At 40.2% G+C, this 119,595-nt stretch overlaps 2 protein-coding genes, 1 non-coding gene and 1 pseudogene across 4 annotated transcripts; 3 read left to right on the top strand and 1 right to left on the bottom strand.

Annotated features, from left to right (window-relative positions):
- The first annotated feature begins 1,044 nt into the window (after positions 1 to 1,044).
- On the top strand, positions 1,045 to 118,769 carry EIF2B3 (eukaryotic translation initiation factor 2B subunit gamma). 2 transcript variants are annotated; one of them, XM_004001908.6, is made up of 12 exons: positions 1,045 to 1,108; positions 3,920 to 4,076; positions 13,125 to 13,273; positions 41,558 to 41,717; positions 53,208 to 53,319; positions 73,700 to 73,789; positions 92,922 to 93,049; positions 94,185 to 94,375; positions 96,179 to 96,256; positions 96,788 to 96,936; positions 110,729 to 110,832; positions 118,614 to 118,769. In XM_004001908.6, the coding sequence occupies exons 2-12, from the start codon at positions 3,929 to 3,931 to the stop codon at positions 118,655 to 118,657; spliced, it is 1,353 nt and encodes a 450-aa protein (XP_004001957.1). In that variant the 5' UTR covers positions 1,045 to 1,108; positions 3,920 to 3,928; the 3' UTR covers positions 118,658 to 118,769. The 2 variants fall into 2 exon arrangements, with proteins under 2 accessions (XP_004001957.1, XP_011979513.1); XM_012124123.5 differs by having other exon boundaries at positions 1,045 to 1,417.
- Positions 42,050 to 42,607, bottom strand: LOC114112971 (glycine cleavage system H protein, mitochondrial-like; annotated as a pseudogene).
- On the top strand, positions 82,944 to 83,016 carry TRNAY-AUA (transfer RNA tyrosine (anticodon AUA)). The gene has a single exon. It is a non-coding gene; the product is annotated as a tRNA-Tyr (tRNA).
- LOC101115653 (14-3-3 protein theta-like) lies at positions 99,147 to 107,513 on the top strand. The gene has a single exon (XM_042240150.2). The coding sequence runs from the start codon at positions 99,263 to 99,265 to the stop codon at positions 99,989 to 99,991; it is 729 nt and encodes a 242-aa protein (XP_042096084.1). The 5' UTR covers positions 99,147 to 99,262; the 3' UTR covers positions 99,992 to 107,513.
- Positions 118,770 to 119,595: the final 826 nt, after the last annotated feature.

The raw sequence follows: 119,595 nt of genomic DNA, 5'->3' as shown, positions 1-119,595 counted from the left end.
AGTCTAGACTCAGATGTTTGGGTTTTCTCATCCGGAGGTTGCAGCTTCTTAACTGGTCTCTGGAAGCAGAGATTCTATTATCAAAACAGCAACCACAGTGATCCTCTAAAAGCGTGTTATTTCGCTGCTCCTCTGCACAAGTCAAGGTCCTCACAATGCCTACAAGACCCACAGGATCTGAATTCTCCACCTTCTCCCCCATTGCCTCTCCGGCTTACTCTGCCGTCATCCACCCTCCCCCAGTTCACTTTTCTTCAGCTCTATTGGCTTCTTTGTTGTTCTCCGAAGTTGCCTTCTCTCTCCAAGGCCTTTGCACTTGCTGGCTAGTCTTCTTGGAAGGCTCTTACCCAAGATATTCATTTGACTCACTCTCTCCAAGCCACTGTTCAGTATCACCATCACAGTGCTGCTAAGTCGCTTCAGTTGTGTCTGATTCTGGGCAACTTTATGCACTGTAGACCGCCAGGCTCCTCTGTCCATGGGGTTTTCCAGACAAGGATACTGGAGTGGTTTGCTATGCCTCCTCCAGGGGATTTTCCCCACCATTACAGTGAGATCTTCCTGAATCCCACACTCCCGACCAACTTTTGATGGCTAAAGGTGGATGTTTTCCATACCATAATAATCTGGTTCAGAAAGCCAACGTTGAGTGCCACATTAGACCTCACTGGACATAGAAAACCGTGGCAATCCTTGGTGATTTCTCCACTGGTCAGCCCTAGACCGCAGCTCCCAATGAGCTGTCCTTCCGCAGAGTGGTAGTAGGGACCAGGTCCTAGGAGAATTCTCCTAGAAGGAGAATTGCCTGAAGGAAGAGACTGTGACCAGTTACCCTGCAACCTGAGGGACGCTCAGTGGGCGTTGGTAATTTGTGAATGAATGAAAAGGCTCGGGCGGCCCCGCCTCCGCTACTCCTCCCCTCCTCCCCGCGGCATCCTTCTCGGCCGTCATCTATTATTCGGTGCTCATTTTCTTCTCTGAGGGCCTGCCCAGCGCGTCCCATCGATCTGCCCGGCCATCGTGCGCCTGCGTCTTTTGGCTGTCAGTCGGCGGCGGCGTGGGGAGCGCGGGGAGCGCTGGGAACCGTGGCGGCGCGCGGGGACCTGAGGTAAAGCTGAGGCTTCTGCGCTGCCAGGCCGCGCACGAGCTGGCTGGCGGGGGGGAGCCGCGCGGTGGAGGCCGCCGAACCTCACTTCACCGGAGGGAGGCGGGCTCCACAAGCCTGGTAGAGGAGGGCCCGAGGGGGTTGCAGGGGTGCAGAGCCCGAGTCGCCAGCTCCAGTGCCTCCCGGACCTGGCCGCGGAGCCAAGTGGCCGAACTAAAAGGAAGCTCGGGGAGCATCCGAGCCAGCCACCTTGTGCAAAAGTTGAGGAAATTGAGTTTCAGGGAGAGGAGGATCTGCTGGAAGTCACAGCGAGTGAGCACCGAACGCCCTGCGCACAGTTCTTGATCCTTTCCACTTAAAAGTCCTTCGTTCTTTTATTCTGTTTCTGATTATTTTAGGTGCAAGATACAAATACAAAGAGCAATACAATAAAGTCTGGCTGAGAGATCAGTTGTGATTCGGGGTTTTTGTCCATTTACAAAGGGAGAAGGCAGTGAGGGCTGTATCGGAGACAGGTTGAAGATGCCATGAACCACCTCTCTAAAGCCTGAGTGGCTAGAGAGTTTTTGCCTTGAGTCCCATCGCTCAGAGTCGTGGCAGTGGCATTGAGATATTTGTCAGGCTGCCTGCGATCAGTTATGTTCATGATTATCACCCAGAGCCTCACTGAGAGCAGGAACCTCAGATCCTAGTGACCTGGGTTCTCATGTCCCTTCTGCACATGTTTGAGCTTGATGCTTACTCTGGGTTGTTGTGAGGTTCACAGATGCTCATTCCACGAGTACTGACTGAGTGCCTGGCATCTGACAGGAATTATGTCAGGTACTAGGGATACAACGATGACAGTCAAGGAACTCACAGGAAATAGACATTTAAACAGGCAGATGGACTTCGCTGGCAGTACAGTGGTTGAGACTCCACACTTCCAATGCAGGGCGGTGGGTTCCATCCCCGGGGGTGGGTTGGGGGAGAGGGGAGTAAGATCGCACATGCCACACTTGTGGCAGCCAAGAAATAATAAAAATTAAAATAAATGGGCAGTGAATCCTGAAAGGTAGAGATAATCTGTATATAGTAGAATGGAAGCCTTTAAGGAGAAAAGAGTTACTTCTCTAAGAGGGTGGGAAGGGATAAGAATGTCTTTATACACAAGGTGATTCTTCAACTGAGTCTTTAAAGTTTAATTGGTGATTACATACTGGACACAGGAGAAAGGCAACTAAGAATAGTGATACAGGGGCCAGAATTATGCAACGGCATGGTTCAGCTGGCACAGAAAGTTTCCATGACCTGTCTATTACCAAAAACTTATATAATGCTTGTCATTGTTTTGTGTGCTTTACTTGGGTTAACTTATTTAACATTTATAACAACTCTGTGAAGTAGAAATTATCCCCCCCGCCTTAGAAAACTAAGAAAATGGAGGCTTGGGAAAGGTATGTAGCTTGCCTTGGATCATACAGCTAATTCATGGTAGAGCTAGAATTAAAATCCAGGCAGTCTGGTTAAAAGGCCTGTGAACTTAACCACCAGGCTCTTTTCTAGACACTGAGGATGCTGAGTTTTAAATGTCAGGCCCCTGGTTACCTCACCTGTAAGTGACAGAACCAGAACTCAAACTCAGGTCTTTTAACTCTTAAGGATCCAGTGTTAATACTTTTCATAGTAACATCAGATGTTATGAGATTTATATAATGGCAGATTGAAGTTAAATACCAATCTGAGGCAGTGCCTGCTGGAATTGAAAGTACCATATCTTTACTTTGTGGATGTTGTGTAAGAGCCTTTACTTTGTGCTGGGGTGTATGGGGTGTGTGTGTGTTGCAGTTTAGATACTAATGTGAGGAGCCCAGGACTGATCAAAATAATGATAAAGGAGCAACATTATTCACCAGTTTGGTGTTAAATACATTTTTGTTTCCGGAGCATTGAATTTCACTTTGTTTTTAAAAGGTTACATCATTTGTTGTAAGTCAAATAGTACTTTTATTTTAAATCAATAAGGATTTGTGAGCTTTTAATGTGCCTCTCTTCTGTTGTAGCAGCTGTAAAGAGATTTTTTTTGAATGTCAAATAATTTCATTTATCACCTTGAGTCTGAAAAAAAAAATTAACTTGGTTTGTTTCTGTAATTGGGCTCTGCAAACCTAGGTTAAGATACAAGCCTACATTTGAGTTTATAATGTTATATTTCAAGTTGGGGGTAATGAAAAAATGGGAGCAGGTGGCTGAATTAACAGAAGCATCTTAAGTCATTTCATACTTTTCAGAGATCTAATGTGCTTGTCTCTGTGCAGTTAATTCTAGTCAGAAGTTTAAAATTTTTTTCAGGGAATACAAACTCACATATCAGAAACCAACTTGATAAACTCTTACTCCTTTAAGAGTCAGCTCAAGCATTACTTTCCTATAAAACCTTCCCTGCCTTTTCTAGGAAGACTTAGGTGTTACTGTCACTGTATATGGCTACTGCACCTTAGATATATCCCTGTCATGGCATTAATGATGTTGTATTGTAATTTACTGCATTTGTCTTCACTTGATTGTCAACAACTCAAGAGCAAGAGCCAGATTTTTGTTTTATTCATTTCCCGCCTCTAGCCCAGGCTGGAAATCAGAGTATGTATCAGTAAGAGAATAGGATAAATGTGATGTTTATACTGTGGCTAAGTAGTCTTTCTTATTCTGGTTATTGGAGTTGGAAATGACATGTTTGTCATAAGTGAATATCAATAACCTAAATAAAAGTAAGATTAATACTGTGTGTGCATTGATTTTATTACATTTTTCTCTTGGTTTTCTCTGTGATTACAGTTTTTAAAAATGGAATTTCAAGCAGTTGTAATGGCAGTTGGAGGGGGATCGCGAATGACAGACCTGACTTCCAGTATTCCCAAACCTCTGCTTCCAGTCGGCAACAAACCTTTAATTTGGTACCCACTGAACCTGCTTGAGCGTGTTGGATTTGAAGGTGAGTTATGGCAATGAGATATACTCACAAAACTTTTAGGGTTCTTCATCCCAGTAATTTGTCAGCTTTATGAGGGTGAGAGAAATGAATGAAAGAAGACTAGGACTCAATGTTGGCTGGAGACGGGCCTCTTTAAATTAGAAACTTTGGAGTACTCTATTGCTGTGCGAAAAAGGTTGAGAAGAGAGTGCTAAGTGTTTCTTTTTTAGAGCTGGTCTCCACAGTGATCCAAGATAACCCTGGAAGGATATCAGAACATAATATGAGAACGACCATATGCCTCATAGTATTTACTGAGAACCTGCATTTGCCAGGTAGTATATTCAACACTGGAGTACGGAATTGAAAAGGTTAACTCAGGCCCTGATTTCTAGAACCTTAGAGTCTAGTGGAGAGATAAACACATGTAAACAGATTATCATTGTGAAATGTGGTAAATGTTATAACAGAGGCACATTATAAGTGCTTGTTATTAATATAAGGAAGATACTGTTTGAGAGATTCAGAGAAGACTTTATAGAGTAGCTGACCCTTGAATTGACTCTTGAAAAATAGATGAACATTCTGACCAGTGTGGAAGAAGTATTCCATACAGAAGTAGTAAATTTTGCAGAGATAGAGTCATGATCAGCACATATTCTCGCAACTGCTTTTTTCTTTTTTTTTATAACTACTTTTCATTTTATGTGGCTGTAATACCATGTGTATTCCCTGGTGGCTCAGTGGTAAAGAATCTGCTTGGCAATGCAGGAGATGCAGGTTTGATCCCTTGGTTGGGAAGATCCCCTGGAGTAAGAAATGGTAACCTACTCCAGCATTCTTGCCTGGGAAATCCCATGGACAGAGGAGCCTGGTGGGCTCTAGTCCATGGGGTTGACAAAGAGTCAGACATGACTTAGTGACTAAACAACAACAGCAATATTGAGCGTAAGAGGGAATAAATGTAATGTAAGAGAGAAATAAACAGGCATTATACTATTAAGGGCCTTGTATTCCATGTTGAGGAATTTAGATTTTTTTTTTTTTTTTTCTTGAAAGCAGTGGGAAATCAGTGAAGAGTCTTTTTTTTTTGGCTGTACCACAAGGCGTGTAGGATCCTAGTTCCCTAACCAGGGATCAAACCCATGCCTTCTGCAGTGGAAGCACAAGGAAGTTCTGAAAGGCTTACTAAACTGAAGTTTAATATGGTTAAATTCATGTTTTTGCTACTCTAAGTCCTTTGTATCTTTATATAAATTTCAGAATCAGCTTATCAATTTCTACAAAAATAGTTGCTAGAATTTTGATTAAGACTGAATTGAATCAGTAGATCAGTAGGAAGAGAATTCACATCTTAACAGTATTGAGTCTTCTGATTGAGGAGCATGGTATATCTCTCCTTTTATTTAGACCTTTGTAATTTCTCTCAACTAAAACTAAACTACTTTATAGTTTTCAGTGTATAGGACTTACACATATTTTCTTATATTTATTTGTTCAGTTCAGTTCAGTCGCTCAGTTGTGTCTGACTCTTTGCAACCCCATGAACCGCAGCACGCCAGGCCTCCCTATCCATCACCAACACCCGGAGTTCACCCAAACCCATGTCCATTGAGTTGGTAATGCCATCCAACCAGCTCATCCTCTGTCGTCCCCCTCTTCTCCTGCCCTCAATCTTTCCTAGCATCAGGGTCTTTTCCAGTGAGTCAGCTCTTCACATCAGGTGGCCAAAGTGTTGGAGTTTCAGCTTCAACATCAGTCCTTCCAATGAACACCCAGGACTGATCTCCTTTACGATGGACTGGTTGGATCTCCTCACAGTCCAAGGGACTCTCAAGAGTCTTCTCCAACACCACACTTCAAAAGCATCAATTCTTTGGCCCTCAGCTTTCTTTATAGTCCAACTCTCACATCCATATATGACCACTGGAAAACCATAGCCTTGACTAGACAGACCTTTGTTGGCAAGGTAGTATCTCTGCTTTTTAATATGCTGTCTAGGTTGGTCATAACTTTCCTTCCCAGGAGCAAGCGTGTTTTAATTTCATGGCTGCAGTCACATCTGCAGTGATTTTGGAGCCCAGAAAAATAAAGTCTGACACTGTTTCCACTGTTTCCCCAACTATCTGCCATGAAGTGATGGGACCGGATGCCATGATCTTCGTTTTCTGAATGTTGAGCTTTGAGCCAACTTTTTTCACTCTCCACTTTCACTTTCATCAAGAGGCTGTTTAGTTCCTCTTCACTTTCTGCCATAACGGTGGTGTCATCTGCATATCTGAGGTTATTGATATATCTCCCAGCAATCTTGATTACAGCTTGTGCTTCTTCCAGCCCAGCGTTTCTCATGATGTACTTTGCATGATTCACATATTGCTGAAGCCTGGCTTGGAGAATTTTGAGCATTACTTTACTAGCATGTGAGATGAGTGCAGTAGTTTGAGCATTCTTTGGCATTGCCTTTCTTTGAGATTGGAATGAAAACTGACCTTTTCCAGTCCTGTGGCCACTGCTGAATTTTCCAAATTTGCTGGCATATCGAGTGCAGCACTTTAATAGCGTCATCTTTCGGGATTTGAAATAGCTCAACTGGTATTCCATTACCTCCACTAGCTTTGTTCGTAGTGATGCTTTCTAAGGTCCACTTGACTTGACATTCCAGGATGTCCAGCTCTAGGTGAGTGATCACACCATCGTGATTATCTGGGTCGTGAAGATCTTTTTTGTACAGTTCTTCTGTGTATTCTTGCAACCTCTTCTTACTATCTTCTGCTTCTGTTAGGTCCATACCATTTCTGTCCTTTATTGTGCCCATCTTTGCATGAAATGTTCCCTTGGTATCTCTAATTTTCTTGAAGAGATCTCTAGTCTTTCCCATTCTATTCTTTTCCTCTATTTCTTTGCATTGATCACTGAGGAAGGCTTTCTTATCTCTCCTTGCTATTCTTTGGAACTCTACATTCAAATGGGTTTATCTTTCCTTTTCTCCTTTGCTTTTCACTTCTCTTCTTTTCACAGCTGTTTGTAAGGCCTCCTCAGACAGCCATTTTGCTTTTTGCATTTCTTTTTCTTGGGGATGGTCTTGATTCCTGTCTCCTGTACAATGTCATGAACCTCCATCCATAGTTCATCAGGCACTCTGTCTATCAGACCTAGTCCCTTAAATCTATTTCTCACTTCCACTGTATAGTCATAAGGAATTTGATTTAGGTCATACCTGAATGATCTAGTGGTTTTCTCCACTTTCTTCAATTTTAGTCTGAATTTGACAATAAGGCGTTCATGATCCGAGCCACAGTCAGCTCCCAGTCTTGTTTTTGCTGACTGTATAGAGCATCTCCATCTTTGGCTACAAAGAATATAATCAATCTGATTTCAGTGTCAACCATCTGGTGATGTCCATGTGTAGAGTCTTCTCTTGTGTTATTGGAAGAGGGTATTATCATAAATGGTAATTATTCCAATTTCCAGAAAATTTGTTGCCAGTACATAAAAACATAGCTTTTTTATGTTGCCCTGTATCCTACAAGTTTGCTAAATACACTTATTATTAATTCTGGCAGCCTTTTGTGGATTCATTATGATTTTTTACAATTTTACCTAATTGACATTTATAGAACATGCCACCTAGTAAAGCAGAATGCACAATTCTTTTCAAATGCTCAGAACTTTTACGACGATAGACTATACTTTTTGAAATAAATCAGGTCTCAATAAATCTTTGAAGATTAATATAAAATATATTCTCTAACCACAGTAGAGTTACAGTAGAAATCAGTAACATAGATGTATCAAGAGAATCCCTAAGTATTTGGAAATCAAACCACATATCTGTACATAACCCAAAGAAGAAACCACACAGGAAATTTAAAAAACAATTTTATTAGAGTATAGTTGATTTACAGTATCGTATTAGTTTCAGGTGTACAACAAAGTGAATCAGTTATACATACACATATATCCACTCTTTCTTTAGACTCTTTTCCCATATAGGCCATTGCAGAGTATTGAGTAGAGTTCCCTGTGCTATACAGTAGGTTCTTATTCAGTTCAGTTCAGTTCAGTCACTCAGTCGTGTCCGACTCTTTGCGACCCATGAATCACAGCACGCCAGGCCTCCCTGTCCATCACCAACTCCCGGAGTTCACTCAGACTCACGTCCATCAAGTCCATGATGCCATCCAGCCATCTCATCCTCGGTTGTCCCCTTCTCCTCCTGCCCCCAATCCCTCCCAGCATCAGAGTCTTTTCCAATGAGTCAGCTCTTTGTGTGAGGTGGCCAAAGTACTGGAGCTTCAGCTTTAGCATCATTCCTTCTTATTAGTTACCTATTTTATATAGTAGTGTTTCTATGTCAATCCAAAACTTCCAATTTATCCCTTCTCCCCCTTGTCCCCTGGTAGCCATAAGTTTGTTTTCTACATCTGTGGCTCTGCTTCTATACAGACTTCATTTTTACCCTTTTTTTTTAGATTCCACATATAAGCAATATCATATGATGTTATCTTTCTGTGTCTGACTTACATGACTCAGTATGACAGTCTTTAGGTCCATCCATGTTGCTACAGATGGCATTATTTTATTCTTTTTTATGGGTGAGTAAAATTCTACCAAGTATATATATATGACATCTTCTTTATCTGTTCCTTTGTTGATGGACATTTAGGTTGCTTCCATGTCCTGGCTATTGTAAACAGTGCTGCAGTGAACATCGGGCTGCATTTTTTTTTTTTTGTATGTATCTTTTTGAATTGTGGTTTATATGCTTAGGAGTGGGATTGCTGGGTCATATGGTAGTTTCCAGTTTTTTAAGGAACCTCCATACTGTTCTCCATGGTGGCTGTACTAATTTACATTCCCACCAACAGCGTAGGAGGGTTCCCTTTCCTCCATACCCTCTCTAGCATTTATTGTTCTTAGAATTTTTGGGGTGATGGCCATTCTGACCAGTGTAAGGTGATAGCTCATTGTAGTTTTCATTTACATTTCTCTAATAATTAGTGATGTTGATCATCTTTTCTTGTGCTTTTTGTCCATCTGACCACAAGGGGAATTAGAAAATGTTTTTAACTTACTGAAAAGGAGAATTCGATATTTTCAAATTTGAGGGGTGTAGCTAAAGCAATGTTTACAGAAAATTTTATAACATTAAGTTCTCTGTTAGAAAAGAAATGTCTCAGATTATCATCTAATTTTCTACTTTGACAAACTGGAAAAAGAGAAGCAAATGAAACTCAAGTAGAAAGGAGATAAAAATGATAACAGCAGTAAGTGAAATAGCAGCCAAAAGCATTAGAGAAAATCAGTAAAACCAAGAGATGATTCTTTAAAAAAATATATCAATAGAATTGTTAAATCTTTAGTTAGACTGATCAAAAACAGGGGAGAAGACACAAATTACTAATAACAGGAATGAAAGACGAAACATCACCACAAATCCTACAGACATTAAAAGTTAATAAGCAAGAGAGTTCCTTGGTGGTCTAGTGGTTATGATTCTGCACTTTCATTGCCGTGGCCCAGGTTCAGTCCCTGGTGGGGAACTGAGATCCTATAGCCATGCAGCGCAGCCAAAACAAGCAAACAAACAAAAAAGATAATAAGCAAATGTGAACAACTTTATGATAATAAATTTGAAATACAGATTTTTTTTAAAAACTGCTTTGGGAGCTGTATGAAGAATTAGTATGAGGGGGTCAAGACTATAAGCAAGGAGATGAGTTAAGAGATTGGTACAAAAGTCCATGCTAACAGCAAAGAGGGCCTGAACTAAGGCATTAGTGCTAAGGATGGCGAAGAAGGCCCATTTGGGAATGTTGTTGATTCATGGGGAGGGGTAGTGGAAAGAAAGGGATGAGTTCCCTCTACTTTCTGCTTAGGTAAGTAACTAAGTGGATAGTGATATCAGTAATAGGAGAGGAAATGTAAGACAATGAACAGGTCTGAGCGAAGACAGTGAGTTTGGCTTTGGCCACAATGAGTTTGAGGTGTCCTTTAGTTAGATATAGCAGATTAGAATACCAGATGGAGGTGGTGCCAGATGCTGGGCCCTAGGCTTATGATCCAGTGTTTATTCCAGTCATACTTTCTTGAGACAGACCCATGAACAGTTCTTTGCAGTGGTCTATATGATATTGACATTGAGATGTGTTTTAGAAAAGATTTTCTTTTTAGAACTCAATATCACAGGTGAATGACACATCTTAATACACTTTCAAATATACTGCTTTCCTTTAATAAGTTGTTATGGCTTTGTCATCGCTTTTTTTTTCCTCTTGCTATATATCTTTAGTTATATTTGGGGATAGTTTTTTGTGGCATATTAAATGCCTATTATATAGAAAATTCCTTCTGAATGAGGCTAACTCAGAATTTGGAGAATGACTCCTAAACATGATGTTCTGTAGTTGATCTATAAACTCTGTTCATTCTGTTCATATAGTTCATTATTTTAGGAAGTTCATAGCCCTGCTTAGCATTAGTCTCTCCATAATGAATAGCAAGGAGAGATAAGAAAGCCTTACTAAGTGATCAATGCAAATAAATAGAGGAAAACAATAGAATGGGAAGGACTAGAGATCTCTTCAAGAAAGTGAAGAGATACCAAGGGAACATTTCATGCAAAGATGGGCACAATTAAGGACAGAAATTGTATGGACCTAACAGAAGCGGAAGATATTAAGAAGAGGTAGCAAAAAATACACAGAACTATACAAAAAAGATCTTAATGACCCAGATAACCATAATGGTGTAATCACTTACCTACAGACAGACATCCTAGAGTGTGAACTCAAAGCTTAGGAAGCATCACTACGAACAAAGCTAGTAGAGGTGATGGAATTCCAGTTGAGCTATTTCACATCCTAAAAGATGATGCTGTTAAAGTGCTGCTCAATATGCCATAAAATTTGGAAAACTCAGCAGTGGCCACAGGCCTGGAAAAGGTCAGTTTTCATTACAATCCCAAAGAAGGGCAATGCCAAAGAATGCTCAAACTACTGCACAATTGCACTCATTTCACATGCTAGCAAAGTAATGCTCAAAATTCTCCAAGATGGGCTTCAACAGTACATGAACCGTGAACTTCCAGATGTCCAAGCTGGTTTTAGAAAAGGCAGAGGAACCGGAGATCAAATTGCCAACCTCTGTTGGATCATTGAAAAAGCAAGAGAGTTCCAGAAAACATCTACTTCTGCTTCATTGACTATGCTAAAGCCTTTGACAGTATGGATCACAGCAAACTGTGGAAAATTCTGAAAGAGATGGGAATACCAGACCAGCTGACCTGCCTCTTGAGAAACCTATATGCAGGTCAGGAAGCAACAGTTAGAACTGGACATGGAACAATGGACTGATTCAGAATTGGGAAAGGAGTATGTCAAGGCTGTATATTGTCATCCTGCTTATTTAACTTTTATGCAGAGTACATCATGTGAAATGCAGGGCTGGATGAAGCACAAGCTGGAATCAAGATTGCCGGGAGAAATATCAATAACCTCAGTTATGCAGATGACACCACCCTTATGGCAGAAAGTGAAGAGGAACTAAAGAGCCTCTTGATGAAAGTGAAAGAAGAGAGTGAAAAAGCTTGCTTAAAACTCAACATTCAAAAACAAAGATCATGGCATCTGGTCACTTTGTGGCAAGTAGATGGGAAAACAGTGGAAACAGTGACAGACTTTATTTTCTTGGGCTCCAAAATCACTGTAGATGGTGACTGCAACCATGAAATTCAAAGATTCTTGCTCCTTGGAAGAAAAGCTGTGACAAACCTAGACAGCATATTAAAAAGCAGAGACATTACTTTGCTGATAAAGGTCCTTCTGGTCAAAGATATGGTTTTCCCAGTAGTCATGTATGGATGTGAGAGTTGGACTGTGAAGAAGGCTGACTGGGAAAGAATTGATGCTTTTGAAGTGTGGTGTTGGAGAAGACTCTTGAGAGTCCCTTGGACTGTGAGGAGATCCAACCAGACCATCCTGAAGATCAGCCCTGGGATTTCTTTGGAAGGAACGATGCTAAAGCTGAAACTCCAGTACTTTGGCCACCTCATGCGAAGAGTTGACTCATTAGAAAAGACTGATGCTGGGAGGGATTGGGGGCGGGAGGAGAAGGGGACGACAGAGGATGAGATGGCTAGATGGCATCATGGACTCGATGGATGTGAGTTTGAGTGAACTCTGGGAGTTGGTGATGGACAGGGAGGCCTGGCGTGCTGCGATTCATGGGGTCGCAAAGAGCCGGACACAACTGAGCAGCTGAACTGAACTGAACTGATGAAACACATATCGAAATTGTTATACTTTAGAGATGCTAAAATCTAATTGTCAGGTATCTGCAACACATGTTATATTGCAGTGGATTACATTACCCTGCCAAAGATCCATGACAGAACCCCAAGTTTTTGATGGCTATATGGATAAGGTGAAGGCATCTATTTTATGGAAATTGTCTGTTACTGAATTCATTATGATCATCAGTGAAACACTAATAGCCATCTGATGGGAAGTGGTGATAGCTCTTTCTTTGTAGTGAAGGAAGTTTTAAAATGTGATCCCAGGATGTCCCTGGTGGTCCAGTAGTTAAGACTCCATGCCTCCAATACAGGGGGCACAGGTTCAATCCCTGGTCAGGGGAACTAAGATCCCACATGCAGCATGGCATGACCAAAAATTAAAACTAGAATAAGATAAAATATAATCTCATTGGTATATGGTTTAATAAGTGCTCTTTTGAATCCTTTATGTCAGGAAGAAGTGGTGTATAATATATTAACATGTTTCATCTTAGATCTCTTGCTTACTGGTTTTATGTACCCTGAGCAAAGTCACTTCATATCTTTTAGTCCAAGTTCCCTCATTTGTAAAATGGAGGAATTTTTACAAATTTTTAATAATTTGCTGTAAGAATTAATTGAGAAGATGCATGTAAAGTGTGTTGCAATATCTCAATAATATTAGCTGTCATTACTAAATCTAGAAACAGACCAAATCTAATTGAAGTAGTGTAGCCATTGTCTAAATGAATGAAAGTTTTTGCACTTTTCCTTCCTTTTTTTTCATGCTATAGAAGTCATTGTCATTACGACCAAGGAAGTCCAAAAGACTTTGTGTGCAGACTTCAACAAGATGAAAATGAAGCTAGATATTGTGTGTATTCCTGATGAAGCTGACATGGGAACTGCGGATTCTCTGCGCCGCATATATCAGAAACTTAAGGTAAAAAACTGTTTATTGTTTTTATTGTTTATTTGTTGAAAATATATATCATCTTATGTTTTCCCAATGCATTGCAGTTTACAGTGTATTTTTAAAAATATTTTCTAATACCCCGTATTTTGTTGCCCATGTTTCAGCTGCTGTTTAGTTTGATTACTAGTAAAGATTTAGATACTCACTAGTTTCCAGTATTTTTCAGTCATAATATATCTTTATAAAAAAGATACATTTCTAATGTACTAAAGATTCCATTTATATAAAGTTCATGAATAAGCAAAACTTATGTATAGTAGGGGCTTTCCTGGTGGCTCAGCTGATGAAGAATCTGCCTACAGTTTGGGAGACCTGGGTTCAATCCTTGGGTTGGGCAGATCCCCTGGAGAAGGGAAAGGCTGCCCACTCCAATATTCTGGCCTGGAGATTCCACAGACTGTATAGTCCGTGGGGCGTCAAAGAGTTGGACATGACTGAGCGACTTTCACTTTCATTTTCATGTGTAGTAATAGAAATGAGACCACCAGTTGACTCTGCAGATGAGAGATTGAGTGGAAAGAAATAGGAAGAAACTTTCAAAAATTTTGGCTCCTTTACATGATAGTATTTGAAAGTTTAGTCTCCTTTGATTAAGCAGCTAACATGAGCGGGCTTCCCTGGTGGCTCAGTGGTAAAGAATCCTCCTTCCAATGCGGGAAACACAGATTTGATCTCTAATCTGGGAAGATCCCACATGCCTCAGGGTAACTAAGCCCAGACACCACATCTGTTGAGCCTGTGCTGAGAGTCTGGGAGCCGTAACTACCAAGTCCACGTGTTGCAGCTGCTGAAGCCCCCACACACTAGAGCCCATGCTCCATAGCAAGAGAAGTCACCACAATGAGAAGCCTGAGTACCTCAACTAGAGAGTAGCCCCCGCTTGCTGCACCTAGAGAAAAGACCGTGTAGCAATGAAGACCCAGCAGAGCCAAAAATAAATAAATAATAAATTATTTTTAAAATTATATGGCAAGTAAATAAAAATTTAAAAAAATTATATAGCGAGCCTGTGGATATGAGAATGCAGTCCCCATGGTTTGTGGCACATAAACTGAGAAAGTTCCACTGCTGACTATTCTAAAATTGATGTCCTTTGGAAAAAATTACATTCTAATAATGTTGCCATCTTATTTGAGTTGGGGAGCAAAATTTCTCCTACTATTTCTGGTGATTGCAAACAGATATATTAATATTTTCTGCATATCTATGCACCAAACAGCAAAAAATTAATGCAGATATTTACATGGCCTTTCCCTTCCTTTCTGTGCATGCTCAGTTGAGTCTAACTCTTTGCAACCCTATGGATTGTAGCCAGTTTTTTATTCTTGTCCAGGCAAGAATGCAGGAGAGGGTTGCCATTTCCTACTCCAAGGCATCTTCCCAACCCAGGAACTAAACCCTCATCTCTTGAGTCTCCTGCATTGGCAGGCAGATTGTTTTACCACTGAGCCACCAGGGTAGCTGTATACACAGTGCCCATTTACTGTGTATAAATGTATTTTATGTTTATACACAGTAAAATACACAGATATTAAGTATATAGTTTGATGAGTTTTGACAATTATATACACTCAGATTGTGCTGTGGCTCAGTCACTCAACGTGTACAATTCTTTGTGACCCTATGGGGCTGAAGTCCGCCAGGCTTCTCTGTCTATGGGGATTCTCCAGGCAAGAATACTGGAGTGGGTTGCCATGCGCTCCTCCAGGAGATCTTCCCAACCCAGGGATCAAACCCAGATCTCCCACATTGCAGGTGGATTCTTTACCATCTGAGCCACTAGGTTATCATTTTCCAAATCTAGAATATTTCCATCACCTCTCACAGTTCCTTTGTGCTTCATTTTAGTTAATCCCCCACCTTTAAAGTCAACTGCTATTCTGATTTCTGTCACCATATGTTATTTTGCTTGTTCATGAACTACATATAAATGAAATCATATAATTTTATTTTATTTTCTTTTGTTCAACATAGTGTTTTTCAAATTCATATTATTACTGGTATAACTAGTTTGTTCTTATTTATTGCTGAGTAGCATTCCATTGAATAAGAATACCACTGTTTACCCATTTTTCTGTTGATGGTCATTTGCATTGTTTCAAAATTTTAGATATTATGAATAAAGCTGTTATGAACATTGTTCTGCAGATCTTTTTGTAAAAATATTATAGTTTGAAAAAAATTACATTATAGTTTTTAGGATTTACTGTATTGAGAAATGCCAGATAGTTTTCTAAGTGGTTGTACATTTTATACTTCTGTCAGCAATGTATAAGAATTGCATTTGCTTCACATCTTCATCAACACTTGGTACTGTCAGTCTTTTTAATTTTAACCATTCTAGTGGGTATTACGTAACACTATCTCATTGTAGTTTTAATTTGCATGTCCCTGATAATAATGATGCTGATCACATTTTCATGTGATTTTTGACCATTTGTATATTTTCATGAAATGTCTGTTCAAGACATTTGCCTTTTTTTTTTCAGTTGTTTGCCTTTTTACTATAGATTATAGAAATTCTTTGTATATTATAGATACAAGCCTTTTGTCAGATATGTGTTGTGAATATTTTCTGCCAGTCTCTGGCTTGCCTTTTTATATTCTTAATGGTGACTTTGATGGCCAAAAGTCTTAAATGTTGATGAAATCCAAATTACCGATTTTTTCTTTTATGGTTAGTACTTTTTTTTTTTTTTGGCCATACCACGAGGCATGCTGGATCTTAGTTCCCCAACCAGGAATTGAACCTGTGCCCCCTGCAGTGGAAGCATGGAGTCTTAGCCACTGAGCTGCCAGTAAAGTCCCCTGTGGTTGGTGTTTGTTGTATCCTAAGAAATCTTTGCTTACCCTAAGCTTGAAAAGATATTCTTCTGTGTTTACATCTAAAAATGTTATAGGAATAAAGGTTTACTTTTTTCTGTATGAATATTCAGTTGTTCTGGCATCATTTGTTAAAAAGACCTTCCTTTCCCCATTGAGTTGCTCTGGTGCCTTAGTTGAAAATCAGCTGACTGATTATGTGTGTGCTATTTCTGTTCTCTCTTCTTTGTTCCATTGGTCTGTTTGTCTTGTCTCTGCTTCCGTACTACATTTAATAAAGTCTTGATTATCTTAACTTTATAAAGTTGGTCTTGAAATCAGGTACTATAAATCTGCCAACTTTGTTCCTTTTCCTTAAGATTGCCTTGATTATTCTAAGTCCTTTGCATTTCCACATAAATTTTAGAATTAGTTTGCCAGTTTTTAGCCAGGAAAACGCTTTCTGGGATTTTGATTGAATCTTTTGGTCATTTTGGGGGAGAATTGACATCTTAATATTGAATCTTCCAATCCTTGGACATCTACTTATTTAGATTGCCTATAATTTCTCTCAGTAGTGTTTTTTAAAATAATTTTCAGTATAGAGGTTTTGAGCATCTTTCAGCAATTTTATTCCTATTTCATCAGTTTGATAATATTGTAACTAGTACTTTTCATTCTGTTTTCTAATTGTTTATTACTTGTATATAGCCACATAGCTGGTTTTTATGTATTAGCTTTGTACCCCATGACTTTCTTAAATTGTAGATTCTTTAAGATTGTCTATATACAGCATGTTGCTTGCAAATAAAAACAGTATTATATCTTCCTTTTTAATCTTAATGCTTTCATTTCTTTTTATTGTCTTATTTCCCTGGTCAGGGCTTCCAGAAGTTCAGTGTATATAGACATTTCCTTTTACTTTTTGGCCTTCTTTTGTCTTTCTGTGCTTTCATACAAGTAGATTTTGGTGCTTCTGATAGAAGGGAGATCTCTAATACTATCATGTTGGCTGTGTGGCTTTCTTGAGTACAGTTTCTTATTTAAGGAAGAAATAGAGGATTTCACTAGGATAATGAGAAAAGAACTGTGTTCTTTTACAGGGTTAGATGCCAGGTTTACCAAGAAGCTTAGAGTGTTTAGTGGTCTTCCCAGGAGCTGTTTTAGTTACTGTCTAAAAGTTTAGTATGGAGTTATAAACTAGAGTCTCTATTCCCTAATCTATAAATCTTAGAAATGTTATTTTTGCCCTAGCCTGGAACTGGAGATCCTGGGAGATCCATGCAAATGAGTTCCTATAACCCTTAGAGGCTTGAGAAATAATAGGGGCAACTATTAATAAATAGGAGAGGGCATGAGGTAAAGAGTAAAGTAACTACCAAAAGGACATTTTATTCCCAAGCTACTACCTCTTCTTATAGTTTTGATCACTTCTTATTTTAGGGCTCCTTATCCCTGAGATCAGAATCCTCATTAATTCATTTTGCTGCTGCTGCTAAGTCACTTCAGTTGTGTCCGACTCTGTGTGACCCCATAGATGGCAGCCCACCAGGCTCCCCTGTCCCTGGGATTCTCCAGGAAAGAACTCTTGAGTGGGTTGCCATTTCCTTCTCTAACGCATGAAAGTGAAAAGTGAAAGGGAAGTCACTCAGTCGTGTTTGACTCTTCACAACCCCATGGGCTGCAGCCTACCAGGCTTCTCCGTCCATGGGATTTTCCAGGCGACAGTACAGGAGATGGGTGCCATTGCCTTCTCCATTAACTCATTCTTCATGGTCTCATTTCTTTTCCTTCCTTACTCCTGTTTCCACATCATTTACACAGCATCCTTTACCTATAATCCTACCTCTGAGCTTTCTTAAGTTGTGACTTTGACTAACAGGTGTCTGTTTTCTTTGCTATCTCTGCTTGGTTTCTCTTGTACCAGTGACTCCTGAAACCCTGGCTTCGTCACATCAGCTTGCATTCCGACCTCAAGTAGAAGGCAACAGAACTGACCTGTGGAAGAACATAAGTAGCCTCCTGAATAACCATTAAGAACAAAGTCAAACGAGCCAAAATTCAGAACTGTCTGTTTGGGATCAACATGAACTTGTAGGAAGCGCAATAGAAATACATATAAAGAGTTGAGACAGCCTGAGGAGGCAGTTGTTTGCTAAGGGATGACAAGTAGCTCCTTAAGGGAGAAAGTAACACCTCCAGCTGTGCTGTGGTTTAAAAACAGTGCTTCTTTGAGCCAATTTATATCTCTTCCCTTTTGCCCACAAGAAAGAAGTGAGAAAGTGAAGTCGCTCAGTCATTTCTGACTCTTTGCAACCAACCCCATGGACTGTAGCCTAACAAGCTTCTCCGTCCATGGAATTTTCCAGACAAGAGTGCTGGAGTGGGTTGTCATTTCCTTCTCCAGGGGATCTTCCCGACCCAGGGATTGAACCGGGGTCTCCCGCATTGCAGGCAGATGCTTTACCATCTGAGCCACCAGGGAAGCCTAAAAGGCGACTTCCTAAACATTGATTCTTTTTTAATAAGATTTTGGTAAAAAAGAATATTACCTTTGACTTTTGAGTTTATTAGCTTTTGGTTCTTTTATTTTTACCCACTTCCTACACACTGAGTTTCTCAAATATTGCTGAGGTTATCCCATGTGGTTTCTGGTTTTCTCAGAGAAAGACCACAGAAGTATATTAGCTTTATTTGGCTTCTTTGTTTAAAACGTATTTTACCATTTTAATTTACCATCTTCGTCATTTGCATTGCATTTGCTAAATGTATATGCTTATCAATTATTGGAGGTGGACATCATATCTGCTATGTTGTATTCTTTCAACATATTTCATTTGGTTTTATCCTTGTGGCATTCTTTTCTACTTCATTTTGCCTTATCTCATCATACAATTTCACTGATTTACTGGCTTATCACTTTTTATTTCAGCTGCCCAAACCTCTTTCTTTGACTTATCAAAAGATAATTATTGGCTCATTCATTCTCCCAGGCCCTGGGTGAGTGAGCTCCATTTTTATAACTGGTGCTGATAATATAAAAGTACTTAGATTTTATATTTTCTTCATAGTAGTATTTCATATTTATCAGACTGACGAAGGATTCAGTCTTATCTGTGTCTGAGCAAACTTTGTCCTACTATTTCTGGTGACTGCAGACAGATGTATTAATATTTTCAACCTACCGGTATACTAAAGAACAAAAAATTCAGATATGTATATGGCCTTTCCCTTCCTTTGTGGGCGTGCTCAGTTGTGTCTGACTTTTTGCACTCCTATGGACCGTAGCCCTCCAGATTCCTCTGTCCATGGAATTCTTCAGGCAAGAATACTGGAGTGGGTTGCCATGCCCTCTTCCAGGGGATCTTCCTGAGCTGGGGATTGAACCCACATCTCTTATGTCTCCTGCATTGGCAGGCAGGTTCTTACCACTAGCGCCACCTGGGACGGTACACTATGATTAACTGTAGTCACCAAGTTGTACATTGCATCTCCGTGACTTACTTATTTTATAACTGGAAGTTTGTACCTTTTGGCTCCCTTTGCCTATTTCGCTTACCTCCCACCACTGACCTCTGGCAACTACTAGTCTGTTCTTTGTAACTGTAAACTTGGCTTTGTTGTTGTTTATTTGTTTTTAGATTCCATGTGTCGATGAGATTGTATGGTGTTTGTCTTTCTCTGTTTGACTTATTTCAGTTAGCATATGCTTTTAAGTTCCATCCATGTTGTTTCAAATGCCAAGATTTCACTATTTTCAATGGCTGAATAATATTCCTTTGTATGCATATACCACATTTTATTTATCCATTCATTTGTCCGTGGACACAGGTTGTTTACATATCTTGGCAGTTGTATATATGCTGCAGTGAACATTGGCTAACTTCCTTCTCTTTTTCAGTATTTTCTTGTAAACTGGAGTTTGTATCTAAATTTTAATTAGATTCAGTGTCAACTTTTTTTGACAATAATACTTCATGTGTTTACTTCATATTGCTTTATACTCAGAAATGAAATCAGATATTTATTTTAAAAGCCTTGATTTTGATTATGATGTCAGTCTTAATAAAGTGGTTAAAAAAACAGCCCAGATGGTTTCTTTTTGTGGAACATGTTTATGGACTACAGTCTGGGCTCTAGGAGAAATAGAAGCTTTTAAATTTTATTGAAATTGATTTTTCAGTTTTTCTTTTATGGTTTGTGATTTCTGGTTTTTGCTTTAGAAATTAATCCCTATTTTAACATCTTAAAAGAGATTTTCTTAAAATTTCATATAAAAGTTTAATCTTGCTTCTTACATTTCAGGCGCTAATTCACTTAGAATTTCTCCATTTATTTTAGTCATTTAAAATATATCCCAGTAAAGTTTTATGATTTTCTTCATAAAAATCTAATTTTTTTTAGGTTTGTTCCTAGATTGTGTTTTCATGCTCTCTTTTTGTTAGTATATATATTGTATATGCAAATAATATATATATATATATATAATTTAAAGAGTCAAATAGTTACAAGACTTAGAGTAAATAACAAGGGTCTCCTGCATTGTCCTTCCTTGTTTATTATTCTTACCCTTCAGAAGCAACTGCTTTCAGCTCTTCTTTTTTTCCTTCTGATAATGCCCTCAATATATATATTTTTTTGCCCTCAATATTTCTAAGTACCATATTTATACTGCTGTTTTCTTTAGGTTTTAGATATTATCTATTGTAATTCCACTATGGAAAGTAAGGATTTGACTCATTTAGCACCTTGTCTGCCCTTCTCCATGTACATAAGCTCCCTCTTTCCTAATTTCCCAATATAGTAGCATCAAAATTTTTATTAAATCAATTATGAGGGATTTATTTACAGCTGAGTTATATAGTGTACTAGTGTTATGTCTCCCTTTTTTTTTTTTTTTTAACATTTATTTATTTGGCTGCTTTGGGTCTTAGTTGCAGCATACAAGACCTTTAGTTGTACCATGTGGGATCTAGTTCCCTGACCAGGGATCAAACCCAGGTTCCCTGCATTGGGATCACCAACTCTTAGCCACTAAACCACCAGGGAAGTCCCTATATTTCCCTTTTTAATAAATCAACTTTATTGAGTTATAATTTGTATATAATAAAATATACCCATTTTAAAAGTACAGTTTGATTTTTTTTTTTAAATCAGGTTTATGGAAGTATAAATTACATACATAAAATTACCTTTTTTGGTATACTAAGGTTTTTTTTTTTTTAATTTTATTGGAAAATAGTTGATCTACAATGTTGTATTAGCTTCACGCATACAAATAAGTGACCCAGTTACACACATACATATATCCATTCCGCTTCAGACTCCCCCCTGCCCCATAGAGGTTATCATAGAATATTGAGTAGAGTTCCCTGTGCTACACCATAGGTCCATGTTGGTTATCTATCTTATATATAGTAGTGTGTGTATTGTATACTGAGTTTTGATATAGATATGGAAGATATAGATATATATTGAAATACATATCAAGATAAAGAAGAAAAGTTCTATCAACTCTTCCAAAAGTTCTGTCAACTGTTCCAAGTTCCTTTTTTAAATACAGTGACTTGTTTTTCTTAGAGCTATTAATTGCCTCCCTTTTAAAGTTGTTTAGTTTTTTGTTTCTATCACTAATTCATCCTCAGATCCTTTAAAAGGAATGAAAAGATGTCAATTTGTTTAAACAATTTAGGTATTCAGTCCATCATTTTTTTTTCTTTTGAGACTGTCCTCCTGGAAGCCATCTATTCTCTCTTGAAATTTCTACTCATTGCTCTAGCCTGCTGCAGATCTGTCATTCTGGGACTTCTTTTCACTATCATTCTGTGAATTCCCTTTTCTCTCCTGTGTTGGATACCCTGGTTCCTAGATCTCACATTTTATTCTTTCTTGGTTTACTCTCCCATTTCAAAGGAACCCAGTCATTATTGGCTTTTTAAAGAGAACATGGAAGGTAAATATTTTGAGAAGTGCATGTTTAAAAATGTTTATTCCATCCTTACTCTTGAATGATAACTTATCTTTACATAGAATTCTAGGTTAGAAATAATATTCTCTCAGAATTTTTTGTCCCAGGAGCAAACAGACAAACGTCCTTGATGGACTCCCTGTGCTACAGGTGGATTTTTTTTCTCCAAATTTACCCTTTCACTGAGGTCCCATTTATGCAGAATCTCAGTTCAGACTCCCAGCTTTCATGCTTTCATACCAGCTTCAAACTACATCTTTTGGCCCACTGTAACTGGTGGCTCAGTGGTAAGAACCTGCCTGCCAATGCAGGAGACGTGGGTTTGATCCCTGGATGAGGAACATATCCTGGTGAAGGAAATGGCAGCCCACTCCAGTATTCTTGCCTAGGAAATCCCATGGACAGAGGAGCCTGGCAGGCAACAGTCCATGGAGTCTCAAAAGAGCTGGACACACCTTAGCAACTCAGCAATAACAACAAAATTTTCAACGTAGTTTTCATTTCCTTCTTCAATTCTGGCACTTGGTATTTTCCTATTCTTTCTCATAAATTTGAATACAGTTGGAGTAATTTTTTGTTAGTACCTTATCCATAATTTTTAGGTATTTGTAACTGTTTTTGGGTTCCTAGTCCATGAGATTTCCAACACTAGAAGCCTCCGTGCTATACACTTAATATGCATTATTTAATTTAATCCTCCAACTACACTCTGAGGTATGTTGTCTTTATCTCTATTTTTTCTTTTCTTTTTTTTTTTTGCAAAGATATCCCATATTTATGAATTAGAAAAATTAATATTGTTAAAGTGTCCACACTAACCAAAGCAGCCTACAGATTCAATGCCATCACTGTCAAAGATCCAGTAACATTGTTTACAGAAATTTAGACCCCTTATAGCTAAGTGTACTTTTCCTGAATCATATTTTTTGTTTTTACATTTTTTTCAAGATCTTGTAATAGCCTGTAATGGAAAAGAATCTTAAGAATATATATATATATATATATATATATGTATATATATGAACTGAATTTATATATAAATACATCTTAAGAATATTTTATATATATACGTGTATATATAAGCTGAATCTTTGTTCCCATTTTACAGGTGAGGAAAGTAGGGCTCACAGAGGTTGAATAACTTTCCTACACTTCAGGTGGAAAGAAAGACTGTACATTAGGTGCCAAAGTCTACTGCTAAGTTGCTTCAGTCATGTCCGACTCTGTGCGACCCCATAGACGATAGATAGCAGCCCACCAGGCTTCCCCATCCCTGGGATCCTCCAGGCAAGAATACTGGAGTGGGTTGCCATTTCCCTCTCCAATGCATGAAAGTGAAAAGTGAAAGTGAAGTCGCTTAGTCGTGTTCGACTCCTAGCGACCCCATGAACTGCAGCCTACCAGGCTTCTCTGTCCATGGGATTTGCCAGGCAAGAGTACTGGAGTGGGTTGCCATTGCCTTCCCCTAAGTGCATTGACTAATTGAGGGATTAATAGAATCATGTCTGCTGGGTACAGTCAGATGGCACTTATCTCCTTGGAAACTGAACTTTTATTTGAGAGTGCAGTACTAGAGTGGGTTAAGAACATGGTGGGATTCCCAGGTGGCTCAGTGGTAAAGAATCCACCTGCCAGTGCAGGGGATGCAGGAGACACAAGTTTGATCTCTGGGTCTGGAAGACCCCCTGGAGGAGGAAAGGGCAACTCACTCCAGTATTCTTTCCAGGGAAATCCCATGGGCAGAGAAGCCTGACAGGCTACAGTCCCTGGGTTCCCAAACAATCAGACACGACTGGGCAACTGAGCACAGAGTTACAGTACTGTACAGCCTCCAGAGGAAACTGCTTAGCTCTGCTTATTGACGCTTTCTAATTGATTCTTGTAGGAAGAATAGGAATTTGTGATGGTGTGGAGATGAGGAAATGTAGATGTTACTAGTATGAAGGAGGAATTACTACAAAGCTGAGATATGAGGGGGTGTTTTTACCTCCAAGTTGTGTAATCTGAAGGCCTCACCCAGTGTTGAGCATATATACCTTTAAAACTTATACTCAAGTCTATGTTTTTTTGAGATGTACTAAAAAATAAAACTTATCAATTAAATAACTTAATTGGTACTCTTTTTTTTCTTTCTGGGTTGCTGTTGTTCAGTCACTAAGTCATGTCTGACTCTGTGACCCGTGGACTACAGCACCAGACTTCCCTGTCCTTCACTATATCTCAGAATTTTCTCATACTCATGTCCATAGAGCCAGTCATACTATACAATCATCTCATCCTCTGTCACCCCCTTCTCCTCCTGCCTTCAGTTTTTCCCAGCATCAGGGTCTTTCCCATGTGATGCTCTGCATCAGATGGCCAAAGTATTGAAACTTCAGCTTCAGTATCAGTCTTTCCAATGAATATTCAGGGTTGATTTCCTTTAGGATTGACTGATTTGATCTTGTAGTTCAAGGGATTGCACCACAATTCAAAAGCATCAATTTTTTGGTGTTCGGCACTTCTTGATGGTCCAACTGTCACATCCATACATGACTACTGGAAAAACCATAGCTTTGACTATACAGACCTTTGTTGGCAAGGTGATGTCTCTGCTTTTTAAATATGCTGTCTAGATTTGTCGTAGCTTTCCTTCCAAAGAGCAAGCATCTTTTAATTTCATGGCTGCAGTTACTGTCCGTATTAATTTTGGAGCCCAAAAAGATAAAATATGTCACTGTTTCCAGTTTCCCCCCTTCTGTTTGCCATGAAGCGATGGGACTGAATGTCATGATCCTAGTTTTTTTAATGTTGAGTTTTAAGCCAGCCGTTTCACTATTTCCGGATGGCAGCCTGAATTATATCCATTTAAGGTTAATTTGATCTTTTATTTTTAAGTTGAACAATTTGGAAGAAAACAGAAAAGTAGATGAAAGATGAAAGTGAGAAGCAACAGCGACCTGCTTTGTATTAACAGCTGATTATTCACACAAGATCTCTCTCTGCAGCCAGTTGAGCACTTTTAGGGATAATTAAATTGGCTAAAGCTTTATAAATGAGTACATTTGAGAAATTAATTAATTTACTTCTGTTCTTAGAGACTACTCTAAAGTAGGGAGTTAATTTATTGGCTAAATATCAGGATGTAAGTTTCATTTTCTGTGGTGTTACCTAGAACATTTTCTCTGAAGATTGCAAAGGAAATCTTTCATATTTATTGTGTGTGTCTGGCCTGTGTTTCTGATCCCTACAGCCACCTTGATAGGTAAATGGTATTACTCTGTTCTGCAGTTGAGAAACCTTATACTCAGAGAGCTTAAATAACCTGCTCCAAATCCCATCCCTGGTTAGGTGCTGAGCCAGAGCTAGAACCCAGTCCTGGATTTTGAGATGCATTTGTGCATTTCAGATGCCCATGCTTTTTTTACTTTATCATGTAGTCCAAAAGTCTACTTTAGACTTTTGGCTTTAGAACAAGTTCAGTGGTCTGGTATTTTTCAGAATTATATTTTCCTCTTCTTTATGTGTGGTTGATAGTTATTTTTATATATAGAACTCTTTTAAAGTATGCGATTTAGTGTAGAACTCTTAAATATTTTTATGTAAAACATTAAAAATTAGCAAATCTCCTACCGAGACTCAGAGAACTATGTTGTCTTCCAAGAGTGCTGCTTTTGTTCCTTGATATCTTTCTAAAGTGGAGGGAGACCCAGTATTGTAGGGAAATTTTCTGTCCTGTTTAGAGCCATATGAGCAAAAAGTCTGGCTCTTCTTGCGCAGGAGGAGCACTGTCTCTTGTGCAGGAAGTAAGGATTCAGTCTGTGATCACCACATAAAGCAAAGCTGGCTAAGTCCTTGGACATTGAGCCTGACTTACATTAGATGCTCGTCTGATTGTCTGAAGTAATTAGGCTTTGGTGCCATTTTTGTGCTTTAGAAACAATGCCACCATTCCTTAGGTACATGTTTTGAGAACAGGTTAGTGAAGTATATTTGAGAGGCCTCAGCAGACTAAATCCACAGTGATGTTCTGTAACCTGTGGTTAAAGCACTTATATTGCAGATCTCATGGCTTCCTTTAATTTAGAGATTGTGGAGCTGATAATTTTCCATTTAATCTAGACAAGAATCTTTCTGTGGCCTCAGGCAAGCCTCATTTACCCTCTGCCTCAGTTTCACAACCAAGAAAATAGGGATAATAATACCAACACAGTAGTTAGAGGTTAAGCTATTTAAATCCTTTGATGTCAGAAAAGAACTATTGTTATATGTCTTATGAAACACCTAGCATGCTACAACAAAGAACAAACTATGCTGATGAAATCCCCATTGGAGAGACAGCTTATTAGAAAGATTGAACGTATGTGCTATTTTTAGATGTTCAAAAAGCTAAGTGCAAGTTGTTTTCAGTTGAGTGTTTGATGTCTGTAATAAATTATAAATCTCTGTCATTCTTTCCTGGAACCTTTCATTTTGCCCAGGGATTTGTTTTTGGCAGATTTTTATCTTGAAAAGAATGAGTACAGGGTAACATCTGAGAACTTGGCCCCAACTTGCCTGAAGACTTTAAAATGGCAACTTTCCTTCTTATGACTGCTTTGGTGGGCTGAGGTTGCCTGGGAGGGCCTCAGTATATCCCCGAATATGCCTTTGCTGAACCTACTGGTCGCATAGTGAAAAGCCCAGGAGTTATAACAGAAACAAGTTAAAAAGTTAATTGAGAGAATTTTTGAACATTTTTTCCCATTTCCCACCCCTGCTCTGGGAAATCTCGATGGAGCTTTCTTTTGACTGTAGTAATTTAGTATATGTATTCACAAGCTTGAAATGTTTTCATCTTATCCTTGTTGGAACTCTGGTCTATAGGATAGGATTTTGCAGCCCTGTACCACATTCAGTAGCCAGAAAAAACTTTCAAGTTCTGTGTGAGCTTGATTCCTTTGAGTCTCTTTCCTTCTACTGGAAAACTTTCATGGAATGAGGGCTGTAGGGTAGGAGGGAACTGTGATAATAAGGATTGTGATAGAAAGCCCAGGGTGTCATCATAAACTCTCGATACCTTGGGTGACAAGTAGCCCACATGGCTTAGGTTTTTTGAAACTCTTGGCAGGACCACCTATCCTGCTTTGAATCATAAGGTAGCCTGACCAGTGAAATGGACCCATGTGTACAATCTGTGGGAAGTCAGTAAGCATTCTGTCAGCATGAGCAGAGTTCATTTGAAGTAGCCTGTAGCTACCCAACCTTTTTTCAGCTCTTACCTTAGGTATCATCCTCTCCAACAAGCTTTCCCTAGCTTTCTATTTCTAAGACTGGATTAGCTGCCATTTTTCTGTAATCATAGAGAGAATTTAAATTATCTGTTATAGCATCATCTCCCTTCCCTAGACTGTGGAATAAGAACCATATCTGGACCTCTCAGAGAGGCCCAGAGAAGATGTTCAATATTTGTTAATGAATAACAGACAGAGGTAAGCTCTTCGTAAACATTTGGAACAAGCTTCTTACTCCTTTAATACAGACACAGATGTTTATATGAGCCTAAGTGTGAGTGGATGAGATTCAATGATTGTAGACCAGAGGGAGCATAACACTGGCTGCTTGGCGTTTACTTTATTTTCGTCTGTAAGTTCCCACCAAGCCTTAAGTTTACTGACGTTGCTAGGCCTCTGTCCCAAGCAAGTTATCCCAGCGGGAGGGTTATTTTATTTTATTGGAGGGGTAGGATAGCATAGTGAAAAGAATACAGACTTTCAAAGGAAATCCAAAAAAGAGGATATATGTATATGTATAGCTGATTCACTTTGCTATATAGCAGAAATTACACAACATTGTAAAGCAAACTGCACTCCAATAAAAATTAATTTGAAAAAAGAGTGAGGACTATTAACTTCAAAACAAATTTTATGAAAACTTTACTGTAAAAAAAAATACTTAAGAGCATATTAAATTTTCACATTGCATAATACATGTGGGTACCATGTGGAATCCAGAACCTTTGCTACCTCTCATCACCTGACTTTAGTAGTTTTCATGTTTGACTTCTTTCTGTAGTAAAACAAGGTCTAACCCAGAACACTGTAGGTACCCACATTATAGTACTTACCATACAGTACTTTAATTTTGGTTACATGACTCCTTTCCCCACTGGATTGTGAGCTCCTGGTGGGTAGGGTTGGCATCTTGCTCACCTCTCTTCTTTCAGAGAAAAGTATCTAATGAAAGTAGGAAAATAATACACCTGGTCACATTAGGGATTCAATATATGTATGTTTTTTTAATTAATAAGATATTTTAAAATGAGACGTTAGAGATAGTGCAATTATTGGTAGTGCCAAGGAATAGAGTATGACAAAATGGTTGAGTGAAGTGGAGAAAAAAATCATCAGAAGTGAGGTCAAGGAACCCTAACAATGAGGATGTTGACATTTTACTGAGGTGATAAAAGAAGGAATGAAAGGAAGATAGTTTTAAAGTCTTTCAAAAAAATACTTAGTATTTCTAGCTCAGAGTTTGTTCCTAAAAATATTAGTGCCCTGCCTACCTCTTCTCATAGCCTTTTCCATAAAGGTAATCACATCCTCTTCTTTTAGCTACTTATTTTGGTATTCACCCGTGTATCTCTAGATAACATGCTTAAATTGTTACTTTTGATTATAGACACTGTTTATTGATTCCCTGCTATGAAGCATGAGGATTTTGCTCCTTCTAATATAGTTATGGGCTTCCCTAGTGGCTCAGTGGTAAAGAAACCGCTTGCCAATGCAGGAAGCGTAGGTTCCTGGGTCAGAAAGATCCCTGCAGAAGGAAATGGCAACCCACTCCAGTATTCTTGCCTGGGAAATCCCATGGACAGAGGAACCATGGGGTCACAAAAGATTCGGACGTGACTTAGAGACTAAACAACAACAACAACAATATAGTTATATTGTAATTTTAGAAGATAAATATTTAGTGTTTATTTGACTGTGTAGTTTGACCATGTATACTGTTGAGCCTTGTAGTCATCTACAGTTTTTTCCTTTACCACACCATTTCTTTTTTGCCTGAAGGGTAATTATCATAGCTTGTCCTTTCCCAGGCTTCATTTTCTATGAACTTTCTTTTGCCACACCATGGGGCATGCCAGATCTTCCCTGCCATTCCCCTTGCTTTGGGAGTGCAGAGTCTTTAACTGCTGGACCACCAAGGAAGTCCTTCTATGCACTTACTGAATAACCCCAACCTTTTTACTAGTTGTCTAACCATCTAAGATATTTAGACTCTTTCACTATTCTATCAATTTCATCTTCCTAAAGAAGTCTCTCCCAGAGTAGTAGTGATTGCCTTCCATGCCTGGTGCTCAGCTATCATTCTGTCATTTCCCTTCATCATCATGAGGATTTACTTTGCCTCTTTTCTTCAGTTTCCTGGAATCCTTATTTTCCTTTTTCTTGGTGTACTCCCTTTGTTTTCTGAAAAACTTACTAGCGCTTCCTGACAAAATTTGTTTTGGAGCTAATTTTTTTTTAAGATTTTGCCAGCCTGAAAAATCTCCTTATTCTACCCTCATACTTGATTGATAAGTTTGACAAGGTATAGAATTCTCAGTTGAAAAGCTGATCCTTAAGAATTTTGAAGACTTTGATCCATTGTCTTTACCTTCCAGTGTTGTTAAGTCTTTAAGTTTTATCATTACTAACCTTTTAAATCTGATCACCTATTTCTCTGGAAATTTGTTTCATCTTCTCTTTGTCCTGAACGTTCTGAAATTTCACGATGATGTACTTTCATGTGAATCTGTTTTATCCAGGCGAGCCCTCCTCTCAGTGAAACTGTTCAACTTGGATTTTCATGTCCTTCAGTTTAGGGGACCTTTAAAAAATCATTTTATTGATGATTCTTATGTGTTTTTTTTCTCCTATTCTTTTTTTCTGGAAACCTATTCTGATAATGAATCTCTTAGACTGGTACTCTAGTTTTCTTATCTATTCTCTTATATCTTCCATTTCTTTATCTTTTTCTCAAGTTTTATGTGTGGATGGGGTATGTTGACTGTGAGCTTCACTGTAGGGTAATATGATAATGTGGTTGGGGTGTTTCAGGAGAATCTCTTATATTTGTATTTTTAGGTTTTTTCCTCTTAGACTAGTCAAATTTCCCAGAGAGAACTATTAAATTCTGCTGCCTGAAAGGTGAAGACATGAGGGTCAGGACTAGGGTTGTGGCAGGGAGGGGAATTGGGTGTCTGAGAATCCTGTATGCATTCTTTTTAAAATCCCTCCTTTTCTCTAAGGTACATCCCCTCTCCCTGCTGCCAGTTGTGATTATGCTACCCCAGTCCAGATATCCTCTATTTTATTCTCTTCAGCCATCTGCCACGGTGAGACCCATGCAGTAGTTGGATTGCAGAATAGAAAAGAGGGATCTTTCAAAGGACCTGTTCAATTTTAACTTCTCCCTTCCTAGCTATATACTCATATCAGTTTCTGAGCCCTTTGGGGAGTCTGGTATAAACTGAGTTTGTAGAAAACTTTTCTCAGTTTTCCTACAACTGACTGGAGTCATTTTTTTCAATGTTGTCTCCTCTCCCATTTTCCTGTTTTTTGTGTGGTTGTGCCCATTTAAAAAATCTTATTACTACTATTTCATTGATATTTTGAGAAAGGAAATTGTAGTTGTGCTTTTTCAATCTATCATCTTTACTTTAAAACTTTCATAATATCTGAAGAAGAAGAGCTGACAAGGGAGTTCCATAGCGGCAACATGGAGGAATACATGATTTTGTCTGTTGTCATTTGCTTCATGTCATGAACTGGGATAATGGAGTGAGAGAAACAGGCTAGAAATGGTAATGTGTAAGGAGTTTGCCTACTTCCCTCTGGGCCCTTTGGTTGGAGGACAGTATGCAAAACAGAAAACGTCCTAAAAATTCCTTTGGTGCTTTTATAATTATGAGTGGTAGACTCTTAGGACCTTAGAATTAGAAAAGGTTTATAAAGACATCTAATCTAGTCTTTTACCCTTCACAAGAATCGTTTCATGACTATTTCCCATGGAGATTATGCTATGCTTTGTTTGAAAACCTCCAATGGGTATTTCTCATGAGGTTCTAGATACTAGAACGTTTCAGTAATGTTGAACTCATCAGTGCTCCTCTTGTTGTGTTTTGTTTTTTTGGCCCCAACATGTGGCATGAGGGATCCCTAAGTTCTTCTCTTCTCCTGTTTAAGGATTGCTAGGTCTCATGATTTTCAGACCCATCAGCATCCCTGTAACTTCTTTTGATGTCTCTGATTTGTCAGTCTCTTTTAAAATGTTATGTTCAGAAATGTGACCTGAACAGTGACAGTGGTATTATTTACATCCTATGATTTGGAGGTCATTATTATGAGCAATTTATTAATTTTTTATTTAAGTATCATTAATTGACTTACAGTATTATATTAGTTTCATGTTGTATGACATAATGATTTGATATTTTTATACATTACAAAATGATCACAGATTTCTTAATTTCAATAAAAGCCAAGTCTTACAATCATACAGTACTTTACAGTTTTCAAGTATCTTGTAATTTAACCTATCTTGAGGAACGCTGAACTGGAAGAAACACCACCTGGAATCAAGATTGCCAGGAGAAATATCAATAACCTCAGATATGCAGATGATGCCACCATTATGGCAGAAAGTGAAGAGGAACTCTAAAGCCTCTTGATGAAAGTGAAAGTGGAGAGTGAAAAAGTTGGCTTAAAGCTCAACATTCAGAAAACTAACATCATGGCATCTGGTCCCATCACTTCATGGGAAATGGATGGGGAAACAGTGGAAACAGTGTCAGACTTTAGTTTGGGGGGCTCCAAAATCACTGCAGATGGTGATTGCAGCCATTAAATTAAAAGACGCTTACTCCTTGGAAGAAAAGTTATGACCAACCTAGATAGCATATTCAAAAGCAGAGACATTACTTTGCTGACTAAGTCCGTCTAGTCAAGGTTATGGTTTTTCCAGTCAGTCTTCATGTATGGATGTGAGAGTTGGACTGTGAAGAAGGCTGAGCGCCGGAGAATTGATGCTTTTGAAGTGTGGTGTTGGAGAAGACTCTTGAGAGTCCCTTGGACTGTGAGGAGATCCAACCAGTCCATTCTGAAGGAGATCAGCCCTGGGATTTCTTTGGAAGGAATGATGCTAAAGCTGAAACTCCAGTACTTTGGCCACCTCATGCGAAGAGTTGACTCATTGGAAAAGACTCTGATGCTGGGAGGGATTGGGAGCAGGAGGAGAAGGGGACGACAGAGGATGAGATGGCTGGATGGCATCAGTGACTCGATGGACATGAGTCTGAGTGAACTCTGGGAGTCGGTGATGGACAGGGAGGCCTGGCGTGCTGCAATTTCATGGGGTCGCAAAGAGTCGGACACGACTGAGCAACTGAACTGAACTCAACTAGTTTTTTTATCAGCTATGATTTAGTGTTAAGTAGCAAGAGGCAGTGGCACCCCACTCCAGTACTCTTGCTTGGTAAATCCCATGGACGGAGGAGCATGGTAGGCTACAGTCCGTAGGGTAGCGAAGAGTCGGACACGACTGAGCGACTTCACTTTCACTTTTCACTTTCATGCATTGGAGAAGGAAATGGCAATCCACTCCAGTGTTCTTGCCTGGAGAATCCTAGGGATGGGGGAGCCTGGTAGGCTGCCGTCTATGGGGTTGCACAGAGTCGGACACTACTGAAGCGACTTAGCAGTAGCAGCAGTAGCAGCAAGATGCCTGACTGAATTTAAATGTAACATAGGTATGTATAAAGAAGTAGATTCATTTAGCACCAACTATTTTTTTTTGGGGGGGGGTGTGTATTTTGGAAGGCAATATGATGGCAAAGGGGCAGATCACATAGTATTTCTGAGCCTACTTTTTGTCTATAAAATGAGTTTAACTATTTTGATATTTTAGAATTATGTGAATTTAGAATTAAATTCAAATATATGTAAGAGCTTTGTAAATGGTAAAATGCTGTCCAATTTTAAGTTACTTGTTTTTGCCATCAACTTAGAGATAACATAGCCTTAGGGAACCAACTGAACTGATGATGGTAGCAGTAGACTGTAATTAGTTTCCAAACTGGAATCTTTATGGATCAGAATTCTAAAAGTATGTGATTCATCAGGCTATTGCTAAAAAGGTTTTCAGAAACACGTTTTAATGAATGAACTTGGATGGTAACATCTCTTTAACCAGAATGGTTAGCTTGTTATGGATTTTTGTGCCTAATTGACTTCTCTGATTAACTGAGAATTGCCATACATGGATTATTACTTTGGAATTAATTCAAGCTTTTTATTTTAATTGAGTATATTTCCATTGATATAAATATTGTATAGGTTATAGGCATACAGTTGGTTAGATAGCATCACCACCTCAATGGACATGAATTTGAGCAAACTCCAGGAGATAGTACAGGACAGGGAAATCTCGTGTGCTGCAGTCATGGGGTTGCAAAGAGTGGGACACAATGACTGAACGCACCACACACATAGTGATTCACAGTTTTTAAAGGTTATACTCTATAGTTATTATAAATATTTATTGTATTCCCCATGTTGTACAGAAAGTTTTCAAGTTTAATTAAATTTAGTGAGCCTCAAAATTACATTTAACATGATTTAATCTTTCATGAAGATTCCCAAAGTGAACTTTAAGGTCGCCACTATTATTAATGCCACTGAACCCAGAATATGGCTCTAGATAAAGAATTGATAATAGCTTGACCCTGGTAATCATACAGTTTTGTGCCATGAAGGGCTTCAAAGTTGGTGCAGGCTTTTAGCTTATAAATGAGGAAACTGAGGCTCAAAGAGGGAATGACTTATTCAGAGTCACATGTGTAATTAATAGGAAAAGTAAACATGTCTAATCTTAGAAGTTACTTTTTAGGGATGATAAAATTCTGATTTTAGTTTCTTTTTTTTGTTGTTTGTTTAAACTTGATAGTTGTTTGTTTCTCATATTGTTATAAATGCTCCTCTTTCACAACCCTCTGCTGATCTTCTTCCAAACTTTTAGGTTTCTAAGTAAACCGGACACTTTCTATGTCATATACTTCAGGGTAAAATTAATATTCAAGTTACAGGCAGAAAATATATAATGTAATTGTAAGAGCATACTCTGTGGTCTTGAAATGGAGCAGTGATACATTTATCCTGTGGCATATGTGTGTCTGACACAAAGAAAAAGAATGAAGTTATTTATTATAATTCAGAATAATAGATAATTTCAAAGTGAAAGTTTGATTTGGGAAAATAAAAAGCTTTTGTTATTTCTCTATTAATATCAGTACATTTGGAGATTAAAATTAAATTGTAGATATCTAAATCCTGGAAGAGATGTAGTCAGCATTCTTATGTAGAACTCATTTAACAGAAATTAACACATTCTCAGTTAGTTTTTAGCTTCTCATAGGAAAGATGAGTAGAATTCTTCCATTTGTTCTTAACCTGAAGAGGAAAACTTACTGTAGAAAGGTGAATGAGCTAAAATTATTATAACTGTAAATGTTGAACCTGCATTTAAAAATTATAAATCTGGCATATCACCCTCTAGCCATGCTGTCCAGGACAATGGCATTTGATTTCTTTCTTTCAGACATCTCTGCCTTTTCTTTGGAGGCAGCAGATTTGTCCCCTACCTCATTGCTTCAGGAAGCTGCCAAGTTACCTCTGTGATCCCTGCCCTAACTCCAAATAGTCACAAGTTCTACAGAGGACACTCAGCTCTGTCAGAAAGTATGCTGTTTCTAAACATCTAAAATTGGATGTTCTAATCTTTGAGTCAGTTTGAACAAGGAGAGGGAACTAACAAGAAGATTGCCAGTATTTACTGATGCTTTTGTTTGCTAGTAGCAGGTTGAATTCTGAGGATACAAAGATATAAGAGCTCCTTATGAAGATCAAAATCTAGATGGAGAAAAAACAGCTTAGTGATTTAAGGTCAGTAATGGATCGGAAAAGACCTTATCTCTAGATGAGACAATATATTGACTCTTTGTTTTCCAGTAACTATGACCTGAATCTTGATGCGGTGGAAAGAGAGAATTGGGAAAGCATTCTTGTCAGTTTACTCTAGCAAATTAACATTAACTGTGTGGAGGGGGGATTGTGGGAGAGAAGCTGACTAATTAGGTAGGTGGAGTCACATTTTGAAGAAAAGATTCTGATGCTGGGAGGGATTGGGGGCAGGAGGAAAAGGGGATGACAGAGGATGAGATGGCTGGATGGCATCACCGACTCAATGGATGTGAGTTTGAGTGAACTCTGGGAGATGATGATGGACAGGGAGGCCTGGCGTGCTGCGATTCATGGGGTTGCAAAGAGTCAGACACGACTGAGTGACTGAACTGAACTGAACTGAATGTCATGGTAAGGAATTTGAACTTAATCCCGCAGAGCGATGATCTCCAAAATAGAGTGTTCTCAGAGCCAGAGGGTGTGCAGGATGGAGTCCCAGAGGAAAATATTTGAATCTCTAGTTCTTATTTTCTTAGGCTCTAAAGTCACTGCAGATGGTGACTGTAGCCATGAAATTAAAAGATGCTTGCTCTTTGGAAGAAAAGAGATAACAAACCTAGACAGCATATTGAAAAGCAGAGACATCACTTTGCCGACAAAGGCCTATATAGTCAAAGCCATGGTTTTTCTAGTAAGTCATGTACAGATGTGAGAGTTGCACCATAAAGAGGCTGAGTGCCGAAGAATTGATGCTTTTGCACAGTGATGCTGGAGAAGACTTGAGAGTCCCTTGGACAGCAAGGAGATCAAACCAGATAATCCTAAAGGAAATCAACCCTGAATATTCATTAAAGGACTGATGCTGAACTTGAAGCTCCACTACTTTGGCCATCTGATGTGAAGAGCCAGATCATTGAAAAAGACCCTGATGCTGGGAAAGATTGAAGGCAGGAGGAGAAGGGGATGATAGAGGATGAGATGGTTGGATGGCATCACTGATACAACGGACATGAATTTGAGCAAACTCCAGGAGATGGTGAAGAACAAGGAAGCCTGGCGTGCTGCAGTCCATGGGGTTGCAAAGAGTCGGACATGACTTAGAGACTAAACACAACAATTAGTTCTTTTAATGTTATTTCTTCTTTTAAAAGTATCTGTTTTTTATATGTTATAGAAAGAGTATATTCTATCATTTATAGTGACTTGTGTGTTTTTAAATAAATTTAAGTGAGAATAAATGGATAAGTATTTATCTTTTTGTTTGGAGAACACTACTTTAGGGCAAGAATTCACAGAAGAACTGTACAAAAAAAGATCTTCACCACCAAGATAATCACGATGGTGTGATCACTTAGCTAGAGCCAGACATCCTGGAATGTGAAGTCAAGTGGGCCTTAGAAAGCATCACTACAAACAAAACTCATGGAGGTGATGGAATTCTAGTTCAGCTGTTTCAAATCCTAAAAGATGATGCTGTGAAAGTGCTGCACTCAATATGCCAACAAATTTGGAAAACTCAGCAGTGGCCACAGGACTGGAAAAGGTCAGTTTTCATTCCAATCCCAAAGAAAGGCAATGCCAAAGAATGCTCAAACTACCGCACAATTGCACTCATCTCACACGCTAGTAAGTAATGCTCAAAATTCTCCAAGCCAGGCTTCAGCAATATGTGAACCATGAACTTCCAGATGTTCAAGCTGGTTTTAGAAAAGGCAGAGGAACCAGAGATCAAATTGCCAACATCTGCTGGATCATGGAAAAAGCAAGAGAGTTCCAGAAAAACATCTATTTCTGCTTTATTGACTATGCCAAAGCCTTTGACTGTTTGGATCACAATAAACTATGGAAAATTCTTAGAGGTGGAAGTACCAGTCCACCTGACCTACCTCTTGAGAAATCTATATGCATCAGGAAGCAACAGTTAGAACTGGACATGGAACAACAGACTGGTTCCAAAAAGGAAAAGGAGTACGTCAAGGCTATATATTGTCACCCTGCTTTTTTAACTTCTTTGCAGAGTACATCATGAGAAATGCTGGGCTGGATGAAGTATAAGCTGGAATCAGGATTGCTGGGAGTATATGCAGATGACGCCACCCTTATGGCAGAAAGTGAAGAAGAACTAGAGAGCCACCTGATGAAAGTGAAAGAGGAGAGTGAAAAAGTTGGCTTAAAGTTCCACATTCAGAAAGCTAAGATCATGACATCTGGTCCCATCACTTCATGACCAATAGATGGGGAAACAGTGGAAACAGTGGCTGACTTTATTTTGGGGGGCTCCAAAATCACTGCAGATGGTGACTGCAGCCATTAAATTAAAAGACCCTTACTCCTTGGAAGGAAAGTTGTGACCAACCTAGACAGCATATTAAAAAAGGAAAATGGAGACATTACTTTGCCAACAAAGGTCCATCTAGTCAAGGCTTTGGTTTTTCTGGTAGTCATGTATGGATGTGAGAGTTGGACTGTAAAGAAAGCTGAGCACCGAAGAATTGATGCTTTTGAAGGGTGGTGTTGGAGAAGACTCTTGAGAGTCCCTTGTACTGCAAGGAGACCCAACCAGTTCATCCTAAAGAAGATCAGTCCTGGGTGTTGATTGGAAGGACTGATGTTGAAGCTGAAACTCCAATACTTTAGCCACCAGATTCGAAGAGCTGACTCATTTGAAAAGACCCTGATGCTGGGAAAGATTAAGGGCAGGAGGACAAGGGGATGACAGAGGATGAAATGGTTAGATGGCATCAGCAACTCAATGGACAGGAGTTTGGGTAGACTCTCGGAGTTGGTGATGGACAGGGAGGCCTGGCGTGTTGCAGCCCATGGGGTCACAAAGAGTTGGACACGACTGAGCTACTAAACTGAAACTGAAGCAGTGGAAATTGGGGTACAGATTAGAATATGGGAAAATTGCAGTGAGAGAGACCAATTAAGATACTGGAAAAATATTTTGAGGCCTAAATCAGGACAGTGTAAATAAAAGAGGAGGACTTGGGGCCAGTGAAATATAGGGATGGGGTAGGGGAACTTGGCCAGAGAAAGAGGACTTCAATCCTAGGCTCTGGCCAGCTTTCTGACTTCAGATCCTGGAAGGTGGTGATACTGTGATTAAGTTAAGGAACAGAGGAAGGATATTTAGTTGAAAGCCTAAGGATTGTCACATTTCTTATTTACATTACTAAGTTGGTCGTTCCTTCCTGCACCTGCTCGTCCAACCAGAGTAAAAAATAAAATGGCAGCTGGCCCTTTGGTGAGCACTTTGGGGACTGATGACTGTGAATCTTTTCCAGGCATTTTCAACGAAAATTGAGCATAGTGAGATCTCTATTGCAGTTAGCCATGGGTAATTATTAAAGATTGAAGGCAGGAGGAGAAGGGAGCGACAAAAGATGAAATGGTTGGATGGCACCACTGGACTTGATGGACATGAGTTTGTTTGAGCAAGCTCCAAAATTTGTTAATGGACAGGGAAGCCTGGCGTGCTGCAGTCCATGGGGTTACAAAGAGTCGGACATGACTGAGCGACTAAACTGAACTGAACTGAATTATTAAAGCACCAAACTACTCTTGGAGATTGGATTGGGACTGGACCACATAGAAAAATGTAAACTGTGACAATTCACAGTTGCACCAAATAGCTGAATTCATTAGTTCCTTATTGGCAGGGTTGGGCATTGGGTGGTGATTTGGATCATAGTCATTGTTTGTGGAAGTGCTGAGTGGGTAAAAGCATGGTAGTTACTTTACCCTGACAGTTTTTTTCCAGGGGAGTAAGTGTGTTTTTCTTTCTCCTTGCTGTAGGAAATTGTTTGCCAGATTGTGTTACTTATAACAATCTATCATGGAACAGCTGCCAGGAAAAGAAAAGAGGCTATTCCCAGTAGCTCTTCCCACCTCCTACCCTACCATTATCACCACACATGCATACATCCGGTTTTGTTTTTTTCTTCTAGTTTTACTCAGTGGTTTTGGCTTGATTGAAAATGTTCTTATAATGACAGATTTTGGGACTTTGCCGTGGCTTGGTAATTGGGTTTTCTAAGCTCTATTTGTTTGATTTAGCCAAGACTAATCGGCAGCAGTTCAAGTTTTGAATTCTGGGGTATCTTGAACACTAAAGTGCTATCTTCTACCTTCCCTTGAAGACCTTGTATGTTTCCACTTGGTCAAAAATGCACGCATTTACTGTCCTTTAGAACTGTACTTTTCACCCTTGATGTTGCCCTCGTTCCTTTACAGGAGCAGGCTTGGGTAAAGCTTACTGAGGACTGATAGGATAGTGAATAGGGAGGTCTGTGGAGATGCCAGTTGGTCTCTGCAGATGACACATACTCTGATGTTAGAAAAGAACACAAGGCAACTGAGGGTTGATGTCTCCCAGGAACTTTCAAGTTAATTGCATTTCAGATACACAGTTGCTTCACAGTCCAAACAGTCCATGTTTATTCATGGTTTGTGGTCACACGTGATCAGAAATACTTCTGGCTCTTTTAGGAGTTTTTCCTCTTTCTCTCTGTGGGTTCCAGTTAGTAGAAGAACATTTGCATTTCTAGAATGGCCTTTACATTTTTAGAATAAAAATTAAAACAATAGTCATTTATTTTCTTACAATTATAACTTTTATTAAACAAAAATGAACAGTATTAAAAAGATAAAAGGATGATTTCATTTTCCTTTTAGACTTTAGTTTCTTCTTCTAGGATTTCTAGCCTTAGAAACAAAGTACATTGATCAGTCAGCAAAGACTTTCCTTTGGAAATGCAGTTGCAAAGAGAACAAGAATGTGTTTGGTCTCAGTGAGAGTGGTGCATTCTTTGGGAACAGGCAGGAAGAGGGCCTGACGGAATAGCACCTCCATCTGTATCCCAGGTTCTGCCCTTTCAGACTGAATCCTTTCATTTCACATTGAGAACAGATGGCAACCAGACACTAGGAGGAGGGCTCTGTTTCTTGTGCTCCTTGGGGATTTTGCATTCAGTTTAGCAAAAAGTCATCTAAAAGCAGAGAGAAAAATGAGGCTGCAGACTGTTCACAATTATGCAGGACTTGTTTGGCATTCATTATGCTGACAGGTTTGTTTTCTGCAGATATTGAATGATAACAGCATTAATTTTCCAAGACAGCATTGTCACCACTTCAGAAGCATCTGCATTGGGGTCATTTTCTTCACTTTGGAGTACAGTTAATAACTTAATTTATTGTGGAACAGTCAGCTTGCAGAAATCAGTCATCTTATTAGAGAAACTTAGAAAAATAGAAAGGATTTTTTTTCTTCAACAAACTGTTATTTTCATTGTAATGAGATGGGGTAACTTCTGTGCGGCTCTAGTGAAATGTCTTTAGTAACGGCCCATGCTTCCTGCCTTTCTAAGTACTGTTAACAAGAAGTGGGATTCTGCAGGCTATTTCTTCCTTAGCTTGCATGTATGTGGGCTGATTTGTTAATGTTTGACGGTTCCTGGATGGTGAGTTGCAGGCTTAGGAATTTTTTTTCCTAAAAAGAAGATGTTTATAGGAACTTTTTTTTTTAAGCTCAGTTAAGATCCAGAAAGAACTAAGAGAGCCTTAATAAGTAGAAGAGTAGAAAAAGAAAAAAAATCCAAATTTGAACTTCTTAAACCTGAAGCCTTCAAAAGGAATTGTTTATGTTATAAATAATGAGTTTCATGTAGAAAAAGAAATGATGGTCCTAGTACAGATTCTGTATTTGGAATAGGAAATTACAGGCAGTAAGATAAGGCATTCTGATGGTTGAGTCTCACTTTCTGAGCAAGTGTGATTCTTTTTCCTAGAATGTAAGTTGAAATTATCTATTTCCCCCAAAGCAAGAATCTTGATTTTAAATTAAAATCTTAGAAAAGTTGGAGCCACTTACAAAAATTTCTCTAGATATTCACTTTATTCTTTAACCTAAATAATGTAGTCCAGTGTTTTTCAGACTTTTTAAAAATAGCAGAATTTGTATTGTTATGAGGATTAAATGAATGCTTTTATACATACCCAAGGTTGTAGTATAATGGTTTATTAGCTTGACTGTTTTCCCAAAGAGGGGCACATTATAATATATTCATCCTATTATTTATTTCCTAGTATTATAGCAAAGTGACTGCTTTAAAATAAAGCATTTCACAATCTTATTGGATAATCAGACTGTGTGAAAGCACCTTTTAAACTGTAAAGAGACATATAAATTTTAAGATCATTAACTCCATAGTCACAGAAATAGACAATGTGATGGTTTTCATACTCTCTTCCTTAGAGCCCAGGATTCCAGAGGTGCCTCAGGGACAGCAGCAGTAAGGCACACACAAAGGGGAGGTAGGACTTCCAGACCCTCCTCCAACACAGTTCAGCTAGAACAACCCTATTTATTTTACCTATTCCACCACTGTGAAAAAGGTCTGAGGACAAGTGTCCAGTTTGTGTGTGCTTCTGAGAGAGACATTGTGAGTTTATCCTGTGATGATTTTGTGTGATCCTTTGTCCCTTGTGATACTGACTTTTCCTCTTCTCCTTTGACAGACAGATGTACTGGTCCTGAGCTGTGATCTGATAACAGATGTTGCCTTACATGAGGTTGTGGACCTATTCAGAGCTCATGATGCATCACTTGCCATGTTAATGAGAAAAGGTCAAGAAAGCTTAGAACCAGTTCCAGGTCAAAAGGGGAAAAAAAAAGCAGGTAAGGAGGGTGGCGTTTGATTTATTTGTCAACTTCTTATAATTATCATTCATGCTTTCACTTAAAAACAGATATTTATTGAAAACTGACTGTGCTGTAGGCACTGTGCTAGGGGTAAAGAAGCTTATAACTATTGATTGGATTCTATATTATCCAAGAGGCTTTTGTCTACAGAGAGGAGCACTCAGAACTGTTTGCATTGTGTAACTGAATACATATACGTGAGAAACAAATCTAATTTAAAATCACTTTTTAAAAAATAATTAAAATCCAATGACAAGTTAGATATCTTTAAGCAATTAAGATTACTATTGCACATTTAGAGTGGTTGATTCTTTTTTTTTTTAAGTTGTTTCAAAGTAGTTTATTTAGGGGTTCCATTTTCACTCCTCAATAGATTTTATGTATTTCTCATATGCTTCTTCACTCATTAGTTCATCTAGTTCTGAAGGGTTACTGAATGATCAGCCAACCATCTTCATAACAAGACTTGTTGACAAGTCCTGGATTTCTGCTAGAGCTTTATTAATTTCAGTTACTTCTCCTGATAGAGGAGAATAGAGTTCACTAGCAGCTTTCACACTTTCCAAAGCACCAAACTCCTCTTGTTTGTTCAACTTCGTTCCAACTTCAGAAGGACTACAGTAAACATCTCCCAAAGCTTGCTGTGCAAAATTGCTGATTCCCACTATTCCAACACCATTTTCTGTTGTTACACATTCGTGTTTTTCTGTGAATTTCCGCACTGACAGCAGAGCAGGGCCGGTGCACAGCGCCCAGACGGCACCCGCCCACAGTCCCCAGGGCCTCAGCAAGCAGGGTGCACTGGGTGCCGAGATGGTGCGCAGGCGCAAGATGGCACATACACTCCGCACCACGCGCAGCACCATGTTTGCACGGGTGCAGAGCGTCTCCGCGCGGCACCTCTAGAATGGTTGATTCTCTTGAATACTCCAATGACCCTGAAAGTTGCTCAGTCTTGTCTGACTCTTTGCAACCCCATGGACTATACAGTTCATGGAATTCTCCAGGCCAGAATACTGGAGTGGGTAGCCTTTCCCTTCTCAAAGGGTTCTTTCAACCCGGGAATTGAACCGTCTCCCACATTGCAGACAAATTCTTTAGCTGGGCCAACACGAACCCAAAATAGCCAGTAAACAAAACAGTCATTAACCATGTTTTGTCTTGGGATTACAACATATCTTGATATTTCCCCGGATTCCAGTAGTGGGCTATTTTTTTAATTTTCAGAGAGTTACAGTAATCTTACCAGATCCAAAAGAAAAGGAATAATACTCTACTCCAGCCAGGGTTATAGAATTTGGGTTTTTGGCTTATTGTTGATTTTTAGTTAAGGCATAGTTCATGACTACTTTTCCCAGAGTATTTCAGCTGAATCATTCATACTATGACTGGGCTACTTTTAATAACTGAACTTATGACCAAAAAACTTTGTTAGAGCATACTTTTATATAGGTTTTAGTTTTTCCTATAATGTGTTTTTTCCCCCCTGGAATGATATGTCCTTTAGATTTTTCTTAGCCAGCATTATATAACCCATTGTCCTATCTTTATATATTGACATGGTCTGTTACAATTATTAGAAGCTATGTATGGTTTATTAGTATCTGATTATTATTAATAGAGCCACTAGAATGTTCATTCATAGGATTTTAGTAATGTAGTTTGTACTTTTAGCTCTCTTTTTCAGAACATTTGGTTAATTTATTATTTTGAACTATAGCATTGAAATGTCTTTCTAGGTGCTTTTTGTATTAAAGCAATCATTGATACAGATTAATCGTTGAATCCTCTTTCTATACTTCCTACGTGGATCAGTCCTTTGGTTCTTGATGTAATTTCTACTTTTGTGAGCTCTGGTTTGCTTACTCACAATTCCTTGTATTCATCCTTTTCTACCTACTAGATAGAAGCAAGTGTATTGTCAGACTTTATAAACATATATATTTTTTACAAATATTATTGTTTTCTTTTTTATAATCCTCTACTTATAACAATGCAAAAAAATCAAATACCTTACTATAGTTACTCTTGGTATTATAACTTTTTTGTACATTGTATATTAGCTTTTATGTCTTAATTATCATTATAGATGAGTAGCTTTTCATAATTTTATCTTAAATTAACTATTATGTTTATTTTAAAATTGATGCTTAAATGGTAACAACATGGTTATTGGAAGTTTCTTTAAGGTGGCTCTTCTGTTTTTGAAAAAGTGTTATGTTAACTGGTAACTTGCTGTATGGTTAGATTCTGAGTACGGAGGGCAGGGGAGCTGGAAATGGTACTAGAGAGAATACAGGGATTAGACTAATGAGTTTGAACTTTATCCCTGAAACAGTAGGGATGTATTTGAGGAATTTTAAACAAGAGAATGTCATAGTCAGATTTATATTTTTGATTTTTTCATTCTTTACATGAAATTTTGAACTCCTCAGTATCTATATTTTGTTGTATTTGAGGACTAAGTTTTAAATTCTTACCATGGAATGCTATGCATTTCAATGATAAGCATTTTTTTTAAGAGTCATAAATTTCTCAGATTGTATGTTTGGTCTGCCTCTTGACTGCTCTTATGTGCCAGAATAGCCAGTGGTCCTCTCTTTCTCAGATATTGTTTAATAGTCTGGATCCGTTAGATCCAAGTTTCCCAAACAGTGTTCTTACTGGCTTATGGGAGAATGGCTAATGGCTAGATGTTTCAGGACCCATCTTTCTTCGTGTTGCCACTTCCCTCTCAGATTTTTAGGAACTAAAGATACTGAGGAGGGCAGGATCAAATTAATTTATGTTTGGATTTTTGGAGCTTATTCTTCCCCCTGCTGCAAGCCTTTACATGTGATGTTCTCTGCCAGAAATGCTCTCCCCTTACCTGAAACACATGCACTCTAAATCCAACTTAACTTCAAGTTATCTGCTGAGAGATGCCTTCCTTGACCCTCTAATTCAACCCCTATTTGCCTATATATGGCAGCGCTACTCTTGTACTTACTCTCTCCTCTATTGAACTATAAGCTCCATGAAAATAGGAGTCATGTCTGTTTTGTTTAGTTTATCCCCACATCTGGCTCAGTTATGGCCCATGGTGACCAGTTACTAGATACTACTGAATGGTTGAGGGGCCTGCCTATAAAGGTATCTCTTATTGCCCTCAAGGTAAGAGAAAGTATATTCAAGCCCTAGATGTTTAAGTCCTAAAAATTAGAGTCTAAGTTGTAGTTGGATTCATGAATGGGTATTATAGGAGTCTGAGTTTCAGCAATATACAATATACTGACACTACATTGCCTTTTTTTTTTTTTTTTTTTAATTTAATCTTAGTTCCCTGACCAGCGATCAAACCTAAGCCCCAGCCAGAAGAAGCACGGAGTCCTAAATACTTGATCACCAGGGAATTCCCATTGCCTATTAATTTGTGTTTAGAAATGTTTCCAAGATTTTTCAATTAAACAGCTGCTGCTGTAGCATGGTTGTTAAATGCACAGGTTCTGGAATTCAGACTGAGTGGGCTTCAGTGCTCAAAAACTGTGCAGTCTTGGACAAATTATCTAACTAACCTGAACTTCATTTTCTTTAGCTGTAAAATGAGACTGAATCTTTTGAGGATTTTTGTGTGAGAATTAAATGAGATGTCTGTAAATCAGGCAATCTACTTCTTGAAACAGCATAGTTGGCCCTCTGTATCCAGGTTTCACAATATGAATTCAACCAACCAGTTGTATAAAGATTTCCGTTTACCAACCCTTGCTTAGAAAATCCAAGATCCAAAATCTTCTCTCTCAATTTCAGTGAGAACATATTGTATTTATTTCGCTTCATCACAGATAACAGGTTTACTAAGAGGCTTTTTTTCCCGGGCATTCTTCTATACAACTGTTTAATGCTATTAAAATTATGGTTTTCTGATACAAATTATTGATTATTATCTCTACAGTTCCCGTGTCTCTTGGAATGTTTGAAATGGAAAATGTTGTAGGAAACTGAATGGTTCAGAATTTTAACTCATGGCTTCTAACTCCACAGCCTTGACTTTCTAGTTCATTTCTTTATTTAAAAAATTTAATGTTAATTTTTTATCAATGTGTTATTTAACTTACCCAGTTCACTGTAGTATTTCTCAAACTCTCCCCTAGTTCTCAGAGTAATGGATAGCTTTGGTCCAGACTGTGTTAAGTCCTTTCAGTCGTGTTCAGCTGTTTGCAACCCCATGGACTGTAGCCTGCCATGATCCTCTGTCCAACAGAGTTTCCAGGCAAGAATACTAGAATGGGTTGCCATGCCTTTCTCCAGGGGATCTTTCTGACCCAGGGATTGAACCAATGTCTCTTATGTCTCCTGCATTGGCAGGCAGGTTCTTTACCTGGGTCCAAACTAGATCAATATATATCAGGGTGCTTCAGAATCTCACAAATGAAAGCTGTCACTTGGTTGTCACCTGTCAGTCAGCTTAGCTCCCTCTGTATTAACACATGTTGGCAGGCAGTTCTGAGCCTGTATTTCTTTTGCTTCAGCTTCCTTTATTTCTCTCAAAGCTCTACTTCAACAAGCAAACTTCTACTCCTGTTTAGGCTTCTGATTTATCTTTTTTTCTCTTCTCAATCTCATTCTTTCTGCCCCAACCTGTTTTTTCCCCTAATTATGTCCAACAGAAGTGATTGAAACTCCTGCGTACTCAAAACTGAAATTCTTGTGTTTGAGGAATCAGTGTACAGAAATAAGTTCAAATATAGTAGAAATTGTATGTCATGGTGTGATAGGTACAATAGCAGGAACATGTACAAAATACAGGGAGCAATTTAATGTTTCAGTTACAGGGAAGTGTGTTTCAAGGCATAATATTTGAAAAGAAGGAGGTGAGTGATTTACTTAGGTATATATATATGGGGGTTGCAACTTATTACAATATGCTATGAATAACCCCCATCCTGTCTATCCTCACCATACTCGGAGGGAGCCACTTCACATTTTTAGCCAATTTTTTTTCACATTTAATCCCACATCTCAAATGACATGCTTTTGTTTGCTGTGTCTTGATATTTTTAGTTTTAGGAATTATCTACTTACTTTCTACTGTGAAACTTAAAGATTTAGTTCTGTTTTACCATACCCTCTCCCCCCACACACAAGGCATGTAAATTTCCAGTCTCCCCAGCTTCCTAATACAGTGACATACTTATATTGTAGTGTTGATTAACTGAATATATGTTTACATTATTATGAGCTTATAAATGATATTCACAGCAGAACCTTGTAGTATGTTGTTATTTTTCTCTTTATTTTCCTAAAAATTGTCCTGTTTTTTCATTTGCCTAATTTTCTATGTATTTATTACCAATTCAACCTTAATCCCAGTTGTGTGAATTTCCTCCTCTAATTACTTTCCAACAGTCTAAGTATTCCCAGAATTTCAAATTCTTGAAGATCTCTCTCCTAGATTCTGGATTAGTTGCCCTGCTATAGAACTGTCTTTTTTGGTTCACCCTTCATTCTCATATCTTGCACCTCATATTTTCCTCTTTCTTAGCTTATGTACCTTTGTGGGTGTGTGTATAAAAATATATCTTCTGGTAGCCTCCTAAGATGGGGTTTGTGAAAAATAAATTTTGTGAGCTTTTGCACGTCTTTATTCTGCTCTCATACTTATTGGATATTTTGGCTGGATATAAAATTCTCATGGAAATCCTGACCCCTCAAAATTTTGAAGGTATTATTTCACTATACTCTAGCTTTTCTGTGAAGTCCAATGGCATAGTGATTCTTGAGGCTTTTCCCTTTCTAGAAACTTATAGAATCTTATTATTTCCAAACTTTTAAAATTTCGCATTGATATGCCTTAGGATTTGATTGTCATCTCTTGTGTTGAATGACATCTCTTGTGTTGGATGATCTCTTGGGCCTTTCAATCTGAAAATTCAAATCCTCAGTTCTGAAATTTTTTTCTCAAATTAATCTCCTTTTTTAAAAAAATTAAGTGAATTTTTATTCATACATGTTTAATTTTCTCTTAGACTCCAATTCTCTGTTTTGTTTGCCTATTTTTTTTTTCATTAAAGTATGTTATAGTTGGTTTACAATATTATCTAAGTTTCAGGTGTACATCATAGTGATTCAGTTTCTAAAGATTATATTCCATTTATAGTTATTATAAAACACTGACTATATTCCCTGTGCTGTACAATCTATTTTTTTTTTAGCTTATTTATTTTATACATGGTTGTTTGTGCCTGTTAATACCCTACCTCTGTTATGTCTCCATCTTCCTTCTCCCCACTGGTAACCACTAAGTGTTGTCTATAGCTGTGAGTCTGTTTCTTTTTATTTTTTAAATTTCACATATAAGTGATAACATACTGTGTGTGTCTTTCTCATCTGACTTATTTCGTTAAGTAAGTGTAATACTCTCCAGGTCCCTACATGTTGCTACAAATGGCAAATTTCATTCTTTTTTATGTCTTGCTGAAGAACTCCATACTGCAAGTTCTGAACAATGTTAACTTAGATTTTCCATTAAGAATTTTTAAGTTTTATGCTTGACACATAATTCCTTGATCCAAACAGATTTGTCTTTTGTATATGGTATCAGGTTGGCTTTTTTTTTTCCCCATGTAGATGTCCCTTCTTCCTTGCTCCATTTGTTAAATAGACCTTTTCTCCAAGGAGAAAAGGTGAGAATCTTCTAGCAAAGCATAAGTTATGAATTTACGTAACCTAATCACAAATATGATATCTCATTACTTTTCCCCCTTGCTGGATAGAAGCAAGTAGCTAGGCCAGCCCATATTCAATGGGAGAGGATACAGAAGGGTGTGAATGCTAGGAAGCTGTTACAATTCTTTGAGCCTGCCTACCAAAGCTGAACCCGCTAATATGTCTAGGGCTTTAGCTGGGACAGCCAAGTTTCTTTCTTTAAAAAAAGATATTTATTTATTTATCTAGTTGTGTCGAGTCTTAGTTGTGGCATGAGAACTCATAGTTGCAGCATATGGGATTTAATTTCCTGACCAGGGATTGAACCCAGGCCCCCTGCATTGGAAGTGTGAAATCTTAGCCACTGGACAACCAGGGAAGTCCCTTTCTTTTTTCATTTAGTCTCTTACACAGGAGGCTAGCCCAGGCTTGCTCACATGGCAGCAGCTGTACGTTCTAAGAAAATAACAGAAGTTACACAATGTCTTGAGGCCCAAAATCAGAACTTACATTGTGTACTTCCTCCAAACTCTTGTTAGTCAAAGTTAGTCACTAGACCAACCTAGATATAAAGGATGGGGAACTAACCTTACTTTTTTTTTTTTCCCCCTTCTGGTCAGCACTGTTTTTTTTCCTCCCACTTTTTTGTTGTGGTAAAAAACACGTAACATAAAATTTAGTTTAGTGGCATTAAATACATTTATAATGTGGAGCACCATCACCTCTACCCTTCTCCATAATTCTTCTCATCTTATAAAACTGAAACTTCATAGCCATTAAATATAAATCCCCATTTTCTCCCTCGTAGCCCATGGCAAATGCCATCTGCTTTCTGTCTGTATGATTTTGGCTACCTTAATTTAAGTACCATATATAAGTAGATTTATATAGTATTTGTCTTTTTGTCACTGTCTTTTTTTCACTTAGTACAGTGTCCTCAAAGTGTATCTATGTGGTAGCATATTTTAGGATTTCCTTCCTTTTTAAGCTGAATAATATTCTCTTATGTGTATATACCACATTTTGCTTATCTGTTTAGTTCACAGATGGACATTCGGGTTGCTTCTACATTTTAACTATTTTGAGTAATGCTGCTATGAACGTGGGTATACGAATATCTCTTCAAGACCTTACTTTCATTCCTTCAGGTATATACCCAGAAGTGGAATTGCTGGATCATATTGTAATTCTATTTTTAATTTTTTAAGGAACAACCATGCTGGTTTCCACAGTGAGCTACCATTTTACATTCTAGGCTCTATTTCTTGATGGGAAGAGCTACAACAAATCTGTAACCCTTTTAAATCTATAATATACACTATTACTTTTTATTTGCTAATATTTTATTCAGGATTCTTATATTTATATAATGAGTGAATTTGCCTGTAATCTTCCTTTCTCGTATCTTTGTCTGATTTTGGCATCAGAATCATACTGGCCTCATGAAATGAGATGAAATTCCCCACCCCAAACATATGACCTGTCATAGGGCTGGTGCACAAATGTATTTCTTAGTTGAATGAATGAATGGATAAGTAAATGACTAAAGAGGAAACAGAGAAGAAAAAAACAACTGGAAAAATATATGGATAGTTGGTTATGACAGATTTTTTTAAGTTGGGAGATCATAGTTTTAACTACCTTCTTAACCTTATTTGTGTAAGCTTTCTCTTAGGATGGACAGTCTTAGGATGTTCTTGCTCTGCTTCCCAGGTGGAATTCACTTTGTTAATGCAGAACAGAAAGAAACCTATCCAAGTTTCTATAATTTGTATCATATTCTGAGGTCCTAGTTACTATGGTAGCTACAAAGAAGCCAATACAAGGAGGGGGCCTGAGAGTGAGGGAAATGTGACTGAAGTGCAACATAGCTGAAAAATTGATTTGTTGGAAATTATTGCTCCCAGGACATTGAGTAATTCAAGGTTTCTGTGGGCCAGAGGAGTTGGATAGGGTAAGCACTCCAAATATATCCAAAAATAACATCTCTGTGTTATTTCTTTTTAAAATATTGGCTTGTAATCAGACCTTTGCAGACGTTGTTATATTCTCAAGTTTCCATGTAATGGATGAATTGATATATGTCACAGTTGCTTTGTGGCATTTGAAATTCTCTGTAAAATATAGCTTCAGTTGAAATTCTCTGTAAATTTCATATTGACATTCTTTTTTTTTAATTTTTAAAATTAATTTATTTATTTTAATTGGAGGCTAATTACTTTACCATATTGTGGTGGGTTTTGCCATACATTGACGTGAATCCACCACAGGTGTACATGTCTGCGCATCCCAAACCCCACCCCCCACCTCCCTCCCCATCCCATCTCTCTGGGTTGTCCCAGTGCACCGGCTTTGAGTACCCTGTTTCATGCATTGAACTTGGACTGGTCATCTATTTCAGATATGATAATATACATGTTTCAATGCTATTCTCTCAAATCATCCCAACCTTGCCTTCTCCCACAGAGTCCAAAAGTCTGTTCTTTATATTTGTGTCTCTTTTGCTGTCTTGCATATAGGGTCATCATTACCATCTTTCTAAATTCCATATATATGTGCTAATATACTGTATTGGTGTTTTTCTTTCTGACTTACTTCACTCTGTATAATAGGCTCCAGTTTCATCCACCTCATTAGAACTGACTCAAATGTGTTCTTTTTAATAGCTGAGTAATATTCTATTGTGTATATGTACCACAGCTTTCTTATCCATTCATCTGCCAATGGACATCTAGGTTGCATCTAAGATGTCCTAGCTATCATAAACGAATGTTGGGGTACACATGTCTCTTTCAGTTCTGGTTTTGTCGGTGTGTACGCCTAGCAGTGGGATTGCTGGGTCTTATGGCAGTTCTATTTCCAGTTTTTTAAGGAACCTCCACACTGTTCTCCACAGTGGCTGTACTAATTTGCATTCCCACCAGCAGTGTAAGAGGGTTCCCTTCTCTCCACACCCTTTCTAGCATTTACTATTTGTAGACTTTTGATAGCAGCATATTAGCATTATTTATCCTTCCTTCTTTGGAGTTCACTTATCTTGGTAATAAAAAGAAAAGTGTAATTTTTTATGACAGTTTCTCCCTATTCAGATTAAAACACTGCATGTGAGCTAAGCAAAAAACATTTGAAAGAATGAATGCTTTCAAGAACCTGAACTAATAAACACATTGTGCACTTGAGTGAAACATTTGGTTTTAGGTATAGGCAGCTGCAGCCAACAGGGAAGCATATTAGGTTATATAGTGGCCTTTGTCTGTCAATAGGAGGTAGACAAGTTCATCTTTAGAGATGGCCATTTTTCCTAGAACTCAACTTTTAGTTTTTCTCTTTCAAAGAGGTATTAAATCATTGCTTTATTTGATTGTTGTGAAGATCAAATGAGAGTGTGTCTTTTGTTTAATTTTTTAAACGTAAACATTTTACTTGATGTTTTAGTTAAAAGCACTAAATACAGTTTTACAGATACTATTAATTCATTTAGTTCTCCTAACAATCCTGTGAGGTAGGTGTCGGCACTATTATTTCCTTCTTACAGATGAAATTGAGGAATAGAAGTTTAGTATTTTGCTCAAAGATGTACAGCTAGTATGTGGAATTCATACCCAAGTAGTCTAACTTCAGAAGCTCTCTTCTTAATCATTACACTATGCTGTCTCTATGTGAAAATGCTTTTGTAAACTATAAACAGATACTGTACGGATGTTACTGGCAGATTTTATTAAGTGTTCAACATTGTACTAGATGTTGTGGCAGATCTAAAGGAATCATAAATCTGCCTTTTTAGAATTTGTAATCTTGTTGGGGGAAAGAAATATGACACAGAAGACAGCAATAATATGGCCGCCTATAAGATCACTGTCTGCCAGAGAACTCTCCTCATCTAGTAAATATGTGCCTTATTTTCTTTCATTGCTCCCCTCCACAGCATAGAATCTAGTGTCTAATACACATATAGTTACTGTTGGCTAAATGTGGATGTCCTTAAATACTATTCCCATTTACGCAGTGAGCAGACCTAGGTTATTATTTACAGAGAAGCAGTTGTACTTTCCTTCTGTTCCATGCAGTGAACTTGAGATTCATCCACTTAATTTGGCTAAGCAGTATCTTGATTGCCCCTCTTTTTCTTTAACTTTTCTTTTTTTGTATTTACTTATTATTTTTAACAAATAAAAATTATATGTTTAAGATAAGCAGCATAAAGTTTTGATATATGTAACCATTATAAAATGACCACCACAAACTAATTAAAATATCCATCATCTCGTTAACTGTTCAATTTTTTATATAATTTCACATTTACAGGTTATAGGGGTAGTACAGAGATTGCATATATCCTTTACCCAGATTCCCCCCTCTTTCCCTCTTATGTATTCAATATATCTGATATATACACAATATATTATATAATCATTATTTTTCTGAATTATTTATGAGAATAAATTGCAGATATGATTCCCTTTGCCTTTAACACGTCAGTGTGTGTCTTTCCCCCATACTCCCAGCCCAAAAAGGACAATCTCCTAAGATAGGAAATTACATTGGCATAACACTTTAGTCTGCAGACTTTATTCAAGTTCACTAGCTAACCTAATTATATCCTCTAGAGCAATACAAAAAAATTCTGACTGCCCATGTTTTAAACACTGTGATGAGTACGTGTTAAATAATACTCCTGTATTTGGTTCCAAAAGCATTGTGAGCAGGTGCCCTGTCCCCTGACTTAGTCACACAGGCATGGCCAATGGCTTTGTCTGATTTTCCTTTTTGTGTGTGATTCAGTGGAGCAGCGTGACTTCGTTGGAGTGGACAGCACAGGCAAGAGGCTGCTCTTCATGGCTAATGAAGCAGACTTGGATGAGGAGCTGATCATTAAGGGATCCATCCTACAGAAGTAAGCCCTGGGGTTTTTCTTTTTGGCAGTTCTCCTTGTCTTAAAACAAAATAAAACCACCCAGTGGATGGGAAAAACGAAATGAAAACTAGTTTAATCTCTGTGAAACTGACAAAAGTATGTGAATGTTTTCCCATGAGGTAGGATAGAGGCTTTTCTTTACTACACAAGCTTAGCTTTTCCCTATGTCTTTTCTGGCCGTGGTAGAATCAGATCCTGCTTCAGAGCAGAGCAAGTGGCTGTGGAGAGAACAGGAAACAGAACTATCTTTTGACAGTGTTATAGAGCTTCCTGTTTTTTGTTTAACCATGGTAAACACACAACGTAAAATTAATCACTTTAACCATCTTTAAGGGTACAGTTCAGTAGCATTATGTGTATTGATATTGTTGTGAAGCAGATTTCTGAAACTTTTTCATCTTGCAAACATGAAACTCACAACTCTCCTTTATCTCCTCTCCCCAGCCCCCGGTAACCACCATTTGACTTTCTGTTTTTCTGAATTTGACTACTATAAGTACCATTTATAAGTGAAATCATATACTATTTGTGTTTGTCACTGACTTCTTTCACTTCATTAGTATAATGTCCTCTAGGTTTATTCACATTGTAGCATGTGTCAGAATTTTTTTTCCTTTTCAAGGCTTCTTAAATTCCATTGTGTATATACACCACATTTTCTCTATCTGTTAATCAATCAGTGGATATTTGGGTTGCTTCCACCTCTTGGCTTTTGTGAATAATGCTGCAGTGAACATGGATGTACAAATATCCCTTTGAGATCCTGCTTTGAATTCTTCTGGATATATACCAGAGGTGAGATTGCTGGATTATTTGATAGTTCCCTATTTTTTATTTTTTGAGGAGTGTCCATACTGTTTTCCATTTTACAATCCCACCAACCATGCACAAAGGTTCTAATTGCTCTATATTCTCATTAGCATGCGTTGTTTTCTGTTTTGTTTTGTTTTTGATAGTAGTCATCCCAATGGCTACACATAGGCAACATAGTCGCATTTTCTTTAATCAGCATTTTATTGACTACTTCAGAAGCCACTATCCTCAGTGGGCATCACTGCCTGATGCCGCTACATAGCAATGCTTAATAAATGTTTGGAACCTGGATGAAGTGAATGTGAGGGAAAATTGGGAAAGAAAAGTGTCTTACTGGTTGGTATGTTTTTTCCGCTGGTTAGTTTGTTTTTTCCTGTTTGTTTGTTTTGCTCTCCAGCACAGTAGAGGTAGAAGACGTATTTTAGTGTATATATTTTAATGAAAATGAAGTTAAACTCTAGTTTCAATTGGCCCAGTTACCCTAGAGCTTTGGTTGTCTCATCTGTAAAAATGAGTTTAATAATAATAGGGCTGCTATGGGAAATTTGTTGTTGTTCAGTCATTCAGTCATGTCCAACTCTTTGCGACCCCATGAACTGCAGCACACCGGGTTTCCCTGTCCTTCACCATCTCCTGGAGTTTGCTCAAACTCACGTCCATTGAATCAGTGGTGCCATCCAACCATCTCGTCCTCTGTCATCCCCTTCTCCTGCCTTCAGTCTTTCCCAGCATCAGGGTCTTTTCCAACGAGTCAGCTCTTCGCATCAGATGGCCAGAGTATTGGAGCTTCAGATTCAGCATCAGTCCTTCCAATAAATGTATGCAAAACAGTTAGCATAATGCCTGTTCCATAGTAGGTGACCAAAACATAGTAAACATCACCTATAAACAGCTCTTGAGGAAAACACTTGTGAATTAAAGTGGCTACTTCAGGTTTTATCACAGAACTTCCTACTACTAGTTTCTAATCAAGTGTGAGAAATAATTTAAAAACCGGCAGAGGGACTTCCCTGGTGGTACAGTAGATAAGAATCCACCTGCCAATGCAGGGGACACAGGTTCGGTCCCTGGTCCTAGAAGATTCAACATGCCATGGAGGAACTAAGCCCATGCGCCATGATTGCTGAGCCCGAGTGCTGCAATTACTGAAGCCTGTGTGTCTAGAGCCTGGGTGCCACAAGAGAAGCCATTGTAGTGAGAAGCCTCGGCACTGCAACAAAGAGTAGCCCCTGCTCGTCGCAACAAAGGCCCAGCACAACCATTAAATAAATAAATAAACTTAAAAAATTTAAAAACTGGCAGTTTCAACAGTAGCAAACACAGTAGGATAATTAAACACAATAAAGCTCAAAAATTGGTGACCAAGGAAAGAAGCAAGATTCCAATGAGGAACAGAAAGGAAGAGCAGTAGGCTCTCAGCTCCGCCCTATCAGCATTCCCCAGAATCCATACTGATGTCTTAATGAAATCCTGCAAATTCTCACTAATAGCTCCAGATCTGAAAAGAAGCAAACTGAGTACCTATCTGTACATTTATCTTCTGACTGAGAAGCAGTAGAAACAGTACTGAGGAGTAAATGATGCACCAGGGAAAATGAACAATTTTCCCTGAGGTTGACTGTAACAGAAACAAAAGATCTGGCCTTAAACAATGAACAGGTGAAATAGGGTGAGGCTAGAGACTTCCATAGAAATGGGGTAACTCCTTAAGTATATGGAATGAAACAAGAATGTTTAACAGAATCTTGGGATAGAGAAATAATCGAACAAAGACTCTACGGTACCTTGGTGAGTTCCTTATACCCTTTCCATCTCTCCCACGCACATCATTCCCTGAAGCTGTAGAAAAGTACACAGAATACAAAATAACCAAGACTCACATGATAGCAACTCTCAGATATGAAAGGATAAAAGATAAGAATTCATCTATGGGACTTCCTGGTGGTCCAGTGGCTAAGATTCTGCATTCCCAGTGCAGGGGGCCCAGATTCAGTCCCTGGCCAGGAAACTAGATCCCATGTGCCACAATTAAGACCTCACATACTCTAACTAAAAGATCCCACATGCTACAAATAAAACCCAGTGCAGCCAAATAAATAAATATAAACATTTAAAAAAAAGAATTCACCTATAATATATCACACTAAATAAAACAAGCATGGGCTTACCTGGTGGCTCAGTGGTAAAGAATCTGCCTACCAGTGGAGAAAACATGGGTTCCATCCCTGATCCAGGAAGATCCCACATGCTGTGGAGCAACTAAGTCACGCACCCCACAGCTGAGCCTGTTCTCTAGAGCCTGAGAGCTGCAAATGCTGAGCCCACTAGCCACAACTACTGAAGCCTGTGCACTCTAGAGCCCATGCTCTGCAACAAGAGAAGTGACCACAACGAGAAACTCATGCACTGCAACTAGAGAAAAGCCTGTGCAGCAAGGAAGACCCAGCATAGCTAAAAATAAATAAAACTATTTTTTTAAAACATGAATAAGACCAAAAGACTCAATCTATCCAACTGTGCAAACGCATAGCAAAAATTAGAGCAAGAAAAATATACTGCAAAAACCTGTCCTGAGAAAAACAACTCAGTGAATATCTGTATACAGGTCAGGAAGCAACAGTTAGAATTGGACATGGAACAACAGACTGGCTCCAAACAGGAAAAGGAGTACATCAAGCCTATATATTGTCACCCTGCTTATTTAACTTCTATGCAGAGTACATCATGAGAAACACTGGGTTGGAGGAAGCACAAGCTGGACTCAGGATTGCCAGGAGAAATATCAATAACCTCAGATATGCAGATGACACCACCCTTATGACATAAAGTGAAGAAGAACTGAAGAGCCTCTTGATGAAAGTGAAAGAGGAGAGTGAAAAAGTTGGCTTAAAGCTCAACATTCAGAAAATGAAAATCATGGCATCTGGTCCCATCACTTCATGGGAAATAGATGGGGAAACAGTGGCTGACTTTATTTTTCTGGGCTCCAATATCACTGCAGATGGTGATTGCAGCCATGAAATTAAAAGACACTTGCTCCTTGGAAGGAAAGTTATGACCAACCTAGACAGCATATTCAAAAGCAGAGACATTCCTTTACCAACAAAGGTCCGTCTAGTCAAGGCTATGGTTTTTCCAGTAGTCATGTATGGATGTGAGAGTTGGACTGTAAAGAAAGCTGAGCATAGAAGAATTGATGCTTTTGAAGTGTGGTGTTGGAAAAGACTCTTGCGAGTCCCTTGGACTGCGAGGAGATCCAACCAGTCCATCCTAAGGGAGATCAGTCCTGAGTGTTCATTGGAGGGACTGATGTTGAAACTGAAACGCCAATACTTTGGCCACCTGATGTGAAGAGGTGACTCATTTGAAAAGACCCTGATGCTGGGAAAGATTGAGGGCAGGAGGAGACAGGGACGACAGAGGATGAGATGGTTGGATGGCATCACTGACACAATGGACATGGGTTTGGGTAGACTCCAGGAGCCGGTGATGGACAGGGAGGCCTGGTGTACTGCAGTTCATGGGGTCGCAAAGAGTCAGACACAACTGAGCAACTGAACTGAACTGGACTGAATACAAAGAATTTCCTTACAAATATATAATTCTAAATAAATTTATATTTTTTTAAAAGGCAAAAATATATATATATAATTCTGCAACTTCAGAACAACTCAATGGACTGTGAATTTAATAAATAAGAGTTCAGTGATGAGATGGTGTTATGAAAACAAAATGAGATAAAAGAAAATAGTACAGAAACAAAAATAAATTGAGTACCAAATAACTACAGAATTAATTAATTTTAAAATTGCAAAGAACAGAAGTGATACAACTGAAAATCAAATTTTATATATAAAGAAAAGATATAAGATATCCAGTACTTTAGTGGAGAAGGCGATGGCACCCCACTCTAGTACTCTTGCCTGGAAAATCCAATGGACAGAGGAGCCTGGTAGGCTGCGGTCCATGGGGTCGTGAAGAGTCGGACACGACTGAGTGACTTCCCTTTCACTTTTCGCTTTCATGCATTGGAGAAGGAAATGGCAGGAATGGGGGAGCCTGGTGGGCTGCCGTCTATGGGGTCACACAGAGTCGGACACGACTGAAGTGACTTAGTGGCAGCAGCAGTACCTTAGATGAAAAATGAAAATAATTGAAATTAGAATCTAATAGAAATAAGGCAGAAAGATAATTCAATATAATTAATATCTCATGTGGTCAAAAGATGCATTCAGAGATACAAAGGATTCTTGGTAAAATAATTTAAGTGTTTTGGGGAGGGGCACGCCATGCAGAATCTTAGTTCCCTGACTGGGAATTGAATCCCTGCCTCCTGCATTGGAAACATAAGAATCTTAACCACTTGGACTACCAGGGAAATCCAGCACTTGATTTTAAATCTTTTACTCCCCCAGTGAATCATTTAGGATTTTATTATCCAGAATTTTGAAGGATCCCAAAAGGAGCATCAGTTCAGTTCAGTCGCTCAGTCTTGTCTGATTCTTTGCGACCGCATGGACTGCAGTACGCCAGGCCTCCCTGTCCATCACCAACTCCTGGAGTTTACTCAAACCCATGTCCATTGTGTCAGTGATGCCATCCAACCATCTCATCCTCTGTTGTCCCCTTCTCCTCCCGCCTTCAAACTTCCCCAGCATCGGGGTCTTTTCAAATAAGTCAGTTCTTCGCATCAGGTGGCCAAAGTATTATTGGAGTTTCAGCTTCAACATCAGTCCCTCCAATGAATATTGAGGACTGATTTCCTTTAGGATGGACTGGTTGGATCTCCTTGCAGTCCAAGGGACTCTCAAGAGTCTTCTCCAACACCACAGTTCAAAAGCATCAATTCTTCAGCACTCAGCTTTCTTTATAGTCCAGCTCTCACATCCATACGTGACTACTGGAAAAACCATAGCTTTGACTAGACGGACCATTGTTGGCAAAGGAGTGTCTCTGCTTTTTAATATGCTATCTAGGTTGATCATAACTTTACTTCTGAGGAGTAGGCGTCTTTTAATTTCATGACCGCAGTCACCATTTGCAGTGATTTTAGAGCCCAAGAAAATAAAGTCAGCCACTGTTTCTGCTGTTTCCCCATCTATTTGGCATGAAGTAATGGGACCGGATGCTATGATCTTCATTTTCTGAATGTTGAGCTTTAAGCCAACTTTTTCACTCTCCTCTTTCACTTTCATCAAGAGGCTCTTTAGTTCTTCTCTTTCTGCCATAAAGGTGGTGTCATCTGCATATCTGAGCATAAAGCATACTTATTTCCTCAGACAACTTCTGTACATGTTAGAGAGACATTACAAACACTGTAGTAGAGAAAAATAGACACCCATTTCAATCCAACATTTACTTGTTGGATTGAATTAGAAAAAACTACATACATGTATCAGGCTGTTGGACTTTTAAAAAATCATAGTTCTCACAAAGACAGAAAATTTGTTTGTAACCAAATCTGGGTAGATGGTTGATTTGGAAGGTACTCAGCAGACTCATTTAATTTCACATTATGAATCCGTCCATGGACTCATTTAATGTCATGTTGCCTTTTAATGTTGTTGCTGGAGTTTGGGGCTGCCAGCAATCTCTAAGTTCTCAAGAGAGGTGTTCATAAATTCAAATCATTTTTTTCTTCCTCGTTAACTCTGGAAAGAAGACCTATAAGACCTTTTAGAACTAACATCCAAAAAAGATGTCCTTTTCATTATAGGGGACTGGAAAGAAAGTAGGAAGTCAAGAAACACTTGGAGTAACAGGCAAATTTGGCCTTGGAGTACGGAATGAAGCAGGGCAAAGACTAATAGAGTTTTGCCAAGAAAATGCACTGGTCATAGCAAACACCCTCTTCCAACAACACAAGAGAAGACTCTACACATGGACATCACCAGATGGTCAACACTGAAATCAGACTGATTATATTCTTTGCAGCCAGAGGTGGAGAAGCTCTATACAGTCAGCAAAAACAAGATCAGGAGCTGACTGTGGCTCAGCTCATGAACTCCTTATTGCCTAATTCAGACTGAAATTGAAGAAAGTAGGGAAAACCACTAGACCATTCAGGTATGACCTAAATCAAATCCCTTATGATTATACAGTGGAAGTGGGCAATAGATTTAAGGGACTAGATCTGATAGATAGAGTGCCTGATGAACTATGAATGGAGGTTCGTGACATTGTACAGGAGACAGGGATCAAGACCATCCCCATGGGAAAGAAATGCAAAAAAGCAAAATGGCTGTCTAAGGAGGCCTTACAAATAGCTGTGAAAAGAAGAGAAGCGAAAAGCAAAGGAGAAAAGGAAAGATATAAGCATCTGAATGCAGAGTTCCAAAGAATAGCAAGAAAAGATAAGAAAGCCTTCCTCAGTGATCAATGCAAAGAAATAGAGGAAAACAACAGAATGGGAAAGACTAGAGATCTCTTCAAGAAAATTAGAGATAGCAAGGGAACATTTCATGCAAATATGGGCTCGATAAAGGACAGAAATGGTCTGGACCTAACAGAAGCAGAAGATATTAAGAAGAGGTGGCAGGAATACACAGAAGAACTGTACAAAAAAGATCTTCACGACCCAGATAATCACGATGGTGTGATCACTCACCTAGAGCCAGACATCCTGGAATGTGAAGTCAAGTGGGCCTTAGAAAGCATCACTATGAACAAAGCTAGTGGAGGTGATGGAATTCCAGTTGAGCTATTTCAGATCCTAAAAGATGATGCTGTGAAAGTGCTGCACTCAATATGCCAGCAAATTGGGAAAACTCAGCAGTGGCCGCAGGTCTGGAAAAGGTCAGTTTTCATTCCAATCCCAAAGAAAGGCAATGCCAAAGAATGCTCAAACTACCGCACAATTGTACTCATCTCACACGCTAGTAAAGTAATGCTCAACGTTCTCCAAGCCAGGCTTCAGCAATACGTGAACCGTGAACTTCCAGATGTTCAAGCTGGTTTTAGAAAAGGCAGAGGAACCAGAGATCAAATTGCCAACATCCGCTGGATCATGGAAAAAGCAAGAGAGTTCCAGAAAAACATCTATTTCTGCTTTATTGACTATGCCAAAGCCTTTGACTGTATGGATCACAATAAACTGTGGAAAATTCTGAAAGAGATGGGAATACCAGACTAGCTGACCTGCCTCTTGAGAAACCTATATGCAGATCAGGAAGCAACAGTTAGAACTGGACATGGAATAGCAGACTGGTTCCAAATAGGAAAAGGAGTATGTCAAGGCTGTATGTTGTCACCCTGCTTATTTAACTTCTATGCAGAGTACATCATGAGAAACGCTGGGCTGGAAGAAGCACAAGCTGGAATCAAGATTGCCAGGAGAAATATCAATAACCTCAGATATGCAAATGACACCACCCTTATGACATAAAGTGAAGAAGAACTGAAGAGCCTCTTGATGAAAGTGAAAGTGGAGAGTGAAAAAGTTGGCTTAAAGCTCAACATTCAGAAAACGAAGATCATGGCATCTGGTCCCATCACTTCATGGGAAATAGATGGGGAAACAGTGGAAACAGTGTCAGATTTTATTTTTGGGCTCCAAAATCACTGCAGATGGTGACTGCAGCCATGAAATGAAAAGATGCTTACTCCTTGGAAGAAAGTTATGACCAACCTAGATAGCATATTAAAAAGCAGAGACATTATTTTGCCAACAAAGGTCCGTCTAGTCAAGGCTATGGTTTTTCCAGTGGTCATGTTTGGATGTGAGAGTTAGATTGTAAAGAAAGCTGAGTGCCGAAGAATTGATGCTTTTGAACTGTGGTGTTGGAGAAGACTCTTTTCTTGAGAGTCCCTTGGACTGCAAGGAGATCCAACCAGTCCATTCTGAAGGAGATCAACCCTGGGATTTCTTTGGAAGGAATGATGCTAAGGCTGAAACTCCAGTACTTTGGCCACCTCATGTGAAGAGTTGACTCACTGGAAAAGACTCTGATGCTGGGAGGGATTGGGGGCAGGAGGAGAAGGGGATGACAGAGGATGAGATGGCTGGATGGCATCACTGACTCGATGGACGTGAGTTTGAGTGAACTCCGGGAGATGGTGATGGACAGGGAAGCCTGGTGTGTTGCGATTCATGGGGTCGCAAAGAGTCAGACACGACTGAGCAACTGAACTGAACTGAACGCTGGAAAAGATATTGAGTTTTTGTTATTTCTGGTATCAGAAGCCTAAATGATCAACTGCCATTTCATATCAGAGGAACATTTCTTTTATTCTTGTGGTTGCAGTCAGAGTGCTATCAACGTACAGCTCTTTCCTAAGTACAAAGTTAAGCCTGAGTAATGCTAGTGTTCTCTCCTTTCTTAAGTGGTCATGGCCGTCAGAGAGCCTACTTTTCCTATAACATCAGGAAAGCATCATGGTTGTGTTGGTGGTAATGGTGATGATGACAATGAAGATGATAAGACAGCAGCCCTAGTTTTTCAAATTTTGTGCCTGGCATTGTGTTAAAGGCTTTTTTTTTTTACACAATGGCTCTATGAAGTAGATTCTATTTATGCCACTTTACAGATGAGGAAATGAACAAGGATTAGTTAGAAATAAGAAATTCCAATAAATATTTGTTGAATGAATAAGTGGGAAATCACCTATATGATTGAAAGTCTATAATCTACGGCTTGGCACTCTGATGAATGTTGAGGTATAGAACAAGGATTGGCAAACTTTTTCTACAAGAGGCAAATAGTAAATATCTTAGACTTTGCAGACCATCTCGTCTCTGTTGCATTTATTCAGCTCTGCTGTTATAGCACAAAAGCATCCTTAGATATGTACCAGATGAGCATGGCTGTGTTCCAATAAAACTTTATCTACGAAAACAGGAAGCAGGATCATCCAGCTCGCAGGCTGTAGTTTACCAGCCCCATTGGAGTGGTTTTTTTTTTTCCTCTCCCTTTCTAAAAAGAGTATCTATGATGGGCCCATTTTAACATAGCTTGTTTCTGACAGCAGTCAGGATATGGCAGACTGGATGTGGAATTTTTTCTTTTGAGAAAAGAAGTAAGAGGGTTCTTACAGATTATTTTTTCCTAAACAATTTATCAAAATAAAATTTTAGGAAACAGAGGAGGATTTCTTTATATTTTAGAAGAGCCGAGGACATAAGATGCAATTAAAGGATATCTCTGATTGTATTGAAAATATGATCTTATTTATAGATATTTTAGAATAATGCTATCACAGCTAGAAGGTCATTTGGTCCATATATTTCAGATAATGATACTGGAAGCCAAGGGAAGAAGAAGTTGTTCCATATCATTTATCTAGTTAGAGACAGGCCTTTTCTATTTAGTTCATGCTTTATACTTTTCAGGAATACTATATTCAACTGGCAAATGATTATTGACTTTTCTCCTCTTGTTAAACCACTGTTTTGGTATTTAAGGAGGCAGGAGACTGACTCAAAGAGTTCACATTAGCCTTGGTAGAAGGGAAGATTTTACATATAAAAGCCTAACAAACAGTAGCAAACAATATCAGATTCTGAACAATGAAGGCTAACAGTGTTCTAAACATTCAAGGGAGGCATCAAACTCTAGGGGCTGAGGTGATGAAGAAAGCATAATAGATCAGTTTCAGCTTGAAAAATGGATTTGGGTCTGATACAGAAAGGGACATGTGAAGCTGAATCCTGTGTGGGGAGAATGTTCTGAGCAAAGGTGTGAGAGACAGGGTATGCAAGACTTGTTTAGAAACAGTTTGGCCCAAATGGAAGCTCTCTGTTGGGGAGCACTAGGAATTGAGACTGGGAAATTAAGTTGGTACAAAAATAGAGGGGCTTGAATATTGGGGAATTATTAAAAACATTTTGAGCAGAGAGAGAATGCTTTCAGTTCTGGACTCTGGAAAGGTAATCTGACAGCAGTGTGCAGGATAGGTTTAAGGTATAAGACCTGAAAAGAAAACAGTGTTGCATTCCTAAATTCACAAGACTCCAAAGAACAAAGGGACTGTGTCCTCTGGAATGCAGAAGGGACTACTTGTGGTCATCTATTATTATGTGAAACAAGGGATCTGACTCATTTATGCATCCACCAAGCACTGATGTTTATGCTACATTAGATTGGCAGGTTTATTCATAAAATTCTTAGAAGCCAGGGTCTTATGTTTCTGTAATCACAGCTAGAAGCTGGAGATTGTCTCCTGCTTTCTCTTTAACCTCCTTGGGAACTAGTTTGTTGTTCTCTATGGTGAATTGTTAGTAAATATCTTAGTCTCAGAGGTCCCTGCCACAGAGAGCAAGGGTTAAGCATGATTGGAGCAAATAAGATGAACATAGCCAAGAGGTAAGGTGAAAATGAAGAGCATATGGAGGTATATTTTTCCTTCATACCTGTTGATCTCAGGGCCTTGAGTAAATGCTGGGGCAGATTTTCAAGCACTTTTTGAATACCAGAAGACAGTGCTTCCTATCTTTCTTTTCAAACTAAATTTCCAAAGGGGGGAGTTACAGAGCCAGAAGCCTCTTGTTTTCAAGTTTTCTTACTTTTATATGTACTGGTTGTAGGAGAAAAGGACAGTGAGGATGAAATGTACATCCCATTTGTTTTCCCACTGTCCAGTAGAGGATGAAGTATTTACTTGACTGCAAATAATTTTCTCTTCTGTTGGGCCTTGGGCATATTTGGTCCTAGAAAATGAGACAGTGTAAGACACTTGAAGTAGGAGTTCTACTCAGCCTATGGTCAGGTACAGAGAGATTCTCCCTCTGTCATCAAGTAGTACTGATAACTTTATTCCAGTGGGCCCAAATTCATCATGCCTCAGTGGATTTGGAGAAGGCACAGCATCCATCAAGCACCTTTTCCATCTATCAAGTTGATGTATTACTGATTTGGAGAGGCAGTATAGGTAGTGGAAAAGAATGTTGAATGTCACTGATAGAAAGAGTATGGTACTAGAAATTCAAGTGCAGAGAATTTGGAATTTAATCTTGAGAGAGAAAAGCTGTATGACCTTGAGCAAATCACTTTGCTTCTCTAAGCCTCAATTTCCCCAGCTGAGATTGGCTTAGTGGCTCTTTAATGGCCCTTCCCCAGCTCTTAAATTCCTGTTTTATTTCTGAAAGACATGTGTTTTTAATAATTTGTAAGTAAACGTGTTTGTGCCAAATATTTAATAAGAAAATCATGTGGCTTTTCTCCAATGCTAGTTGTTTTCTTTTGAATACTAGTCGAGGTTTTTTACTGGAAGGATAATGAAAATATTAAAACAAGCTTCTAAATGATGTCTTTTAAAAATGGAATAAAATATTCACACATTCATCTTGGGGAAAGACAGGAACTTAAGTCAAAACCTCAAGGATCATGGCCACATCTCTATTTCTGGGACTATAGATGATGAGAAATGGGTTCACATTCTTGATTATTTTGCTGATGGTGTGGAAAGTCTTGAAATGCTTGCTGTTTATCTACATTAGGAGCCCCATTGCTACTAACCAGCTGAAACCCCTAAAGTACTCCTCTAAACTTTCTAGTGGGTAAAAGCTATGCTGCCAATTTCTGATCTTTTCAGGGCTTCTGCAGTACAAATCAGGTAGCTACTCAGCTTTCTTTATGGCTGGTTTAGGATTCAGCTTTCTTAGGTATGCTAAGTCTGTTACCACTGTCCTTCTTTACAGCTTCCAAAATTTTGTTACTTTCCTCTCCTGGTCTTTGTCCTTGGGTTTGTAGAGAAAGAGCAAATTAGCCAAGATAGCAGTGGTCAGGTGCTCTCACCCCATGTTTTGTAAATAATGACTTTGCGTGGTTACTTACACCTGAGATCCTTTGTAGCACTGCGTGCACCTGTCAAGCCCTTGAGGCTGTGTCTGCTGGGTCAGCTACAAGAGAATATAGCATGTCTGCTGCTGCGCCAGACCAGAGAGAATAAACATGTCTGCAGTTCCTACAGCTCCTCGAAGTTTCCTCTAGCTTCCTCGCTGGTGCCTTGCCTACCCTGGGTTCAGTGAACAGTGAGACAGTTGGCGTAGCCGGCAGGATACACAGCAGGTAGAGGAGCCTGAGGCTCCAGTGGATGGAGGAACCCAGTGGCCATGGTCCTGTCAGCATGGGCCCCAGTGGAAGATTGGGAGGCAGTGGACAGATCACCGTATCACATTGAGAAGGTGTTGCAGGTGATAAGTTCCCGTTTGCCAGACAAGGTGACACGGACTACCACTGGCACCATGGGTGGATTTCCTGACTGCCCTGAAGGCTGTGCAGAGATGCTTGGAAGAACTAGAGCAGCATATATTGGAATTAGAGCAAGAACTTCGTGGCCTTACAGAACCCAGTGTTTTTGACAGTGAGACAGAATTGTATCTTTTTCAGACCACAGGTCCAGGCCCCCACTTGTTAGTAAGGCTTGTCATGCAGCAGAAGGATGGGGCCAAGAAGGTGAAGCCCCGGGAGGCCTTGGGCACCAAGGAGGCCAAAGAGAAGAGGAACGGCACCAACTCTGCAGCCAGGGTGAAGTCCAGAAACGTGATCAAGGAGCAACCCCACTGTAGAGAAAGAAGAAAGGAAAAAGAGAAAGTGAAACCACAGTGGCAAGTTTAGAGCTGGATCAGGTCCTGCTGAACCCACCTCCGTGGAGCACCAAGGAAACCGCTGAGCCTGCAGACAGCTTCACAGGATGGCAAGTGAAGCTCAGAAAATACAATGAGGACCTGGACTTCAAGGTGGTGGGTGATGACTAGGAAACCATCATGCTTGGAATCGGCTGGACATCCACCCTGTCAGCTTCTATACTGGTCTGGCAGGTGGAGGAGCCTTCAGAAGATGACAACCATTTTATAGGCAGCATGCAAGTTGCCATTTTGAACAATATCCTGTCCACCCTTTTGGTTCCTTAATTGCCACCTCAATAGTGGCAGGCTTGGGAGAAGTAGTGGAATGGTGGCAGGCGAAGGGGATTAAAAGTGTGAAGACCCTGAAGGGGGGTGGCCAATTGGTAAAGGCCCCATCCAGGTTCACAGATGCAAATGTGGGCTGATTTGCTGGCAGCAGGAATTGACAGAAATAAAATTGATAAACAGCCCAGTGCTCTGCTCCTAGAGCTATGGAGGCAACTGAGATCAGAACAGCAGTTTACCAAGTTTGGGAAACACCGACAGCAAGAGATACAGGTGGTTCAGCTAGAAGATTACATGGCATCCATTCAGATGCTCTTTTCCACTTTGAAATACTGTAAAGGCTGTGTGCTTACCTTTGGAAATTGGATGGCTCCCTGTGCAGAGGTATACTATAAAGGCTGTGTTCTATGATTGCTGCTAACCTCTGATGCTCTTACAGATTTGGAACAGTGTGCACCAGAGGTTATAAAGCATACAGAATCACATGGATAGGCTGTGAAAACTGCAAAAATCTGCTCTTTGAAGGGGTGGGCCTGGTGCCTGTACAGGGTTTTGTGGGTCCTTAATAAAAACCCCGCAATTTCAGGATGCTGCAATTTCACCAGGACAGACAGTGGACTAGACTTGGCCATGGAAAATAAAGGCAGTCCACATGTGGTGGGTGGCTCTTCTAACCCCATGAGGACAAGGACTGCAACATGAGTTCCAGGTGATACCTGGAGTTGGGTCTTGCCTGGCAAATCCCATGGACGGAGGAGCCTGGTAGGCTGCAGTCCATGGGGTCGCTAGGAGTCAGACACGACTGAGCGACTTCACTTTCAATTTTCACTTTAATGCATTGGAGAAGGAAATGGCAACCCACTCCAGTGTTCTTGCCTGGAGAATCCCAGGGACGGGGGAGCCTGCTGGGCTGCCGTCTCTGGGGTCGCACAGAGTAGGACACGACTGAATCGACTTAGCAGCAGCAGCAGCAGCAGGGATGTAACTATTTGCTGTTGTAGCATCTACTGCTGTTGCAGAATGTGGGTTCAAAAGTCAGTGTTACTAAGCCAAGGAAATATCGCAGAAGATGGACTGCGCCTGGATTGTGACGTGAGAGACCCTGAAGGGGTAGAATACAGAGAAAGAGCAAATTAGTCAATTTGGTGGTGGTCAGGCCCTCTCGCCCCCATGTCCTCTTGCTCTTACCCAACATTTTGTGAATAATGACTTTGCATGGTTCTGTAACAGCTGAGATCATTTGTAGCACTGCACATGTGCATCATGACCTATATAAGCACCACCTGAAAAGCCCTTGTGGCTGTGCCTGCTGGGTCCATCATGAGAGAATATAGCATGTCTTGCTATTGTGCCGTCCTGGAGATAATAAACATATCTGCAGTTCCTATGCCTCCTCGAGTTCTCTTCTAGCTTCCCCACTCATGCTTTGTCTACCGTGAGTTCAGTGAACAGCAAGACAGGGGTTATGCCTTCAAAAACAAAAATTACCAAAAAACTGTTTACTGTGACTTCCCTGGCAGTCCAGTGGTTAAGACTTCATGCTTCAGTAGCAGGGGCCACAGGTTTGATTCCAGGTCAGGAACTGAGATCTTGCAAGCTTCAAGACTCCCCCGCTCCCCCCGCAGAAAAAAAGCTTACACAAAGCGATGGATAACTGATAAGAGAATTGAGCATAGGAGAGTCCTGGGATTATCAGTATGCTATAGTCTGATCCCCAAGGATCATATTATACATCTTTAAAACATATATATTTGTTTGGCTGCTTGAGACTCTCTAGTTAAGATATGTAGCCTTAGTTTCTCAGTGGCATGTATCGATAAATCTATTTTTTTTAAACAATATTTCAAAGCAGTCAGTGTTCTACAAAACAGATGATTCACTCTAATCATATGGCTTGTCAGGGAAATACAAAGGGGTAACTTTTTTAAACTGAAATTGCCAAATGAATTGTGAGGCTCTGATTCAGACAGACTAGCTATAAAAAGAGAAATCTGGATTTGGATTGGATATTAGATGTTATGAAGTTGTTGATAATTTTATTATGTGTAGTGATATAATGATTGTATTTCGTAGTCCTTATCATTTGGAAATATGTACTACACATACTGGAATATTTACAGTAAGATGATTTTGTGTCTGGAACATGCTTTTAAAAACTATATTAGTTTGGTATTAACAAATCACTATAAACTGGGTGGCCTAGAACAACAGAAGTTTATTGTCTTCACAATTCTTGAGGCTAGAAATCCAAAATCAGGATATTTTCAGCATTGGTTCCTCCTGAGGTTTATGAAGGAGACTCTGTTCCACCCTTCTAATCTTCTGGAAACCTCAGGCATTGTTGGCTTGTAGATGGCATTCTCCTCATGTCTTCATATTGTCTTCCCTCTGCATATCTGTCTCTGTGTTCAAGTTTCCCCTTTATTAAGGCACTAGTTTTATTGGATTAGGGCTCCTCTAATGACCTAACCTTAACATGATCATCTACAGATGTCATATTTCCAATTAAGATCATATTCACAGGTATTGTGTATTATCATTTGGGGGGGCACAATTTAACCCATAATAAATACTGCAGCAAAAAGTTTTAAAGACTAGAAAATGTTGATAATTGAAACTATTTGGGCACATAGGAATTTATTATGTTTTTCTCTTATTTTATGTGTTTGAAAATTTCCATAATTAAAATTTAAGAAATGTGTATGTGAAACAGATTAAATTGATGTTTGTATACTCATGTTCATAGCAGCATCATTCACAATAACCAAAAGGTGGAAGCAATTCAACTATCTATAGACAGATGAATCGGTAAAGAAAATGTGGTACACACATACAATGAAATATTATTCAGAGTTCAAAAGGAAGGAAATTTTGACACATGCTTCAACATTAACTGTAAAAACATTATGCTAATGAAATAAGCCAGTCACAAGAACAAATATATGATTCTTCTTATATGAGGTTCCTGGAGAAGGCAGTGGCACCCCACTCTAGTACTCTTGCCTGGAGAATCCCATGGACGGAGGAGCCTGGTGGGCTGCAGTCTATGGGGTCACAAAGAGTCGGACACGACTGAACGGCTTCACTTTCACTTTACACTTTCATGCGTTGGAGAGGGAAATGGCAACCCACTTCAGTGTTCTTGCTTGGAGAATCCTGGGGACAGGGGAGCCTGGTGGGCTGCCACCTATGGGGTCGCACAGAGTCGGACACGACTGAAGCAGCTTAGCAGTAGAGTAGCCAGAATCATAAAGACAAAGTAGAATGGTGGTTGCAAGGGGCTCACAGGAAGAAGGGAATGGGGAGTTAGTGTTTAATGGATATTGGAGATGGATGATGGTGACAGTTGTACTGCAAAGTGAATATGATTAATCCCACAGAACTATATACTTGAAAATGGTTAAAATAGTAAATTGTACAAACCAGCTAAGGACTTTCTTGAAGATCTTTAAAAGCCATCTATCTTTGCAGTTAAACAGTAAATGCTTATCCTTGCATCGTTCCCAGTATTTATTTCATTTATACATTCCTCATTTATTCTAAAATAATATTAATAATTATAGTTACTACCTGTTGGCTTTTCTTTCCTTGCTTTAAAAACTGGTATTCCTGTTTTTAAGATCATAAAAAGATGCTTGGTTTACCTTAAATTTTAAACACTTTAAATTTGAATTCTAAATTATATAACTTACTATTTTAAAAATTAGTCTATAAAAATAATCCTGATGACTTATATTGTCCTAGAAGTATTATAACTATTTCTAAATGTGTTATCATTTCTATTACTGATTTCTTTATTTTGTACAAATCAAAAACATCTTCTTGGCCCAGAGCAATCAACCAGTTACCCAGATTTACTGGTGCCTCTTTGAGGTTTTTTGGTTTTGTTTATTTTGTTTTATTTTAAAATATCAATTCTTATTTCTAATGCCATTTAAAAACAATTAAATGGGGAAAAATAAAATAAGAAAACACCTTTTGGGCAACTTAAATGGCACTAAATCCTGGTCCCAAGATTTGCATTCAGTACAAATTTCATGTGAAAGAAAAAAATGTCTGAATTGCCCATCTCTGTTCCTTTATTATTTCAAATTTGTAGCTAAATCTCTAGTGTTGAGTGTACCAGCTAAATTTTTGGAAATTTTTTTTAATGGAAGAATATTTTCTTGTTTGTTTTACCTACTTTATATGATCAGAGTAAAAAGCTGAAAAAATTTATAAACTGTAAAATGCTATTTGAATATTATTGCCATATGAGGTAGGGATCGGTAAGAATTTAGAAGATGATTACTCAAACTTATAAGTTATTCCTTCCCCAGGTATATGATACAACTTGAGTTCAGCTATAAATATGAGATATATAGTTCATAAGGTAGTTGCAAGGATGGAATAATTTAAGTAGAATATGTTGAATGAGTCAAGGAATTCACAAACCAAGGAACTGAACAAGAGAGTTCAGCTTTCCAAGTTGGTTAGATCAAGGGAGAGAATTATCATAGTGTGAACTTCAAATCAAACCCGGGCACCACAAGGTAAGTAACCATATTTGCAAAATTCTGTTTCCTGAAGAATTTCTTAGAACTCAAGAATTTCAGGAAGTGAGAATTGGGACATAACTTTCTTCTTCATCCTCACTGTATACAGTAATTGGCTTTTGGGGTGTGTGTGTGTTATAGATGTGAGATCTGAAATCCGACTTATCTCTTGCTCTTTTGGAAGCATTTTGTTCCCCCTTCTTCCCGAAAGAGTGGAAGCCCAGGGTGGTGTGTGTGTGTTCTGTTGCTCAGTTGTGTATGATTCTTTGTGACCCCATGGACCCTGTGGACTGTAGCCCACCAGATGCCTGTCCATGGGATTTTCTTGGCAAGAATACTGGAGTGAGTTGCCATGTCCTCCTTCAGGGGATCTTCCCCACCCAGGGATTGAATCTGTGTCCCCTTTGTCTCCTGCATTGCAGGCAGATTCTTTGCCACTATGCCACCTGGGAAATTACTTCTAAGGTATCCAGCTCCTATGAGAATAATTTTCATTCAGACTATAAGCAGTCAAAGGAGAGTAACACAGAGTAGAAGATAACAACCAGGCAGCTACAACTGGAACTGCTATTCTTCCACCCTACTCCCCTCCTCTCCTTCAGCTATCTTTTATTTTATTGAATAAAATGACTTTGAACATGAAACATGGCATTTCTTCAGGCTGAAACCAAAGTTAGTAGACTAAGTAGGAACTAGCGCATGTTCAGTCTGTCAATTGTGTCCAACTCTGTGCGACTCCATGGATTCTAGCCTGCTGGGCTCCTCTGTCCATGGGACTTTCCAGGCAAGACTGCTGGAATGGGTTGCCATTCCTTCTCCAGGGGATCTTCCTGACCCAGGGATCAAACCCACATCTTTTGCATTGGCAGACAGATTCTTTACCACTGAGCCACCAGGGAAGCGAATAAATAGCAACTAGGCAAATGCCTTGCTGCTGCTGCTGCTGCTGCTGCGTCGCTTCAGTCGTGTCTGACTCTGTGCAACCCCATAGACGGCAGCCCACTAGGCTCCTCTGTCCCTGGGATTCTCCAGGCAAGAATACTGGAGTGGGTTGCCATTTCCTTCTCCAATGCGTGAAAGTGAAGTTGCTCAGTCATGTCTGACTCTTAGCGACTCCATGGACTGCAGCCTACCAGGCTCCTCTGTCCATGGGATTTTCCAGCCAAGAGTAGTGGAGTGGGTGCTTAATTTGACCTAATTTATTTGTGTGTTTGTCTGTTGAGCCACTATCAAACATTGATTCTGTGTGAGAGCCAATGCTAAGTACTAAGCCTATAAAAATAAATCTTGGAACTTTCCTGGTAGTCCAGTGGTTAAGAATCCACCTTGCAATGCAGGGGACACAAGTTCGATCCCTAGTCAGAAAACTAAGATCCCACATACCAGGGAGCAGTTAAGCCCGTGCACCACAGCTACTGAGCCTGCATAGTGCAGCCTGCCTGGACACAGTTCAAGAGTTCATGTGTCACAACAAAAGCTCCTGTGTGCTACAGCTAAGACCCAACGCAGCCAAATAAATATTTTAAAAAATAAATCTCTGCCCTCAGTTAACTTTTAGTCTAGTGGGAAAGAGCACAAGTAAGTAGACTGTTACTTTGCTCTATGCTAAGTTATCTGGTAGAAGTGGGCACCAGGTGTTGTAGGAACACAAACTTGGGTCCTCAGGGAAGATTTCCTAAAAAAGTAAACTTGGGGAAACCCCTGATGAATAATTTAGAGTCAGGAGTTAGAGAGTATTCATAAAATTTTACTTCATGTTCTATGAACATGGAGTAATATATATCAAATCCTAAAGGAAAGCATGGCTTAAGTATGGCCTGCAGGAAGTGAGGCAGTTGGAGTAGAAGCAAGAAAATGTTAGTTACAAGAATTGTGGGTAGGAGTTTGTAGTAAAATAGAAGATGACCTGTCAATAATTTGGTGACTTACCAGTTTTGGTTTCATGTCTTCGGAAGCCTAAAGACCTCATAAAGTGTGAAATAGGGCTTCCATACAGAGACAGCCTGTTCTGTGGTAGCATCAGAGCTGATAATCACCTTCTTGGTCTCCCCAGAGTGAGGTGTAGGCAGCATGACTCAGACCCTCAGAAACTTCCTAACGCATACTACCTAATAATAGAATGAAACTCATGTGACCCTCTTCTCTCTCATTCTTTTTGCAGGCACCCAAGAATACGTTTCCACACAGGCCTTGTGGATGCCCACCTCTACTGCTTGAAAAAATACGTTGTGGACTTCCTAATGGAAAATAAGTAAGAAGGAGGGAGATTGAGTCAAACTCACAGGACTTAAGCTACCCTGTGACTTAGTTAACAGTTTTAAACCTTGATAATAACCAGTTATATAAATAACTAGTTTGTATAAATAACATAGTCTATTATAGAAATGAAATTATGTTATCAGGATACTGTTATTTCATCTGTACCAGCTCATATTTTGGGGGCCTGTACTATGATAACCAGCAAATTACTTTTATAAAACTAATATTCACGTATGCAGCATCTTTCTACACAGCTTCAGGCTCTTCCTTCTTTCTGCAAGGGTGAGCTCACCAGCTGTAGTGCTATTTGTCTCCAAGAGAATGTCCTTTCCCTGGGCAATTGTCCCATAGATGGGCCCTCTTAGCAAAGGGTCAGACACTTACCCAAGAGAAGGAAAGAAAGAAAAGTAGATTTTCTTCCAATTTTGTAAAAGAAGTCCACCTCTCTGAGTGAAGTTTTATGAATTTCATGAATTCATGAATCTCATGAATTAAGAAATTTGGTACTTTTCTGTAGTTTTGCTTTGATAATAGAACTGTGGGCCTTAAACACTTGCCAGAGACTGTCTGGCAGATCACAGGATGTGCGTGGGTTTCCAGAGAGAAAACTTCCATTTGTGGCTGATCTCAAGGATTTTTTTCATACATAATTTTATTTATTTATTAATTTTTCTATTTTTTTACTGTGATGGATCTTCTTTGCCGCATGGGCTTTCTATAGTTGCAGAGAATGGGGTCTACTCTCTAGTTGTGATGTACAGGCTTGTCATGGCAGTGGCTTCTCTTGTTGCGGAGCCCAGGCTGTAGCGTGAACAAGCTTCAGTAGTTGTGGTGTACTGGCTGTAGAGCACAGGCTCAATAGCTGTGGCATATGGGTTTAGTTGGTCCACTGCAGGTGAGGTCTTCCCAGATCAGGAGTGGAACCCGTGTCTCCTGCATTGGCAGGTGGATTCTTTACCCACTGAGCCACCATGGAAGCCTAACCTCAAGGATTTTGATAGGCAATGCAACTAGAGTCCTCAGAAGAACAGGTAGGAAAAGATTTAATAACTACCTGGTTAAGAAGAGGAACACCTAGTCTTCCTTGATGGCTTCTGGATAAGTTTCTACCTTGCATAGTACTGGTAACTGGAAAGCAGTCAGGCTGGTATGACATCATTAAGTTCCCTCAGACAAGCTGGGGAAGGGAGTCTGAGAACCTGAGTTTAAGTGCTAAGCATGCTATTGACTGGTGGACTTGGATATATACAAGAATATTGAGGGGAAGGGAAATTGTCCCTCCATGCCCAATATAATATTTTTTTGCAGCATCCTAACCCTTACCACCTATAACTCCTGCTAACCCACTACAGAAACCCCATGTAGAGCCAATGATAAAACAAGTTATTTGGGCTCCTAGAAAGCTTTCCCAGGTATTGTTGTTTCTCTGTTTTCTCTCACCAGGACAGTATTGCCCTGCTCCCTTCTGACTTATTGTTCTGTTTTTTCATTGAATCAGCACATATTTATTAAGCTCCTGTTGTGAGGCAGGCATTGTGCTAAATCAGCTGTGGGATCCATGGTGAATAAGCAGATAGGGGCTCTGCCCTTACAGAATTAAAGTTATCAGGACCCATTTTCTAGTTACCAGTGTCTGGGCTATCCACGTGTTAAAAATGAAGTTAATTCTTTGCCATGAAAGGGTTTACTTTTTAAATCTCAGGTGAAAATGAATCACTGTCAGACAGGTCCTGGCCTTGACATATTGAGAGATGATACAGTAATGGTAGAGACCTTTTTTTTTTTTTTTTTTAATTATTTCCTATGGAAAATTTCACATAGATAAAAAAGCAGAGAAAGTGATACAGTTAACTCCCATGTACCCCTCATACAGCTTCAGTTCAGTTCAGTCATTCAGTCACGTCCACCTGTTTGCGACCCCATGGACTGCAGCACTCTAGGCTTCCCTGTCCATCACCAACTCCCAGAGCTTGCTCAAACTCATGTCCATTGAGTCTGTGATTCCATCCAGCCATCTCGACCTCTGTCATCCCCTTCTCCTCCTGCCTTCAATCTTTCCCAGCATCAGGGTCTCTTCCATTGAGTCAGTTCTTAACATCAGGTGGCCAAAGTACTGGAGTTTCAGCTTCAGCATCAGTCCTTCCAATGAATATTCAGGACTGATTTCCTTTAGGATTGACTGGTTTGATCACCTTGCAGTCCAAGGGACTCTGGAGAGTATTCTTCAGCGCTCAGCTTTCTTTACAATCCAACTCTCACATCCATACATGACTACTGGAAAAACCATAGCTTTGACTAGACAGACCTTTGTCGGCAAAATAACGTGTCTGCTTTTAAATATGCTGTCTAGGTTTGTCACAGCTTTTCTTCCAAGGAGCAAGAGTCTTTTAATTTCATGGCTGCAGTCACCATCTGCAGTGATTTTGGAGCCCCCAAAAATAAAGTCTGTCACTGTTTCCACTGTTTCCCCGTCTATTTTTTATGAAGCTGGGTTTTGAAAAGGCATAGGAACCAGCAATCAAATTGCCAACATCCTTTGAATCATAGAAAAAGCAAGAGAGTTCCAGAAAATCATCTACCTCTGCTTTATTGACTATGCCAAAGCCTTTGACTGTGTGCCATGAAATGATGGGACCAGATGCCATGATCTTAGTTTTTTGAGTGTTGGGTTTTGAGACAACTTTTTCACTCTCCTCTTTCACTTTCATCAAGAGGATCTTTAGTTCTTCTTTGCTTTCTCCCATGAGGGTAGTGTCATCTACGTATCTGAGGTTATTGATATTTCTCCTGGCAAGCTTGATTCCAGCCTGTGCTTCATCCATCCTGGCATTTTGCATGTAAGTACACATGATGTACTCTGCATATAAGTTAAATAAGCAGGGTAACAATATACAGCCTTCTTACTCCTTTCCCAATTTGGAACCAGTCTGTTGTTCCATGTCTGGTTCTAACTGTTGCTTTTTAATCTGCATAAAGATTTCTGAGGAGGCAGGTCAGGTGGTTTGGCATTCCCATCTCTTTAAGAATTTTCCACAGTTTGTTGTGATCCACAGAGTCAAAGGCTTTGGCATAGTCAATAAAGCAGAAGTAGATGTTTTTCTGGAATGCTCTTGCTTCTTCTATGATCCAACAGATGTTGACAGTTTGATCTCTGGTTCCTCTGCCTTTTCAAAATCCAACTTGAACATTTGGAAGTTCACAGTTCACATACTGTTGAAGCCTGGCTTGGAGAATTTTGAGCAAGCCCTCATATAACATCAATAGTCACCAATTCATGGCTAACCTTAGTTTATATTTGCTACCACCAATCTTGCCACTGTCACACCAGATTATTTTAAAGCAAATCATTATAACTTCATCTGTTATTATTTCAATTGTAATTATGTATAAATATTTCAGTATCCTTAAACAATACCTCAGTACTACTCTTGCACTTAAAAAAAATAATAATCTAACAGCATTACCTTAATACTACCAAATGGGATTTTAGCTTTTGGTATCTGAATATGCGGTCGTTTTGCAACAAAGCCAACCTTGTCCTGGCTGCTGCAGCTCCTTTGTAGCTCACTTGACCCCCACTGGTTAGCAGGTCCCCCACCTGGCAAGTGTACTGTGATGGTATGTACCTGAAGGACCAGCTTCAATTTGGTGATTCTATGGCTCCTGGCCAGAAGCTCCACCAAAAGGGACTTTCCCAGAGCTTGCTGTAACAGAAGAGGATATGGAGCCTCAGCTCAAACCACCTCCCCATCTCAAGGTCTTAAAGACCGTTATATCTTTCTTCTCCCCATCTACTGCATTACCTCTCAGACTTGGTGAGATTAAAGGAGGCATTTATAGTAATCTGGTTATGAAAATGACTCCTTTAGAGATAGATGGGGAAAAAGAAACCTAGGAGATACACTTCAAAAAAGGACTGTTTTAGCAATCCTTTCTCTCACTTATGAAAATTACCATTCGGCCCTGTAAATTTTAATTGTCTATTAATACATATTAATGTCTCCCACACAGATTCCTTGAGATTAGACTCCTACCTGCATTGATAAGGCATTTAATATATGCTTGATGAATGGAAGAAAAGGAGATGCTGTGACAGTTTAGACAGCAGAAGTAATTAGATACATCAGTAGTTGAAGAAGATGAATATTTCTGCAGTTGAGTAGAAAAGCTATAGGGAAGGCTGTGGAAAGGAGAAAACCTGTGCAGTCTTTGACAAGAGAAGCTTAAACTGAGCTGTGTGACCCTGGACAGGTGTCTGCCTTTCTGTACCTCACTTTCCTCAGCTGTAAATTGAAACAGATGGTACCTGACACATAATGGTGATTGTGAAAAATACTTGTGAAGAGCTTAGAGTAGTACTTGGTACACAGTAAAGACTTTTCATTGATCACCTATGTTGCTGGATGCTAAAGATGAAACAATATAGTTTCTGCCTTCAGGTTGGTCACAGTTTAGAGAGAGGCAGGCAGGTTAAATTATTACAGTAAATGTGCTAAGTGGTACGAGAGTATAGTTGAGTAGTATAATAGTGAGCTAGACGCACAAGAGAATTTGGGAGGGATGATGGAAGTGCTTTATATCTTGATTTGGAGTAGTGATTGCAGTAGTATATATTTGACAAAATGTATTGAATTTTGTGTTTTAAATAAAAGTGAAGTCTTAGTTGCTCAGTCATTTCCGACTCTTTGCAACTTCATGGACTGTAGCCCACCAGGCTTCTCTGTCCTTGGAATTCTCCAGGCAAGACTATTAGAGTGGGTAGCCATTCCCTTCTCCAGGGGATCTTCCTGACCCAGGGATCGAACCCGGGTCTCCTGCATTGCCGGCAGATTCTTTACCATCTGAGGCACCAGGAAACTCTTAAATAGGTACATTTTATTGTATGTAATTTACAAAATATATATATATTTTTTTAAGTTTAAAAAATGAATTGGACTTATAATTTTTAAAAAATTCAAAACAATAGACATTTAATAAATACCTAAATATATTCCAATTGCTATGTTGGGGGATAAGGATACCAAGATGAATAGTTTTACAGACCATTGTCTCGGTAACCTGGAGAAAATTATATTATGAAACAAGAGAGAAAAAAATGAGTCAGAGATCCCCAGTCTTAATAAATATGAAAAGGGCACTTCAGGCAGCAGGAGTGTCATGACAGCTATGCTTTAGAAAGATTCTCCATCAGCAATGGGAGGGAGAGACTGAACAGTTATTGGGCTGAGCTTAATAAGGTAATGTCGTTCAATATTGATTTTTAGCTAACAGTCTGTCTTTTCCCAGCTGGCTTAATATAGCGTTCTCCTTGCTAGGCTTCTGCCTCCAGCCTATCCTCTTTTAATTCATCCTTCACAAAACTACCAGGGACTTTTCTAAATTGCAAATCTGACTGGATCATATCTAGTTGACAAGCATCGCCACGTCCAGCATTTACCAGTTGAAGTAATGCATGGGCCCAGGAAGTAGTGCCTGGGGTAATAAAGATGTGGCAGGAGTTGCCTTAGGGATGCCGCTGTTTGACTTGGATGCCGATGTCGTGCTGAATGTCTGCTAGTCTGCATGTGCATTAAGGTTAATATGTGATCTTGAGTTATTTCTAACTCAAGCTTTCTAAGTATCAAATAAATCTTAGAAGCCATTAAAAAAAAAAAGGATTGATATGTTTGACTAATACCAGTTTTTAAAGTTCTGTGTTGTGGGGGAAAAAAAAAATCCAGTAAACATAGTATAAAAATAAAGGGGGGCTTTCCGAGGGGCTCAGTGGTAAAGAATCTGCCTGCAATAGGTGATGTGAATTTGATTCCTGGATTGGAAAGATCCCCTGGAGAAGAAGAAGGAAATGGCAACCCAGTCCAATATTCTTGCCTGGAAAATCCCATGGACAGAGGAGCTTGGTAGTCTACAGTCCATGGGGTCACAAAAGAGTTGGACACACACGACTTAGCAACTAAACAACAACACAAAAAGAAACAACAAATATCAAGCTATCCCAAACACTAGTTTCCATACATTACAAAGAGCACTTAAAATCAATAAGGAAAAGACAAATGACTCAGTAGAAAAATGGATAAAAGCTGTAAGTAGTGGGTTCATGGAAAAAGCTTGTATACATCAAAAGATGCCTACTCTCATCAATAAAAATGCATGTTAAGCAGTTTTAAAATACTATCCTTATTGTATGACAGAGATTTTTAAATTTTGTGATGAAGCTAGCAAGGCTGTGGGGAAATTCTCTTATGCTTTTCTACATAAACTTTTTGTAGGGTAGTTGATGATACCTATCTGAACTTACAACTATATACTCCCTGCCTAAGCAGTTCCTCTTCAAAGACTCTATCCCACAGAAATATTTACTTAAAAATATGGAAATATTCATTGTAAAATGTTCTTTGCAGCATTGTTCATAACAGGGAAAAGTTGTAACAGTTTAAACAGGGTAATTAATTATATTATTGTGCAACTTTAAAAAGAATGAAGTATGACTGTGTGGTGATGTGGAAAGATTTCCAAGATACTTTTACTTAAAAAAAAGCAAATTGCAGTATTGGTATATATTTTCAGTGTAATGTAATTCAATTCTTTGCTCTAAAGAAATAAAAAGATAGACATAAATATGTTTTAGAAGGTCTTTTTATCCATTTCTGAATGTAGTTTGACAGATGGATATTCCAAAGATTATCTGAAATTTTTAATTCAAAAATGTGTTGGATTTTATGGCCAGAGCAGAGCTTAGACTGAGTATTATCATTGTGATGTCTCTTGAGGCTGAGTGGTAAGCTAAAAGTTTCTTCTCTTTTACAAAGTTATCTGATCTAAGCTTAAGGAAGCTGGCCATTTTGGAACTTTTTGTGTGGCTTAGCAACAGTTGCTCTAAAAGGAGACTAGCCATGTAAAGCACTCAAGCAGTATGTTGGCTGTCTGAGCTGAAGCCTTGGAAGACGGAAGGTTTATACCAGATTTAGTCCTGGTTTCCTTTAACACAGAAACCCGGGGAAAGAATTATCTTTCTTTTCCTTTTCCTGACCTGTTAGACCTGCGAGCCATTTTAAGAGATGTAGAAGAGATTAATCTTTGAAAAAGGAAGAATTAAAACTGAATACTTCCTTTTGTTCAGAAGAACCCAAAATTATAATCAGCCTCTTCTAGTGTTAAAACCCAGTCTGTCGGTACAGGACATACAACCTTAGGGTTTGGCCTTCAGAGCACCATCCGTGTACCAGGCACTGTTCTGGGTACTTTTCATACTTCAGTTCATTCACTCCTTAAAACAGTTCTCTCATTTGGTATTAATTTCATATTATAGAAGAGGAAAATGAAGCTTCAAATAATTTGCTCAATGTCATACAGTCAGGGCCCTAATAAAATCAGCCACTGTTGATGAATTGATTGCTAGCAACGTCCACCTCATATCTCAGATGTCTCTCTGTTACAGACACACACACATGTGCATGTATACCTGGAAGGATAAGAGAGCAGTCACAGCTTCCTGGTCTTAGCTAAATAGAGATGCAGGGGAGTAAGGATGGGCTCTACAAACTGAAGTCAGGAATTGGGAATAGGCAGCTGTGCTACATGGTCAGAATCAGGGTGATAGTTAAAGCCACATGGAAGATAATGTGATAGACTGCCTAGAAAAGCCATGAGTCACATACACATAGGAAAGCAGAGAAGAGATAAACAGATGAGGGACCATGTAGAGCCATGGGAGATAGGCAGGAACCTTGATTTCTTACTGTTCAGTTCATGTATCCATATGAACTTATCTGTTGTACTTGTTTTCTTATCCTTAGATGTGCTAGAGATTGTATGAGGTATCTTTTACTTAAACAACCAAATAAAACTATAAGGTAAGAATTTATGGTTTACATAATCTTCTAACCAGAGCCGTTATATGGTAGCTCTGTACTGATATCTGAATATGTAGATGCTACCAAAATTAAACCAGGGTAGTCTTCTCTGGACTTCTTGGTTACAGTCATCTTGATCTCTGGGACGTCTTTGCTGTTGAGAAAGGGACAAAGTCCTAGCAGCACATTGACTTTTGTTGTTGTTGTTTCGTTTTGTTTTTTTGATGGTGATTTTCATTTATTTATTTATTTAGACTGCACTGGGTCTTCATTGCAGCACACGGGCTTTTTCTACCTATGGAGCACGGGCTCTGAAGCCCATGGGCTTCAGTAGTAATGCTTAACCGGTATGCTTGCCTTCTTTCTTCTCTGACAACATTCTTAAATATCCATTAAAATTCACCTAGATATTACTCCTCTAGGAAGTTTTTTCTCAATTTTTTTTCTCTTCACTTCCACTTAGAATAGATGCCCTTGCTTTGTGCTACCATAGTAGTCTGTGCTTCTCTCCATTAGGCATGAAATCATTCTCTCTTCTGATCTTGTATAATCTTCAGTTATCACATGCATCCTATTAAATTGGATTTGCATGTCTTTTTTTTCTACTTTTTTAAACTCCTTGAAGACAGAAACCAATTCTGATTCATCTTGTGACACATAGTAGATGCTCCATAAATAAAAAGGCAGCCAGATTGTCAACTTCATACTGAAACCTCTAAGTGCTGTTTCAGGGGGCCTCCGAGAAGCTCTAGTCCTTAATGTCTCAGCATAGAAAGAATTCAACAAGATTCAAAGTGATACATAAGAAGTGATTTGTTAGTAGGATGCTTTTGAGGCTTACAGGCTGGTGGGCAAGGGGGCTGAGAACTTAGTGGGCTGCAGTTTTATAATCAAAGAAAAATTAGGGAAGGGCAAAAAACCACCTCTTCTTCATTCTTTTTATAATCTTTTTTTTAATTGGAGGATAATCGCTTTATAATATTGTATTGGTTTCTGCCATACATCAACCTGATCAGCCATAGGTTTACACACATCCCCTCTCTATTTTTTTTAATTTATTTATTTTTAATTAAAGGATAATTGCTTTACAATATTGTGTTGGTTTCTGCTGTACATCAGCATCAATCAGCCATAGATATATACACGTCCCCTCTCTCTTAAACCTCCCTTCTGCCTCCCATCCCATCTCACCCATCTAGGTTGTCACAGAGCATGAAGTTTGAACTCCCTGTGTCATACAGCAATTCCCACTGGCTATCCATTTTACATATGGTAAAGTATGTTTTTACCAGGACTTCCCTGGTGGCTCAGATGGTAAAGCGTCTGCCTATAATGCAGGAGACCCGGGTTCAATCCCTGGGTCAGGAAGATCTCTTGGAGAAGGAAATGGCAGCCCACTGCAGTATTCTTGCCTGGAAAATCCCACGGACAGAGGAGCCTAGGGGGCTACAGTCCATGGGGTCGCAGAGTTGGACACGACTCAGCAACTTCACTTTCACTTCACTAAAGTTTGTTTCAGTGCTACTCTCCCAGTTCGTCTTACCCTCTCCTTCCCCAGCTGTGTCCACAAGTTTGTTCTGTGTGTCTGCATCTCCATTGGTGCTCTGCAAACAGGTTCATCCGTACCATCCTTCTAGATTCCATATATATGCATTAATATACAATAATTGCTTTTCTCTTTCTGACTTACTTCACTCTGTTTAATAGTCTCTAGGTTCATCCACCTCATTATTCCTCATTCTTGAGTAGATGTCACACTTCCATCATTAGCTCCTCCTCCAGGTTGGGCAGGGGAGTTTGCTTGTCCCTACTTGATCAAGCCAGGACTGTTATGGCACTCTGGAAAAATTATTTCAGGTCTTAGTACAATGAGGATCTTTCACTTTGAAATGTCACGTTTCTATAAAGTATTGTTTTTTATGTGTGCAGAGAGCATGTCCTAAATTTTACTGAGCTCACTGGACAGGATGTGGGTCTCATGCCATGATTCTTCAGTGTGGTATGTCTCATGCTTCTGTTCCATGGTTTTGTTGCAAAGTGGGCTTGCTTGGTTTTGTAGTTAGGCAGACCTGCTTTCTTGAGTGATCATTAATTTACAGGGGTCTCCCATACTTTCTTCATCACTTACACTCGCCTACTGGGATTAACTATTTAATTACCAACTTTGTCCCTTTACTCTATCCCTATCTATATGAAGGCATGGATTTACTTGTTTTATTTGACTGTTACATCCCTACAGTCTAAAGTATGTCTGACACATTTAGGGTACTCAGTGAATAAATTCAAAGGAATAAAAGATTCATTGACTTGCCCTAAAGATGATGCTGTGAAAGTGCTGCACTCAATATGCCAGCAAATTTGGAAAACTCAGCAGTGGCCACAGGACTGGAAAAAGTCAGTTTTCATTCCAATCCCAAAGAAAGGCAATGCCAAAGAATGCTCAAACTACTGCACAATTGTACTCCTTTCACACGCTAGTAAAGTAATGCTCAAAATTCTCCAAGCCAGGCTTCAGCAATACGTGAACCGTGAACTTCCAGATGTTGAAGCTGGTTTTAGAAAAGGCAGAGGAACCAGAGATCAAATTGCCAACATCCGCTGGATCATGGAAAAAGCAAGAGAGTTCCAAAAAAACATCTATTTTTGCTTTATTGACTATGCCAAAGCCTTTGACTGTATGGATTACAATACACTGTGGAAAATTCTGAAAGAGATGGGAATACCAGACCAGCTGACCTGCCTCTTGAGAAACCTATATGCAGGTCAGGAAGCAGCAGTTAAAACTGGACATGGAACAACAGACTGGTTCCAAATAGGAAAAGGAGTATGTCAAGGCTGTATATTGTCACCCTGCTTATTTAACTTCTATGCGGAGTACATCATGAGAAACGCTGGGCTAGAAGAAGCACAAGCCGGAATCAAGATTGCCGAGAGAAATATCAATAACCTCAGATATGCAGATGACACCACCATTATGGCAGAAAGTGAAGAGGAACTAAAAAGCCTCTTGATGGAAGTGAAAGTGGAGAGTGAAAAAGTTGGCTTAAAGCTCAACATTCAGAAAATGAAGATCATGGCATCTGGTCCCATCACTTCATGGGAAATAGATGGGGAATCAGTGGAAACGGTGTCAGACTTTATGTTGCGGGGCTCCAAAATCACTGCAGATGGTGACTGCAGCCATGAAATGAAAAGATGCTTACTCCTTGGAAGAAAAGTTATGACCAACCTAGATAGCATATTGAAAAGCAGAGACATTACTTTGCCAACAAAGGTCCATCTAGTCAAGGCTATGGTTTTTCCAGTGGTCATGTATGGATGTGAGAGTTGGACTGTGAAGAAAGCTGAGTGCCGAAGAATTGATGCTTTTGAAGTGTGGTGTTGGAGAAGACTCTTGAGAGTCCCTTGGACTGCAAGGAGATCCAACCAGTCCATTCTGAAGGAGATCAGCCCTGGGATTTCTTTGGAGGGAATGATGCTGAAGCTGAAACTCCAGTACTTTGGCCACCTCATGTGAAGAGTTGACTCATTGGAAAAGACTCTGATGCTGGGAGGGGTTGGGGGCAGGAGGAGAAGGGGACGACAGAGGATGAGATGGCTGGATGGCATCACGGACTCGATGGATGCCAGTCTGAGTGAACTCCGGGAGTTGGTGATGGACAGGGAGGGAGGCCTGGCGTGCTGCGATTCATGGGGTCGCAAAGAGTCAGACACGACTGAGCGACTGAACTGAACTGAAGTCTAAGCAGTCTTGCCAGGCTTGCTAGGATCTGAATATCTTTGTCTTTCTCAAGACATATGCACCAGCATCAAAAATTTATTCTTATAGAAGCTTTCAATATTTTGTTAAAAAGAGGGAAAAAATATCTCAGAATATTATATACCAAATACTTGGTTCTAAAGTCAATACCTTTTAATCTAAAACAATTTCCTGTTTACTATTCCAGATTATATCTATTTTCTTTGATCAGCAAGAAAGAAAAAAAGCCTGAAAACAAAGCATAGGGTTAACTCAGCAATCATGTTTTCTTTCCAGTTACAGCTCTGCTGAGACAAGAGGCAAGAAATCCAAACCTTTAGTGTTCTTCTGCAGTCTTGAGTTGCAGGCCTTATAAAAGTAGGTTTTCTGTTCTGCCTCTTTGCTAACTACTGTTTTTTAAGGACTGACTTGAAGTGGAAGACAGAGGATTTTAAGTCTCTTTAAATTTGCTTACAGAAACAGAACAGGCAGAATGTAAAATTAGCCAATTTTTTCCCTTTGCCATGGACATAATTTTTAGGCTTTCCCTAAAAAAAAAACTTAGAGCTATAACAAAGACCTGATCCCAGATCAGGGCAAAATGCTAAAAATAATAGATTTAAGCAGAATAGTATCATGTGTTTTTTTTTCAGATGTTACATTTTTAATGCTAGTAATATTAATAATACAGAAACATATGTAGAGTTCATTACATTTCCAGATCAGGAAAGTTCTTCTTTCTATCTCCAAAGATCAGAAGAAGAAATTATTGCCAGCTGTCTGGCTTAGAGGCATTACACTCAGTCATTCACATATCCACTCATTCATCTATTCAAATAAATATTTATTTAGCACTGACTACGTGTTTATTGGAGAAGGCAATGGCACCCCAGTCCAGTACTCTTGCCTGGAAAATCCCATGGACGAAGCAGCCTGGTGGGCTGCAGTCCATGGGGTCGCTAAGTCGGACATGACTGAGCAACTTCACTTTGACTTCACTTTCATGCATTGGAGAAGGAAATGGCAACCCACTCCAGTGTTCTTGCCTGGAGAATCCCAGGGACAAGGGAGCCTGGTGGGCTGCCGTCTATGGGGTCTCATAGAGTCGGACATGACTGAAGCGACGTAGCAGCAGCAGCAGCAGCACGTGTTTATTGGTATAGAGACAGTCAGCAGAAAATTTTCAACCCTGTAGAAAGTGCTGTGGTTGCAGAAAACACAGGATACTGATTAGAATGGTGTAGTGGAAAGAGTCCTTATAGAATAAGTTTCCACTCTACCAGTTATAAAAGCTGTGTTGACCTAATCAAAGTAACTAACCTTTCTAAGCCTTGATTTCCTCACTTATGAAATGACGATGATAATACCTACCATGAGGGTTGCTATAAGAATATGAAATAATATATATTAATTTCCTAGCATGAAACTCACACTTGATATTGATTCAAAAATAATACAAATAATTGTTTTTGCTATGACAGTACAGAAACCTACAAGTGTTACAAAAGGCTTCCAAGTAGAGATAATATTTGAGAGCGGTTTTATAGCTCAGTAAATTTTCACAAAGTGAACACTCCCTTGTAACTACTATTTAGATAAAAAAGTAGAATATTAACCCAGTTTCCAGAAGCTCCCTTTAAGCAACTATCCCCTGCACACTAAAGTAACTGTTATCTTGAGTGTTAAATAAATTTAAGAAGATAAGATCAGATTTGTACTTCAGAAAAATCACTGTGCCTGCAACACAGAGGGTGGATTGAAGGAAGAAGAGACATGATCAGATTGTGCTTTAGAAAGGATATTCTGTATATAATACAAAGGATAGATTTTATGCGGTAAGACTAGAGGAAAAGAAACTGATTGAAAGCAGCTGAAGGAGTCCAGGCAAATAATGACAGTGGCTTAGACTAGATAGTAGCAGTAGAGATGCAGCAAGTTCATAGTTTTGAAAGAGATTTAGGAGATAAAATCAGCAGTGTTTGGTGACTGGTTGTATGTGAGGAGTGGAGGAAGGAAGAGTCAAGATGATTACCATGTTGCTAGCTTGGGTGACTAAATGAATCTCCATATCACTAAGCAAAGTAATCAGTGTTTGTGGGGGGTAGGAGAAGGGTTGGGAGAAAGATGATGGATTCAGTTTGAGACTTTGTGTTTAAGGTATTGTGGGTCACCTAAATGACAGGGTCCATCAGGCTGTTGAAAATGTGAGACTAAAAAGAAGAGAGAACTTGGCTATAGGTTTACATTTAGGAATGAGTAGTAAAGAAGTCACCAAGTGATCTATCTAAGGGAGACGAATAGCATGAGAAAAATACAGGCAAAAAGGAAAATCCTGAGAAACACCAAATATTTTAGAGGAAACAAAGAGTTATCAAAAATAGAAACAGATCAAGAAAGTGATACCACAGGAAGTGAGGAATGAATGGCCTATGACAGTGAAATTTGGAAGATTCAGAAAATATTTTAAAAATTCTACCTATTGGGGACTTACCGGGCAGTCCAGTGGTTAAGATTCTATGCTTCCACTGCAAGGGCATGGGTTCAATCCCTGGTCCAGGAGCTGAGATCCTGCCTGCCCTGCAGCAAGGAAGGAAAAAAAAAAAAATGCTACGTATAACTCTACTCATGCTTCCCTGGTAGCTCAGGTGGTAAAGAATCCACCTGCAGTGCAGGAGACCCAGGTTCAATCCCTAGGTTGGGAAGATTGCCTGGACCCACTCCAGTATTCTTGCCTGGAAAATCCCATGGACAGAGGAGACTGGCGGGCTACAGTTCATGGGGTCACAAAGAGTCGGACACAACTGAGCAACTTAACACTTTCATAATTCTACTACTTTGAGATAGTTGGTAACTTTTTTTTTTTTTGGCCAAGTCCTGTGGCATGAGAGATCTTAGTTCCCTGACCAGGGATTGAGGTCCCTTGAACATTTTAATGTATTTCTTTCCATCATTTTATTTATTTTTATATATACATATACACACTTGAGATTGTGCTGTATAAATAACTGCCTTCTGCTTTCTTTGTTCAGTATTTTTTCACAAGCATTTTCCTGTGTCATTAAAAAATTGTTTACTGAGTTTTGCCTATATGCTCTTCTATTACATATGTGTTTTATTGCTTTTCTATTGTTGACTATTTGGTGGTTCTCTATTTTTATAAATAACATTGAGTTATTTTTAATAACTAATAACTTACTATTTTATAAATAATGTTATTTTTATAAATAACATTAAATAATATCTTTTTGTTCAAAGATGTATTATTATCTGATTATTTTATTTTTCAGCATATATTTATTGAGCACAGATATATAGAAATAGAATTATAAAATAAAATAATATGAATATCTTCAAAACCTTTGTTATATATTGCCAATTTTTAGAAAATAATATTTTTATATAATTTTAAACATTTTAATCTATCTATGAAGAATATTAATATTTTGTTCTATTTGTAAAAATAATTTTGGCTTATTTTGTGGAGTTGCTTGTTTGCAGCTAGTAGTCAAATCTTTTGTTCTCCTCTGTGATTTTTTATTTCTTAGGAGCTTATGACATGAGGCAGGTGTTTCTGGGAAAACTATCTAAGAGGGAAGGGAGAGGGGATTTCACTGGTAGTCCAGTGGCTAAAGACCCTGTGCTCTCAATGCAGGGGCCCAGGGTTCTATCCCTGTTCAGGAAACTAGATCCCACATGCCACAACTAAGGCCCAGTGCACCCAAATAAATAAATATGAAATTTAAAAAAAAAAAAAGAAAAGGAAAAGGAGAAAGTGAGGTTGCCAAGGGCCAGGGCAGTGGATCCAGCTGCCAGCCTTCAGCCCCAATGGATGTTCACAATGAATGGTTCATGGTGGCATTTCCCACTTCTTGGTATAGCTTTGAGCTACTTTTAGTTTGACTAGGAAGCAGGAAGTATAATTTTGTCCTCCATCATGATGCTAAGCCAACTGCATTATGAGAATCAACCTGATTGCTGAGCGTCTGCAGAGGCAGGTGGGACCTGGCAGGAATGCTTCAGGTCCCCTCCTCACATCCTTATCTGATCTCCTTAAAGGGTTCTGTCTAAAGAGGCTATGTGCCAAGGCTTGTTTGCTTGCCTCTTGCAGGGACAGTTCTGTTTGACCTATAATGTAAACATCATGGCTCTGAAATCCCCCAGCTGTCCATGCTTTGTCATTTCTTCAAAGGGAACTGACTTGTTTTCCACCCGAGTGGGGCCAAGGAACATTTGCTACCCACACTGGCTTGGAGTATTAAAAGGGGAGAAAAAAGCTAAGAATAAGTGTTGTTTCATTCTTCGTATTCATATGGAAATTTTTAATCTTCATCAAAAGATCAGAAGAAAAATCACATTGAGATTCAATACAAGAGCTTCCAGCTTACACAGAATTTTTCAAAGGTATTTGGCTTGATCCTTTAAAAATGACAAAAACCATGAACTGTGTAGCTCCAGGGTTTGTAATTTTGCTTACCCTCCTCAGCCTCCACCTCTGTCTTGCCTTCCTACCTACACTCCATCTATGTGGTCCTGTGTCAGCCTGCAGAACTTCTTTGAATGGGGGCTGGGAGAGGGGATAGGAAGTATGAAGCATCAGTTAGATTAATTGGGCTCTCATACATTAACCCCTCTCTCAGGCCATGTTATCTCATCTTTCAGAGTCTTGAAACTGGTCTCTTTTCATTCTCCTATTCCAAGCCTATTTTCACTGCTACCAGAATCACCGCATTAAGAAATAAAACTCATCATGTCACTTTCCTGCTTAAAAACTACCTCTGGCTTGTCTCAGTCCAAACTTTCTAGACTGCCACAGAAGGCCTTCATGATCTGGCTCCATTGCCTCCTTAAGCAGCTTCATCTCCTTCTACTCTTTTCCTTAAATCCATACTCAGGTTACTGTCCACTAGATTATGAATTTTTTGAAGTCAGAAACAGTGTATTTCCAAGGTCTAGCAAAGTCACAGCATATTACTAGTCTTGTTAAATTCTAAGGTAATTAATCAGTGATTTAAAATTCTAAAAGGTCCACAGTGTGAGAAAGAAAATTAAAAATCATATGGTAGTCTTGCAGTTCCTTTGCTAAGTATAAATTAGAAGCATACTCACTGTACTAAGGATCAGGTCCTTCTTCCCCATTACAGATTCCTAGTCATTTAAACCAAACATCCTGGTTCAGCACCCATGGGGAAGCACCATGCCTCCTGGGACCCAGAGGGGCCAAATGGAAGAGTTCCAAACCTCTTAGCCAGGGTAGCTTACTGCTTGTATCTGAGTGATACAAAATAGTATAGGAAATTTCTTGCCTTCTGAAAGTTTTTCTGCGTATTGATCTTTGGTCTGATTTTCTTTCTGTAAGTGCTGTCCTAGACTGATCTGATTTCATGAAAGTAAATTGAAGTTGATTTTGTTGTGAAAATTCTTTGGTAGCCTTGGTAAATGAGTACAACTGTTATTAATATGAGAGAGCCCACTCTTCAGTAGAATGGAGGCTGAAATCTATGTGGGAAATACTGAATGGATTAGGATGGATTAGTCATTAAAATGGATTTTAAATTTCTAGAGTCCGGAATCAAACCAAGAGAGTAGTAGAATCTGTAAGAGTAGAATCTAGGAGAAAACAAAAGACAAGAAACATAAAGAATGGTTTAAATGATAAAATTTGATAATTTGCATAAAGAATAGAAAAATCACCCATAATTCTACTACTGTAAGAGAGTATAGAGTAGAAATTGTATAAATGGTTTTTGAATAGTGTTATTCAACTTGTTAGTATCACAAAAAATTTTTAATATTTATTTATTCGCTGTACTGGGTCTTTGTTGCTGCACACAGGCTTTCTGTAGTTGTGGCAAGTAGGGGCTATTGTCTAGTTGCAGTGCATGGGCTTCTCATTGCAGTAGCTTCTCTTGTTGTGGAGCACAGGTCCTAGAGCATGCGGGCTTCAGTACTTGTGGCATGTGGGCTCAGTAGTTGTGGTGCACAGGCTTAGTTGCTCTGTGGCATGTGGAATCCTCCTGGACCAGGGATCGAACTTGTGTCCCCTGTATTGACAGGTGGATTCTTAACCCCTGGACCACCAGGGAAGTCCTTGGTTCAGTTCAGTTCAGTCACTCAGTTGTCTCTGACTCTTTGTGACCCCATAAATCACAGCACACCAGGCCTCCCTGTCTATCACCAACTCCCAAGGTTTACTCAAACTCATGTCCATCAAGTCAGTGATGCCATCCAGCCATCTTATCTTCTGTCATCCCCTTCTCCTCCTGCCCCCAATCCCTCCCAGCATCAAGGTCTTTTCCAATGAGTCAACTCTTCACATGAGGTGGCCAAAGTATTGGAGTTTCAGCTTTAGCATCAGTCCTTCCAATGAACACTCAGGACTGATCTCCTTTAGAATGGACGGTTTAGATCTCCTTGCAGTCCAAGGGACTCTCAAGAGCCTTCTCCAACACCACAGTTCGAAAGCATCAATAGTCCTAGTATCAGATAAATTTTTAATCCATTACTATAACAGAGCAAAAGAGGAGAAAATATGATAAGCTCCATGGATGCAAAAAGAGAAAATTCAATACCCATTCATTGATGAAAGCTTTTAGCAAAGTTAGGAATAAGAGAGATCTTCCTTAACTGGATAAAGGGTATCTACAAAACCAATAACATGTGCCAAGTATTAGCTATAAAGTACAAAGCCCAATGTCTACACATAGAGGACAATCAAATAGTGGCTTTGGCGATAAAAATTATAACAATCATTAGTCTAAATGATAAAAAAGAAAAATTCCCTTTAAAATCAAGAATAAGTAAGGATGAACTGCTGTTAGTGCTTCTGTTCAGCATTAGTGTATTGAAAGTCTTAGCCAATATGGTAAGATAATGAAAAATACGAACTAGCAAGGAAGAAGAAAAATTGTTGTTTACATAGTTGGTATGATTGTCAGAATCTACAAATAAATTATTAATATTAAGATTGTTTATCAAGGCAATTGGCCCCAAGGTTGAAATATAGTAAAATGAGATTCTGTTAACAAATAAGAAGAAAATAATTGTTGAAAAGACACCATCTATAATACTAATCCCTCCAAAATTAAGATACTCTGATTAATCTAATGGAAAATACAAAGCCTTTGTAGAAAAATTTTAATATTTTGAAACAACTTTTTTTTCAAAAGGCCAGAGCATTCTGCTTTCTCATGAGTTATTGTCAGTTAATAGTCAAGACACCATGTTGACATATGTACACACATACAAACTTTCAGGCACATACTTTGTAAATAGGAATTGTAAGAGACTGTTCTCTGCATAGATCAGGGGACGGGCATCTCAGATTCAACACACTGCTCGTCCAGCTCCAGCCTGAACTGAGAAAACTTAGATCCTCTGCTTCTCCAGAACTGCCAAGCCCTTGCCATTTCTGATCTCTGTCGGTCCCAAGGTGGCATGACAGGAAGGAATTTGGCTTTTCCTTGGATGCACAGTTTTTTATTCTAATTGAATCCAGACCATCAGATTTCTGATATTTGGCTACTCTTTCTCCCTAGGTCAATCACTTCCATCCGGAGTGAACTGATTCCATACCTAGTAAGAAAGCAGTTCTCCTCAGCTTCACCACAACAAGGACAAGAAGAAAAAGAAGAAGATCTAAAGAAAAAGGAGCTGAAATCCTTAGGTCAGTGCTTGAGTTGGTGCAGTACGGTACAGGTAGTGACACTTGTGGAAAGAGTGGCTGGACAATTTAGCCCAGCCCAAGATGCTTGTCTCAAGGCATCAGGTTCTCATCTAGCCAACAGGCAGGCCAGGTTAGCTTACACCACTCCCTGAGCTCTGGGCAGGCTTATTCAAGCCGATTCTCGTCCCTGTGCTCTTCCGGGACAGGCTAACCATACCTCAGGCCTGTTCTCTGGTTAACAGGCCTGGTTTGGCCATGTTCGTGTCTAGACCTTTTTGGCTTTGCACTCTGCCCACCGTTTCTCAGTTCTCCTGTTCTCTGACTCTGGGAAGCCCCACTCCTGACTAAACTCAGCCTCTCCTATCAAGGGAGGAAAGGTGAAGGGCTGTATAATGACAGTCCAACCAGAGCCAACAGACTTTCTCCTTTCAAGGGTGTAGGGATGAGGTCAGTCTTTGCTCTCATATCCTTGCCTAGTCCCTGGCCCAGTCCTGGACTCATAGTAGATGTTCCCAAAAATGTATTTATCAAAGGAATAAATGGAGACAGTATAGCATGATGGTTAAGATATCAGGGCTTAGCATCTCAGACCTGCGTTTGAAATCTGACTCTACCTTTTATTAATTCTGTGACCTAAGGCAGATTTTTCAGTCTTTTGAGCCCCCATTTTCTTAATCATAAAAGATTTCAAATGACTGTTATAGGAGTTGAAAAACTGGGGCCCAGGTCCTGTGCTGTTTCTCTCACAGCACAACTACCAGATGTGCTAATAGAGGCTAGCAGCACAAAGCCAATAGGGCTAGACACTAAAGCCTGGACAGTCACTTGTGTTTCTCCATGGTGTACAGAGTCTATTTTATCTTCCCAGTAGTGCTTGATCATCAGTCAAACTTGCTTACAGGACCTTTTTTAAAAACATTTTTGTGTCATAATATTTCAAATGTACATGAAAGCACATTGCTTCTTTTGCTCTTTGACTTAGTCTTTCAGGTTTTAGTGGGATTTCCCCAGGGTCCATGCTGCATGGTTGAGTTGCAGGGGAAGAGATTTGAGCTGTACCCTCCTTCAAAACTTGACTGAGTCTATATCCTTTCTGTTACCTGTCTCATGTACTTGCTTGTTTTTGGTTCTGAAGATATTTACAGTTTTATAAAAGAAGCCAATACACTGACCCTTGCTCCCTATGATGCCTGCTGGAACGCCTGTCTAGGAGACAGCTGGGAAGGTTTGTCCAGATCACAGGTGCGCTGCTATGTCCACATCATGAAAGAGGGGCTCTGCTCTCGAGTAAGCACCCTAGGACTCTACATGGAAGCCAACAGACAGGTGAGAGGATGAGTTCAGAAGAGAAATCATGGGGATTCATCTCCCAGGAACAGATCGGAGCCTTTTGTCTTATTTCTTCATTAGGTGCACAGTAACTTGTACAGAATCCCACATTCCTAAGGTTGAGCAAGACCTGGTGTGTCAGGAGACACCATAGGGGTACCCAAGTACAGCAAAAGGGGAAGTGAGGGGCATCGTGCAGAGGCAGAGCTGCTGTGGCTCCAAAGAAAGGCCGAGATCTCGGGAAGGCTTCACTTCTGGCCTCTGGGTTCAACAGATTTCTCCTATTCTGCTCAGCATGGGGATATCCATAGCACTTCATAAACAAGCAGATAAATACTGTGTAACCAGGCACACAGGGGAGGTAACCAGGCACACAGGGGAGGCTTTCCTTAGAAGGTGAAGGAGCAGAGTATAGAGTACCCAGATGACAAAGCATCAAGGGAGGAATGCCTATGTGAGAGAAATCTGGAGAACGGCATTAGAGCATGCAGAGTCTTGCTAACCCATCCTTTTAACCCTGAGGTTTGTGAAGTGTGGAGAATTAGTAGCTTCTACTGAAGGGGAAGCAGTGCCCTTAAGGCCCGCCAGGTTTTATTTAAGGCAAGGGTGAAGAGGGGGAACAATGAGGAGGCAGCTTGTGTGCAAGAGCTCTTTATTGTGTGCCAGGGACAGGAGGAGGGGAAAACTGGAATTGGAATTGAATCCCTGAAGAAAATCTGACTCAAGAATCTTTAGGACCCACACCATGTAGTAGTAACAGTCTCAGACCCAGACCTCAAGCTAGCCTTAAACCGGATTGGTTATAGTCAATGGAATCCAAGCCACAGGGTTTATAAGAAGTCCAAGCTAGTCCCATGTTTACCCAGGGCAGTCCTGGAGAAAGTTGCCCCTGTGTAGCATTAGAGGTATATAAAAGGCTTCCTTAATTTGACTTTTAGTTCTCCTTATTCAGTTCTATGACTAGAGTCTGTCTGGCTAGTCTGAAAGCAAGTTGATGGATAGCCTAAGGCCAGAGAAGTATCCTCTGGCGTGTCAGCGGGGGCTGTGCGTCAGACAGGCCTGAATGGCATTGGCTGAAGTATAACAGAGGAGATCCCAGGCATAGGGACAGAGGGATTAGCCTTCATATCACCAATATAGCCAGTCTGGCCAGGCCTCCCTCAGTTAGAGTGTCTGCCACACACAGTGCTCTGACCAGCATTCTCTCCACACTGAGAATCACAGATATACTATCTCTGCCTTAATGGGTCCAGAGCTAAAGCACTCCACACCCATAACATTTTCAGTTTTCTCATACTGGAAACAGAATAGTGTGAATGTCCCCTTAGACATTTTATTTTGGTTGGTAAAGAACATGGATGCCTCCTTAGGGTGTGTCCTGATTGTGGAGTTATCTAAGATTACTCCCATCCTCCCCTCCTGCATGGTCACTGTGGTCCAGGAGGTGAACAGGAACCTAAGGTGACTGTGGTTAGGCCTCAGGGTTCCCCTTGCTCTCGTCAGACCTCCTCTCCCAAATGCTGCCTGACTGTCTCTAAGGCTTGTCTCACAGCCTCCCGGTTGAGGGACACAGCAGTACTTCAGGGAGGAGGCTCTCAACTAGGAAACTGAGGATGAGACTGTATAGAAGCTGTTGCATAAATGATCCTTGTCTTGGGGGAAATACCTCAGCCTGCCTCATCCAGACAGGAGGCAGTGGCTAAAAATTCCCCACATCTCTTAACTGAACACGAGGTTCTACTTAACATGTTTTCAGTTGTTTTCTGGTCTTACTTTAGTGACCAAACCTCTTTCCTCAAGGTGTCCAAATTGCTACCTGTTATCTGTCCAGAAGAATCACTGATTCACTCATCAGCCCAGATTGTCAGTAAACACATGGTAAGTGCTGGCTCGGGCAGAGCAGGTATGGGGCACTATCAGGATACACTGAGGCTTGTCTTTGAGAAGCTGGTTTGGGGTGTCAAGCCCTGAACATCACTGGCCCCAGGGAGGTCCCAAACTGGGTTCTGGTTATAAAATTTTACCTTCCAGTCCAGGCTTTCAAGCAGACTGCCTAGACAGGCGCTGAGCCCAGCCACACAAACCCTATAAGAAAAGTTCGTTACAGCCTTTGAACTCAGACACAGGATCTTTCCATTTCCGTCCCTCTTCTTACCCTGACTTGAGCACTGCCTTCAGGAGAGCACCTCGGTATACACAAGTGCATGAGTGTGTAAGTCTGAGTTGGTCTCAGAGATATTATGGGACCTTGTGGCCCTGAGAAATACTGGTGATGATCCCTCTTGCTGAAGTGTCTCTAGGAAAAGATCTCACTAGACCCCAGCTCAAGGAATCTGGATGGTTGGTTTGCAGTTGGTTGAGATGAGGGGACAAGGTATTATATTTTATATTTTTATTTGCCTTTTACAGGTTGGAGCTGACAGCCTCATTGGGCCAGATACACAGGTTGGAGAGAAGTCATCCATTAAGCATTCGGTCATTGGTTCATCATGTGTCATAAGAGATAGAGTGACTGTCACCAATTGTCTTCTCATGAACTCAGTTACCGTGGAGGAAGGGTATGTCTCCCCTTGTACCCACTTGAGGCAAGGCCGCTGATGTCTCTGGGAGGCTTTGGAGGCCACCCTAGCCTAGGGAGGTGATCAGCTTTGGGAGGGGAAGAAAAGGGAAAGGAAGGAATAATTCCTAGGCCTTGGTTTCAATGTCAAAAATGACATAGTCTTGGAAAGCATTTCTAGCAGTTTTCTCATGATGATTGGAGTCCTGAGATAAGCTGCCTTCTCTTGCTTTGGTATCCTGCTTGATGGGATGACCACAGTAGTGAGCCTGTGGCAGGGTGGACACTGCACCAATGTCTAAGAGTCACCTGCCCCCTCTCAGTGTCCTACAGAAAGCAGAGGCCTGCAAGGAGTGGACATATAAGATACATTCCATTTTCAAAGGAAAGCTTCTCTGTTACTAGTTATAAAGAATCTTTTCCCATTTTAAGATGTTTTGGAATGCCCTAAAATCTTGGTTTATGAACAACCTGAACTTGGAGTAAGACTTAAATGATGCTTAATAAAATTCTTCCTCTGTATGAACCTCAGGTTTTTTTCCTTGTATAAAATGCAAAGTTAGTAGTGGAAGAGAGGAAGGATATTACCAATGGTTTCCAGACTTTTTAGAAAGGAAACTTTTTCTTAAGATAAATCTTAAGCAGGAACTCATTATTTAAAACTGGTAAAGGCACTGTTGTTTGGAATACAGTCAGGGAGGGGCACTTATCCTTCCTATGGAACATGAAAACTGATCTATAAAACAAATTTTAAAAACTACTCTTTGCAACCCCATGGGTTATACCCTGCTAGGCTTCTCTGTCCTTGGGATTTTCCAGGCAAGAATACTGGAGTGGGTTGCCATTTCCTTCTCCAGGGGATCTTCCCAACCCAGGGATCGAACTCTGGTCTCCTGCATTGCAGGCAGATTCTTTACCATCTGAGCTACCAGGGAAGCCCCAAATCTTGACCACATCCCCATGACATGTGGGATCTTAGTTTCCCGACCAGGGATCAAACCCTCATTCCCTGCACTGGAAGGCAGAGTCTTAACCACTGGACTGCCCTGGAGTTGCAGCTAAAACCACTAGGTGAGAGAATTTCCTGGCAGTCCAGTGGTTAGGACTCTGCATTTTCACTTCCAGGGCCAGGGTTCAGTCTCTGGCCAGGGAACTAAGATCCTGCAAGCCACTCAGCTCGGCCAAAAAAAAGCCAGTAGGCTAGGTCAGCCTGAGGTTGATTCTAGCTCTGACATCTGTTGATTTCTCTGTCCAGGAACTGATAGGAGGGAAGGATAGGGGAAGACTGTGTGTGTGTGTGCTAAGTTGCTTCAGTCACGTCCAACTCTTTGTGACCTATGAACTGTAGCCCACCAGGCTCCTCTGTCCATGAGATCCTCCAGGCAGGAGTACTTGAATGGGTTGCCATGCCCTTCTCCAACGGAAAGATTATAAAGGCCAGTAAAAGCTGAACTACCTCTCACAACTGTCCTTGGGATTAAACAAAACATTTTGGGGAGAGGGATACATAGGGATAGAGCTAAAGGTAAAGCCTTTGCTCTTTAGAAAGAGTGGCTGATGACAATTTTGTAAAGTAATTAGCCTCCAATTAAAATTAATTAATTTTTAAAAAAGAGTGGCTGATGGAAGACAATAGAGACAGGGTGAAAAGGGAAAGTACTATAATATGTCCTCCCCCAAGCCTACATCCTGATGATTCCCAGAACCCTGGTGAAGAGGCCTAAGTCTTCTGTTGGGAATTTGGAAGAATTTTTTCTGGAGAATCTGAGCAGCCCAAGAAGAAGAACCTGAATTTATTTACATAAGACATTTCTAACAGCCCAGTCAAATCATCCTATAGTTAAAATTATGGATGACAAATTCCATTCATGTACTGTTTTAAAATCCTTTCCTAAATATAAGGAGATAATCAAAGATTGCCAGGGATCTAAAGAAAGCCTCTATCATGAAAGATAGAGAACAAATCAAACAGAGAAAAAAGCACTTAAAAAGAGACAGAGACTCCTCAGAGAGAGAAAGATGCTTTCAGACAACCTATTGTTTCAAAGAACAAAAAAGAAACTCTTAAGAAATTTAAAATGTGGTAACAAAGCGGGAAGACCTCAGTAAAAAAAAAAGGAAGATAAATTTGAAATTTCACAGAAAGTAAAAGAAAAAGATAAAAAGATGGAGCATATAAAAGAAAAGATAGAGAAGAGGGATCCAAGTGGTGGGACTCGCGCCGCGGCCGCGGAGACGTGAAGGCCTCCTCGCCACGCCCCACCCCCCAACCCCCCGCCAGCCCCCCGGGTCCGCGCTTGAACTCACTGTCCGCTCCCCCGGCCCACATGGAGAAGACGGAGCTGATTCAGATGGCCGAGCAGGCCGAGCGCTACGACGACATGACCACCTGCATGAAGGCCGTGACGGAGCAGGACGCCGAGCTGTCCAACGAGGAGCGCAACCTGCTGTCGGTGGCCTACAAGAACGTGGTCGGGGGCCACCGGTCCGCCTGGAGGGTCATCTCCAGCATCGAGCAGAAGACCGACACCTCGGACAAGAAGCTGCAGCTGATCAAGGACTACCGAGAGAAAGTGGAGTCCGAGCTGAGGTCCATCTGCACCACGGTCCTGGAATTGTTGGATAAGTATGTAATAGCCAATGCAACTAATCCAGAGAGTAAGGTCTTCTATCTGAAAATGAAGGGAGATTACTTCCGGTACCTTGCTGAAGTTGCTTGTGGAGATGATCGGAAACAAACGATAGATAATTCCCAAGTAGCTTACCAAGAGGCTTTCGATATAAGCAAGAAAGAGATGCAACCCACACACCCCATCTGGCTGGGGCTGGCTCTTAACTTTTCTGTGTTCTGCTGTGAGATCCTCAATAACCCAGAACTGGCCTGCACACTGGCTAAAACGGCTTTTGATGAGGCTATTGCAGAACTGGACACACTGAATGAAGACTGGTACAAAGACAGCACCCTCATCATGCAGCTGCTGAGAGACAACCTCACATTATGGACATCAGACAGTGCAGGAAAAGAATGTGATGTGGCAGAAGGGGCAGAAAACTGAGTGCATACAGGGTGTCATCTTTCTTCCCCTTGAAACCTTTTTACTCATCTCCATTCCTTACTCCATTCGGATTTCCTATAGCAAAGAAACTCATTCATGTGTATGGAATCAACTGTTTATAGTCTTTTCACACTGCGGCTTTGGGAAAACTCCATTCCTTGATTTGTGTTTGTCTTAGCCTTCCTGGTGTGCAGTTACTGCTGTAGAAAAGTATTAATAGCTTCATTTCATACAAACATAAGTAACTTCCAAACACTTATGTAGAAGACTAAAAATGTATCTGGTATTTAAGTAATCCTCCCTTACTCTTCTTCAGAGATTTCCTTTCAGTAAGCAACTTTTCCATCCTTTTAATGTATTCCTTTTTAGTAGGAATCCAGAAGTATTAGATTGAATGGAAAAGCATTCTACATTTTGGGACTGGGGGATCACAGATTTAAATGCCTCCTGTATCATATGTGATGGAGGTCTTGTGTATCTGTGACAACAGGGAGTTTCCTTATTCACTCTTCATTTGCTGCTGTTTAAGTTGACAACTTCCCTTCCCAATAAAAACTCACTTAGACCTCCTGCCTTTGTAGTTCTGGTATTCACTTTACTATGTAATATAAGTAGCATGTTGCTGCCAGAATACAACCATTGCTTTTGGCAATTAAAGTGCATGTCATTTCTTAATACACTAGAAAGGGGGAAAAAAGCATACAGTCCAGTCTAAAACATTAGTACTCTTCCATGCAGATTTGTGCACGTGAGAGGGTGTCCAGTTTGTCTAGTGATTGTTATTTAGAGAGTTGGACCACTATTGTATGTTGCTAATCATTGACTGTAGTCCCAAAAAAGCCTTGTGAAAATGTTATGCCCTATGTAACAGCAGAGTAACATAAAATAAAATTATATTTTATAAACCAAAAAAATAAAAGAAATGATAGAAAGTAAGAGAGAAAGTCCAGGATGTCTAACATCTGAATAGGAGTTCCATAAAAAGAGAGTTGATAAATCGGAGGAGGAAATTATTTAAGAAATAATATAAGAAAATGTCCTAAAACTGAAAAATATGAATCTACAGAATGAAAGGGCCTACTAAGGGGCCAGCCCAATGGTAAAAATAAGCTCACATCATTGTAAAACTTCAGAACATCGGATACAAAGCATGCTACCAACTTACAAAGAGAAATAATAGGTCATAAACAACTAATCAGCAACCAGAATGGTTTTAGACTTATTACCAGTAGCAACAATGAAAACTTGAAGATAATAGAACAATGCCTTCAAAAATCTGAAGGAAAATTAATTTCAGCCTAGAATTCTGTATTCAAGCTGAGTGTTAGTCAAGTGTGACAGTGGAATAGAGACATTTTCAGACATGAAAAGGTATGTCCCACCAAAATGAAAGGTAAACCAAAAGGAGACTGATGAGAAACAAGAGAATCTCACTCAGAAAAAGACAAAAAGAACTGTGGGATATGGGGACTTCCCTGGTGGTTCAGCGGTTAAGAACTCACCTTCCAAAGCAGGGGACACGGATTCAGTCCCTGGTTGGGAAACTAAGATCCCATATGCCTCGGGGCAACTGAGACCCAACACAGCCAAAAATAAATAAATATTGAAAAGAATCCATGGGAAGATAGTGAAGGCACATCCAAGGATGACTGCTATGCATGAACCATAAAGGCAACAATTAGTCCAGAGTGGAATCCAGGAAACAGTTACACAGGAAGATGAAACTGATAAATTCGTATAAACATCTTGAAAAATTTAGATAATTGGTAAAAAGTTAGGTTTGAATTACAACAAAACAGATATTAACTCTGTTTTTAAAAAAAGTTGTACAAGAAAGGAAAAGGCATCAAAGTTTGCCCTGGTGGCTCAGTTTGCCCTGGTGGCTCAGTGGTAAAGAAATCTGCCTACCAACACAGGAGACACAGGTTCGATCCCTGATCCGAGAAGATACACATGCCGTGAAATGGCTAAGCTCATGGGCCACAACTGTTGAGTCTATGCTCTAGAGCCTGGGAGCCACACCTGCTGAAGCCTGCATGCCTGGAGCCTGTGCTCTGCAACAAGAGAAGCCACCACAGTGAGAAGCCTGTGCACCGCAACTAGAGAAAAGCCCAAGCAACAATGAAGACCCAGCACAGCCAAAAACAAACAAAATTGTTAAAATAATTTTTAAAAAATAAATAAATAAACACTGATCATTAACCAAAATTATGCTATAACTACATTGAAAGGATGAAAGGTAGGAAGGGAGAAAGGAAGCAGTGGCAGGAAGAAAAGAGAGCTAAACCTTCATCTCCCGTTATGCACAGTCTATTGACAATGCTTAAAACTGAAAAATTAAGTAGTGATTGTTGTTGTTTGGTCGCTAAGTTGTGTATGACTCTTTTGCGACCCCATGGGCTATATATACCACCACACTCCTCTGTCCATGGAATTCTCCAGGCAAGAATACTGGAGTGGGTTGCCATTTCCTTCTCCAAGGGATTTTCCCAACCCAACTACCGAACCTGTGGCTCATGTATTATCAGGCAGGTTCTTTACCACTGAGCTACTAGGGAAGCCCCCAGTTTCTGAGTAGAGGTTAGGGAAAGAGGTCAGACCCAGAGACCTCTTCCTGAATCATGTGTTCTCTGACATACTTCCCTGTCTCCATGTTTCTTTTTCTGCCAAATCCACCCTTCCAGCATTGTTTTTATGAAGTAGAGCATGCACTTTGGGATCAGACTGCCAGGTAGAATACTGGGTCTATCACTTATTAGTCACTTAGGGGATTGGTTTTACCTCTTTGAGCCAAATTTTCTCACAATAAAATAGGATAAAAACCCAATTGCCTCCGAGGTTTACTAGGAATACTAAATAAGTTAGTAGACATAAAGCAGTGAAAACAGCACTTGTCACAAAAAATGTTAGCTGCTATCACCATCATCTTCTTCATCATTACTTTATCTCACTTCACAGAGGTGGCATGTTCCCTGTGTTGTTGTCTGAAAGAATATCTGATCATATCCCTGTTCTATTGAAAAACTTTTGAAGAATCCGTTCCATTATCTTTAAAGTTTCAATCCTTTGGAAGAATTTGAGAAGGATCAGTATAAGTACCTCTTTGTACATTTGGTAAAATTCTGCAGTGAAACCCTCTGGTCCTGGACTTTTGTCTGTTGGAATTTTTTTTCCATTACAAGTTCTATTTCATTTCTAGTGATTGGTCTGTCAAGTTATCTATCGCTTCTTGATTCGGTTTTAGAATGAAGTTTCAACTTCAGAGTTTCTCATATTTTTCATGATCTAGCTCCAACACTGGGTCCTGGAATGTTAGAATGAAATGGGGCCTTAGAAATCATCCAGCTCAATTTCTGCGTTTTTACAAGGAATAAATGGTAGTGGCAATCCAGACTTTTTTCTTATTGTACCTGTGCTACTTACTCCATTGTCCCATTCCAGATCCCTGCATAAGACTGAAGATGTCACCATTCTCTTGAAAACCAGAACTACACTGGTATTTGTCCATTTGATCACTTAGTTCTAGAGTAGCTCATGAGGCTTTATAACTTCTACACTCTGTCTCATCTTACCTCAGACCTTCCAATGAAGAGAGTGCTATAACTTTCTTGTTTGCTTTAATTGGTAACCTTTCCCTCTTTCCCTGTGGATGGGCAGACAAAGGAGCAGATGTTTAAAGGCCACTGTTAAAAAAATAAATAAATAAAGGCCACTGTTAGTGTCCTGAATTGATGTAAATAAACTTGGTAAGGAAACTAAGGCTTCCAAAGAACTCCAGTTTATTTATATGAGAGAAATTCATAGAAAGACCTAGCATAATATCCCAGAGTCATATTGGGTGGAGGTATACTCTCGGATAGCCTAATAAGGCATCTAGCTGGGGAAACAGTAAAGGTGTAGATGGTGGCTGCTGCTGTTTTTCCAGCTATCGTAAAAAAAAAAATGTTTAAGTGAAGCTCTAGGTAGCCCACCTGGGGCTAATGACTTGGAAGGCCATTAGAGACTACCCAACCCTGCAGATTAGCTCTTGGTGATATGATCAGACATCTTGCATCCCATATGATCTTTTTTCCCATTATTTTCAGGTCATTTAGTTTTAATTACTTACAGTAAATTCAGGGAAGGTGATTAAATTGTAGTCATGTGAGACTTGATTACCCTGATGCTATTACATCTGGACTAAATGGCAGAGTAGGGGCATGAATTTGTCTAGAAAGGAGTTTCTCATATTCTTGGTCTGCTTGTCTCTGCCAGCAGTGGTTTGGACAGTGGCTTGAACACCTGCCCGAGGTCCTCAGGGCTTGAAGGATGCTAATAGAACCACCTTGGGAAAGGTGTAGGCAAGACTATGCAGAGAAGGCTTCTGCCTGTCTTTCTCATTTTCTGCCACTTCCAATTTATATGATAGCTGATGCTCAGCAATCCAAAGTATAGTGAAAACTTAATTGTCAATCCCATGGTCTGTGTCTTTAATCTTCTGGTCTTGATTAACACCAACATTTCCTCCTAGTCCAAGGTGAATGACCCAAGCAGCAGTCTAGGGTAACACTTTCACATGCGGGCAGGCTGGGGAACCAGGATTTTACCTGGATTTCCCATGCTTTCTATAGGCAGCAAGTGCAGCCCTCCAAAGCAAACAAGATATTACTGTTTCTCATTGTTACCCTGAGTGTCCTCTGTACCAACACTTAACCCACTTTCCTGCCCACTGAGCCCCTTACCTTTCCACTCTCCTTAGTCCTGACATTGACTCTGCCTGAATTGTCTCTTTCTAGAGATCTTTACCTGTAGAAATCCTACCCACATTTCAAGGTTCAATATGTATTCCAGCTGCTTCGTGCAGTTTTCTTAAATTTTCCTAGCCAGATATTATCTCCCCCACCTCTGTGTTCCTGGTGTAACCATCACTTATGCTTGTGTGATATTTAATGCATCTTTCTTTTTTCTTCAACTAGACTATAATTTTACAGAAATACTTCTCATATGTCTTCGTATCCCTTAATTCACAGTACTGTACTTTTCATGTACTAGATACCTGGTAAGTATTTACTAAATGAAAAATAGAGATCCCTGATTTGAGCCCTCCTACTGTAATTGACTGATTTCTGTCAAGAGAGCCCTGTTTACTTCTAGAAAAGTCTTGGAGTAAATACTTTAACTCCTTGAAACTCACCAAGATGAAAACAAAACCAGAGAAGGAAGCTTCATCTGTAATAAAACTAGATAACTGCCATGTACCCATACACAGACTAGAGAATATCTGCCAGACACAATGAAATTTAGGTCAAATCCAAAAAGAACACCAAGACTGGACCAGCATAAGGAATATGGACTTGGGCAGTCCAAAGGAGAAATGGTAAACACCACTTTTACAAAATCTCAGGGCACAGAGAAAGGAGAAAACCAGGATGGCCTCATACTTTTCTGTGACATTTAAGGCCAGAAGACAGTAAAACAACATTTAGAAAATTTGGAAGGAAAACAGTTGTGACTTAAGAATCCTGTAGATAGTGAAGTTAGGGTTAAAGTATAAAATCATAAAAAATACTCCAAGGCTTAGGAGATGTGGTGCCCATGAACCCTCTAGAAAACTCTGCTTGAAGACATAATAAAGCCAAGTAGGTAAGGAAACAAAATACTGATAAATGGGTAGGTTGAGTGTAAGTCTGGCAGTGAGAGATGCAGAAAGATCATAATCATTAAAAGAATTCTGTCCGCATTTCTTCAGTAACACTTTTATTTTTAAAAAAAGGCAGATTATAAAGCTGACAAGATCCCCTGGACTTAAGGGGCTCCTTAGGACTTTTGATTCATTCTCTATTTGAACTGTTTGCACTAAACCCATATTCTGAGAATACTCCAGCTTATTTCTTTTAAGATTGTTACATCTTGGAAACTCCTTGGCAGTCCAATGGTTAGGACTCCATGCTTTCACTGTTGTGGGCCCAGATTCAATCCCTGGTTGGGGAACAAAGATCCTGCGAGTCATGTGGTGTGGCCAAAAAGATAATACATATATTTTTTAATTGTTACCTCTTTGATTCCCTCCCAAACCCTTGTTTTTCTTTTTCTTTGCCTCTGCTTAGGGAATATAATTCAGTTTCTTAGGAGGGAGACATTTTTACCACTAAACCTTTGTGTAAGGTTGTAAAGGGAGACATATAACTAAAAGGAAGAAATGTTCAGCCTATTCGCTGGAGAGAGTACATTTTACTTATTTGTTTTTTGGCTGCACTGGGTCTTCAGCGCTGGGCATGGACTTTGTCTAGTAGTAGAGAGTGGGGGCTACTCTTCGTTGCAGTGGTTGGGCTTCTCATTGTGTTGAATTCTCTTGTTGTGGAGCACAGGATCTAGGTGCACAGGCTCAGTAGTTGTGGCGCACAGGCTTAGTTGCCTCTCAGCATGTTGGATCTTCCTGGATCAGGAATCAAACCCACATCCCCTGCATTGGAAGGCAGATTCTTAACCACTAGACCACAGGGGAAGTCCCTGAGACAGTACATATTAATCTACAGGACCCAAGAGCAAGAGTGACTAGAGACAGAAAGAAAATGAGATATTTTTACAAGTATTATATCTCATTACATGAATTAACCTGGGTAAATGTCACAGATATGATGTTGAAGGGGAAATAAGGAAGTTGCACTAGGATATATAGATGTAGAGAATGATAGCATTTATATAAAATTTTTAAAATTTGCAAAAGAATACAATATATCATTTACTATTATATGAAGTAAAAATGCTTAAGAACAATGAATACCAGAGTCAAACAGTAATTATCTCTGGGAGGAGAGCGGGGGATATGTGAGCAAAGAAAATTGCTGTATTTTTGTATTATATTTTGGAGAGTTCTTTATATTCTCTGTATTTTTCTTTGCTGTGCTGAGTGCTAAGTTGCTTCAGTCGTGTCTGACTCTTTGTGACTCTGTGGACTATACCCTGGCAGGCTCCTCTGTCCATGGGATTCTCCAGGCAATAACACTGGAGTCCGTTGCCATGCCCTCCTCCAAGGGATCTTCCCTATCGAGGGATCAAACCTGCGTCTCTTACATCTCCTGCGCTGGCAGGCAGGTTCTTTACCACTAGTACGACCTGGCACTTATCTATGCCTGAAATATTTCATTAAAAATAATACATGATTCTTCTTCTAAAAGAAAAAGACACCTGGACCAGAGCCCCTTGGGCCAAGGCAAGGAGCCTCTGGCATCTGGAAAGATACGGCAACTCAGCCATAGTCTTTGGACTGAAGCAGTGGATGGGCCTAGAGTGGACATTTAGTCATATGCCTAAAAAGCTTTTCTCCCCTAACGTTATGAATAAATTTAGCAAGCCTGCCAGCTAATCCCCAGAGAAGAACCTGCCTGTCCTCAGAGTTACTGAAAAGTTTCATGGCTCTTTGCCAAACACTGCCAGTCAGCAGCTGAGGCAGAAGCCTGTAGTACAGTGGAGGGTCACTTCCCACTGTGTAGGCTTGGGCACATGGCTTAATCTCTGTGAGCCCCAGTTTTTTGTGTAAAAATTAGAATAAATACCACCATTCCTGCAGGTTTGCTAAAAGGATTAAGTTACATAATGAATATAAAGTGCTTTGTGTAGTGACTGAGCTGTATTAGACATTACATTTATGTAAGTTCCCTTGTCTCCTGAAATAAACTGAAAAAAGTTCTAACTAAAACCAGAAGAGGAATGAGAATTTGGAGGCATCCCTGATTCCCAGGTGAGGGCTTCTTCCTCATGTCATGTGCCATGGTATGGCATGGTGTGCCTGGCTAAGCAGTGATCTTACTATAGGCCTCTGTGTTTTTCTTATGGCCTCCTGTCCACTGAAGCTTTAGGGTTTTCAGGGTAATTTCCCAAGGCTTGCAGCTTTGCTTAAAATTTGACAGCATTAAGAAGTGAGGGCTCCCCAGCTGGCACCAGTGGTAAAGAATCCACCTGCTAATGCAGGAGATGCAAGAGATGTGGGTTTAATCCCTGGGTTGGGAAGATCCCCTGGAATAGGAAATGGCAACCCACTCCAGTATTCTTGCTTGGAAAATTACATGGACAGAGGAGCCTGGAGGGCTACAGTCCACAGGGTCACAAGAGTCAGACATAACTTAGAAACTGTGTGCACACACAAGGAGAAGTGAAGATCAAAAGTCCATTAATCTTAGCCATCTCCAAGCAGATTCCTAGAGAACACAGCCAGGCATCAGCACAGCAGAGTCCTTAGTACCCAGCTGAGAGCTTAAAGTAGAATGTAGAAGCTGTAGTTCTGGTACTAGAGCTGGGTCTTTTCATGAGCTATATAGGAGGTCATCTCCCCTCCTACTTTAAGCACAAGGCAATCTTTACTGTGGACTGGCAGCATGGAGGGGGCTTGTTAGATATAGTAGTATCTGTCCTTCCCCTCCAGCCTGAGCATATACTTCCAGTAAAAGCCTTAACCTTGGAGTTCTTTCTCAACAGGGGGAAAGCTAAATTGGCTCAAAATTTTTCCAGAGTACCTCAGCCTTACTAATGAAGGTGACTTGTGACTGCACCAGTGATCATGGGAAACAATTGAAGAAACAAGTGGTAGAAAATAGTTTGACACTCACTAAGGCCTTTTTTCAGGTGTTCACCTCAAAGCCTTCCACAGATCCACTGACCAAGAGCTTCCACTTTTTCCCGATCACATCTGCAGATTCACTAGTAGTGGTTTATTTGTCTGAGGGAGTTACACACAAACTAGATGAAACAAGCAACAAAGCAGTATGGGCGGTTCCTGAAGATCTGAGTCAGACCTGTAAAACATAAGAACCCACGCTCTCCATTGCTGTAGAAATCTGACCTCAGTCATTCCAGACTCTTCCTTCCAGAGATGGTTCCCACTTATGTTCCAGATTCCAAAATAGTCATTTAGTACTCCCTGATTATGGCTGCTTGAGTTCCTCGTGGCTCTTTCTCGTTTACTATGTTTACCTCTTGCCTAACTCCAGAGCAAGAAGCATCTCCTTACTCCCGTTTTGAAAAAAGAAGTGAGATTTTTCAGTGACAAACTAGTAGCCAGTTATAAACCTACTACTATATCTCAGAAGCCTCTGTGTCTGAAGCTTTCTGTATACTTCCTTACTACTCTTTTGGGGTGAATCTTCACCCAGGATCAGGAATCACCCTAACTGCTGATTGGACTGCTTTCTCTCAGGGAGGGCAAATTGAAAAGTTCTGGAAGGTCCCTTAATGCCCACCCACTGAGTATATCCTGAGTTTGAGCCAAAAAAACTGGTACTGGGACTTCCCTGGTGGACCAGTGGTTGAGACTCCATGCTTCTATTGTAGGGGGCATGGGTTTGATCCCTGGTTGAGAACTAAGATCCCACATGCCTCACCAAGCAGCCAAAAAAAAAACCTGATATTTTCTCTACCCATCTCTAGCCCACACCAGAGTGCTATGGCTTTGACCTTTGCCACTTTGTGACAAGCTTTAACCTTCTAGAAGAATAAAGAAGGCTCTGAAATGCCATAAATGCTGGAGTTACTTTTTTGCATTTTACTAAAATTTTGGCACTTGGCAAGAATCTTTTTTATGGCCTGTGGATGATAGTTTCAGTCCTTGAAATGGCCTCTTTTCCATCCCCCAAGCCTCTTGGACTGCTTGAGGATTTTTCCTTAGTTGATGTTTTATTTTGTTTAAATGGACACTCAGACCGTTCCTACTTACCTCCTTCTCCCCTCCAGCTGCCCACTTCTGGCTCTTTAGGGACTGAATATTCCCTTATTAGGATAGATCTCATTCCACAGAGCCATCTTGGCCCAGAAAAACAACTCGGCAGTCCCAGGCTTCCTCTAGTCTTCTCCCCTAATTTCTTTGTTTGACCATGCATGTATGGATTCTGGAGTCAGGCAGACTTAGTTTTGAAATTGCTACTTGGCTGTTAATGTGGTTTTAGGTAAATGGTTTAACTTCTCTTAATCTGTCATCTCATCTGCAAAATTTGGTTATTTTATCAGAGGTAAAAATGATACTCCTAGAATCATCTGGGTAAGTCACTTCTGTAATGTATGTAGACTGCTTAGCACAGAGCCTGGCCTGAAGTAGGTATGTAATAAATGCTAGTGAAGATTTTCAGAAGGACTTTTCCCCCACCCACCCATCCTCGGAAGCCAAGAGGATGCTTTTTAAACACATTCAAATGCTAAGAGCCAGTGGTGCTACTCTTGAGAATGTGGCTTTAGGGTCTAGAGTAGGCTCTAATATAGCATGGAGTTGGCTTTTAAAATATCCTATTTTTCTAAATAATTATGGTTTTGATTAACCAGGGTCTGTGGTAAGAGCTGTGGGGTACCCATTATTTGTATAGCTTATCTCCTAGGAAGATTCACTGGATCTGAGCCTCCACTGAAATTTTTTATATATTCCCAGATGAGAGGCAGAAGCAATGGGTCAGCCCAGGGGTCAGGGCCAGCTTCCACCCCCAGACCAAAGGGTGGAATTTAGACCTCCAGGTCTGGGGTGCCTAAAGAACTGAAGTCATACTGTTTGTTCTTTTCAGGCTTTGGGTGAATGTCATTATGAGCATATACAGACTCCGGACTTCTCTAAAGCCCAATCCTCTCTTGAGGCATTCTGTCTTCTAGCATAAGCATGTAACCATGAACTAGACTGGCCAGCTATTCCTAGCATATGGAGGAACCAGAACCTCCAACCCATAAGGATGAGGATGGTGATGAGAGACATGGACACTCCCTAACTTGGCTACTGTGTTACAGAAGCAACATCCAGAGCAGCGTCATCTGCAACAACGCTGTAATTGAGAAGGGAGCAGACATCAAGAACTGCCTAATTGGAAGCAACCAGAGGATTGAAGCCAAAGGTAAACCAGAACCCAAGTTACAATCACAGATGCTATTGTTTTCATATCACACTAACACAGATAACGCTCCATGCTGATGAGAACTGGGGAACAAGCATATGCATACCCCACAGGTGAGAACATATAAATTGATAAAAGCCATCTTAGGAGGGCAGTTGACATCACTGTCACATTTTTAATTCTGACTTCACAGTTCCATCATGGAAATTTATCTTGTTGGATAAGTCTTCATATATATTTATGTAGCCTTACTACCAAAAAATTTAAAACATACCAGAAATATCTAATGACCCAGATTGGCACCAATACTTTACAATGGCTGTCAGGCATAAGAGAAAAGGGCCAGTGATCAACAGAGGCTCTGGAACTATCTCTGGCAGCCTCCTGCAGTCCTTGGGTACTTCATCTGACCTGGTAGTTAAGGGAGAGGAGTCCCATGGATTCTTGGCCTGGAAGAAGGTTAGTAGCTTCTTGAAAGCCATTGTCTCAGTGCCATCCTCAACTGCTTAGAGATGCTTTAGTGTTAGCTTGCTCTGCTCTGCAGCTATAGAAAGTCTATGTAATGCTTAAAAGACATACAAACATCAGGGTTTTCCTGCTGGGCTGGGCAAATTGGAATGGTCCATAATTTGGCTGAGGATTTTTAACCAAAAAGTAGCCAAAGCTCAAGATCAGTAAAGAGGGCACATTCCTTTTCAGATTATTCCTTAAACCTAAACTAGGGTGGGGTAGGAGAGTTGCTGAAAAAACTAAATCCACCAGTTCTGAGTTGGTGGAAGCCACCTTTTCCTTCTCCCAGTAAGTAAAGGCCTTCTTTCATTTTTTCTCCTTCCCTTTTTATTTTAAAGTCATATACCTCTCCTGTGAGCTTTAGACTCAAAACAGACCTGGGTTCAGATCTCAGCTGTGCAAATCATTGGATGGGCACCAGGTTGTTTTTAATTTCTAGGCCTCAGATGTTTGAAACTAGAAAAACTGAGACAATAATAACTTATTTTGGAGGATCGTTGTGAGAACTAAATACAGTTAAATGTGAGGATTATACACGACTTCTGGAGCATACCACGGGGCTTAGAGCTCCCCATATGCACCATGCTCTTGTGCCTCTCCGTGCTTTTGCACATGTCCTCTCTCTGTCTGAAATTCTTAATGATTCTGCCCAAGTGTTTTCTCTATAGAACCTTCCTGACTCTTTCCGTGATTCCTCACAGTCAAACTGAGCATTCCTTCCTCCTCCACACCTTTGTCAATACCTTAATTAAAGCACATATACAAATGGCAATTATCTATGAATCTATCTTCCCTACTAGACTAAGAACCTCAGACCAAGGACTGACTTATTTCAACATGTGTCCCTAGCTCTCGGAACAGGTCCTAGTTTATAGTAGACGTGGGAAGTGTACAGATGAGCAAATGAATTTTGGATCCCTTGGTAAAGGGAATCTGGGGGCATTTCAGGGCAGAGAGTTAGGGTTCCAAAAAAGACATTTGTGAGACAGTGGCAATAATCATGAGATCTCTTCTGACTCTTTTTCTAAACTTACTCTGATGAAGGAACCAAATGGAACACTGATAAATGAACTGAGGAGGTGCTGCCTTTGCCTGAAACCACCCCTCAGCCTTATTTCTTCACTAGAGACTAGACATAACTCTTCTTCTCACTGCCTTTCCTCTCACATTTCAAATACTTTCTTCCTCTACATGTGAGAATTGTCATTTCTAAAAGGCTTTTTCTGAGTGATACTAGTTTACCAATAAAGTTCTTTGTTGTAAGCAATATAAACTAACTCTAGGTGATTTAAACTGATAAAGAATTCATTGAAAAGATACTAGATAGCTCACAGCTCCACAATGGCTGCAGAATCAAGCTTAGAAAATGGGTTATAGCCAAGATTTACCCTCCAGATCATTCTGGTGAGGACACTGCTGCCATCCTTACTGAACACTGGATGCTACACGCTTTCTCTGCTGCTCCAGCCGCCCAGCAGCCCCAAAGTGGAATCTCTGCGGTTCCTATATTTTTGTGTCACTAGTTCCCAGCTCATGGTTTCTGGTGGCTGCACTAACAGGTCAAACGTAGGTTATCTATCCATGCCCTTGCTGCAGGAAGGCTGGCATTTTTAGTTCAGTCTGTAGTGGACAAACTCCACCTGGTGTCTCACCAGAGAGCCTTTGAGCTGGAGTGTTGGTCAGCAGTGACTTCCCAGCTGTTGGTACCTTCTGCCATGATCCCGTGCAAGCTGAAGGTATGAGCCTAGATGAGAGGGCTGGGACACGAGCTTGAACCCCAGCACAAGGGGGAAGGATGGCACTGCCTTCCTGAGGGGGCCACTGGCTTATGGCTATTGTATACAGCTTTAAAATGTTCTCTCGTGCACTGTCTTACTGGGTTCTCATGAAAGCCCTCTGAGGTAGGGATTCTTTATTGACCCATTTGGTAAAGTGGAAACTGAGACTTTGAGAGCTGAAATTTACCAAAAGTGGAGATCAGTCCTGGGCGTTCTTTGGAAGGAATGATACTAAAGCTGAAACTCCAGTACTTTGGCCACCTCATGCGAAGAGTTGACTCATTGGAAAAGACTCTGATGCTGGGAGGGATTGGGGGCAGGAGGAGAAGGGGACGACAGAGGATGAGATGGCTGGATGGCATCACCGACTTGATGGACATAAGTCTGAGTGAACTCCGGGAGTTGGAGATGGACAGGGAGGCCTGGAGTGCTGCAATTCATGGGGTCGCAAAGCGCTGGACACGACTGAGCGACTGAACTGAACACAGCTAGTACATGACACAACTGGGTCTTCAGCCTGAACTATTGACAGCCTCCAAAAAGACCAGAGGAAGAAGCCACTCTTGGCTTGCCTAGCAAAATTTAACCAGTGATACTCTTTTTCTCACTTTAGTCCATCTTTTCCCAACAGTTAGGAAAAATATATTTGGCCTCCATATCCTGGCTCTTTCTCTCCTCAGGAACCTCAGGTCTTAGCTCTTTCTCCTGCTCAACGTACCGGTTCACCCATACCTACCCTTGGCTTGAAGAGAAATTTGGTTTTTGATCATCTAGGCCCTATTGGTTGTTTCTTTAAAATAGAATTCAGAACCTCAGCCTATTCTCTGACTTTGTGGAAGGCCTTAGAAGGGATCCTTCAAAAGCAGGATAGGATAATCCATCCGCTCCCTGACCCCTCATTACATTTCTCTGTCCTTTTTGTTCTCTTCTATTTGGGTTTGTGGCCCCATGCAATGTTTCTTCTACCTCCTTCTTGCCTCTTTGCTTTGTAAATTAGCTCCTGCTCAGCAAAAAAGTAGAAATACCCCAGTGCTTTCTTGTTTTAGTCCCTCCTAGAGCCAGGAGATGCTTCCTTTTGTTGTTTTTACAGGCATATTTGAATGTGTGAACTCCATTTGCCACTGCCCTACAGGGTCGAACCCCCGCTTTCTTACATGCTTTAACCTGGAACCTCACAGTTTCTCCTCCTTCCTCTCCCCACTTCCAACAAAGTCATAGTGCGCCTTTCTTTTCCTTTGCAAGGACCCCTCTTAGTTTTGTGTGCAGAATGCATGAATGAATAATGAATGCCAGACAGTGAGGGTTTGAGGCACATCATCTCCTATCAAGGAGCACAGGGCTGGGCTTGCCACATCCCTAAGATGTCACAGGCTGCAATGTCTCCTGGGCTTTCTGGTTGTAACTAACACTTTGTGCCCTCTCGTTAAGGGTCCTGAAGAAGGGGCCAGGGAAGTCTTTAAACTGGAGATCCCCAACATTTCTTGCTCTGTCGTCTATGCTAGAGGGATCGCTGCAGCCAGCACAGTAGTCAGTGCCTTCCTGCCACAGGTATTCCTGGCCAGTCAGCCTGTTCCCACTATCACTTTTCTTTGAGGCTGAGCTATATTGAGAAAGCAAATTCCCAGCCATCAGTGTAGCAATCTCGACTTGTTACTATGGATGACCTAGACAAACATCAACTTAGGTCCTCACGAACAAAGAGGTCAGGAGATAGCAAGGTCCCCAGTCAGTCTTTCTCCCATGGAGGGGTTTTAGGAAAAAACATTCATCCTCAGAAGTAATACTGTCCTCTCTCCAAATCCCAATCATTTGCATGCCCCAGAGTCAAAGCATCCATAGCAAAAATGGGACTGTACACCGAAAACAGGACTCTCATAACCCAGTGTAGGCCCCACTGCCCTTTTCTAGCATTACTGGGAGAACAAGGCATTTTCTAGCAATTCCAGCCTTTTTCACCCCACCCAGCATGCTCAGTTAATGAGATTATCTCTGGCAAAAATCCTGGCAGCCAAGTTTGACCTCCTGCTCAAGCCAACTGAAAAGCTACAGCCAACAAAGTCAAAACCTGGGAGACTAATTGGACATTTCATCTGAGTCTCTCATTACTTGCAGAGAGAGAACTTGGATCTCTTCCCTGGGACCACAGTGATCAGTCCTTTGGCCATGAAAGTAGATCTGATGGGTACACAGGTCAAGTCCTGCCTAGCAGGAATCCTCCCCAGCCTCCCAACAGTGCAGCTTCTTGTATGTGACTTGTCATTCCCCTCTGTCTCATTGGTTTTTCCCCAGCTTACTTTCCTCCCTTGTGCTCTTCTCTTTAGGATCTTTGCTGATCTGATTCCAGTCCAGAACTTTTCCAGTGCGTTTATTGGTGCCCGCTTCCAACCCTGGCCAAGCAGAACTAGCACTGCTTGTTTTTCCCCTTCAGATTTCCTCCACCTTACTGAAAGTCTCCATAAAAATACATCTTCCCCAAAAATACCAGATACGATATTTCTCCCCGGAATCCCAGTGAGCAAGCCAGAGAAGGTGCAGGTATTTACTTGGAGCCTAGCAGAGCAGAATAAGATGTTGTTTGCCTCAGCCTGACACCTCATTCACCCCTCTGGTCTGGAGCACTAAGGACCAAGAAGAGTGTTAATAAAACTGGGACTGTCTTCAGAACATTCCAGTGGCCTGGAAACTAGGAGGAGACTAGGGGAAGGGAAAGCAGATGTCAGAATCTAGATATGAGATGAAATGACCAACTCATGGCCACAGAGGGGATAAGGGCCAAGAGGAACTTCTGGAGGTTCCTGGGAAGCTAGCCCAAGTCACATTTCCTTTGTTCTTTTCTGGTAAGTCTTACCTCAAGGTCGAGCCTGACTGACAGTCACACTCCAAGGCCAGCCCCAGCCCTTGGGAATGTAGAAGCCTGAGCGCTGTCTGGGCCTCCCTCCCATTCTTCTCACTGAAGGAAGCAGATGGCTTCCTAGGGCAGGACCACACAAGCCACACCCAGGTGCGTTCCGTAACTTCCGTTTAATTCTTACCAGGGCTCTTTACATCAGTTATCTTACTGGATCCCCACAACTTTATGAGGAAACCAAAGCCCAAAGACATGGAATAATGTCATCAAAGTCCAATGAGAATTCAAAGCTCTGTGGCTCAGAGCTCTCCTATTCTGGATTGTCACCTTTTCTTCTCACATGAGATTGCCTCTGTCAAATACAGTGCTATAACAGAAACTTTGTGAAAGGCCTAGACCTAGGTTTCTCTTCCTACTGGAGACCATTAGAGAGAGAGGCCCAAAGATGCTCTCGACCCCTAGCACCTTTGCTGTGATGCACCAGTGTGTCAGTTGTGTCCTCTCCGGCAAGGGGATTGGAGGCCTTCTCCTCTCTACATGCTCCTCTTCCTTCTGCTGTACCCTCACATAACCACCGAGAACACACATGCTTTCTTCAATAATACCACCTCCTATATTCTAGGCTCTGGGAGACTAGGGGTGTCAAGATGAGTAAGACTTGCCTTTTACTGTCCAGCTGCTCAGTCTATTATAGAGACACAGATAAGTTAAGAACTAAGTACAGTAAAGTTTCACGGGTATGATGTCAGGGTTCATTAAGGACAGAAAAGAGAAATCATTCAGTTCTTGGCACAAGGATCAGGCATACCATCTCAAAGGAAGGAATTTAGGCTAAATTTTAAAATTGCTGGCTATACACCAAACATACAAAAGGGAAGAACCTCTCAAACTAAGGGGAACCAGGCAAGCAAAAAACAGTCTCTTGTGTTGGGAACTGCAGATCATTTGGAAAATCTAGAATACAGTATGTAAAGGAGATGTAGTAAGAAACAAAGCTAGAAAGGTGGGTAGAACAGAAGACATGTCTGAAATCTCAAAGTTTCCAGAGCTTTAGTCAGAAACCCCCTTTCTACTGGCAGAGCAGAAGTAGGCTCCAGGCTGTGGACCGAAACATCTCATATTATCAAACTTGGTACCATCATCAGCGGTTTTCATTTTGCTTCCCCAAACCCTTCTGAGGCTGAAGTAGGGCTGCAGGAAAGTCAAGAGTTTCTGCCTTACCTATCAGGGTCACACTTAAAGTCCCAAGTATGGCAATAAAGATGTTGGACCTTTGGAGGTCAGGCTCACCTAGAAAGAATCCATTGTCAGCCAGGTGGTCAGCCTTTTCTGTCTGAGTCAGTAGAAGGCTGAACACTCCCCTCTCCCCTACATCTGCCCCAGGCCCTCAGGGAAGAAGGCATGCCTGGTTTCCCCTGCCCCTTCCAGACCATTGGTTCACTGCCTCCTTTCTATAGCTTCTACTTGTTGAAAGTTAACCCTTTTCTTACCTTTTACCACATAATTGGTCAGCTCCCAGGGAAGTCTCCTAAATGTATCAAGGGTTCAGTCTTCCCGCTTCCTCCCTCTCTTTTTCCAAACATCTTGGACAACTTCAACGGATTCATCAATGAACCATCCAGCCCCTCAGCTTCACCATTCCCTGATCATCTCAACTTTACCAACCTTCACTTCCTTGCAACTTTAGACACAGTCACACCCTATCCTTGTCATTTAACTACAGACCTCTGAAATCTTTCATGTGCCAGCAGCTGTGCTAGATATGATCATAAATCCACTGCCCCTGCACTCAAGATCCTTACAGAGAAATAGAGATACATCCGAGGTAGAGTGTTTTCACAAACCACGAAATGAACGGTTCAGAAGGGAAGGCACCACATAGTGGAGATGCTTCATTAGGGTATTTCGGGTGAGTAGGGAGGAGAAGAAAGGCATTTGAGACAGAGGAAATACCATATACTAAGGTCTAGAGCTACAAAACAATATGGCTTCTAAGTACAAATGGAGAAAGATGGAAGATAAAACTGGAGAGATAGACAAGGGTCAGGTCATAGAGAGCCTTATGGGTTTGAACTTTACAAAAATAATAACCACTGTTTATCAAACACTCAGTATGCTTTAACTCATTGAATTCTCACAATAACCCTATCGAGTGTGCAATATTATTTACATATGACATGGGAGACATCTCCCTTTCTCCTTTGAGTATCTCCATTTAACTATTTAGTCTCTTTTCCTCTCACTCTTTTCCCCCATGCCCTATCTTACACCAGAGTTTTTCACATTCCTCTTTCTTACATCCTTATGTCTTTGCTCATGCTGTTCTAAGAGCCTGGAATGCCTTCCCCTTGATACACTGCCTGAAAAAACTCTATTCATCCTTTAAGACTCAGTTCCAGTTCCCCTCTGATGGAACGTCTCCTGAAAGCCAGGTGTATAGAGTCGGTCCCCACCTCCTGGGTGGGAAGATGCTGTCTCTCCCAAAGGCCTTTTGGCAAGTTGTTTTTCCCAAGAGCTTCTAAAGAGCAGAGCCACATCGGAGAGGAATAAATGTTTATGAACACAGAATTAGAAGTAATCGGATTTGAAATGAAATCATTTGCTTCCAGTTCTCAAACAACCTTTTCTTTTTTTTTTTTTTACAGCCAAACGAGTGAACGAGGTGATCGTGGAGCTCATGGAGATCTGAGTTCTGAGCAAGTCAGATTCATTCCTTTTGGCCCCCAGAACTACAGATGTTGGCTGGCCCACCTGTTTGACTCTGTATTTATTTCCCAATAAAAGAAGGGCTCCCAAAGGCATTCTGGAGACTTATGGAGTAGTCGGGCTCCAAGAATACAGTGTATGTTCCTGTTGGAAAAACTGTCAAGAGCCAGCGTGTGAGACAAGATAGGACACGTGGCCTGGCTCTTATACACCAAGGTTATCAGGCAGGGGCAGCAGCTGTCTGGTGGTGAACCTCCCAGGAGGCCTACTTTCCAACTGGCTGGCCCAGTCTAGCCCTTAAAAGCATCTCCCACCTGAAAGGACTTGAGGGTCCATCAGCCCCCAGCCCTAATCAGGCTCTCTAGATCTGCAGGCCTAGTTGCTGCCATTGCCACCTCTGCATGTGATGCGCCTCCTGCAGCTGCCAGTGTGGGCAGCCTTGCCCCTGAATCTCAGCCCAAGACTTAACTACTCTGCTCCCATACCTGCCCACACAGGTTCCTGGCCCCTGCCACCGTGCCACCCCAGCCTCACCCTCCCACCCCTGCCATTTACTTCCCATCCTCCCAGTGCCTGGGAGGCATCCAGCCCAACTGTTATACCCTGGAGACCCTTAAAGCAAGCAGGAGGCAGCCCCTGCCTAGCCAACAATGCTATCCCCACAGGTTTTAGTGGAAGCAAGGACAATAAAAGAAAGCTGTGGGCTGAGAGAAGCCAGGCCCCTTCTCCCCTCTTCTTTAGTGAGGTCTGCCCAACTGGGAGAGGAAGAGCCAGGAACCCAGATCATCATTTGAAATTCTTACTGATTCTTCTCCAGCTGCACTCCTTTATATCCTAATTATATAGACTCTGCTGCTTCCGGTAATTGAGAAATGAGACTTCAATTCTCAGAGCTCCTCTGGAACCCCATCCACCTTGTCT

This window comes from Ovis aries, chromosome 1 (assembly GCF_016772045.2).
Source record: "Ovis aries strain OAR_USU_Benz2616 breed Rambouillet chromosome 1, ARS-UI_Ramb_v3.0, whole genome shotgun sequence".
In the NCBI taxonomy this organism is placed as follows: domain Eukaryota; kingdom Metazoa; phylum Chordata; class Mammalia; order Artiodactyla; family Bovidae; genus Ovis; species Ovis aries.
The sequence above is the reverse complement of the archived record's forward strand: the minus strand, read 5'-3'. Positions and strand labels throughout refer to the sequence as shown.

Bases quoted from the DNA above. Each gene is read 5' to 3' on its own strand.
- EIF2B3 (XM_004001908.6), top strand. From the start codon at position 3,929: ATGGAATTTCAAGCAGTTGTAATGGCAGTTGGAGGGGGATCGCGAATG. The intron at 4,077-13,124 runs GTGAGTTATGGC...TTCATGCTATAG, and splicing joins TGAGCGTGTTGGATTTGAAG to AAGTCATTGTCATTACGACC. The intron at 96,257-96,787 runs GTAAGTGCTGGC...TGCCTTTTACAG, and splicing joins AGATTGTCAGTAAACACATG to GTTGGAGCTGACAGCCTCAT.
- LOC101115653 (XM_042240150.2), top strand. From the start codon at position 99,263: ATGGAGAAGACGGAGCTGATTCAGATGGCCGAGCAGGCCGAGCGCTAC.